Consider the following 144,179-nt stretch of genomic DNA (forward strand, 5'->3'; position numbering starts at 1 on the left):
TGAAGATCAATTCAAATTCATGCATGAATTTGAAGTTCAACAAAGGCTTATACTGTAATTTCTTCTTCATCAGATTTATTTCTTATACCCTTAACCACTGCACAATTGGCATTTGTCACCATTGGGAAAGGAAAAACCTGGGTCACATGACCCTCCAATAGACCCGGGTTTTAATCGGCTCCACCTCAGATCACCTCTGATGTGAACAGGACACCGGGGTCGACCCGCTCATTTTGGCCCCTTTACCTGCACTATGCGACGTGCGTTGAAATTCCGGACGCTAGCGCATAAATAGACAGGGATATCCATGTGTCATTCCATCATTTCATATCCCATTTAGAATCCAAATTCAGAAGTCATTGACGTTTTTCTGCATGGGGAACTGTGAAATGTTGTGAGTGTGGGGATCGCACTGTGGAGAGCACAGCTGAGAACCTCCACACTCCCGATAATTTTGAACGGTTCAAAATACTTGTTTTCAAGTTTTACAGTCTTATGTCGTTGTTTGCTTATGTCGCTGTCTCCTCTACTGTTTTGTTCCCAATCACACTGGCACCATGACACGCCCTTTTCCGACATTTCTCCTGGCAACGGGAAAGGTGTCAATCAAATAAATCAGCTTGTATATCATTGTTTACCGTGAAACTTTAGGCCACAATATATCATATCTCACCGGTCCAGTATGCTTGTCCCTGTGTCTCTAGCCCCTTTACACAGCCTGTTCAAGGCTGGAATGTTGGGCCTTTATTCTGCCTCGCCACTCTGTGTAAAAGGTACGAACACGGGGCATTGTTGATCCACCTCTGCGCGGGCGGCGGAGGGAGTCACAGAGGCTTAACAGGGTGAAAACGCTGTTTGTGCTAAAGGCACAGTCGGCATGCCGGGACAGGGGTTTGACGTTTTGATGACCAGGTTTTTTGTAGCAGGGAAATAAACAAACTCCATTTGGGAACTGTACCATGTCAAGAGCAACGTTAAAACCTGTTAGGGCTGCAGTTATTCCTCTATAATCCCATTCAAATTTTTTTATATTGAAATATATTCAAAATTTTAATGCTCAAATTTAGAACTGGGGGGGCAATGGGCAGAATGGGCGTTAGATGACTGTTGCAGATACGGTACGCATAGCACCTGTGCATAGCAATCGTATTATATTCCTCCTCCTCCTCACGCCACTGTGATCACGGCATTATGCTGGAAAGCCGGCATCCATCTGAAATCACACAGGGGGGCGGCATTATGCCACCTTTGTTTGGTTTAGTGCAAAAGAGCAAAACTGTCAGAGACGGATTTTCTTTCCAACAGCATTGCAGGATCTCTGTGTAAAAGTAGTTTCTCTGTCTCTGCAAATCGAAGCTTCTTAAGAATAAGAACAATATATTTGCGTGAAAATTTGGAACTGAAACTCTGGGCGTGAGATAATAGTTAGTTAGATTATCGTTAGTGAAACAAGAACGCTGGACAACGCTTGATTTTTTTCCCCAACGTGGTCCGTTTTTTGGAATCCAAGAAGTAAATAATTCAGTGGAGGAATTGGCTGAGGACTGTACTTTTCCAAACAATGCAGGGTGCATGAAATACATATGGAGAACAAGGTGCACTAATGCAGTGTTGGGGAATGTTATTTTAAAAAGTAATGCGGTATACTTCATGGTAAATTAATATTAATATTAATATTAATAGTGACATTAATATTAATATTAATATTTCCATTGATATTGATATTAATATCAGTTATTATTGTTATTATTATTATTATTATTATTATTATTGTTGTTATTATTATTATTATTTTTATTATTACTATTATTATTATTATTATTATTATTTTGGAGCCAATACCACTAGGCCTATAAGAAACAGATGGGGCCAAATAAGAAGCTATTTGTTACGTACTTTCAAACCTGTATTACTGATCAAAGTGCAAATATTACACTTTGCATATTAGGAAACTGTTTCAATTTGTGTACTGTGTCCTACTTTTATGATATCAGCATGGAGGGTGCTCTGCACAAATCTTTATAGAAATTAGGATTTCAAGGATTTTGTTTTATAAAAAAACAAAAAACACGTGCGTATCAAGAGACCCCACGTGGGGTCGCCACCCCAAGATTGAGCACCCCTCCAATAATGTATTTGATGCATGATGGAGGCAGATCCTAGAAACTGATCAGAATATTCATAGTTACAAGCTGAGTTGTCTCCCACCCTCTGTCTCTCCAGTCACCAAGCTGCTGTGTGCAGAGCAGTGTTCTAGACGATGCCTCGGACCAAAACCTGGAGACTGTTGCAACGAGCACTGTGCTGCAGGCTGCACCGGACCTAAAGCCACGCAATGTCTGGTCAGTGTGTATGTGTGTGTGTGTGTGTGTGTGTGCGTGTGTGCGTGTGTGCTTGTGTGTGTCCGCTTAGGAAGATAGATACTTTATTTTTCCCCAGAGGGAAATTGCGGTGTGACAGCAGCTCACGTCAAAACAATGATAGTGATTGAATAAAAATAGAAAACAGTCGGCAATACGGTACGTAATAAACCTTAAAGTTTGATGAAAAATATAAAGAAAAAAATGGCAATATACATTCAATTTATAAATGATAATCAATATAATTGAAATGATAATCAATGAAAATTAAGCCTAAAAATAATTACAATAAACAAGTTAATAAAATAAAGTAATAAAATATATAATAATATAAAATAAAATTGTATATTAGTAATGAAAATTAACATGTTTTAACATTCCCCTCTCTGACTGTTAACTGTGTTTCTGTTCAACTTAACTTTTCTAACGTTCATCTTTCACACTCCCTATTTTTATCCTCCACTTAATCTCTTCTCTCCCCCCTTCTCAGGCCTGCACGGTCTTTAATGATGACGGTGTGTGTAAGGACAGCTGTCCCCCCCTCATGCTCTACGATCCCATCAAACAGCAGCTGATCACCAACCCTGACGCCAAGTACACCTTCGGCTCCAACTGCGTCAAGTTCTGCCCCCGTAAGCAGACTTTCACACGAGGGCCTTATCTGTGAGGGAAGGTCCAAGCTTGATGGAAAAAATACACATCAAGTCTCAGCATCCAACAGTGAATGAGGCAGCAACAGCCATAAGACCAAGATTTCTTTTTAATGATTATTAGATCATTCGATGATTAGATGTGTTGTCCTTTAAGATCTCTGCTTGATTTTAAAGCGCTGCATTGATACGATATTGGATTAAAAACAGTTATTTTCACTCCCACCATTTTTTACTTTACCGTGTATTATCTGTCTGCGTCTGTTTGTTGTGTAGATAACTACGTGGTCACGGACCACGGGGCATGCGTGAGGGCGTGCAGCGATGGGATGTATGAAGTCGAGGAGAACGGCGTTCAGCGCTGCAAGATATGCACCGGCCTCTGTTCAAAAGGTAGAGACATAGGTGGACATCCCTCCTAAATTAGTTGATTGGACAATTTCATCTGCACCCACTGGTGACAGAGGTATAAAACCAAGCAGTGAAACCTCCACACAAACATTCTCGGCCCACCGTAGGATGTCAGTCCATCAGATTTCCGTCCTGATAGAGCTTGGTGAAAGTGGAATAATGACCACACACAATAGTTTGGACTGAAGAGGGGAAATGTGAACGCTTCTAGACGATTCGATGCATCCAATACTCAACTTTTTGGACAAGGGCTGATTCCGGTCCCAGGATGACAATGCCCCCATGCAAAAAAAATGTAAAAAACCCGCCCAAACTCAACCCCATCAACCGCAGCCGCATTTTAGCCTTCTTTTCATGTTGAAAAGAAAGCTTGGAGCCAGGCCCAATAACCCCACACCTGGGCTCAACGTCATTAGCGGCTGAGTGGCACCAAAATCTCGGCAGCGACGCTCCAACATTTAGTGGAAAGCCTTCTCAGGGGAAGGACCAACTCCCATCCATGGCTTTGGAATGAGGTGTTTGACACATACTTGTGCTGTACACCTGCAGGGCAGTGCAGGGGCACGTCGTGTACATGCATAGACACATACACAGCTTTAAGGGAACGCTGAGCCGTCTCCGTCCTGTGTCCTGCAGACTGTAATGGGTTGGGAGTCGGCGCTTTGAACAACGCCCTGGCCATCAATGCCTCCAACATCGAACTGTTCAGAAACTGCACCAGGATCGTCGGCAGCGTGTCTTTCATCATGAACTCCTTCCACGGGTGAGAAACCAAGGCACTGCACAGCCCAGCCCCCGTCCCAAAAATGTTCTTCATTATTGTCATTATTGTGTTGTCTACAGAAAGAAGAGCCAGTAAGTCTTAGTTAGTATTAGTATATTAGTATGTTAGTATCCAGTATAATCAGGCTGACTGTTAAAGATCGGTGATCATAGTATCATAGTTTGACATTACAATACAGTGTCTTATACAATACACATGTCACCGGCAATAATTAGCTTCTTATCGTCTGTTCTCAGTGACCAATTCTATAATATCCCATCCATGGATCCTGCCAAACTGGAATACTTCAGGACAGTCAAGGAAATCACCGGTGGGTCAAATCTTCCAGTCACTCCTGACATCACAAGAACTGTATTCTAGACCAATCAGGCTATCAATCCATCAACAAACATGGTAAATACACAACCGCACCGCCTCAATTAAACCAGGAAGAATTGTGATCCAGTTGAAATCAGTAGCTTAAACAATGGAGTATCGAGAAAATCCTTTGAAATCATCATTTTTTTCTGACGACGTGTGTGTGTATGTGCTTGCTGTGTGGTGTGCATTCGTGTGTGTGTGTGTGTGTGTGTGTGTGTGTGTGTGTGTGTGTGTGTGTGTGTGTGTGTGTGTGTGCGTGCGTTGTGTGTTCCGTGCGTGGGTGCGTCGCCAGGGTACCTGATGGTCCAGTACTGGCCTGAGAACCTGGACTCATTGTCTGTCTTTGAGAACCTGGAGATCATCAGAGGAAGAACCACTCACCTGTAAGAAACAGACTTGATTGGTCAAGATAAGATAAGATCCCACCATCCCCTCAACCAAAAAATGTACGGGTTTGAAAAGTTTTGTTGTGTGTGTGTGTGTGTGTGTGTGTGTGTGTGTGTGTGTGTGTGTGTGTGTGTGTGTGTGTGTGTGTGTGTGTGTTACCCTTTCCCAGACATTTCAGTCTGGTGGTGTACCAAATCAATCACCTGCGCTGGTTGGGGCTCCGCTCTCTGAGGGAGATCAGCGCTGGGAAGGTAGTGGTGAGCGTCAACTCCCAGCTGTGCTACACCCAAGCGGAGCAGTGGAGGCCTCTGCTCCGCTCGGCACAACAGAGCGTGAGCGTGAACAAGAACGCGGACCCTCAGACCTGCGGTCAGTATTCATGCATCCGTCTGGAAAGTGACATAACTAATACCAGGGGTTCCCAAACTTTTTTCAGTGACTAAGCCCCCAACCCCCACACAATAAACTGTTATGTAGATTGTGTGGAGTGAGAAAATCAGGCTACACAAATATTTATCTTAAACCTTGAGAAAAAAGGCAAATCTGACAATAAAAAATTAAAGTCACTTGAAAATTGAAAATATATATCCAAACAAAAAGTAGAGTAAATATATATATATTTATCATATAATAATTTTGCTGCGGACCCCCTGGAATTCCTTCACGGACCCCTGCAGTATGCACCCGGTGTTAGTTTGTGTTCCTTTTTAATTTTTTTAGAAAACAACCCCTGTTTTGAGTTCTCTCTCTCTTTTCCCATCCGCTATTACTGACCCTCTCCTCACTTGTTCTCTCCATTTTTCCCTCTGTCATTTGATATATTTCCTCTTTGCTTTTTCATCTTCCTCTCAATCTCTTCCTGCCTCTTCCTATCTCCAGAAAGACAGAATCAAACCTGCGATGCGGAGTGCACGGATAAAGGCTGCTGGGGGCCGGGCCCCAAAATGTGTTTCTCCTGCCTGCATTACAGCCGTAGGGGGCGCTGTGTGCCACTCTGTAACTTGTTGCAGGGGTAAGACACAGACGCACACACACACACACATACACACACACACACACACACACACACACACACACACACACACACACAGGAAAGGACAATTAAGTGCTCATCTGTTAGTTTATTTGCGCTAAATATAATTTTTGAAAAGTAAATAATCATTACCACTACACGTTCACTACCTGCGATTGAAACTAATGACCTATCTGTCACACGTTGGTTTCATGCAGGGATAGTCCCCGATGCGTCACCGTGATCCTCATGCCTTGTTTGTCTGTGTCATCGCTGCAGAGATCCCAGAGAGGTTTTAGTCGAACGTACCTGCCTGGAATGTCACCCAGAATGCCTCGTGAGGAATGGAACGCCGACCTGCCACGGACAGGTACGGAGATGAGGGCCGCACGCGCAAATCCATTCAGCCGTCAGTCCATTGGTCCGTTTTCATTTCGATTTATTTCGAGGGCTCTCTCTCCGTGTACTCCCAGGGGCCCGACCGGTGTTTCCAGTGTGCGCATTTTAAGGACGGCCCCAACTGTGTGTCCCACTGTCTCAGCGTGGTCCTGGGAGACGCCGGCACCCCCATCCGGAAGTACGCGGACGGGAAGGCCCGGTGCCAGCCCTGCCACCGCAGCTGTACCCAGGGGTAGGAAACCAGTTAAACACAAACACACGCACGCACGCACGCACTCGCACAAACACACAGACACACACACAGACACACACACACACGCACACACACACCTATATAAACATATACACACACATGCATTGCACACATGCACTCTCAAATAATTTTGTGACAACATAACAAAACAAATTAATATGCTTTAGAATAGTAAATGGACACCTCCAACGAACATGTAGTGATTGTTTATGCATGAAAAGGAAACCATAAAAAATAAATATGAGTTTATATTTAAGTGATTTGATATTTTGCAACATATTTGATCAATAAACCTAGATTCATAATTTGACATTAGATTTGCCTGACATCGGCATGAAACCAAATGATATTAGTTGTCTTTATTTATTCATCTTTGTTTATTGTTTATACAGAAGGATCATCATAAACTTGCTGCCACAGGGTGTATATTGAGTGTTATTTAATCTCTCTTCTCCGTCTAGGTGCACGGGCCCTGGACTCGCTGGGTGTCAAAGGTTTGAATAATGTCTTACTTTATCTGTTCTCCTAGCAGTTCCTACTGTACTCATTCTCTGGGGTTATATGACCATTTAGAGCCCTAGGGGTGTTGCTTAGTTTTTTATTCTTAACAGATACCGCTCTCTATTTACTTATTAACACCCATGTAGGCCTGTTTTAAATACGACTTCAATCTATTCCGATATCTGTGATGTTATCACTTTTTTCTGTTCTTGGCTTATTATTTCTGTGTTTTAATTCTTCTTTGCTTTTATATGTATTTGTATTATATAAAGCACTTTGAATTACCCTTGTTTATAAAATGTGGCATACAATTCAACTTGTTTTGCCTTATTCTGCGTAATACAAGTCAATTGTGACACTTTTTTTATTGTTATGTAATGGCAACATTAAAGCAATGGCACTTCCATCCTTTCAAATGGAATAAAAAATGCGAAATATGACAAAATCAAGTCACTTTGACGAAAAATGTATGTTTCCGTAATTCTCAGTGAGACCAGGAGATCATTTTAAGGTTCCCAAAACTCGAAAATAGAGATCATCATGAGTGGTAATGAAGGGCTAAATGTGTGCGCTGACTAGTACTAAAACTAATACTAATACTCCTACTACTCCTCTCTAATTACCATCGAGGAGCAGTATTCTACTTTACCCCGTCTGATGTGATGTATTGTGTCTTCCCTGGGAATGAACCCGGTTCTGTATGTCCCTGCAGGGCCACCACTCACTCCATGACGGCCTTGGCCGTCGTGGGCGGACTCCTGGTGGCTGTCATCGTATGGCTGTCTGTCTTTGTGTTGCTACGCCGACGACACATCAAGAGGAAGAGGACTTTGCGCCGCCTGTTGCAAGAGAGAGAGGTTAGATAAAGAGGACACACGCACACACACAGGGCAGACGCACACTTATACAAACATACACACAAAGACACAAGCACACACAGTGCTGTATTAAGTTGACATAATCCCGTTTCCCTGTGTGTGTGTGTGTGTGTGTGTGTGTGTGTGTCTGTGTGTGTGTGTGTGTGTGGGTGTGTGTGTGTGTGCGCGCGCGTGTGTGTGTGCGCGCGCGTGTGCGCGTGCGTTAGTTGGTTGAACCACTGACTCCCAGTGGTGAGGCTCCTAACCAGGCCTTACTGAGGATACTGAAGGAGACGGAGTTCAAGAAGGTCCAAGTTCTTGGTTCTGGAGCCTTCGGGACTGTCTTCAAGGTGGGCCCGGTCACTTGAAGGGAGAACTGCTTTCCTTCCGGTTAGGCGTGGTTCTTTCAAGGTAGTCTTCCTTAAGGTAGTCCTGGTCACCTCCTGGTTACAACCTCAGGGATCTCTCAGGTTTTCTGGTACCTTTTATGGTCACTTATGGAATATGGTAACTTATATTCCAGTGTTTAACGAAAGTGTGGAGATGTCAAGATACTACTAGTTATTTAAGTGTGTTTGTGTATGTGTGTGTGTGTGTGTGTGTGTGTGTGCATGCGTGTGTGTGTGTGTTGCAGGGTCTATGGATTCCAGAAGGAGAGAATGTGAAGATCCCAGTGGCCATAAAGGTTCTCAGAGAAGCAACGTCTCCAAAAGCAAACAAAGAAATCCTGGATGTAAGACTCTGTCTGTCTGTCTGTCTGTCTGTCTGTATCTGTCTGACTTTGCCCCCCCCAATTAGGAATTGTTCCACAGTCACTACATCGAAATCAAACAAAACTGTTTTCAAAACCATTCCCACCTGTTCCTACTGTAGAATCCTTTGTTTTGAGGTGTATCGTGGGTGTTTTTGTCGACGGTATAGTGTTTTAATTTGACAGTTGAGATTAGGAGCACCCTCCAGAATGGCCTTCACCATTGTTAGTCCACTATGGGTGGAGCAGTCTTCACACAACAGATAAATATTCTTATTATTATTAATACTTTGCACTTGCCTTAAATTATCTGAACCAAATGAAATGTGTGTGTGTGTGTGTGTGTGTGTGTGTGTGTGTGTGTGTGTGTGCGTGCGTGCGTGCGTGCGTGCGTGCGTGCGTGTGGGTGCGTGCGTGCATGTGTGTTTGTGTTTTCTCTACGTGTGTGTCCTGCAGGAAGCCTACGTGATGGCCAGTGTGGACCACCCTCACGTGTGCCGCCTGTTGGGGATCTGCCTGACGTCCTCGGTGCAGCTGGTGACACAGCTGATGCCGTGCGGCTGCCTGCTGGACTACGTCCGCACCAACAGGGAGCAGATCGGCTCCCAGTGGCTGCTCAACTGGTGCGTCCAGATCGCCAAGGTAACACGACAGCGTCTTCTACGCACGCCGGGTATCCGGACGCCCTGAGAGCAGGCTTCCGTTCCGTGCCGTATATCTCCAACCGTCTGTCTGTCTCTCTGTCTGTCTGTCTCGCTTCCCCCCCGTCACTGCCTCTCAACTCTTGTTCCCAGCCTTGGGTCGATCCCTGCTTCAGGCAGCGGTCTTACCAGGATCACATGCAAAGCCTTCAGTGGTCTATTAGCTAACATACAGCAGGGCTTGCTGTGTGTGTGGTTTTGCGTGTGTGTGTGTGTGTGTGTGTGTGTGTGTGTGTGTGTGTGTGTGTGTGTGTGTGTGTGTGTGTGTGTGTGTGTGTGTGTGTGTGTGTGTGTGTGTGTGTGTGTGTGAGAGAGTGTGCGTGTGCGTGTGCGTTTAGTTTTTTCGTTGGGAGTTTGTTTGAATAGGCTTACTTACGCTCTTCAGGGTCTAATTTGCAACTACAACTCATTATTTATCCAGGATATGAAGTAATGTACTGTTGAAAAAGGCGAGGAGAGTATATTTATGTAGCGCATTTCAACAACAAGGCGATTAAATTTGCTTTACATAAAACATCAAAAGCATTAAGACAAAGTGCAAAGAAACACATTATAAAAGGACATAGAATGCATATAGTTAAAAATAGAATGCATAAAATGCATAAAAGATACAGTGCAGTGCAATAAATGAATCAAAGAAACCTTATTATTTAAACAATAAACAATTATTTTGCCTATTCCCCGAACAGCCTTTTATGTCCGTACATCTTTGTTTATGTGTCTTAAGTATCCTGGTGTGTGTGTGTGCACCTATTATCCAATTTGGTTTAATGTAGTATTTAATAATATTTTTGTGCTATGTATGTGTTTTATATAAAACGTAATAAGCAATCTTTGCTGAGATACCTCGGGAGTGGTTTAAATAGCAATGCTTTCATATATATTCTTTTGTTTGTTTTATTATTTTGTTGTTTTAACGGTGTACCCTGTGCAGGGGATGAACTACCTGGAAGAGCGCCACCTCGTGCACCGCGACCTCGCCGCGCGGAATGTCCTGGTGAAAACGCCGCAGCACGTCAAGATCACGGACTTCGGCCTCGCTCGACTCCTCACCTCGGACGAAAAAGAATACCACGCGGAGGGGGGCAAGGTGTGTGACGGAGCGACGGGCGAATAGAGAGCCAGTGAGACGGGGAGGGAGCGTGAGCCACACAGGTTCCAGCGCGTTTACCAGTCCAGTGAATAAATTCGCTGAGCCAGTTGCTACCCTGAAAGTCATATGAAAACATTCTTACATTATCTATTTCTACAATTTTAAAGCCCTGATTGTAAATATTACTCTAGTTAATGAGTTTATAATTGTGATGGATTTCTATAGTGAAAAAGGGGTCAATTCAACCTATCTAGAAGATGCTCTGCTGGACCAGGTTTTTCATCTCTTCCTCCCGCAGGTTCCTATTAAGTGGATGGCGCTGGAGTCCATCCTCCAGTGGACCTACACCCACCAGAGTGACGTCTGGAGCTATGGTGAGTCAGCTTCCCAACGTGGGTCCAAACGGCTCGTAAGCGCTGGGTGGCCCGACGAGAGGGGATCAGTTTATTTAATTGGTTCTTCTTCTCTTCTCCTCCTCCTCCTCCTCCTCCTCCCTCTTGCAGCTGTGACGGTGTGGGAGCTGATGACGTTTGGCTCCAAACCCTACGAGGGAATCCCGGCCAGCGAGATCGCCTCCATGCTGGAGAGAGGAGACCGACTGCCCCAGCCGCCCATCTGCACCATCGACGTCTACATGATCATGGTCAAATGTACGGAGAGAGAGAGAGAGAGAGAGAGAGAGTGAGAGAGAGAGAGAGAGAGAGAGAGAGAGAGAGAGAGAGAGAGAGAGAGATTTAGGTCAGGGGTTCCATTTCCTGTGTATGGAGCAGACACAGGAAAATGAGTGAGTGAGTCCATAAATTGAATTATGAGAATGGAAGCAAAATCCTTTGTCCTTCCCACCTTGAGTGGGTGGAGAAATCAGGGAGAAAGGGTGGGGGGGAGACAGAGAGAGAGAAAGAGATCTGTGATAGAATAAGATCAAAGCAGTGAATGAATGAATGGGTGAGTGCATCTCCCTCTCAATTATGGCTCTCAACAATGTCAATCTAACCTCCACGATATTCGTATTTACATTTATTCATTGATCAGACGCTTTTGTCCAAAGCGACTTACATGAGAGACTAGAAACAAACAAAGCATCGACCACTGGAGCACCTCCAACTTAAGTGCCTGAGCCGCCTATTTTTGAATTTAACGAGATACAAGCACAAGATACCTGTAAGGAATCAGAATAAAAGAAAAAAGTTGTGTTTTTATATTTCTTATTTTATATATATATATACATATATAAATATATATATATATATATATATATATATATATATATATATATATATATATATATATATATATATATATATATATTTATTTATATATATATAATTTTTTTATTTTTTTCTCTCACTGTATCCCTCCGACCTCTCTCTTCTCTGTCCGTCTGCAGGTTGGATGATTGATGCATCCAGTCGTCCCAGGTTCAGGGAGCTCATATCAGAATTCTCCAAGATGGCGAGAGACCCTTCCAGATACCTGGTCATACAGGTACACACAGCGTGCACACTGTGTGTGTGTGTGTGTGTGTGTGTGTGTGTGTGTGTGTGTGTGTGTGTGTGTGTGTGTGTGTGTGTGTGTGTGTGTGTGTTTGTGTTGCTTGCCTTAGAGAGTGACAAAATTCATTGTTTTATCTCTACTGGTGTGTGTGTGTGTGTGTGTGCATGTGCGTGTGTGTGTGTGGTGTGTGTGTATGTGTGTGTGTGTGTGTTTGTGTGTGTGTGTGTGCGTGTGTTTGTGTTGCAGGGGGATAAGCGCATGAACCTGCCCGGTCCGACAGACTCTCGTTTGTATTCTCGCCTTTTGAGCTCCGAGGATATGGACGACATGGTGGACGCTGACGAATACCTTCAGCCATGCAAAGCACTGGATCTACACTGCAGCGGCACGGTACACACACATACACACACACACACACACACACACACACACACACACACACACACACACACACACACACACACACACACACACACACAGATTCAAAACAGTATATGTACTTGAAACCCACCTACTCATGCAGTCATCAAACAGACAGTGAACATCTTCTTTACATGCTCTCTCTCTCTCTCTCTCTCTCTTTCTCTCTCTTTCTATCTTTCTCTCTCTCTCTCTCTCTCTCTCTTTCTCTGTAGAATGGTCATCCAGTCAGGGGTAACAGCATAGTTTTGCGTTACATCACAGACCCGACGCAAACAGCACTGAATAAGGAGGACTTCTTTTCTGGTCCAGGTACACACTGCAGGGCTCGCTGTGCGTGTGGTTTTGCTTGTGTGTGTGTGTGTGTGTGTGTGTGTGTGTGTGTGTGTGTGTGTGTGTGTGTGTGTGTGTGTGTGTGTGTGTGTATGTGTGTGCCTTTGTGCAAGATTGGAGCCACAGCTTGAAACCTGCGATAGCTTAACATCATCATCATCATCATCATCATCATCATCATCATCATCATAAAATCAATAAATCAATTATCAATGAAATAATTACAAGTTATTATTATTTTTATTATGACAAGAAATGTTTTTGAAGATTTTTATAATTGTCCTTCCTCCTCCCCAGAGTACATGAACCAGAGTCATGGTGGAACCAGCCTCAGCAGCAGGCTGTCGGAGGTTCTGAACCCCAACTACGAGGACCTGAGCCTGGGTTGGGGCGCTGCAGCGTTCCCTGCCGCACTGGAGCTCCCCTCTCTGACAGAGGAACCCAAGCTCCCCGACTCTCTCCCCGAGGGCCCCGAGTATCTGAACACGGCGCAGAGCTCCCTCCCCCGCCATCCTAACGACAGCTTGGACAACCCGGACTACCAGGCTGACTTCGTGCCACAAGACAAGTTTGCCGCCGGTCAGATGACGTCCACCGGTCGGAGCCTGTTTCTCCCAGCGGCGGAAAACCTGGAGTACCTGGGCCTGAGCGCCACACTGCAGCCTCCCGTCCGCTAGGGGGCAGCACGACTGGAACGCTCTTAATTTGTCTCACAGCGTGCGTTTGATAATTGTGGTTTTGCTGGAGCTTCCCAATGAAACTTGCCTAATTTCTTCTAGGCTATTAACTGAACGTTATTGTCTTTTTATACCTTACGGGACTTTAGCACAACCTCAGCATGACGACAGCGTACTGCTGGTGTAGGCGTCGGCCTTGGTCAGTCGGTCAGTTTACATGTGAGTCATGCTGAGTTTTAACTTGCAGAAAGAAACTAAGTTTGTTTGTATCATACATTTAACCGATTAAATTATTTGCAGAATCGTTATGGCTCTTGAAAACACAAAACAGTCCGCACACTTTGCTTGTTTTAACTGGAAGCCTTCTTCAGAGAGAGGGTGATCCAGCGGCCCTTCACTGGGCCCCTCTGTCCTTTCACTCCTTACCACTCGATGGTTACGTGTGCATATTTTGGGGCCGTCCGGTTGAGAGCTCTCGGAAGAGACGGATGTTGAACGACAACCTCATTCAGGGGCCTTTTTTCGCAGGTATCTTTGACAAATGTGTTTTGGGTAGTTTTTCCACTGTGACTATAGATGTTTGTACATTTTGTGAGGCATCGAGAAAGGGGTTCAGTGTAGGTTTGCATCATGAATAGATGAAGTCAAGGACGTTACAGCAGATACTTTGATCGAAATGGATGGAGCCTACAGTGTATTCCACTTGTTTTTTGCCACTCAAGTATTTAGTACGCCGTGGTACAGATGTCTGATCACTAGAGGGAGCGCTAGTCTATCATAACGGATCGAAACAATTCCAGAACGTCAAGTCTTAAATGCGGATCCTCGAGAGCACTTTGTGTTGTAAAACGCTGCCGAAATATTGAGTGTAGCTGTAGTCCGCTCTATGCCTGACATTATTTGATGTACTAAACACATGGGTCTTCTCTCTTCCGGGCACTACGGGGCTCTCACTTTCTGCAGCACGTTTTGCAACTGAATCCACCACGCGACTACTTTGACAGATGCCTCAATAGTTATTGTGCAGAGCGATAGACGGCGCAACAGACAGACAGGGCTTTGAAACAGGGCGAAAAGAGGCTGAAATGACAAGTCATCTAGTGATGCCACATACGTTTATATATGATTATATTTAAATGTTAAATGTTGAATTTTGAAAACATCAAGAAATGTCGTAATATATTATTTGTTGAGGAGAGAAAGCTTACATTGTTAAAAACAAATACAATACAAGGAGTCACTTTATCACCGAGTCAACACAACATTTTTTAAATCCAATTTCACTGAATAAAACAAAACATATGTGACTTTTATAATAATAATAATAATAATAATAATAATAAAAAAAAATATATATATAATAATAATAATACTGATAACCATTGTCAACATCATCCTTAAAACAAGTTCCCAGGGTTTTTAATGACCTGGACATATAACATTTGAATTACTTTTTGCAACAATGTCTGGTTGTTACGTGTTGGACTTTGTAGGTAATCTGCAAATGTGGACCCTGTAATCTTATAAATGATAATAACGCTAATGCTCTTTGTTTCCTGTTATCTGCACCTGAGATGTTTCAAAAGCACATGTTGTCCTGACTGACGAGAGTTAACATTAACATTTATACTTACTAAAAAAGGAAGAACCAGAATTTTTAGCTTGTATCACAACATGTACAGAATGTGTGTGTGTGTGTGTGTGTGTGTGCGTGCGTGCGTGCGTGTGTGTCTAGACTTATTCTGCTATTTAGATCATGACATACAGTACATGATGTAAAGACCAGTTAGTTTTACTTTGAGTTCTCGAGGAAAAGGGCGTGAAGCCATCGTCCAGTTCTAAAGCCCCAGGAAACGGGAGGCCGTCGATCCCGAGAATGGAGACGGATCGGTTGGGAGGGGAGAGCCTGTGGGGCGGCCCCTCCGCTGTCTGCATGTTGAGCCCTTAAATGTGAATGAGGAGGTAGAAGAACGTACTGGATTAAACAGCGACGTGGTGGTTCCCGTTGGTTTTTGGGGTAATGCTTTAACTACTGGTTGATTGTAGTGGTAGCCAATGTCAAAGTCCGTCATCTGCGGTTTTGGTCACCATAACATTTGTATAACGTTGTCACATTATACGCTCCGTTTGTTACAACTACAATTCAATGCAAACATAGAAAAATGTTTTTTTTCCTCTGATCAGTAATTCCAATGAGTGTCAGCAGTTTGATAAGAATCCAGAAACAATTTGGGACTTTTGACTTTGAGTTGCTTTACCTCAGTGTTTGGGATGTGTACATTGATGATGAAATGATGGAAAGCACCAAAGTTGGTTGGAAAAAAAAGGTAAGAATATGAACCTGACATGTCAGCCAATCAATGTGAATGATTTTGCATTTTTTTAATTGTAAATATGTTTTAATATATATAATTATGTGTACAGTTAAGTGTTTAGGGTTGTGTTTCTGTAATTCTACCGGCTTGCAACTTTTTTTCCTGTTGAAAAGAGCCAATTGTGAACTTGACGTGTCTGTTTTGCTGTGACTGCGGGAGATAGAGTTACTCTTAAGTGTTTACTGAAATGTCTCACTCAAACTGTTTATTTTTTTCCACTAGGATTTCTCCTTATGTTGTGGGAGAAAATTTGCACTTAGTCTTCCTTCAGATTCTGTCTTACTCTGTTATTTTTGCAGATGTGCACGTACAATGTCAGGGAGCTGTACCCACCTTTTAAAACTATGACACCCACACCGTGCAAATTTGAAGTATCATTTGTTGTATGAGGCCCAGTGCTGTCAGCTCCTGACAACCACACTCAAGATCCAAGCATCCCCCCCCAAAAAGAAATTAATAAATGAATAAAAACCCACTTCATTCAATGATCTTCAGTTTATAAGTGTCGTTTAACAATGTCCTACTCATTCTCTAAGCTCAGTAAGGTATTTATAACAAGTAAACTAGTGACTCACTGACCACTTCATGCCGGGGTCTCAAACTCAAATGACCTGGGGGCCACTGGCCAGGTTGTCTTCTTCTAGGAGGGCCGTGTTGAACTTCACAGGAAAAAAAGTTTTCTCCCACACATTAGTGAATTGCCTCGTAATCCTGTTAGAAATAGCTGTTCTGTTCTATTTAATTCTGTTTTATCTTTTGAAAAAATAAAGTGCATTTGTGTGGATTAATTAATCGTGATTTGAAAAATGTATATGCAGGTCAGAATTATCAATATATTCTGACCATGGAGCGGGCCATGTTAAATTGTCCCGCGGGCAGGATGTGGCCCCCGGGCCTGTAGTTTGGCTTAATACCATCAGCAACCTCACTCAATACACAGTTATACTGCTGTGAATGTCGAGAAGAAGTCTTATATTATCACGAAAAAGCATTTGCAGTATGAATTTCGGAAAAGTGTCAGTGGGAAATGAAGCCTATTTTAGAGTTTTATTATTAAATAAAAAAACATTGAATGGAGAAATATTACTGTGAAAAGGGCTAATACGAGGCATTTATAATACTAAGTAATTGCAATGTGTTATATTTCAAAAATAAAATCATGCATGTTATTCTTGGTTTATTACTTGAGCATTGATTTAATAATTTACTAGGAGTCATTCGGACCTTTCCTAACACAGTTTGGGTGACACACTATTTCACTTGTCTCACAACATATAACATAACATGCAACGTTTACAAACTTCGTGCAGTTTTATTATTAAATAGGAAATAAAAATGAATGAAATGCAGTACTATCATTTTGAAAGTGGCTAAGATATGTATTTTACAACAACATTTCAAGATGAAATGGTGCATCTAATTATTCATTTACGAACCATTGAGTTAATAGTTCAATTATGGATAATTCACACATACACAGTTGGGGAGACCTATTTTGAAAAGACTACCGGAGCTACGATTTTGAATTCGCTAAATAATGAAGCAAATCAATCACGATTACCGTTTTATCTCAAAACATTTCACTCGTAATATTTCCCTTATGATATCCCTGATAATAATAGGCATTTCCCCCAATAATACTGCTGCGTTTCTGGGGAACAATTCTATCATTATGGAAATGCAACTGGAAATATTTGATATTCACGCTCATCGATAAATGACAATTGATTAAATGCAGAACTATTGTTGTCAAAATGCTATTATGATATATTTATAATAATAATTGCAATGATTTAATGGACATTTACAAATGTTTACATCCAACCACGGACTTTCTTAATTGTTCATTTGATCACTTCACGTTGAAAGTGACACCCCCCCCCCCCACCCCTTTGGCCAACTTTTATTTTGAAAAGCCGACAGGAAGTCTGACCGCATCCCTTCTTCCTGTTCTTCACGCACGACGCCCCGGCGCCGAGATGACGGCCCCCGCGTCGAGACTCGGCGGCGCGCCGTTCGCCCCGCTGTTGCGCTGGCGTCTCGCCGCCGCCCTGCGCCCAAAGCGGCTGTGTCGAAGCGGCGACGCCGGCCGGTGGCTTTTCTGCACGGAAGCGGGTACTTTTAGGCGCAGGTGCCGGTGTTTCAGAGCAGCCACTCACACCCCGAACTCCGCGCTGACCCGCTTCATGTCGCTGTGTTCGCAGGAAGAAATGTCCCCGCGCGGCCGCTTGAGGGCGTCAGAGTGCTAGACCTGACCAGGTAGGACTCACACATACTGTATATATAAACTATATATATATATAAACTATATATATATATATAAACTATATATATATATATAAACTATATATATATATAAACTATATATATATATATATATATATATATATATATATATATATATATATTAAACACAACAGGTCATAGATTACAGATAATATATACATTCTAGTAGTATGGTGGACACGAGCAAAGTAGAACTACTTCACTTACTACTTACTCTACTCAAGTACATATATATATTTTTTTTAAGTATCTGTAAATATCAAGAGCAGGGGTGCCCACACTTTTTTTGTGTGTAGCTTGCGAGCTACTGCTACCTGCGTTAGCAAATGCTGAATATAATTATTTATATATATACTGAGTGTACTACCGGGAGCAGCCGAAAGAAGAAGAAGAAGGAGATACTGAGTATACTTTATATATATATATATACAATATACAATTTTAGTGTACCTTGCAACACAGCATGAACCTTTACGGCACAATACAATTAAATACTTTCCTGGTCACTACCTTACTCTGATGACTTGCACTGAATGGAGTCGGCCAGGGTTGCACAGTCCGGACAGTAGCTGCTGGTAGCCAGCCTCAAGCAGGCTTCCAAATGATCCTCAGTCACGGTGGAACGGTATTTGGACTTAATAATCTTCACGTGGGAAAAGGCTGACTCGCATAAACAAGTAGAGCCGAATAATGCAGTCAAGGAGGTAGCACATGTCCTCATGTTTGTGTACTTTTCCTCTGTGAGTAAGTTCCAAAACTGTCCATGAGCCCTGGACTTGAGCTGAATGTCAGCCTGTAGTGTCAACATCTACATCTCCACTGCAGTCCAGTTCAGGTGAAACAGTTGCAATTTTTGATGCGAGTGAATCAACCTCAACATACCACCTAAATGGGTAGCACATAAATGTAGTGATTGGCTCGAGTAAAGCAAAGTCTTGAAACCGTTTGTCAAAGTCTGACAGACAATTTTCAATCTGCTCTCTGTCGCACTGTCAAGTTGCGCACACGCCTTCCCTTGGGTCTCAAGATCTGATGCCAGCTTTCGAAAGTTCCCCGAATCATGGCGCTGCAGCTTTGAGGACAGCACTCGCATTTTTCATTTGAAAGCATTAACTGAACTGATCATTTTGACCACGGTTTTGTCTTCTGCGTGCAGCTCTAAATTAAGCTCATTCAACATGTTGGTCAGATCAGTTAAAAATGCCAAATCTAGCAGCCACTGATTTATTAAGTTGCTTGGATTCTGCGTTTTTACTGACAAGGAGAAACTCCTTTATCTCCGGACAGAGCTCTCAAAGTCTTTGCAGGAATTTCCTCCTACTAAGCCATCTCACGTCAGCGTGTAGCAAGAGGTCAGAGTAGTTGCAGTCAGCCTCCTCCAGATGTGCACGGAACAGCCGTCTTTGAAGAGATCCCGCTCGAATAGAACAGGCGATTTTTATTGCCACATCCATTATCTCTTTCATGTTTAGCATTTTTGCACATAATGCTCGTTGGTGTGTTATGCAGTGGTAGTTAAGGAAGTTGGGGAAAGCCTCGGCCTCCCTGCACTTGGTAATAAATCCATTCAAGCGGCCCACCATTGCAGGCGCAGCGTCCGCGGTGATTGACATCAATTTACACACTGGGAGCTGGGTTTTCTCGATAACGTTTTTGAAAGACTGAAAAATGTCCTCTCCCCGCGCGTCTTCTTTCATGGGCAGTATTTTTAACAGCTCCTCTTTTGCAGTCATATCTGTAAACACCATCCGCATACAAATGCACAATTGTGCTGTATCAGTTATGTCCGTAGACTCGTCTAATGGTAATGAGAAACACTCACAGTCCACGGTGTCCTTCCAAAGCTGCTGTGTCAAATCATCACCCATTACTTCACTGTACTGTACTTCTTGATAGCTGAAGAGCTTTGATTGAAGATAATATTTCTGGTTTCTTTTTTAAGTCCCGAAACAACAAGTCAGCTGCCTCAACGAAGGCCTCTTTTGCCATCTCTCCATCTTGGAAGGACTTCTTACGCTAAATGGTGGAGTGACTCACTTGGAACGATGCTTTTGGATTCAGCTGTGTGAAAAATGACTGCTGTCCGACTAACTGCGATTTCAGTTGGGTCACCTTTCTCTTTCTCAGCTCGCTCTTCGGAGGGAAATCAGTTTTGTACTTTTTATGCAAAGTTCGAAAGTGCCTTCCCACATTTCCCTTTTTTGGAATAGCGATGGTAGATTGACAGATCGGACAAAGGCACTTCGAATATGAGATGGTGAAAAAAAAAAGTCCTCCCATTCCGCATGGAAGTGGTAAGTTTTTGGTTTCTTACTTGGTCTGGCGCGATCGGCGTATTGGGCACCCCTGATCTCGGGGTACCAGAGTCCGAGACCTGACCAGGTATTCCTTTACAAAGTGCTGTTGGATATCAACCGAGAAGGGGGAAAAAATAAAATAAAACAGTGTATTATATATGTATTATATGTATGTATTTTCAAATTTGGACCCAAACCAGAGCCTGAAGTGAACCAGACAGAACGCTGTCATTGTACAATTATATGTATATATGTATTATTTATTTTGTATTGTTTATTTTATATCAGCGACACTGCTGCTATATGCTTATACTATTAGTCAGAGTAATAGTCTGTTCATAGATGTTTACATATGTTACTTTAGTTTGTTAATTTTTATTTCATCTTCTCATCCCTTGACACGCACTGTTGTTGTTTTTGTTTTTTTTTGCTGCTGCACCACCTGAATAATAAAGTGTATCGAAGTGTTTCCTTGTATATGTTCTCCATCCAGTGTTCCACTGGACTATAGTGCATTTATTCCACTGCATTTCGACTTTTATTCCACGGAATTTCAAAAGCAAATAGCTATAGTTTTTATTTTTTACTGAGTACATTTCTAACAGTGTTACTTACGTTTTGAACTAAAAGTCTGGATTCATGTTCATTTTTTATCTATACTCGCAACTCCATAATGAATACGCTGCTGCCATTGTTACTATACATTACCCTATGCTGCATTGAACATTGATTATTTTACAATTCTATTCTTTTTTGCATTTAATTGAATATAACCGCATTACACTGTGTATCCTAAACTGTGTATTTCTTATCTTTATTTTGCATTAACAAAGTATACACAAAGTATTTTGTTAATTAAGTGTATATACTTTTATATTATCTGTACTTCATGGTCCCCACCGAGCTGCTGTAATGCCCAAGTTTCCCCCCGGGGGTTTAATAATGAAGTTCTAACTTATCTTATCTTATTTTTGTAAATTGTAATCAGGAGCACAAAAATACACTTGATGCCGTATTTTAGGCTGTCATATGATGGCGCTGCATGTGACCAGTACTTTTAATAGCTACCTCCATTGTATCTCCATTGCAGAGTGCTCGCTGGTCCATTTGCCACAATGATCCTGGGAGACCTCGGGGCTGAGGTCATCAAAGTGGAAAGACCAGGTGAACCAAATATAAGCTCATGATTATTATTATTATTAGGGGACCATCCTGTTATTGTTCGGTTCATTATTATACTGAAACTAACTGATTCCTAAAATGTAATGCAGTATTTAAAATAAAATAACATAAGACTCAAAAAGGTAATATAGAGTGGGGGTACTAAAAAGAAGTAAAGGGAAGAGAGTTATGTAGTAGTAAAGTGCATGCAGTAAAGTGGCATGTGAATAAAGTGTGTGGAAGTGTACAGTCCAGTATGCAACAGTCCGACACAGCAATACAGTAACACCGAACAGAACAGCAGATGTCAGTAGATCTGTTCGGTTGATATTTTATCTCTTTTGTCCCCATTACTTTGCCGTATTAATCAAAAAAAACGGCGGCGGGTCTTCCTCAAACGCCAGTTTGAACTGGAACTTGCACTACTCCCAGCCAGAGCCCGACGCGGCCCCCATCCCTGCAAAAGGAGAGCGATTTAAAGAAAGAATCCGCAGTAGGGGAGAGTCCCTCGGTCCGCTCCAAACGTATAATCACAGAGCCCAGATTCGGGAACCTCGGAACCTCCGAAACCTGTAATACATGTCTAACATTACTAAACTGGACCCTGTGTATTGCTGCCTACAGCTATATTCATTATTATTATTATATTCAAATTATTCATATTTATGCTGATTGATGTTTTATGCATATCTGACACCAAATATACATGCACAAATACATCATGATACCAGAAAAAGGTCTAGATTGAAATCACTAGCAACATCTATTTTAAGTTTTAACACAAAGGTTAAACCAATCCCCTAATATCTACGTTTCAGGAGCAGGGGACGACACCAGATCCTGGGGTCCTCCGTTCGTAGGCACCGAGAGCGCCTATTTCCTCAGTGTCAACCGCAACAAGAAGGTAAATACAACGGCACATCATCCAACGCCGGGCCAAACATTGGGACTACCAAATAATTGGAAACTCTGGCGGTTGTAGAGAACGTGAGCCGGGCACAGTGCCTTTGGAATAATATGATATTGTGATATGAAAATTGCGCTCATTCAAATTCTGTTGGCGATTTAAATTTGATCAATCGTTCAGGTTTCACACACTTATACAGGATACACAGACAGCTGCGCACACATGCAGATAAAACATTCAAACACAGATCACACACATTGCCCAACAATTTGCTTGGAAGTTACTGGGGCTGTCATGATTCCGATTCGAAAATCGATCAAAATGAGGTTTGCGATTCTCCCCATATTTTTTTTGGGGCAATATTGTCCCACATTGTTGCCATATTGGGGCTGTCAAGATCCGCCGGTAAACAAATGCAGTATGCTCTGGGGTAAGCTGGCCCCTCCGCGGAGTTGACTGCGGCTCCCGGCTCCGAACCGACTTGGAGTTTGGAGAGCTGCGGTTGGCTCCGGAGCGATCCACTGTGCCTCATCCCTCAATGCACACTGCACCCACCTGGCACTAGGGCAGCAGGAACGAAATTCAAATAGCATTCGAATTAAACCAAACAATAAAGTTCTTCTCTTGTCTCCGCAGAGCATCGCTGTCGACCTCAAACACCACAGAGGAGTCCAGCTCATCCTGGAGGTGTGTGTGTGTGTGTGTGTGTGTGTGTGTGTGTGTGTGTGTGTGTGTGTGTGTGTGTGTGTGTGTGTGTGTGTGTGTGTGTGTGTGTGTGTGACATTTTCAAAGACAAGACCCTAAACAATATGTCTGTGTGTGTGTGCGCTTGTATTGTTTTCATGTGTGTTCATATGTGTGGTAGCTCGCCGCAGTGTGTGATGTGTTGACGGAGAACTATCTTCCTGGGAAACTTCACCAGATGGGGCTGGGATACCAGCACATCAGCACAGCAAACCCAAAACTTATCTACTGTTCCATTTCAGGTAACTATGACTGACTGTCCATGACAGTCACTGTCTACATTTTATTTGTAAATGTATTATTCATTATATTAATAATGAAAGGCCACCCAAACTAAGAACCACCGTTCATATTTTCCAAGGAAATAAATAGACATAAAATAACAAACTGTTGTACACTCAAGAAAACAAACTTAAACACAAAGTTAGTTTGTTTTTAGTCTTGAGTAATTTGTGTATAGTGGTGTAAAAACATTTATTTGGTTCGATGCAATGACATTAATCAGTCAATACAATGTTCAAACAGCAAACCATATTCTTAACATTGCTGTGAATACACTGCAGCCCAATTCATAACAAAACATGCTCCGAGGCTTTTGGAGAAGTCAGTTGATGGAGAATTAAAAAAATAACTTGTACCATGACAGCGTTCTGTCTGGTTCACCTCAGGCTCTGGTTTGGGTCCAAATTTGAAAAACAGTGCTTTTACAATGTGGAGCACATCTGGAGCATTTACACTTCAAAGAAATGGTTCATGCTGTACTGTAATATTATATTCCACTAATATTACTCATATTCCACCATAATATTATTTAAAACTTGATGAATGAAATAGCACTTTCAGGTTAATTTGCGCTGATAGAAATGTTTCAGCAGTGTTTTTTGTGTAGCTCTCGATCATATATAAATCATATGCAAATGTTTATATATCGTATCAGATGTTTTAGTGTATCGTAAGAGCTGTAAAATATCGAATTGTTTTTGAAAGAAATATAAAATGGACCCATATGCTCCTATTTAGAATAGACTGAGGGATCGGCAGACCTTGGCCCGACTGTATGAATGATATATTGGCCTATGAAAATATTCTTAAATAGTTCAATTGTAATAAAACATCTTTCAAAACGGCTTGGCTCCACCCGATGGTGAAAAATGGATAAAGGAAACACTGTAAACCTCATTATTCAAGGTGCCGCTTTATTGAACCAGCGCTGCTCACTGGATCACATCCACACGAGGTAGTGGAACCTAATAATTCAGGAAAGGATTTGAGTTGTGTGTGTGTGTTTTCTGGTGCAGTGTGACGTTTAGAAGCTGAGAGGAGACCTGAAACCTGGAGCCCGATGCTCAGGGGTGTCTGAAGTCACGCTCTGCAAGGTGGGAATGTTTTCCGGAGGGAAGGGAATCATTTGGCTGCCGAGTACCTCGGAAATGCGGAAAGTGACATTTGACATGAGACACGCCTGCTTTTCATACGGCTGAACTATAATGAATCCTTACCAGCTCCCAGCATACTGTTTAACACTCGATATTGACCCCTCACCCCCGGGCTCCCTTCGGAGGACAAGAGAAATTTAATATTGATTTAAAACAGACTGCGTGGCGTTAAGGTGCTGCTGTTCTGCAGTTCTTGGATTGGGCCACTAGGCGTCCCCAGACACCACAGTTAAAGTGTGTCGCCCTCTGTGGAGGGTGGACACTCCTCACTATAATGTCAAGCTCCGCTGCAAATGAGTGACATATTTGGTCCATGAGTTCAGGGCTCTGCCCTGTAGGCCCTAATATCATGAATCAGTGGCTGCATAACAGAAAGTGAGTGAACATATTTTGTAATGTCAGGCTTCCTTTATGTTGGATCTGTTGAGGTCCCTCCCGGAACGCATGCCAAGAACACAGACCTTTACAGTCCCTGTCACATGAGTTATTTACTGTGAAATCTCTGTGATACTGCACCTTATTGTGCTTTTTAGTATCATATATTATTTTAATGTGGAGCAAAGTAAATCTCTTACAGGGCCTGAAGGCAGACACCTGGGCTCTGCCAATTACATTACTTCTTTACAACTTTATTGTAACTGCCTCCAACTCTGCTTCGACTACCTACTTCTGTAGATCTCCCTTTCTCTGCTCTTTTGTGCGTCATTATTCCATTTTTCTCTTTCTATGCTTTTTTTCTTTTCACACATGTCTTTCCCACTTACTCTTTTCTCATCCCTCTATTCCTCCTTTCTCCTACATCGCTATATCCTGTCTCTCTCTCTGTTTGCCTCTCTCCTCTCCATCTTCCGCTCTTTCATGTTTTAATATTTTTTCCCTCTCTCTCTCTCTCTCTCTCTCTCTCTCTCCGTCCCTCATCCTTTTCTCTCACTTGTCCAATTTCACCTCCTCCCGACCTTTTACTTCCTCTCCTCCTCTCCTTGCACCACCCTCCCTACGCCCTCTCCAAAAGGAAAAACTCCATTACCCAGGAGACCTCATTAAACTATGGCAGCTGCATGCTGGACATTCAAATGCTCTGGATTTACATCCTCTTAACGTCCTGTTTCTCCTCATCTCAAACTGAACCGACATTTTTTGGGTTCTCAGTCGCCGTCTTTAGGCCCTGACTCCGACAAAGAGGGATTCTGGGCCATCCGGGCCCAAAGATATAATCCACGCAATTTGTTCTGGGGTTCAGATCCGGTGAAGGATTACATTATGATACACTATATACGTATGGAGGGGTTGTTATGTAGCTCAGTCCTGGTGTGTGTCAGGGCTGCTTTCGCCTGTCTGGACATGACGTATGGAGTGATAAATTAGTACAGTACAGCGTACTATTGTAACTACATGCCTTTTATTTATCCAGGCAGGGAATGCAGAGCACCAACCTGTTTCTCTGCCCCATCCTCCTTCACTTATAGTTCTACACAGGCACACCTGACAAGTTCAACAACAGTGTCTAATAGCCTGAGTTGCCCAGTACAACCAATTTTCTACGGTTGGACAGTGAGAACTGCCCAGTCCAACCTCAGTTTTCTATAAATACACTGAAAGCTCTTTAGCCTCTTTAGTGAAGTTATTTGTTGTATCATGTAAAGGATGAGCCACCATTCATCATGTCCAGTCCCTTTATCGACGGAAGAAGTTATGTACGGGCGAGGGACATATCCGTAGTCTTCCGTGTTGGTGTAATAATGCAATGTGTGCAAGTGTGAATCTGTGTGTGAGTGTGAGAGATTGCTGTTTGTTTCCTTGTTTATGGGTGTATCTGTGAATGTGTAGAGAAAAAGTGTGTGTCTGCGCGTGTGTGTTTGAGACAGAAGCACACTGATTGTTCCATCCAAACTAAAGGGCGACCTTTGGTTGTGAAGTAATTTGATGCATGTCCGTTAATTGGTTGATTCCTTGATTGCCTCATTCTCAGGTGGCCAATCAAGCATTTTTATGCCTGTTTGGAACGGTTCCATGGCATTCAGACTTAATTTGTCCATGTGATTATTTAGACTGCCGGGTCACTGGTCTGACTGAGCCCAACAGGGACCAGTGTTACTGTGGGGGAAAACACAAAGAAATGACCCAGCTCAAAGCAGGCAGACAGATCCCGTCGTCAGTCTCGCCCCCAAAGCCATACAGAGAGACAGACAGGCACAGGAGTAAATGGGTTGCTGGTAAATAAAATAAAGAACATGAGAGCAGCATGAGGTGGTCAAAGAGGGAGAGAAGTAAAAACAGTCATGCAAGAAGGAGAAAGAAATTGATATAGCGAAAGTGAAAGGGGACACAATATATAATAGAGCTACGGAAAGAGATATTGCTTGTTGGACAAATAGGAAGACAGCTTGCTTGCAGGTCAGGCAGGCAGACAGACAGGCAGGAGTGCTGTGCAGATGTGTGAGTTCTCCAGGGTTTCTGGTAAATATTTGAGGCGGTGATTTCAGGCCTGCTGCTCTCCACAGGAGCTGCCAGCCCCTCTCTCCTCCTCCATTATCAGCTCCCAACTTCTTCACAGCCAATTAGAGAGGAGTGTAAGTGGCGTGTGAGATGGGAGAGTTATTGGGAACATGTGGACTTGGTTATACTGGGAAAGGAGCGCTCTTTCTTTCTCTCCCATATTGCTCTGACCTTCTTGCTCTCGCTCTTTTTCTTTTGATTCCATCTCTCACATGGAAACATCACACTCGTACAAACACGCAAACACAGTAAGACGTACATTCTCTTTCATCCTCACCCTTAATCTCTAGTAACTGTTATTGCACGCACACACACACACACACACACACACACACACACACACACACACACACACACACACACACACACACACACACACACACACACACACACACACACACACACACACACAGATTTCTGGTGAGCGTTGCAGCTCGAGGTTTCCAGGGAGAATTCCTCTCCTGCTGTGTCAGTGTTCCCTGAGGAAAAGCCGGAGCTGTTCCTCAGATCCGCTCAGAAATCCTCAGAATACAGGCACGCCCTTGACATGACGAGAACTTCATCTTACAAGTGAATCCCTCGCTGTGTGAATGGATTCAAAGCAGAGATTTACTAGCGGTCGGATCAGACAAAACCATACCATGTGTTTTTCGCCCTTCTCTAAGATAAAAAAAAAAAAATAGTGTCACTTAATCAAATTCAGAGATATACTTTTTGTAATACAAAATCTGTATACAAGTGTGAATTTGACTTGGGGAGAGAGCCCTGGACTTGAAGGACATTTAGGACATCTGTAAGCATTTGCTGTATCTTTTTCTGAACCAGAAAATGAAGGCTGGACTTCCTCCAGTCTCCACATCCACAGGTAGAGATGAAACTCAACAGGCCCCGCTCACTCATCCAGTGTTTCAGCCACAAAAACTTTACAAGAAGCCTGTAAAAAGGATTTACGACTCATGGCTGAAAATAAATTATTATGATGACATAACAGAAGCTCTTTTACATATACAACTGTTGCATTACATCATCAAAATATACTTTGGTGCCGCATTATATTTCAGGATTTCCAGGCACGATCATGACCTTTTTACCTGTACGCAGAGTGAAGTTCCTGCCGTTTGGCTCAGTCAGGCAGAGTCTTGACTCTGCAAGAATTCCTTGAATGTGTTTGTCGGAACGGCAGACTCAACACATATAAGGAATGTGATTTTCTATACAAGATGGAGCGATTCAACAAGGCCTGACGATGACTTCTGAGAAAAATATTGGCAAATAGCCGGGAACCCGAGATTAATATACATACAGCCGTAGCTGGACGATAAACGTGCGTGCATGTGTGTTGCCTTTAGAGAGGCCATGAATCTTTTTGATGTAATTACTGTTTCCACCAAGTGGAGTTCTGCCCTGCACAGCTGCCGGTTTGACTCCTGAGAAGGGGATGGCCAAATAGGAATATGTCATCTTTTCCCATTCCTCCTTTAATGTGCCTTTACGCAATGCATGCAACGTATGCCACACATAGTGAGGAGCTTCCAGCCATTGACGCTGGGGCTCAGGATGCCGGTCCCTTGCTGAAGAGCTCAGCAGGTAGTGTTTAGGGAAGGGAGGATTCTTTATTCCTTATTTGGATCCCCATCAGCTGCCACAAAGTGGTCGCTAGTCTTCCTGGTGCCACACAAAAACAACAACAAAAAGAAACTATAATTAAAATCACACTGTATCAATAAAACAAAAAATGCAAAATAGGCCAAACAAAAAATCTGAAAATAAGTTAAATGACTCTAAACTCTAAAAAAATAATAAACACCCAGTAATTTGGTCTTCATGATCATTTCAACTGATATACCATCTATAAAGAGATTAACTGCCATGGCGTTAGCCATTCCTACTACCAAATACAATACGTTTTGTTTTTTGAAATGTTTCTTACTAACTTCTAACTAACTCAGTCATTTAATTAATTTTTACTAAATTAATATACTCACTGTGTTCTGCAAGAGAGCTAACTCTTTATCCAAGCTAGAGCTTAGGGTGAAAAACAATAATATTTCAGCTTTGCAATTAGAATACTGTGGTCAATGACATCAAAAGCTGCAGTAAAATCCAAGAACACAGCCCCAACTAGTTTCCTGTCATCCATACATATTTGTACATACAACCATTGATCAGTCATGTGTACTAATGTAGTTCTAGTAGATTGCACTTGTCTATAAGCATTCAATGCTTCTGTAAGTAGTCAATTTCTATAAAAATAATTTAACATTTAATCAAGAATTATTGTCTCAAGTATCTTACTTAGCACAGGGAGTATACTAATAGGTCTACAATTGGATTCAGTAAAACCTGCTTTTCCATCTTTGTGTAAGGGTAGGATTTAAGACTCTTTCCATAGCTCTGGACAGGTCCCAGAGCAGGCATCTATTAAAAATATGACATGTTAGTTTGGAAAGCCGCCTAGCTGCAATCTTAAAAAAATTTCCACCCAGGTTATCTACACCAGGAGATGTGTTGTCTGAAAGAAAGAGCAACATCTCCTCAACTGTGTCTTGGTTAACCTTATCAAAAGCAAAACACCATGTTTAATCCCTATAGTACTGTAAACAAAGTCGCATGTTAGGTTGACGTCTAATTGCGTGCAGGATCTTAAGCTGTCTGCTTTGTTGATAAAGATGATATGGCCTGGTGATGAACTGACCTGCACATTCCATATACTTTTGAGAATTGCATGACTTCTTACACATCATTTTATTCAACGTTTTCCATAACTTTCTGTTATCATTTACAGAGCTACAATTCTTTTCTTTAAAATATTCTTTAATTTTGATTTTGTAATTTAACGTGGTAACCTTATTTCTCATTTTACAATAAAGACTTCTACTTAAAAAGCACCCTGATTTATGAGCAGCTGCCTTGGCCTTTCCTTCCCTTTGAAGCATTAAAGATCTCAACTCATCATCAATCCGTGGTGCACTACTTCCCTTTACAGATCTTTTTCTAAGTTGAGCATGCTCGTCCACCAACCTCAGTGATTTATCCACGACATTTTTCAAAACAATATTTTCATAATTTCCCATCTGGCCACTTTACATCTTTAACATCAGTAACAAATGAGTGCATTAATTTTATATGGTCTGCGTTAAACAATCCTATCCACAGACCTTATAGTAATTTAGGCATTTTAGTCTTTCCTGTTAAAGCAATTAAAATGGTCCCTGCAACCCACTGCCACTGATAGCGCCTGTGTACACAGCGTATTTATATTACTGAAAATATGATCAATACAGTTTGAATTATTCACACCACCAATGGAAGTTCTTGCGCATTGAGTCACAACCTGGGTAAGATTGCAAGCATCTGCCATAGAACTCAACTTCTTACATAATGGATCATTTTTTTAAAAAACAGTCAATATTGAGGTCACCAAGAAGGAAGATATCCTTTCCTTCATCTGTCACTATATCTAGACTTTCACATATTCTATCCAAATGCTTATAGGCCTATAACAACAACCAAGGTGGATCAACGTACAATGGAAGGTGAATCTGTAGCCTTGTTATTTCAATGTCACAACTCGTAATATCTTCCCGGAGCAAAACTGAAACGTGTTCCTGAACATGAAATGCACCATTCTCATCTATATAACCTACAGTATATCCTTCGACAGCCAGCTCAGTATCATCAAAAGTAGCCTCCAGCTGTGTTTCTGACAGTGCTAAAACATGAATATTGTTTGCGGAGCAGATCCTGGTAATCTCATCAACCTTGTTCCTGAAGCTGCATATATTTAAAGGAGCTAATGCAAATCCCTTCCTCGGCAAACTTAATAAAGATGACGTTTTGTCATTTGGACACATAAAACAGACAAAAACAAATATAAGAAAAAAATAATTGTATTAAAGAAAATGTGAAGCTTGAAGCACTTCAAGCCGATGCCTGAGTTTGTCCACCCCTGGGTGTGATGACCAGCTTATCATACTTCAGGCTGGCTTTATCACCTCTTTCTCTGGCAGCTTTAAACTTTGGTGCGGAGGTGTGTTTTGGCCCAGGGCCAGGAAATGACCGAGGGGAGGCAGGCAGAGATAAAAACAGCGGCGTTTGGCGTGTATTTTATTGTGCGGTTCGAAACAAACTGTGGCACGCGGGCCAAACGGGAAATAGAAGGCTGGCGGGAGACTCCACAGGGGTTAGGTCACATACGCTCATCAAGATATTCCTGGATTCCTGGGTTCGGCCGGCATGGCGCCTCCGCTACGCACCCGTCTACTGCGCGGAACCACAGGCTAATGGCTAAATTACTTCCTAGCTCCTCCCTCGATTCGCCCAATCCCCAGCAGCTGAGTGACCGTAGGACGGGAGCCTGCACCGCCTGTCTGCAGCGGCGGCTTGACCCATGTCCGTTTGCACCGCCACATTGGGCAACAGCTCTTTCCTCCTCAATTTCACAGTTTCTGAGAAGTCTTCATTGATATACATATTTGTGACCGTTAATTTCTTGGCAGAACAAAGGATACTCTGTCTTTCAGGTGCAAAAGTTTTAAAACTATTTTCCCGGGCTTTCCCCCATCCAAGTACTGACCGATTCCCCTGGGTACGCTCAACATCCATAGTTATGCTGTTTAGGCCCAGGTTGCTTGAGAGCATTATGTCGAACCTTCTTCTGATGCACTCCGATGCTCTCCTTTCTCCTCTGCAATCAAATCCATCCATCCCGGTCCTCCTGCACTGATTTTCATTGTAGTCTAGCTTCCACCCATTTCCTGCTTAGAGTTCATTATGTTGTTTTCAAACGACTATCTTTGTTTCAATCTCCCTGTATGGCCTTCTTGTCTCTTCAAACTTATCTCGGGTGAACTCAAAGCTGGTGTTCAGCTCCTGTACGTCGGTAATAAAGTCATCCTGTCTTTTGTTAGTCGATCAGCTGAATGAAGCATTTGAAGTAGCATCTCTTTGTGAAACTCTCTCTGCCGTTCTAATAACTGCGGAGAGTACACTCATTGTAACCACAGCGTCGTCCACCCGAGGGGATGTTTTAGCATGTTGGGAAGGCATGATCTATCTTACCGGGAGTTGATAGATGTTGGAGATGTTGATATCCCGTCAGGCCTGTATGTCAGAGGCCTAGTAGGCCCAGAAGTCCACCAACTCGCACTACAGGCACAAACTGGGAAAATGATGTAAAAAAATGATGTAATGTTGTCCGCAATGAGAGGAAAATACAGATCGAAATCAGCTTGGTTCAATGAACAGCTGTATTTAAGAGTTCCAGACAGGATTACATCGATTCCTGTTGGATTTAGACAAGCCAGACTCTCAGAGAAAAGGCACGGCAGCCATTTTGTGTCAGGTTAAGGATATAATGTTTCTCATTTTGGCATTTTAGAGTTTCTTTATTTCTTCTTTTAAGGATATTGATGCCCTAAACCAGGGGTCATACCCTAATCCATGCCATTTTACTGAGTGTTTTCAGAATATGAAATTTAATTCTACGTTTTTTGTGATTAGTGTCTATTTTTAACTTATGTCAGGCCATGGGGTTCTCAAAGTTTTTATCTGGCCACCCCTAAAAAAAAAAAAAAAAAGTCAAGTCTTGAGACCCCGTCATCCCGATTCGCCGAAATTCCACCTAACAGCAGCATAGTTAAGTAAACGTACAAACCTCCATGTAGTTGGCACCCAAAGTGATTCGAATTGGAATAAAATCGTTGCCTTTCGTGCTGCGTTTGCCGATTTGTGCCTATAAAAATGATAATTTCTGCAACTATGATTTTTGATTTATTTAACATGATATTTCATGAGCTGTTATGTAACTTTCCACCCCATCATCGTCCAAATAACTCGATGGGTGGCCAAACGCCCCGATTTGTGTGGGACAGTCCCACATTTTGACCAATTGTCCCGCATCCTGCAACCAGACTGAATGTCCCGCATTTTGATCAGTTGAAGCTTGTAAATTGAAATATATACATTTCAGCATATTTACATTTATTCCCATGCATGCTGCACAGAAAGTCAGAGCAGCAGCAGCTTTTGTGACCGCAAAGTGTCTCCTTTCTCCCGCGCAGGCTGAGCTGTCGTGGACAGGAGTGGGAGAGTTGCTATGGTTACGGCGACGCTCCGTGCTGCTCTACGTGCACACACACACACACACACACACACACACACACACACACACACATACACATACACATACACACAGGCATGCTCACTGTCTCTTTCTCTTGGTCTCTTACGGAAAATATAGCCTACTGAAGTTATTCATTCATCTACTGAACAATTTAACTGAGAGAATTGTTTCTGGAAATGTATTTTAATTTTGTAAAAAAGATTCTCTAATTACAATTTTTTTTGTGCATGTTCAAAAAATCATCTGGCGACCCTCAGAAAATGTTTGGTGTATATACGCATATTTTTCACACGTTTTTCACTTGATGTCCAATGGCGCCACACTAGGACCCAAGACAACCTAGCCATTGGCCTCCAGGTCCATATAAGTTTATCGAGCTGATCCTAATACAGAAATATATTGGTGTGTGTGTGTGTGTGTGTGTGTGTGTGTGTGTGTGTGTGTGTGTGTGTGTGTGTGTGTGTGTGTGTGTGTGTGTGTGTGTGTGTGTGTGTGTGTGTGTGTGTGTGTGTGTGTGTGTGTGTGTCAGGATATGGACAGACCGGTCCTCAGTCCCACAATCCGGGCTACGACTCCATCGCCTCTGCTGGGTCAGGGATGATGCACATCACAGGACCAGAGGTGTGTGTGTGTGTGTCTGTCTGTGTATTATCATTCTATGTTAATTTATATTCCATAATGCTATGGGATGGCTGATGTTGCTAGGATGGAGAACCAGTGAGACCAGGTGTGGCCATGACAGACCTGGCAACCGGCCTGTATGCACATGGAGCCATAATGGCCGCCCTGCTTCAGAGACAGAAGACGGGGAGGGGAGTTCACATCGACTGTAACCTGCTTTCTTCACAGGTATCTAACATCTCTATAGGTCTGTCTGTTGTATAGCAGGAAGGTTGGGGCTCTTTTAACGTCGCCTGGAGAAGTAAAAAAAAAAAACAGTAAACTATTACAGTACAGCCTGTGCCGTACTATCTTTTCATCTATTCTAGAGTTCCGCCAGTGTCGTTCCCAGGCTTGATGTTAACATTGGGCCAGATGTCCCCATTTCCTAAGATCAATGGAGTGTTTGAGAGCTGAGCAACATGCTAGTCTTTTAGTCATACTGGTGTGTGTGTGTGTGTGTGTGTGTGTGTGTGTGTGTGTGTGTGTGTGTGTGTGAAATATGTACTAGCTGTCCTTGCCTCAAACAAGACCAATAACCTTTTACACAAAACTCAGAGGTATTTAAACAAGCCTGTCATATTTCCTCAAAAGTCTCAACAATTTAAATAAGCCAATTAATAAATCACAGAGTGTTTGTACCTTTTAAACTAATCAAACCATATTTAACCTTTGATGTCGAACGCTAATGGACTTATGCATATTTGCTGTTTGAAATATCGGAGTCAACGGATGTGATTTGTCGTGTCAGGGTGACCATTGAATCACCACTTTTAGAATAATGTTTTCTCATTTTGTTACACCGTAGAAGGTCATGAGACGAGCAATGTTCAAATAATAATTTGGTTGAATAATTAAATTCGCACCAAATCTAAAACATTATGATAATGATGATGATGGGGATGATGATAAAAATAATCTTTTATAGCCCCTTTCATACACACCATCCGTCATCTGCTTTACATTAATAGAAGGTAAACAAATAATAACAATAATAATTTAATAAAGCATACAAGTAAAATTCAATGCATTCAAATAATAATGTTAAAATTAAATGAAAATCTTAACCATAAGGGGGAGGAGTCTCTGTCTGTGCCTGTATGTCCATCGATTATTTCCACAGCCGTTCATCCAATCTACTTCACATTTGGCGGGTGTATGGCTGGGGATCCAAGGACGTGCAGTGTCAAATTTGGTGCAATTTGGACACGCGTCACATGCAATATCAATGAACTTTCAATCAACAGCGAACAGCGAGCCTGTGGGGGGGCGGGGCTTCAGGGCTCTGCAAGTGAGTCACAAAGTGAGTGTCTTGAAAGTGAATGTCTTCAACCGCCATGCTAAGGATCAAGTTCAAGAGATTATTTGTCACATACATATACATACGATCATACATATATGCAGTGAAATGTCGTGACACCCGGTGATTACGCACAATAAGATCTATAAGCTGTAAAAATACTAAAATGTGTGTAATCGACACGAGGATCATTGACATTTTGTTAACCTCTGCCATTCTCATGTCTTAAAAAGTCCTACATTTTGATTGGGCATGCATTAAAGGCATGCTAAGGACTGAGTCATTACCATTTAATAAACTGTGCCATTCACATGTCTTAGAAAGTCCAATAAACAAAGTTTTTACTTTGTTTATTGGAATTTGAATGCAACCAAGATTTATTGCACTTGTAAGTTATGCAATAGGAATACAAAACAACACAACAAGAGCAACACGACAGAATAGGGCAGTCACACAAAAAAGGCTCAGAACAGAAGACATGAAATCTGGTAGCGCTAGACCTCCGTCTGGTTTGGGACTGTGCATAAAATGTTTTTGTATACTTGAGTCTTTTTATCCCATGTAATAGGGAGGATTAGGCCGTCGAAAAAAGTATTGGGGAGAAAAATCGGCTGGCACTGAAAGAGACATTTTGAACTGGCATGCGAATACTGTAACTGAATCATTGCCATTTTGTTAAACTGCCATTCGCATGTCTTAAAGTCTTACATTTTGAACGGATATACACTAATAAGCCAAATTTCATTAAAAGAACAATCTGTTTATACAGTTAGAATTAAGACTAATTAAAAGCTGAGTTTTTAGCATTCACTAGAAAATGTTTATAGAACCCGCCTCTAAGATTCCTAAACACAATAAACACAAACCGTAAGTCAAAGAAAAATCCCAACGTTAAGTTGGGTCAAAGGTCACCGAGTTGAAGAGAGAAGGGCAGTCTGTGTGAGTGGAGGAGCTTTGCCTTCTCTCACCAATCTGTATGTCTGCCACCTGAGAAGTATGATCTGTCCGCGACACGTCGTGCGGGGCGTTTGATTCGGTGCGCCAGTGTGCGCTGTCTGCGCAGGCTGCAGTTCACAGGACATTCCAGTCGCAATAAAGCTGACAGACGGGGCTCCCGGCCTGTCGTCTAAACAAAACTCCCAAGAGGAGCGGGACACAGGGCTTTGGGAGGTTCTCCACGTGGACAGTTTTCAGGACATGCCAGGGCCATCCGAGAAGACGGCGCTCGGCATTCGTAGACCGCAAAGAAGACTTTCTCTACCGGACGGAAGCTCAGCTGCAACTCAGATTTATAAAACAAAAGAAAGGCCTGTTGCTTTGAAATGGAATAGGCTGACACCAGGTTGGAGAAACCTACTTTGCTCAAGGAGACCACACGGCTAAAAACTGCCAAGATCCATTCCTGTTGGAGCTCAGTGAGCAGAGCAAAGCACTCTGAGCTCTAGAGGTGTTACTCCCATTGGGTCTACCAGTCATAAAATATACAAGGAGGATACTGGGCTTTGCGAGAGAAGTGCAGCATGGGGAACAGCTGATTTCCAAGTTTATTTTGTTGTATCTCAGCTCGGCGGTGGGAAGCACGTCAGAGCAGCAGAGTTTATTTGGTCAGTGGGTGAAACTTCCACAGCGTTTGTGTAAAATTAAACCGTATATCAACACTTGTGCACGCACACAAACACACACATACTGTGAGACCCCTCCGGTGATCTTTTTGATACAGCTTTTTTTCCTGCTCTTCTATTTCTCCACTCTGATATGTAGGGTATTGATATTGACAATAACGACAAAATCAAATATCACAATATCTATAATTTTATATTTTGGGGATGATTATCGACGCTTTTCAAAAGATATTTACGCGAGGAAAATTGATTAGATTAGCCCACTTATTAGCCCAGTCCTTCCTCTTCATGCTTGGCTCTCCTTTCTCCTCCTCCTCTCCTCGTCATCTTCATTCTGGAGTGCATGTCTCTCTGTGTGCTTTGTGAATCCAGTTCTTTTGTGTGTTTGTGTGTTAACTTTCTTACGTGGACTTGTGTGTATGCTTGAGTATTTGTGTTTGTTTGCAGTTGTGTGCAACACTCCAGGTATAATCTTTTTGGGCTATTGGATAAAGCGAAGTAGAAAGGCCAGACACACTTACACGTGCGCACACACACACAAACACACACACACACACACACACACACACACACACACACACACAGGCTCTCTCCGTCTCAGTCTTTCAGTTGTGAGTCTGGCTCTCTCTGTGTTTGGTCTGGTCTTGCTGGCAGAGAACAGAGCAATAATGCGACTGTCTATGAATCACTTGCTGATCAAGCCCTCACTTAGCTGAATACCGTGCTTCTACTTACTCGGTTCTTGTCTTTAAAATTAGAGGCTGCAGTTTTATGGGAGATGGTCATTCAGTTCAGTTCATCATATAGACCAGTTGCTCTGAAAGTTCGTATGGTAAACTTTTTCAAGGGAGGAGCTTTGGGAAAATGTTAAGCAATGGTGCTTCCGCCTTTTCAAATGAAATTAACAAATACAAAATAGGGCAAAATTAAGTAACTTTGACAGAAATGTGCGTTACCGTAGTTGTGGGTCCAGGGGTTTGAGGTAATTTTTTTCACCATAATATAAATAAATCTCTATTTTGGGATTCTTGAAAATGTGAACACATTTTCAAGAATCCCAAAATAGAGATTTTGGCAATCTAAAAATGTGAACTATCATCTGGAAAATATTTCATGGGTAACGAAACATGTGTGTGGAGGCTAGTAAACGGCGTAAAACTCCTAAAACACCAGCATGGTCCTTTAAATCTTGAGGTCTGTGCCCGCTTGACACTCCAGAGAGACTGTTCTTAATGTGATGGATGAGGGAACAAAACCTGTTGGCTTGTTCTTGACCATTACAGAAAAACACACCTCCCAGAACTGGAGTGGAACAAAGGGAAGCTGAAGTTCCATTGTTCATATGGGCCTTTCATAAATGACCTCTGCAAAGGTAGGTGCCATGGAACCCTGGGCATCCTAGTTTGAGAAAAGCTGATCCAGGCACCCAGAAAGATGGTGGCGCTCCCTTACCATCCAGAAGGTAGTCAACAACTTTCTCTGTCAACCCGTGTTTACGTACTTGTCTGTGATTAATCCACAGGCACATGCAGATACATTTGTTACTTTTTGTTAAACATGAAGAGGTGTTGCGGTGTATTTAACTTATTTAACATTAGAGTATAGAGATGATATAATGAAGTCACAGTAAGAAGTATTTATTATAATAAATCAACCATAATGGTAAAAAGCAATCCTTTTTTGCCAAGGCCACAGAGGAATGCTGACAGGAAATGTGTCTAAATTAACATAAATAATTAACATAATTAATTAACATAATTCATGCAAAAATGTTTGTCATCACTTGGAATTAAAAGCCCTACTCTGCACTCTCAACATTTGTTTGCCTGGATCCACAGGATTCTCTACGATTTTTGAAACAATTGCCATATTGAAATAAACTGATGTACATCATATTGCAAATATTTGGTATATTCAGCAATATATTGCAAATATATTATTTAATTATTGGATATATTCCACACTAGGCCTACGTTACAGTTTTTTCATTATTATAATATCTTTCATTAAGACAGTAATCATTTCAAACATATGCCTGACTTCTCTCTTTTTTTTTTTTAACCTGTGCTATCAGCATGTTTTGCATTCTACATAGAGGGACGAATTCACAAAGAAATGAATTGTGGCCACCATGAATTGCGCATCAATTGCGCCTACTATCTGCGTAGTTTAAGCGTCCGATTCCCAAAAGGGAATATATTATTATCTCTTTGGGGATGTTGCAATATTGCGCTTATGATATACCAGTGCAACATGGCCATAAAGTTTTGCTGCTGAGTGCAATTTGCCCTTGCCCTTGCCTTTGCGTCTGTTCGCAATGATTCATTTAGCAAAGTAATAATATATAATATAATAATACAGTATATAATATATATATATATAATAATAATAATAATAATCCGTGCATCAGCGGGGGGTCTCCATTGGAGAGTCATTACGCATTTACGCCACTGCTCTTCACTAGTATGTTTTACGAATTATCAGTCTTAAATAAATATAAAACTTATAATTGTGGGACAGTAGTTATTTTGATTCAAAGTTTTTAATGAAAATGTAAAACTGTAATGAAATACTTGGAGGGGCTGCGCCGGTGCTATGCCATATCCTGACAGGGGGGAATTTAAAAATAATGGAAATTGTCCGGTGTGGGAGACTTATGCGCAACGGGGCCGGGTGGGGGCATGGGGGGTTTACTTTGTATTTTTAGATTTATGTGCAGTGACTATAAAACATTTAAATAAGTTTAGTAAATTTATAATAAAACGTACTCTTCCCACACATTATATTCATTTATTGCATGACTATAATGTGTATATATTAACATTTTTACTTTACTTTTAAATTGGAGTTCTCACTGACTCTTAATATCACAATGTAGAAATGATGTTAATTTCAGATATTTTGCTCTCCCACTAAGTTCTGGCGGGCCGCTGCACCCGAGGCCGTGGCCTGTGAAGCTGTCCATGGTCCTGCAGGTTCAGTGCCATCTGTGGTTCATTGCCAGTTTTGACTCCTTTATCGCTATTCCCTAGTTTAATAGGAATTATAGAACCGTTTTTGTCAACATTTGTAACACCTTTTTGACCAATAAATTATTCAAACTTTCTTTTGGAGTGCATTTTGAAAACCACACAGACCTGTTCCACTACCTTGCTGTAGTGGTAGTGCTGTGATAGTAATAATAATTACAATATAATGTCAAAATGTAATTATCAGATCACTGGAAAGTCCGGACATTACACCCCTTATACATGCGCTTCAATTGCACCAGCTCTCTGAAGACAATAGCACAGCACTGGCTTTGAAAAAAAACATTTTTTGGTCTCGCACAGTTACCACCAGGTCTCTGCAGATGGTAATAGCGTAACTCTATCTGCGTGTGGCTATTAGCGCCGGTGTTTGTACTTGGATTGATTTGAATTGGACGCATTTTGCAATGATGCTCATTTACATAGGGGCCAATTGTGCACCAAATGTATGCAAAATACCTAATTTAAATACACACAAATTGCACCCGCACACCGAGACGCTATTTCCTTGGCAGTGCAGTTAGTGCTGCATTTTACCTTTTGCGAGTGCTTTGTGAATTGAACCCCTCCTTGGAGAATGATCTTACCATGTTTTGGTCTATAAACAACTAACCATCATAACTTCTCCAAGAGGGGGAGAATTGCCACAGTGAGAAAAATAAACGTAGAAACTAGAATTTTTTTTTATTTAAAATAACTATATGGAGCAACACACATTCCTATTGTATATCAAATTTGTTATACCTCTTCAGTGTATCTTATCAAACAGGGACGTCCACAGGAAGCACCACTAAGTTCATTAAACTCTACTGTACAGTTCAAGCCAGCAGCAAGGATATCCTTTATTCTTTGCGCATGCATGCACACATGCTTGTGTGCATGCATGTGTGTCTCAGTCCCATACTGTGGTGGTGTCAATGTGGAATTTTGGCAAGTCAAACAGTGAGTGATGTGACTGGATGATGGGAAGTTGTTGGCTCCTCATTGGTTCCAGACTATCTGGCTGAGAATCTGTCACAGTTTGATTTAATTTTTTTTCAGAACTCCAAAGGAGTTGAGGTGATATATTATAAATTAAATTCAAAAGCCACCAGAAGCAATCTAGATGAATGATGTTACTCATTTTCATTTCCAAAATATCTATTTGGAAAAGTTTTTGCTAACGGAAACTGAAACTGACAGTCAATATCCTGTCCTAGCTATTTATGTTTCTAAGATGATTTCTAAAATTTCTTAAATACCATAGGAGAGGAAAGGGAAACACATTTATTTTCAGACTTGAACTGCAATGATATACTTTGGTTCCATCAGTTTGTGTTTTTCTCGTATACTCATCGCATCCATTTCTTTATGTTTGAGTTAAACAATGCTTAAAGTTTTTTTTTAACGCGGATGCTGAAGTGAAATTGCTAAATGCTTTAGTTGTTCTCGTCTCTGGAGATGGGGCATCAAAGTGATAGGCTGCGCCTTCTCCCTTTCCAAGGATGGATCTCTGTGGTACGGTAGTGACACTGATTCCATACAAACTGCACAAACAAAGCTAAACTGCCTTTTCTATGGGGGGGGGGAAATACAAAGCAGGAGAGGTCTGGGGTGCAAGTCCAAGGCACTCTTCTGTCAGAAAAGTGAGCTGGCTCATTTGTGGTGGAATGGTTAAAATTATATTCAAAAAAAGAAGGCTACAGCCATCTTGATAAAGGCGTTTTAACTTCTTGACTGTCACTTTTTCTTAAAAAAAATGTGTTTTCCTTCCATGTCCCTGCGAAGTCGCATGCCCTGATGCTCGCCGGCTCTCAAAATGAACCCACACAAAATATTTCTTACACTTCTCTGTAACCTGTTTCCTATTTTCACATTGCTCTCCTTTATTTTTAATTTCCATTGTTTTCTGTAAATATACTGTTGCACACGTCCCGTTCCATAAATACACTGCAACTGATTACAAGGTCGATAATATATGAGCTGTGATTGAAGGGGGCGGATTATGAGGTCCCAGTCTCTGTGGTCGCTTTCTCAAACTGTTGGAGATAAAATACCCACAATCCACCTCTCCACCTCCCACCCCTGGGATTACACTGTTGTTTATTCTAATCTGAACGGCTGTGGCCACAGGCACGCTGACCACGGAGGGATTTGAAAGACTGAGGGGTACTTCGACAAGGAATTAAACAGGCTCTTGTCCTGTCTTCATCTGGGCTGTTTAGAGTTCACGTCAGGGGAGTTTGTCTTGGTTGTCATGGAAACCTGATCGCCGCACTGTACCTTGGTCTTCACCGGCCTTAGTATCACATTTCGTCAAATGTGCATTGGTGTCAGTATTGACCCTGCGGTTAAGAGCATTACCAGACTGCTTAGAAATGTCGGTAACAATCATGTCAGTCACAATCTGAGTATTCTTATGCTATTTCTAATTACCCCCATTAGTAATGCAGTTATATTACGGAAGTCAAAAAAACAAAAGCTTGTTTTAAAACAAAAAGCGTCATGTGGTGCACATATCAAGCAGCGAGGTATTAACATACATTTTTCATTCACACAAAGCTTTCAAATATCCATAAACATAGTTTACGCGCTTTTAAAATGTTTTATAGGTGAGTTATATAGCTTTAAAACTTTTGCAGTGTTCCTTAAGGGAAATATTTTCATAATAGTGTTTATGTTCAATTGCCTGTAGAAAACATTCTAAAACAGGGACTAAAATATATTTAAAAATGTCATTTGGTTAGCAGTAAAGCCTATAATTGGCAAACTGCTTGCCAGCCAGTAATTTAAGGATGTTTTGCCCTAAACTGGCAAAACATCAATCATAAGTTTAAATTGAATAATGGGATAGCAGGCAGACGTGCCTAGTAAAGCCAGGCGTCATCCCAGAGCAGTATATACATCCATGAAGATAATGTGGCAGTGCATTCAAGTCAATTCGGTCGAAGTTAAAAAAAACCCCCCAACTGTATTTAATTATATAGGCGTATTTTTGTTATCACAAAAATCACAATGCAGATTCACTGTAAGTGAAGTCATTAGATGGCAGTATGAAAGCGTAGCAGCAATCTTCACAGGAGGACAAACGGCAGGTGCGCCAGGTGGTTGCAGTCTCTATGAAGTCCCCTTCCGAAGTCCCCTGCAGGCTCGGGTTCAGGGAGAGTGTGCCGGGTGAGCAGAGTTCAGATAACTGAAGCGGAGATAGAGAAGGAAGGCTGTGCGGTTCTCCTCCCAGGAAGGAGGTCTCCACGCAGCGGGGAGTTTCCAGCTGACAACAGCGGCTTGATTTAACACACAACCACCAAGGCTGTTTCTCTTTCTGTCCAATGTTTCTACGCTGTAATTACGCTCTCCTGATTTCCTGAACCTTTGTTCTTCTGTCCCCTCACACCTCCTTCCGCAGCCATACAATTTATCCCTCATCTTTCAAACCCTTTTCAGTCTTTTCCACCTCCCTGCCAATTTGCCAGAAGTTCCATGTGGAGTTTAATTTGTAACGCTTGGTATTGTAAACCGGTGACCAACCATCTATTGAAGCTCCTACTCTGTGCTAAATATCTAATTGGTTGCTGAAATATTAAAGGTAACTGGGTGGAGTGGAAAATGGAAGAAAATTTCTGCTGTACTTATAAATATGTTGATAAAACAGCACAGTGGATATTTTATTGATGCTATTTTGATATTTTGAATGTATTAGTCAATTACTGATTTATTAATTTCACTTTTCTCTCTGTGGTCCCTCCCAGGTGGCCTGTCTCACCCATATTGCTTCTAACTATCTGAACGCAGGGAAGGAAGCCCGTCGATGGGGAACAGCCCATGAGAGCATTGTGCCCTACCAGGTGAGAAGTTACCATGACTACATTACCTCTGGGCCGCACCGGGAGCGACACGGCAACACTTATGCTGCGCTGCCATTTAACCAATGTGGAAGGTCACGCCGAGCAGAAGTGACATGCCGCTCCTAAACCCCTCGCAGTTTTTTTTTTTTTAGGACTCGACTCTATTTTTCAGTGGGCAAAGCGTTAACTGGAGCATAGACTCCCAGAGAGGTCCATTCAAAAGATGTATTTCGTGAAAATATTTAATTACCAAGCCTGGTATGCATCAACCACATAAGTATATACAATCGTTGATGTGCGGTCCTAACTTTGATTACTGACAAACTAATACATTTTCCCTCACAACAAATAAACCTCACTTATGTAAAAAAAATATTATCATTCCAGCAGGAAAATAAATGTCATGCCCAGGATTAGACTTTATATTTTAATTCATACCTGTGAAGTAGTTTAATGAAGGGATGCAACGGTACAGGGTATATAATCGAACTGATCGTTACGCCTCCTACGGTTCGATACGCACACGTGAACCGTGGTGTCACAGGAATCACACAAGATAAAACAACATAGAAATGTTTGAGGTGTCCAGTTGGAAAATAACCCCCCCCCCCACCCTCTCTCTCTCTCTCTCTCTCTCTCCCTCTCTCCCCCACTCGCACCAGATTGTGTTGAGTTGTTCACGAACGATCCGGTTGTTTTTTTATTTTCTTTTTTTTTTTGTCAAGTTGTATGTTTATGTGTTGTTTGTTTAAGTTGCCGTCTCCTGCAGCCGGAAAAATGTTTCCCCCTCCATGTAAGAGGTAGCCTATGCTCCTCCCTCGCCGGGAGGTGCCCTGGCTGAAAAGGAGTGCACCCACTGTCACGCCAGGCTCACAAAGCGAAGGTACACACGCACTGGTCTGACTGTGAGGTTTTTTTTCAATAAGTTATTGTACTATTATTGAAAAATACTGCTTATACCTATTCTACACAAAAATAACTAACTATAGTGCTGGTTTTATTTTTTATTTTTATTGTGAAATGTTTTTAAAATATCAAATAAATAAATAAATATTAACGGAAATTAATATTTGAATTATCCACTATCCTGGACACCTCCCCTCCATTCAGATGAACTTATCCAAATTTCAACAACCCACCAATACACACAGAGCGTTACACTAGTTATTTGTGGCTGACTATTATAAGAACATATTTTACACTTTTTAACCTACAAAAAAAAAAATGTATTTCTAAATTTTCTTAAATATAAAAATACCGTACAGTTACCGTGGCCCCAAAACCATGATACATACTGAACTGTGAGCTCACTGTACCGTTGCATCCCTTGTAGAGAAATCTGTCAACTTATTCATAAGGTATTAAGCTATTAATTTGTTTTATCACTTGTACAACAATATATCTATTTCATGTTTTCATTTAATAATCAAACCAGAGATAACTGATTACAATAAATAATAAGAAAACACTTTATCACAGCTCAATAAATACGGGTATGTATATATATTATGTAAATCTCCTGCATCCTTCTCTGGTTAATGGGATCAACCCACCGCGGCCGTCCCAGTGCCTCCTCCTTCGGAGCCACAGAGAAGAACCGGCGCCGCATTCCTCCAGTCAACTGCCGCAATCTTTTTATAGATTATTACTCAATCCAGGGATAATACGCGTTGTGTTGAAGCCAGAAGCTGAAGTGTGAAATATAAACAAACGCTCAACTCACTAACTAATCCAACTGCAGAATGCTGTTTACGGTAGCACATTGTAGACGGAATGAAGACAGACCCGGAAGGAATTGACCAATCGTCAAATGGCGAATCGATGACGTTGCAATTCCGTGTCGCTGACGATGTCGCTTCTGGTGTGGCCCAGGGGTTAGGATACGAACACCACACGCTAGCACACGAACACTACATGCTTGCCATACACTCTAGGATGCTATGACAGTGATCTAGAATACAAACACAGTTATAAAGCAGGTATATAACACGCTCACACAACATGAAAAAAATGCTTGCATTGCATATTATCAAAGTCGCTCTGAGAAAAGTCACTCAGGCGCCATAATGCCATCTAAGTTTGTGGCTAACCAGACAGGTCTTCTATATCTTTGAACAAAGTCCTCTGTCATACATGTCATCATTAATGTTCTAAGACTAGCAAGATCCTGAAAGCTTGATTGGTGGATTTTCTTTATATCATGGAGCAATTGGCCAGAATAGAATGAACAGAAGTCAGTAAGAAGTGCTCCCTTCCATCTCTTGCGTTCTGTTCTCTCCTTCAAATATTTACCGCTTCATAAGTTGCGCATAAAACTTCTCTCCCCCTGCTCCCCGGTGAGTTTACAGCATTCGCTCAGGGCTGTGGTGGCAGTGTGACACTATGCGTTACGCTGAAATCCTTCCCACTAAAACGGTTTCCCTTGAAACACTCAAAGACACACACACACACACACACCACAAATTGCTGTGAAAATGCCTTCATCACTTCAATTATACAATTACTCCCAATTACCGTAATCGGTTCATGTTGGTGATTCTTTGTGTGTGTGTGTGTGTGTGTGTGTGTGGCTTTGTGTGAATTATCTTAAAATATTGTCTCTGTTGAGAATTTTTGCCACATGAACTTATGATCTCCAAACTCAGCTATTGATTCAATCTAAAGGATGAGAGAGAGAGAGAGAGAGAGAGAGAGAGAGAGAGAGAGAGAGAGAGAGAGAGAGAGAGAGAGAGAGAGAGAGAGAGAGAGAGAGAGAGAGAGAGAGAATAATATGGGAGAGAAAAATCTAGACGGACAATCTAAAGAAATCTAAGTGCCCAATATTTAGGTGTGGACCTTGACTTATCTTAATTTGACTTAGTGCTTATTTCCCCACAATTTTGATACTCTTTTTAAGGTTCCTTAAAGGCAACCTGCAGCCAATTTGACTTCCTGCCTTTCCCCTCAAGACGGTCCATGATGATAAAAGTTAGCGGAGCCCTCCTAGTTAGCGGAGGGTAATAGAGCGTGATAAGTGACGAGCAAACCGTCAACTAATTGTCAAGAGACTGTAGTTGCTTTATTATTGGTCGGTATTTAGTGGTTTTATTTCACAGTGGACAGGTGGACCTGCCAAGTTGGATAATTACAGCTAACATTTTTTCTCGTTCGAGACCTTGACATTTTGAACTTTTGGCGCTAAAATCGGTTCATTCGGAATCAAAAGTATTCCGGGGAGAAAGTTCCATGAAAAACATGGAAGAATGCACGAATGCGAGAGTGAGGGGGGGTGGGCGGGGAGGACGCGAGCGGCGTCTGACAACCGCGAGTGCTTTCTGTCCGGCTAACGAAGCCTTGGACGGCACCTTGTTGATCAGATTTATGTGCGCTGTCTAAACCTTCCTGCCGGCTCCTCCCGTCGTGGGAAAGAACATCCCCTCAAGTCTGTTTACCGCGGGCCGGGAGCAATCACTCCAGATTTACGGCCGCGTTACAAGGAAAAACTATGTTTTCTACCCAGGTATTACTGAACACTTGTCCGTTTTGTTGACTTAGCTTGCAATCACTCAGTTTTATCTCCTAAACCGCGTTCTGCGGAGAAATATTAAAAGACGAACCTTCCCTGCGGTCGAGGCCCCCGTCCAGCATACCGTGATGTGCGTGTTGTCCTTAGCATTTTATAGCTCGTTTGACAGTCTATTTTATAGCTTAATTCGGGAACCTCTAAACCTCGCATCGCTGCTGCCGTGATCTATTTTAATACAGGGCCTAACTCCGGCGGCATTCCCATTTAGACGAACCGGAAGTACAACCTCAAAACCTGAGCGGCGCTCGTGGCGTTTAGCTCCGCGGGGAACGGAATCCCCACTCATCAAGCGGAGGCCTTCACGGGACGGAGGTGCCGGAGGTATGGTGGCGACGGAGTCTCCGCGCCGCCCGCCACGGAATGAATCAGTCTGCGGACCGATGGCCTTTATCCCCCGTCGGTCTCTTTGTTTTTGTACGGATTAACGTGGCGAGGTTCCTCTCTCGGGGTTTTAACAACAGCTCTTTGAAAACCAGGGGGGGACGGGGGGACGGTCATCTCTGCCCTCTGCATTTTCTGCCGTCCGATGTCTCATTTCCCGTTTTTCTCAAGCTTGTGACGGAACGTTTGGCTTGTAATCATAACGGAGGAGAAATGACTGGGTTGGAGAGAGGCTGTGGTCTACGAGGAGAAGCGGGACGGATAAAAACAGAGAAACCTGCATGTCGCGGTCGGGCTTTTGTGTTTGAAGACGTGCTTTTTTTTTCCCGCTTTGAGAAGGGGTTGGGAACGCGTGTGAGTGAGCATGTGTTCATCATCTCTCATTGATGTGATTTAATTTTGGGGAATTTGAACCCGCGAGAGAGTCGAGGGACGAGAGAGGGTTGAGAGGCCGGAGGGGAAGAGCACGTGGCAAGGAGGCCGCACGCCACCGTTCATGTGCCCGGTTTCCCACTTCATTTGATCTTTTTTTATCTTTACATTTTTTACCTTTTATCTTTTATCATTTTATCCCTCCGAGAAACGTTTAAATAACGGTGTAACGATACACTCGGTTCACAGCTTTCAAGTTCAAGTATTTTCTTTTTTTCAGGTCCGCGATGTATGCGTGTTTTTGTGCCGCAATATAGCATTACACCCTTAAAAAATAACTAGAAGACACATTGTTTGTCTGTCTGTCTGTCTGTCTGTCTGTCTGTCTGTCTGTATCTATCTATCTATCTATCTATCTATCTATCGTTCTATCTATCTATCTATCTATCTATCTATCTATCTATCTATCTATCTATAAGAATCGTAGCATTATGATACATTTTCTTAACTACACTTGGTGATTCTGGCAGCCATATCAGAAATAAATTTTTTCAACGTACAATTGAACATGGTGAGAGTTTCGGTTCTTTGCTTCAAATGTATTTACAAATCAAATTCACACACCCCTGTCTCGCACGGTTCCCCTATGCCCTTACGTTATATGGAGAGTTAAGTCTTCTTCCCAGAATGCATTGTTGGACTGTAGGCTCTACGCTCTAGGTTTTTAGGAGCCTACTGAGGGAACCCAGAGTCTGTTTTAGATTACTACCATGCAGCCGTGAGAGATCAGATGTTAACAAGTTATTTAGGAGGTTCATGTCTCACATGTTGACATGCACATTAATGTAGGAACTACATGTTCATGGAGAAAAGCATGTGCTCGCACACACGCACACACACACACACACACACACACACACACACACACACACACACACACACACACACACACACTGTCTCAACCACTGCAGACAAAAACTAGTGTGCACATTCAGACTCAATCGTAGGAGATACACGGAATAACATGCCAGATGCACATTTACACACACAGCCACGGAACCCACATTCTCATTCATGCACGAGGCGATACCGACCCACAAACCATTGATGACACACACTTCCTGGATGTTTGGGGTCCGTCTGCCCCGCCAGAACAAAGGCAGTCGAATCTTGCGGCCGGTGGACTGCTATGTGAGCAACGGGTTTCGACCCGAACCCCTCAAGGCTTCGCGGCCAAACCTTCACTTTCTAATCCTCGTGTGAACTTTGTTTTATTTTAGTCCCCCCCCCCCTTACAATGCTGCGCTCTCCCGAGGGCCCAGGGATGAAAGGGGATGCGGGCGGTCGGAGCGGAGAGAAAGAGGATGACTGTTGTTCCCGGTCACCGCTCTCGGTGAGGGAGATTTAGTGAAACAAATCCACCCTTCCTTTGAGTTCACGTCTCATTTCAATGCGGTTATCATTAAAACTTCAACTCCTTATGGAGTGCTGGTGAAGCTAACAGCAGACACATATATTCAGTTAAGCATTCAAAGGTTAAAAAAGATAAACAAAACAAAAAAATCGTAAATTCAGGTGACGCAAGTACCCCTTTCTAAGTGATTAAGTAATGGTCAGACGCTTTTGGGGCAGAAATCTTGGGTGTAAATATTTGTTTCTCCTCTATAGTCTCTTTTTCAGCCAAACACTGACTATTATTCGCTTCCACACAGTCACACTAAGGGCTTCCTGGCCCATCAACAGTCTTCCGCCTGCGGCCACTGGCCACTGGTCACTTGAAGCTGCCCAGAACAGCCGGTGTTACCAGAACTGCGTGGTAGTGCCGGGCAATATATCGTAATAATATTGAAATCGTGACACGAGACTGGATATTGTTTGGAATTTTGGTTATATTGTGATATAGCTAAAATGTGTCTTCAAGGGCGCATTACAGTAAATGAACACAATTCTCTGAAGTTTGTAGACTCTTCGTACCTGATTTGTCATAATATTCACATTATTCGAACAAAGATCTGAATGAAGCCCGGAGGACAGACCGGTTAGACCGTGGTCCTCAACCGTATTCTTTCCGCTCGCGTAGCACTGCTGGAGTTTGGTTCCGTGACCCCTTGCCCTCCATCCCGAATTGTCCCGTTATTCAGAGACCCGACCCCATAACAGAATATTTACACCTTTGAAGCCACACTCCAAGCTCAACCTCCACCTGCTCTCACGCTGCGTGTAACACATCCGTCGGTGTAACTTTCACACAGATGGACTTTCTGTTTGCCCTATCCGGCTCTGTAATGCTGAAATCCCCCCCTCCGTTCACTCCCCTGAACCTCTGAACCTCCTAAATCTCCCACCTCACGGGGTCGCAGCTGAAATGAAAGTATGGCTTTCAGTCATCCACGTTTTTTTGGTGATCTAGGGATTAAACCTGACTCTATAGTCGATCTCAGAGTCGGTCCCCGAGGACAATCGAGGCAGAGAAACGCTGTTAGATGTGAATGGACCGCGGCCCAGGAGAGATGGTTCTGGTTGGGGGTTGATGTGATCCAGAGCTCCGGGTCTGCTACAGGCCGTCCCGGCTGCACTGCACATACTCCGGGTTTTCTGCTGAACCTCCTCTCATACTCCCCGTGCGGGTGTGGACTATGCCACCCACAATTGCCTGGGGGTTAGGGATAAAAAGCAGACAGCGGCGGTTAGGGTTTAGCACCGGGTTCGCTGTTGTGTGCTGGGCAACTAGTGGCTAGAGGGTTAGCGGCTAGCAGCCTGCTGCACACATCTGTAGATGTGGTGAGTCTGGCTTGAGGGACAGGGGGTGTGTGTGTGTGTGTGTGTGTGTGTGTGTGTGTGTGTGTGTGTGTGTGTGTGTGTGTGTGTGTGTGTGTGTGTGTGTGTGTGTGTGTGTGTGTGTGTGTGTGTTTGTGCCCAAGAGAATGGTGATTTGGAGACAGAGAGGGATTTGAATTAACTGTTTGCCAGATGAATTTGACGCAAGTGTCAAGAGTAAAGTAAGGATATGTCGGTGGAAAGGAGAGCTCAAGTGGAAGAAGGAGAGAAAGAAAATAGATTATTAGGAGGCACTGGCATAGAGGAATAACAGTGTGAATGTAAGTATCTAATCCGTTTTAATTCGATGCACTCTTCCGTCCTACAGGGTTTCAGGACCAAAGATGGCTACATCGTTGTAGCTGCCGGGAACGACAAGCAGTTTGTGAAAGTGTGTCAAGTAGGTCGATCTGCCTAACGAATTACGCACACACACAGACTCCCATACTACTAATTCCCTGGGACATATGATTAACCGTTACCGTTACCCACCTGGTGCCGGTTCACATGCCTCTCGTGCTCCCAAACTACCTGCTCTAGTGTTCATTGAGTGTGTTTTAGTGAGTTGAGGGAAGAGGCGGAGCACAGGAACACTAGAAAGGGGCAGCTGTTTCCTCTGACCGCACCGACAGTGATTAAATCCTGTTTGTATGGTCCGCTCTGTAAACCAGACATTTTTTAACTTGTGAGAATGAGCGCAGACATTTTGTCCTCATGGTTAATGAGTTGAGATTTATCAAGCAGGTACCGTTGTTTACTAATGGAAGATGAATTAAGGACGTTGGGATTCATGGCCTCATGTGACCGTACACTTTTAATCGTTTGAGCATCTGCTATCTTGCTTTGGCCGCCATGGAAAATCCCTTTTCAGTGGAAAATCTAAAAAATAAACCTGGAAATTGGTCTAATATTTACATTACGGTTTTACAGTTTATATAATAGTTAATTTGAATGGCCACATTGTCTATTGACGAGCTCTCAAAAAATGTAGACTGTCTCATAATAAGGAGCTATTTGAGGCTAATTGGAACATGATTGGCTTAAAATACCACAAATGGGATTTGCTACAGGCAGCTTTCGGCATGCAATTTTGCGGCTGTAAAGGTATCCCAGAATGCTGACAGTAATCCCAGTTTAGGTGGATTTATTATGTTATCACAAGAACAGACAGTTAACTGAAACTTTCTTAATAGGTTTTCCATGAAAAGGTCTTCCTGCACACACACACACACACACACATACACACTCACAAACACACACACACACACATACACACACAAACACACACACACACACACACACACACACACACACACACACACACACACACACACACACACACACACACACATATGCAAGTATGCTAGTATGCTACTGCTAAGAAGTTGGGACTGGGCAATATATCGATATTGTGATTGCAATATAGTTAAATGGCTGTATTACAGTAAAGTAACACAATTTGCTCAACACCATAGACTGTTCTAGCTGTTCTAATCAATGCCTCTACCTGCTTGGTCATAATATCCACATTGCTAAGGATTTTATCTCATCTACAGTCTGTCTTGTGTGTAAATGTTTCATTAAAGCACCAATAGTCAAAATATCATCCAATTTCCAACGCTGGTGGTCGTCAATAAATATTGTATTATATTATATTTTCTCAATATTGCCCAGCCATGTGTTTGATACTGAAAATGCTGTGTTTCTGTGTTTTTTTATAGGTACTGAGTCTGACAGGTCTAACAAAAGAACCAAACTACAGAACCAACAAGCTCAGAGTCAAACACCGCACGCAACTATTACACACATTGTCCCAGAGGTATTCACACGCGCACACACACACACACACACACACACACACAATGTAACAGAACAGACAAGGTAGTAACTGACTGTGTGTGTGTGTGTGTGTTAGCTCTCACAGTTTGTGTGTACGTGTCAGTTTGTGTGTATATGTTGATAGAAAAAGTACATTTCAGTGTGTGTTTATTATTTGCAGTGTATTCAGGTTACACTGGCGGGGAATGGAAGTTAGTGTGTTTAACAGGGAAGCACATCAGAACCTGGAGCCTGAAGCGTTTCCTGAGAGACTGAAGTAAAATCAGGTTTATTGAAATAGCCCTTCATCGCAGTTACAGTCTGAAAGTTTTTTTTTTTTACAGGCCCACATGTTGGAGAGGAAAATTTTAACTACAGCCCTCATATCGCAAAAAAGGCACCCAGATAATCAGAAGAAACTCAACAGAAGATGGCTATGCTTAGGATTGCAACTGTAGGGGAATATATACAAAGCAAAATACAGTGGCTGACAACATCATGAATAAAACGTGTATAATTGTCCTATGAAACATGATAGATAATTGGAACCGAGATCAAATATGGAAATTATGTTTTGGTTAACCGCCTTTCACTGCCTCCCTTCTCTCTGCTCTCTTGTCTGTCCTAGGTTTGCAGAGGAGAGCACAGCTGATTGGCTGAGGACGTTCAAAGGGTCTGGTGTTCCTGTTGGGCCAATCAACAGCATCCAGAATGTCTTCTCAGACCCTCAGGTCAGTAAGCTGGTGTCTCACCCTAAAGTTCCCTCCGCTCACTTATACAAAGACACACACACATACACACACACACACACACACACACACACACACACACACACACACACACACACACACACACACACACACACACACACAAAAGAACGCACCCAAACAGGGTTCTTATGATGTGTGAGACTTTCCTGAAAGATAGGAAATGTCTATAGCTCACCAAAATGTATCCTTTGATACAAATAAAACATAAAATGACATAATAATAAGAAGAAGAAGAAGAAGAAGAAGAAGACGAAGAAGAATTGCTTTTATCCTTTTTTATCTTACTGTAATCTTTTTGAGTTTTTCTTCTTCTCTCCCAATGCAGCAAAAATGGTCTGTGATTTCCACCGCAAATTCTGTAGCTTTTTTCCAGAAAATGTTGAAATACTCTGCGGAAAATCTGAGGAATTCCTTGGAAAACACAACTTCACCCCTAAATTACATGAGTCAATAGTCATATGACACCAGAGTCCAAAATACGGTGGGTAATTTGCAAAGGAATTTTTCCTTTACAATTTACTTTGCAAATTGCCTACCGTGGTATGGCAGGGAATTAGGATAACTGATGACTTCTGAAATGATGGGGAACACATCCCAATGTAAAACTAGTCCAATGTGAATAAGGTTGTACTGGGAAAGTGTTATGGATACATTTTTGGATTGACGGAGCTAATAGACGGAGGGGTGGATAAATAGATGTATCGGTAGAGATAATCCAATATTTAGAGTTTGAGATTTTACTGGTGTGTTGACTTATCTCTTATCAGAGCTGAACTTGTAAAGCCAGTATGCAGCACCTTACTTCATTAAAAAACAAAATAATGTTTTGATTGAGTGATCGAATTTTGTCCACATCCAAATCCATCTGTCTTTGGTATTTTTTGGATTCCCATGTTATCCAACGCAGTTACACACACACACAGTCGGACCGCAGTGAACTTTGCACATGTTCATGTCTCCCATTTATGTGCAAATGGCACGGGTGTAGCGGTGGGGACGGGCTTTACTCTATGAACCATTGTCCATTGCTGTTTATGTTGAGGTGCTTTGTAAGCTTGGGCCGATATTGGATAATATTGAATGAGTGGCATAAAGCGATCGGTTCTCTGCTTCTTGTATATAAAGCTATAAATGGCCTTGCACCTCAGTATATAAAATAAATGGTAATTATACACAAACCAGCAAGAACTCTCCACAGGCAGTGGTCTTTTAACTATCCCTCGTACCAACTCGTACCAGGAGAAGTTGCTTTCTGTATCTATGCCCCAAGTAAATGGAACACCCTACCCAGGGACCTGGGAGAGGCCCCCACAATGAATACTTTAAAAAGCAGGTTAAAAACCTTGCTGTTCACTACGGTCTATGACTGACTGACAGACTGACGTCTGTCTGTCTGTCTGTCTGTCTGTCTGTGTTACTGGTGCTATGGCTGCTGCTAACCGTATATCTAAACCTACCCTCGCTTACCTTATGGCCAAAATTAAGTATCTCTAACCCTATACCCTAACTTAAAGACCTAACCTTGTACCTCAACTTAACCTTCTCTAACCTGAGTGACTTCTCCGGTTCCAGTGAGAGCTACCACTTCCGGTTCCGGTGACTTCTTTGTGTGTGCGTTGCTGTTGTCTTTTTTGCTGTTGTTTTTTGTTGCTGCTGCTGGAGTTGATGTTGCTGCTGCTGTTGTTGTTTTGTGGCTGTGCTGCTATTTCTGTTGCTGTTGTTGTAGTTTCTGTTGTGATATTACAGTGAGAGGATAATAAGAAGGGTGTGTTTTCAGAGAGATAGTCAAAAGGATCTCCCTTCCGAGGTCAGAATGAAAAAATTGACCCGTAATTTAGTGACGGTAAATAAAGGACCGTGACTGGATTAAGATGAGACGGTGTACACAGTTTTGTGTGAGGGCTACCACTTCCGGTTCCGGTGACGTCTTTGCTGTGCGTTACTTCGTTGAGATGAGATGGTACACACTGTTGACTCAATACAGATGAGGAGATTTCTGGTTCCAGTGAGAGCTACCACTTCCGGTTCCGGTGACGCTTTCGCTTGTGCGCTGTTGCTGCTACTATTGCTGCTGCTGTTTTCTGTTGCTGCTATTATTTCTGCTGGTATTGTCGTTGCTGCTGCTAACCTTATACCTAAACTTAACCATCCACCGTGACTGGATTTAGATGAGATGGTGCACACAGTTGAAATCTCAGTGTCTGGTGAGGGCTGCCACTTCCGGTTCCGGTGATGTCTTTGCTGTGTGTTGCTTTCCTGAGAACTGTTGACTCAATATAGATGAGATTTCTGGTTTGGGTGAGAGCTGCCACTTCCGGTTCCGGTGACGTTTTCGCTTGTGCGCTGTTGCTGCTGCTGTTGCTGCTGCTGTTGCTGCTGTTTTTGCTGCTGCTATTGTTGCTGCTGGTACAGTAGCCACTAGTGTTGTTATTGCTGCTGGTGGTGTTGTTGGTGCTGCTAACCTTATACCTAAACTTAACCATCTCTAACCTTATACCCTAATTTAAATATCTCTAACTTTGTACCTCAACTCAACATCTGTAATATCTCTAACCTGAGTGACTTTTTCGGTTCCGGTGAGAGCTTGTGCATTGTTTTGTACTTCCGGGTCCGGTGAGGTCTTTGCGTGTGAATTGCTGTTGTTGCTCCTGCTTTGGTTTTGCTGGTGTTGCTGCTGGTGTTGATGTTGCTGCTATTTCTGTTGCTATGGTTGTTTCTGTTGTGATATTATAGTTAGATGATCATTAGAAGGGTGTGTTTTCGGGCGAGAGAGAGTCAAAAGGATCTCCCTCCCGAGGTCTGATTGAAAACTTGACCCGTAACTTAGGGATGCTAATTAAAGGACTGTGACTGGATTTAAGATGAGATGGTGCACACAGTTGAAATTTCCGTTTCGAGTGAGGGATACCACTTCCGGTTCCGGTGACGTCTTTGCTGTGCTTTACTTCGTTGAGATGAGATGGTACACACCGTTGACTCAATACGAGGAGATTTCTGGTTCCAGTGACAGCTACCACTTCCGGTCCCGGTGACGTCTTCGATTGTGCGCTGTTGCTGTTGCTGTTGTCGTTGCTGCTGGTGCTGTTGTTGGTGCCGCTAACTTTATACCTTAACTGGTGTTGTCGTTGCTGCTGCTAACCTTATACCTACTCATTTAGCTATCAACTTGCTGCCCTTATGGAACATAAAAACACCTTAGTCATCATGGCCACTGCTGACGCAACATGTCGGGATAACATGGCACCTGGCCTCACTGTAATGACCTACTTACTGTGTGCGTGTGTGTGTGCATGCGCCTGCGTAGTTGTGTATGTTCTGGAATGAGTACAAAGTAACAGGACATATGAGCTTTTTGTTTCAGTGTGTGTGTGTTTGTGTGAGAGCAGGAGAGAGAAAACGAGGCAATGCTTAAGTAAACAAAAGAAAAACGATTTTTGTTTTGTCTTTTCGCTCAATTCTTATCGTACAAAACCTTTTCTTTTGATCAAGCTCTTTTTTTTTGTCCTGCTCTCTTCCAGTTTCTCCTTGATTCCTCATCCCTCTGTATCAACATCTTGATCTGTGATATGGCGAGGCCTACTATGTTGATTACTTTTTACCTTCCAAATACGAGTCAGTATTAGCTGATCGGCATGTTCCCCAGCCTATAAGAGCCTAAGCATGTCTTAGCCCCACCCCTTTCAGCAGCTCTGCTAATTACCAGCCATTTGTTTTAATCAACAGCTAAATCCCATCGGTCAACAAACACATCTGTGTGTGTGTGTGTGTGTGTGTGTGTGTGTGTGTGTGCGTGTGCGTGTGCGCGTGCGTGCGCGCGCCCGCGCGCAGGAAGACCTTTTCATGGAAAACCTATTCAGAAAGTTTCAGTTAACTGTCTGTTCTTGTGTCTGTCTGTGTGTTCAGCCCCGTTGACTGGTGTTTTCTGTGTGATGTTTTTATGCATTCTTTAATTTAATTCTTCCTTTGTGATTTTGATCTCTAACAAAGGTAGAAAGACAGGAGAAATAAAGAAAGAAATGCAAAAGAAAGGAAAAAAAAATAAACACGCAGTAATTCGGCTGGCGGTGAAGGGGCGATTGTGGTCCAAATTCCACATTGGTCAGTCTGATTTCCTTGCAGTTCTTCGAAACCCAGTTTACATCCTGTTGGTTTGCTTCCTCAAAGTCCTCCATTGATGTGGCCTCTTGGAACTAAATTTCAACCATGCGTGCTTGTGTGTGAATTTGTGTGTTTGTGTTTTGAAGACACCAGCTTTCATCACCACCTGGTACTGTTGTCCTGTAACTTATGACTCAGTGTGTGTGTGTGTGTGGCTCTTGTTTGACTGAGTGCCTGTCTGTTTGACTATTTATATTTGTTTGTGTGTATGTCAGCCACTTCCATCTGCCTTTATAAGTGTATGTAAGTTCAACTTGGTTCCAAAGGTTTTTGTTGAAAATTTCTTATCGCCTGTGTACTCTTTCCAAGAAAAGAACACACACATACACACACACACACATACACACACACACACACACACACACACACACACACACACACCACATTGCGGTTCCCTTCATCTATGGTTATCACTAGTTTTATAGTGTGTGTCGATGTCTCAAGACAGAACCATTGGCCACAACAAAAGCTGTTTCTCAATCCCAGATCCCCTGTCGGACCATCTTGAAGCCACTTCAGACCTGTAGTGTGTGTACAATTCCCACATTGTACAATATCTCACCACAGTTCAGCACACAAGTGTTTTATTTATTTTGTGGCGGCAAGGCTCGGACCTACACAGTGCCGCGCAGGAGCCATGGTTTGAACCTTAGAAGTTCAGGCTTCATTCTGAGAGCTGGAGCTGCCATCACTCATCCTTCCTCTCCTCCTTTTTTGTCTTTTTGTCTGTCCACTGCCTCCCTATGCTTCAACAGAGCTTATCTCTCCCTCTACTCCCCCTCTAGTATTCTTACACCAGTTGGCTCTGCAAATTAATATTACTACTACTGATTTTTATTATTATTATTATTATTACCAGTAGTATTATTATCTAATTACTTTTTTTGTTATTAGTATTACTTTTAGCATTAGCAGCACTACTGTGTTTCCTGAATTTTCACTTATACAGTGTTATTGTACACTAATAGTCACCATACTATAGATACTTTACAATATGGCTATACATAGATTTATATTTATATACCAGAATATTGTACCATACAATTGCATATTTCAACATAACACTAGTACTAATATTACATTGTATTGCTCCCACTGTTGCTATATACTCTTCACACTTTAGCATATATGCCACCGGCCCATATTGGGCTCACAAGTTAACATAGTCAGCTGTACAAGTATTACTCCCTGTTAAAGCTGCACTATGGCTACGTTCACACTGCAGGCAAAAGTGGCCTAAATCCGATTTTTTTTTGCTCATGTGACTGATTTGAGGCACTTTCACATGTGGTCCTAAGTCAGATACAGGTCTGATTTTTAGCAAGGCGACCTCAGTCTGAAGAGTTAAAGAGCACTCTTACTCTAGAGCTCTCTTAACCCACCCCACGTACAAAATACATGTACATTAAGCAGAACGGGGCACACTGCGCCCGCCTGCCACCTTTGAGCAACATGGAGAGGGAAAATAAATAACAGATATATAAATAGGTAATAAGACCCACCCAGCGAGGGGGCACCCATGCTCGGCGGGTTTTATGAATAGCATCGGATCTAAAATAGTGTGTGTGTGTCCTCTGAGGGAGCGATCAGGGGGAAATTTGCGCACATTTTTATTTTAGATGTGTTTTTTTTTACTAAATTTCCTTATTGAACGAAACGAAAAAAAACCAAACGTGCCCCTGTCTGGATTCAAAGATTTAATCCGCAAGCTTGAGCTGAGGGACACGGTCCCAAGCTGCCCGACAACCACCGGTGACTTTGCCTGCCATGTTAACTTCCGTACGACAGCATGCTGCGTGCTTCTTGGTTACTACTGCGCATGCAATCGGTTCAGGGCCGTGACCAGTTCACACTGGAATCTGATATTGGCCTCATTCAAAAAATAATGTTAACATCCAAACAAAAAAATTGGATCTGAGCAATAAAATCCTATCCGTAGCCTATGTAATAGGCTTGGACGATATCGAAAATAGGGAGACCCGTGGGGAGAGAGGGCCTGGGGATTGGCCCACTGCTACCGGTGTAGGCACCAGATGTGCTCAGCCTGGCAGATTGGCTCGAACATGCGAGTCAGAGTGTGAAACAAACCCCATGGCGCAAAGCATGCGAGTGCCAGCGTGCCCGGCTGAGGTGCGGCTGCCTGGGAGCACCACTGGCCCTTCTCATCCGCGCCGTCGGGGAGGCGGAGCGCTTATGTTTTATTTGAGCATCATTACCAGACATTTTGACTGGCAAGTTTATAATTTCTGTTTTTTTTTTTTTTTTTTTTCATTTTTATTAAATTTCCCAGGCAAAACGATAATTACCAGAGCCAAATATCAAGGAAGTGACGTGGTGCCGTAAAGCGTACACACTTTTCCCGTGGTTTCATACCCGAACACCAAAGTTACATAGTGCAAGAACAAGCGTTCAGGGGGGTGTGTGGGAAAGATAGAGGTGCCATTCTTCATATTACAAGTCAGTGTACCATCAAAATGATTTTGAAGCTGTTATTTTAATTTAAAGAAAGTTACTTAGTGTTGCTTAAAGTTATGTTTATTTCTGTACATTTATTATTATTATTGTACTGTTCTGTCAACTTCTGCTGCTATAACATCTGAATTCCCCCCCTGGGATTAGCCTTCAGTGACGGGAAGGCTGTCAAGTCCTTCTGCTACTGCTTAAATCTATAGGCAATGTTTTGAATCGCTGAGCCCAGCAGTAGAAACAGGGCCTTTGACCGACTTATTTTCCTCTCAATCTGCCATCTGGGTAAGGCTTAACTAAAGGTGATGGTAGGTCACAACCGAAACCCCATTATCCTCCCTGCATCCTCCATCCGCGATGCAAAGTTCGTGGCTTTGCTCAGCTCAGCAGAGATGGCTGTGCCTTTCACATCTCCCTCGGGAGAAAAGCCTAACCCTAACCCTGCACTATTCACTATGTGAATAAACATAGAGTACAAAAGACTACATTTTGTTTAAAATATTTTAACATTAAAAAAATAATAATAATAAATAAATATATATACGATATATATATACAATATACTTTAAATATATATATATTATTATTTTTTTTTAAGTCTGCGGGGCGAATTCACAAAGAAATGGATTGTGGCTGCTAATAGCACCATGAATTGCACATCAATTGCACCCAATCTGCACTGTCTTAGCGTGCACTCATGATATGCCAGCGCAAACACAGCCATAAAGTTTTGGTGCTGAGTGCAATTTTAGCTTGTTTTGCATCTGATCACAATCATCCATCTGGCAAAGTTAATAATCTGTGCGACGACGGATCCACTGATGGGTTTACGACTAATGATACGACTCATTGACTTTCAGGGGCAGCTGAAAGTTTTTGGTTTATGTGCAGTGACTATAAAACATAGTATGAGTAAATCTATTCTAAAACTTACTCTTCAGACAGTTCATTTATTGCATGAATAAAATGTGTATATATTTAAACTTTTAGTTAAGAAATTCTAGTTGTCACTGAATCTTAATATTATTATTTAGAAGTTATGACCGTTGGTTTAATATAGCTTCGATGCCATCTGTGGTTCAATAACAATTTTGACCACTTTATCTCTATTCCCCATAACTTTTAGTTGTTTTTTCGATATCTTTTGAGTTTCATAGGAATTATGGAACCATTTTTGTCAACGTTTGTAACACCTATTTGTACAAGACATTTTTAAAGTTTCAACAAGTTGCTTTTCTGTTTTTTATTTGTCTTTTTTTTTTTTTTTTTTTGTCTCGCGCAATTACCACTGTGTCTCCACGGACGCTAATAGCGTCACTTTAACTGCATGTGGCTATAAGTGGCGGTGTTTTTGAATTGGACGCTTAAAAAACACTGATACATAGGCCCAGCGGAGGCTCAACTTAAGCCCGGCGGGCCGCCCTGCACGTGACTGACTCAAATTCCCTTTTTCGTTTTATCAGTTCTATAAACAACCCAGGCATGCTCACTGAGTATTCAGGTGTTTCTCTTCTTTGTCTAAAAACTCTGACCCCTATTTTCAGACCAGGCATGAAAAGATGACCAGATCAGATGGCATCAGGCACATGCGGAATGTTCAATTGTATTCGTTTCACTACTTTTCAATTGTGGAACAATTCGTCTAAAGCTGCTTTCACACATGCACTGCAACCCTGAAATTATCTGGACATTACCCGGAGGAGCTGTATGTGCGAACGCACATTAAACAGACTTCACCCCGCCAGCACCCCTGTACAAAGTCTGCGTTATGTCCGATTGAGCATTATGTGTGAACAGAGCAGGTGATTGTCAGGCGAATTCACAGCGAGTGAATGGGCGTGAAACGTTTTGATGATGACATCAACACGCCCACTCGCTGAGGGTGAAGAAGGGTCGGAGTGCAGTTGCTTCATACTCCGTTCTGCTATCCTTTATATTCTTTTCCACTCTTTCGTTTATATAACAGATACGTCCAAATAGATGAAGTACATGCGTTATGCGTCAAACATGCGTCATGTATCGTTGCATATCACTTCCTGCCTCCTGCACGCTCTACCCAGGCACCGCCCTTCGCCTAAACCAAACAGAGTATTTCCAGTAGGTGTCAACACGTCCGACACGGACAATCTCCGATTGTGAAATACATGTGTGAAGGGTCAACTCTGGACAATGTCCGGACCTGATTATCCAAAAAAATTCTGGAATTCATGTGTGAAGCAGATTAATTTATCTAATTTTCTTATTTGTCTTTACCAAGCTTCTTAAATATACTTTATCTGTTGCAGTCCAAGTATAGTTGTTTACTTGTATTGTTCGATATTTCAGAATTTAAGCTTTTCTCATGTCCTACTCACAACTTGACTGAATTATTATCGGGATGCAACAGTTGAAGGGCACCGAACAAAGGAAAAAGCTGATGTCAGTATTTGAATGTGTAATTGTTCTTTTTTTTTTTCTGTTTTTTTGGTCTTTGGTCTCGTTCTTTTGGTCTCTTTTATTTTATGCATTCAGCATGTAACCAAACTAGCTTCCTTATAAATTCAACTGTCTACTTTTTGTTGGCTGACAGACATGCCAAAATATGAGCTTTCATGCAAATGAGGCTATGGCTCATCAAACCTCCTGTTTTTGCTCATTATTTTTCAATAAACATCTAAAACATTTTAATATCCAGACACAAAAACACATATGTTCCATATACAATAAATCTTATTTGAGTGAACTTTGTTGAGTGGAAATTACAGTTTTACTGTATTCTGCTATTACTTGATTTAGCCTTCTTAACTCATAACTCTTATTGGGTAAGCACCATGCTATACATATTATGATACATAGAGAAAATAACTCCTAAGATTGGCAGTGTTAGTGCCATGGTCTCCTCATTGAGTTTCATCAGGAATTGAACCTTTTAAAGCTAGCGGTTCTAGTGCCTTGCTCTGCCCGTTAAACCTTATAGGGGCTGAAACCGCTAACTGTGACAGTGTTAGTGTGATACTCTACCGATAATGGAGTGTATTTACAGTAATAAAGTTCTTTAACGTAAATGTATATAACAACATATACATGGAATAGTCCCAATGCAAAGACTGCAACAGGAATGTAAAATGCAACGGGAGTTGTTGATGCAGGGTAATGTTTTCATCCAGCTGATTAACCTGATGTTGTTCTCTGCGTTCTAAATGTCATGCATACCCCAAACCTGCTCATATCCAACATCCAAGTATATTTAACAGACTAAATTTGTCGGGAAAAGATTTTTAAGATTTTTCTTTCTCAGTTAACTCACATGTTATCTCGATGGCTGCTGATATTTCAAGCTCATCCAACAGGCACCGGCCTCACCTCTCAACCCCACACTTATTAATCTCTGCTCAATCCCCGCCCCCTGAGCTACACAGCTTATATCCCCAAACCGGTTTCAAGCACAGACAAACATTCAGCGACAAAATGCCGTGGAGTAGGAGATATCACATTTGGCAATGTTGGTGAAGTTCTTATGGCTTCCTTTAGTGGTCACCATTTACCACTAATTTTCCATTGTTAATGATTACACCTTTAACCTTTTCAGAATAATTGTCAAGTTAAAGTCACATTTTTCAACCTCATTCTGAGGTTGGAATAAGATAAATATGGGAAATTTTAGGTTGCGACATTATCAAGAGAAACTATAAAGGAGAGATAGTTGGGATGGGGCGGGGGGGGGGGGGGTACATTACCAATTACACTACAGATTTATTTCACAATATGGCAACATCTTAATTTGAGTATATGATACTACTGAATGACCATCAAAGCTCATATTGACCTTGATACTGATACTGATCCACTTTACTATCACACCGGAGTTATTATGAATAAAATCAAGACTTAAATATAACTGTGAAATCTTCAAAACATACCTAATATAAATGAGTCCCGTAATTTACAACCAAGCTCGGTATCTGGGGATACCAGGTTTTCATTAAGAACAAAACTCTCCGGCATCCGCTTAGGTCAACAGTGTTCTCTTGTGTGTCTGTGTTTAAGTGGCTCTGACAGCAGAGTGCTGTAGGGTTGGGGGTGGTGGAGGGTTGGGGGTGGCAGTGGGTGGAGGCCCGGGGTTGAGGTTTTCCATGTCTTCATGTTTAGCTGCTCCTAATCAGGACGGTAGTTACAGCAGCCCCCTGAAACTCAGCCTGGAAGTCATTATGAGTAGACCAGTCTGCGCCCCCCACCCTTGCTCCATTCTTTCTGTCTCTCTCTCTCTCTCTCTCTCAATCTCCCCTTCACCTTCTCACACTAGCTTACTGTTTCTTTCTTACTTCATTAGCCTATTATTATTAACCTATTGATTACATTCCACTGAAATAAAATGTTTTTTATTATGAATTTAAATTCAATTTTTGAATTTTCCCTTGTTTCTTTACTATCAATATAGTATCAATTTCTCATTCTCCTTTTTTTTTTTTTTTGAATCTCATTCTCCTTCCAGATATTAATTTGTTCATATTTTACATATATTCTTGTTCTTTTCTTTCATCTGTCTGCCCCTCACTTTAGTTTACTCCTCAATTATCATCTCTTACGACATTGTGTCTTAACATCAGTAGATCGTTAGGTATTCAGTGATAAACACGTGGAGAATTGCCTGATTTACCTTGACAGAAATTTAAACAGTCTTGGAAGCTGATACCATGCATTTGTAGTGAGATAAATCAGACACAGCAGGCCCCCAGCCAGCTGTTTGCTTTGATAAATTCTGGACCTCCAATGACGTGAGGACCACGTGAAATCTGGATGTTTTATACCTTCTGATGCACCAAAAGGGGAGACTGAAGGTGTACAGACAGAGTTTCCTTCAGGTCACAGAGACCTGGACATGTCTTAACTCGATGTCCCTCCGTTAACTGGGCCCACCGACCAGATGCCAGAACATCTCACCCCAAGGTTAGGATGTAAAAACACACACAGGATTGTCTGTGATTTGTTTAGCGCAACAGTATTTCTTGACGGGATGGGGTTGGATGGATTAGAGCTACGGGAAAGGTTACAGTGTCAACGAGACCCCGCTTAGCTGATCCTCTGTCCCAGAGGAAGACGCAGAAACCTCCAAAACACATTATAGGGAACCATCCGTCTACACAGAGAGGATGAATGGGAAGATGGGAGGACGAGAGGGGGAAGATGGAAGGGGTGTAGACAGATGGAACAGTTTCCCTGTGCTCATAAAACTGGAGCCTCTGTGATCCACTGTCCCCAGGATAACAGGGCTCCCCTCACAATCTGTTATCTAGCTTTCAGGGTGGGGAATCATTCTCTCATACTAGATAGATAGGAGGATGGGTGAAAAGATAGCAAATGAACAGGAACCATTTCAAAGTTGTGCTGTGAAATCCAACGTGTAGAAAGCAAAAATGTCAAATGATGATACAATGAGCACTATAAGGAGAGCAGACATCTACTCAGTGCACTTTGTGATTTTTGTGACGGTCCGATTCAACATTCATTAGAATGCGAGAGACCATTGGACGTTGACTACAGAATAGACATTTTGAAATAACATGCATTCATTCATATTGTTCAATTTCCTTGGCAAAGGCCATTGGTGTCAAATTTATAGTATTTTTCCGTAGGATAGAAGGATCCTAAGAAATCAAGAACCATGAGCACCTGGCCCACAGATTGACCAGAGAATTGGTACTCTGATCTCGAATAGATCAAACCTGCATACTGCAGTACTGGCTGTTATTTTAACTGTGATTTGGAACACACAGGCCCTTCTTCCGCCCAGAGACTCTACAGCTCAGAAACTTTAGTTTAAAGTTTCTACCTTGTTGCTAACTGAGTTGTACCACCTTTTAAACCCTCTCACACGAGCCCAATAACTTAGGCAATCGACACAGCTGGCTTTGCCTCCTAACCCGTCAAAGTGACCTTTCCTTTATCGTCTCATTCATGGTGGAAACGACTCTAACGACCAACATGTCAACACACCAGTGACGGGGAGAGCTGAACCCAACTCGATTTAGAATGGAGCAAAACGGCTCACTCTTCAGACACCCGTCCCTCATCCACTTCATCCCTCACTCTCTCACCTCTATCTTATTCCATTGAGTTACAAGTATTTTACATTTTTTGGCATTGGACGAAGGGCCGGAAGCGGTTCTATTCATGAAGACGACTAAGACACAAATTCTGACAATTGAGTCACACAGTTTTAGCCTCGGCACCCCACATGGAGGAAATATGTTTGCAGACAACATTAAAACAAACCAAAACAAAAAAATATTACTGAGTAGATTGTAAAAATCCAATCATGTTTTAGGAGTAGAGCAACCACTCCAATAACCACATGGCACATTATGCGCAACGGAAAAAAATCTGTTACTGTCTTTTGACATCACTTCCTCTACCATATGCGCCATAGGTGTGTGATCTCTGGATTTGTTTGTGGTCAAAGGTCATGTTGCTCCGGAAAAACACTAGATCAGCATCCAACTGATGTATACAGTAGATCATTACTGGACGAACAACAGGATGAAGGGATAGGGGATCCGGAGAATTATACAGTCGGTGGATGGATTGCTGCAGGAAAGGAGGGCATTCATTTTGGGGGCAAAAGGAAGAACGAGCAAAAAAATCTTGAGATTGGAGTTTAGAATACTAAGTAAGTAGAGAGAACATTTAATCTGTATTGACCAATGTTTGATAAATGAAAGATCTATCTATCAATCTATCTATCAATATATCTTATCTAGTACTTATCTCACTAATACACACGCTTACAGACATTCACACACATGCACATACATTAGCAAGTGTATTTGTGTGCATGTGTATGTGTTCAGCGATCTCTGAAAGTGGACACCCTGCCACTAAAGTTAAATATTGGTTTACAGAACTACATATACTTCAGCTGGTCGAATCCAAACCGCTACTCTTCGCCGACATCCAGTCTCTTCTTAGCACTCAGTTTTTCCTGCTGAGCTAACGCGAGGGCTGGATCGGTTTGCTGCAGCTTCATTAATCATCCACCATGACAGTTTGTTTGGGTTTTAGAACCGGTTGGTCCGCCCACAGAACTGTGAGGGTTCTGCAGGTTGAACGGCCCCAAACAGCGCATTCACTGTTTTGTTTTTTTCCCTGGCAGTAGATGTTAAAATACGTTTTTCTCTTCTCATTCTTTTCTTCCCCTCTTTCCTTCCCTTTTTTGTCTTTGCCCCTTTCATCTTCTCTTTCTTTCTTCAATTTTTTCTTCCTACAAATGGAGGACAGGTCACACAGAAAACATCTTTCTGTAATGTCTGTAACTTTCTTTCTGTGTGATGATATTTTTCTCCTTGGAATGGTCATGGTAAACTCTAATAGTGATATGGGCGCTGTCCACCAGCGTTGTAGTGTGGTCATTAATTGCCAGCGGAATTCCATTTTGATTACTCAGACTGTGACCCTGAGAACACACTGCAACTGTGTTATTATGGGATGGTTGCCTGGCAACATCCTCCTATTCTAAAAACACAGGCAATTAGGAGCGTTCACAGTGATTGAAATATCACAGCTCATTAGGAAGCGGTTCCCGGCTGTGGTCCTTCCGCTCTGCTCTGCTCTGTTCCAGAGACAGTGAATACCGCTTCTTTAGGAAACCTATCCTACCAGTGCTTAATCAGGACAGACAGGTGGTGTCAACCAGTACACACAGCTGCACTCGGACAAATACAGGATGTTGTATGATGGATGGATGGATGGGTAGACACATGAAAGACTATGTGAAGAGACGGATGGATGGCTTGATAAAGGGGGGTCTCCTCACATAGACCTCCTCTGTGTTTATAATTTGTACGAAGACATAAATTGTGTAAATTGCTGCAAAGTAACGTGAAATCTAACCAAGATGAATTGTAACTGTTTCTATCCATCCATAAAGGAAAGCTTTCTCCACAGGAAGGTCAGAGGTCATAGTCCGGGGTCAGTTGCAGAACTGTACCACTGGAGCTGGTAGGGATTTAGTGTCGGGCATTTCTGCTGCCTCACTCAGTGACACAGCAGTGTCTTTCTCCTGACACTGGTATGGGGTTTGATCTTAATTTTGCTTTTGAGCATTAAAAAAAATAAATTTAATCAATGTATTCTTCATCCTCCTTATGCTCTCAGACTCGCGCTTTCCCTTTCTGATTATCATAGAGGCCTGCTGCAGCAAGGTAATTGTTCTGTTCAATGTTCTGCCTCAAAAATCGACACATGATTCTTCTCAGCTGAGAAAACACTTGACCTTCTCTGGCCTCCGTAGACCAGCCAGAGGTTGGGAAACATTTTAAAAAGCTTCACCGAGAGTCAGAGAAAACAGATTTAATGAGAGGGAAATTGATTATAATAATATGATAAGCTTACATTCCTGTAATAGCTTTTGAATGAGCTTGGCCATAGACTCCATTGGGATCTGTTTTTTAATTTGCCTGAGTATGATTGGATTTTATTCTGTTTATCATGTTGCTGATAGTTGTAACCTTGCCTAGCATCTCTTGACTTGAAAAGCAAAGAGGTGACAGCATTAAATCCGAACAATCCAGCTTGTCTATACCATTGTTGTTTGAAAGTCTGAAACTCTGGTAATTTGGCTGAGAAGCTGTGTGTTTATATTTGTAAATCCAGAGTAGCTGTACACCACAGCCTGTGACTGTGAGTTTCCCATCTCGGATTTCGATGTTTTACACTTTCATACTTCAGATGTGCCTTCAGACTCAGAATGACCTCTCCTTCTCGTGTCTTTCTGCTGACTTCTTATGAATTTGCGATTGTGTTTGATTAAGAGACAAATTTCGAGAGAGAGAGAGAGAGTGTACAGCGCTGCGAGTCTGGAATGCAGTAGGGAGAGAGGATGACCCTTAGTCGTTTTATTTGTAAAAATCAGTCACGTTTGGGAAGCATCTAGGGCTCGATCGCTGCTCCGCAACATCTGGGAAATCATGGGAGAACGATTTGATGATATCCAGGTATTAATAAAAGTACAAGAAACGAAATAGGAGTATGAAAGCATGTTGTTTCTGAGTCCCAATACACACATGAGGGAGGAAGAGAGGGGTGAAACTGAGGGGGATTGGACTAATGTTTGGAACCTGTGTTTCTGACCTCTGAACTCCTGACCGGCGGTTGCTTGTAAAGTTTGGGTTCCAGGGAATTCATCTTATTGTAATGTTATTCTTATTTTGAGGTCACTCTGTATTAGAATGTCAGCTACATGCTTCAAGTTTAAAATAATAGGAAAACAAGTTTTTCATTGTTTTATAATAAAACAGAACGGAGTAGAGGACAAAATGTTCAAATCCAACCAGGAAATGAGTGTTGGTGGTGTTCGTTTTCTTCCAAATGGAAAATGTGTTGGGATTATGAGGGAAAGTTTAGACCATCTAAAATGAAATGCGGCACGTGTGAAGAAGGGTAGAATTTGTTTCTGGACAGCTGTTTTTGCAATTTGATGATTCTTATGATAAAATCCCTTGTACTTATCTGGTATGTTCCCCGTATCAAATAACATCAGAAATCGTAGATGAACCAAGGAATACATCTAGGGCTCACACCGTAATTGAAGAGAGATGGAGGCAGAAAATTAATAAAAGGTAAGTGGGGGTAATATAATAAGAAAAACAAATCTGGACAAGACAAATTATAGAGTTATGGATACACACACACAGAGTGAGCTATGTATATTATTTCAAAATGAGATACGGAATCTTTCAAGGAACAAAAACACCACCGCAGAACAAGTTGTGAAACCATGCTAGAATTCCCGTGATGCAGAGAGTTCCCCAACAGAAACAAAGCCAAAAAAAATCGACCAAATCAGAGCCAAACACTGCCGCTCCCCTCCAATCTAGATATTATCACAAAATCACACTTCAGTGTGCCCTTATTTGTGTAATATTGTTTTTCCTGGGCCGATCATGGTGAGGTTATGCTGTCAGAGTGAGACGTTTTTACGCCCAAGGTTAATTGGTGGTAATCCCAAGACCGTATCACACAAACCCAATGTCGTTCATGACACAAACTCTACAAACTTAAAACAAAATGACATAACGTAAAATACAACTTTATTGATCCCCAGCCGGAAAATTCAAGTGTCCTAGATACAGAAAAAGTTTAAAGTTAAAATTGTATATTTTGCATTGCAGTGAGTTTAATTTATGAGGAATGCATATTATTATTATTATTATTATTATTATTATTATTCAGAGTAGTAGTAATCAAATTAGTGATTAGAATTGTCTGATGGTTTACCAAGCCTGTAAGTTTTTGGGTCTAGACCCAGGGTATTGAACGTGTGAACTTTTCATAACGGGACAGTTTGTCCACCAGGCCGGCGGTGGACTTATAAAACACATCCTGTCTCCGAAAAGTAATGTGACGATGACCTCATCTGACAGTCACCAAGCCAAGCTCTGTCTCTGAGCCAGCACTTCATTGAATGAAGACATTACTTTGTCCATCTGCCTGTCTCACTGAGTTGTCTGTCTTATCGTCTGTCCAGCTTCCTCTTGCCCCTCTCCATTCATCTTTCTTACTTTTCCCCTGTGTCTATATTTGTGTCCATCTGTCTGTATCTTGGGCTGTCTGACTGCCTGTCTTTCTGACTGCCTGTCGTCGTTCCGTCTGATAATGCAAGTGCTATTCAATACAGGCTAGGCCAACCTATTGGCCTAGAAGGCTACACCTGTGTGTGTGTGTGTGTGTGTGTGTGTGTGTGTGTGTGTGTGTGTGTGTGTGTGTGTGTGTGTGTGTGTGTGTGTGTGTGTGTGTGTGTGTGTGTGTGTGTGTGTGTGTGTGTGTGTGTGTGTGTGTGAGAAGAGATTATGTGTGTGTGTTTGTTTGGGGAGCAGTAAGAAGCAGATGTTTGTGATTGAGGCCAAATGTCTCCCAGGTGCATCTGTCTCTCTCTTTATCTCTTTATATTTCTTTATTTCTCCCCCTCTCTCTTTCGCAGACACGCACACAAATGCACTTTCCCTACAAGTCGTCTTGGAAGGGAACATCTGAAGGTCATTTAGGGACAAATCTCCAAAGCGGAGATGGCGGGATATACACACAGAGGACAGAATTATGTTCGTAGTTCATAGTTTGGAAGAAAAAGGAGGGATAGAGAGCAATGCAGGGTTTGCCTACTGTGTGATGAGTCACAGCCTGAAAAACATCGAGTCCTAACGATCCCAGAGTCCACATCCTCTCTCCCTTCTTCCTCCCTTCCTCTGTCCATCCGCCTTTCCTTCCCTCTCTCCCTCCCTTCTTTCATCCCTCTCTCCGAGACAAGCGCCAGCTGACCTTTCCTCTCACTCTGGACTTTGTCCTCCCCTTTTATCTCCCCTCCTCTCGTCCTCTAATCTCCTCTCCTCCCCTCTTCTCTTTTCTCTTCTCACCCGCTCCCCCTCTCCAGCTATGGGTAAAGTCAAAGAAAAATAATAATCCAGACACGCGCACACACATACGGAACTACAAAAACACACATTCACTTGTGCAAACGTGTACGTGTTCTATGAGTATGGATACAGTTTGATTTGAACCTTGAAATTGTCACAAATATGGTAATAATCACTTTGAACCCAACACCCACACACATGCAAAAACAATGGACCTTTGAGCAATGAAAACATGATGGGTGTCAAAGACGAGTGAGAATGTGTTTAAGTCTACATCTAAGTGGCTACATTGGCGCTGCCCCGTTTGCACAGCAGAGGACTGTCATTCCAACGGGTGTGAGAGTGAAAGGCCATGTCTTTGCCGCGCTCAGTCCCGTCTTCTCAGGAGAAATGACGTTTTAAAAAAATCTATAAATGGATTGTGATTTCTGGAAACGGTGGATAGAAAATATTGGCCCGTCGCCTGGATGTCGGCATTAAGATCACATAGCAAACGTCGATCGGCAAAGCCAAGACATTTGGAAGTTATTTTGAAGCACTCTAGTAGCTTGTTTGGAACCACATACAAAGTAGAGATCCGAAACACTCTTCAAACTCAGGTTCAACTCAAACTCTCCAGCGGTTTCTAAACATGAAAAACAAGTCAGATGTGGCCGGGGCGATGTCTGGAGTGACTCAATGTTTCTTCCTCTGCTCTCCCCCAACACAGCAGAGTGTTGAAGATCATGCTGGGCTGCGCCACTTGGCGTAACCATTTCGCCCAATGTGTTAATGTTGCAGGAATTGCGTCATTTTCCCGATTTTCCTCCATCCCGATCACCTCAGCAGCTGATTTGAATGGTTTGCTGACGACCAGCATGAGAGGGAGTAGCTAACGACTGGATTCGGCCGAGGTAGTCATCTGTTGGAGTGAAAACTTCACTCCAGGGCATGCGGTGGCCAATCCTTATTCCACCATAATTTAAACTAACATCAAATTAGGGATCATTGCATCAGATTAGAAGAAATTGGTTTGTATTACATTTAAACATCTTATCTTAGACAGGTTTAGGTTATATTATATTGGGTATGATTAGATTATATCGCAACAGATAATATAAAATTGGATTAAATTGTATAATCTGATTGGACTGCATGGCTTTATTTATTTATTTCTGAAAAATCGGACTTGTGCAGTCGATCAATACAATCTGAGTTTATTCAAACTCCCAATAGTTGATAATGTTATCAACTATAACATCGCCTATAACTTATCAGGTTATATGAAGAGAATCAGTTATAAACTCCAAACAGAATCCAAACGCAAAACAGAAACCCAATGTTTTTATTTGGCTGCCATAAGCCTGTCTGCCTATAGAGGGCGTCAGTGTTCCACCTCTAGGGTTTCGTATGGGGGTAAAAAAAAAAAAGTTAGTCAAAGACCGCAAGATGAGAGCAGAAAAAAGGGAGTTTGAGGTGACATCCACTGCTGTCGCCTGTTTGCTCCTGTGTTGAGACAGCCGTGCTTCACTAATCGAAAGAATGATCTAGTTGCTTTCAGGCGTCAGTTGTGTGTCCCACATTGATAAACTGAAACTGACTTTATTTTATTTGAGCTTTAATTCAAACTTTGTGTCACATTTTATTGGATATTTTGCAGACCCAGACAGGCACAGTCACATGCACTGACAGGCAGCTAATACTAACCCTGGCCAGGGAGTTGAACCCTCAACCCTGACAGGGTCCCAACCCAAACTGTGGCAGAAAATGTCATGGCCTACCCATTGAGCTAGCTAGACAGTGGAACAGAACAGGAACAAATTATCCAGTACATCCTGTTTCCCATATTAGAATCCGGCCCATCATTCAGCGGTGCAGAGCGCAGCCATCAGAATGGTCGGCACTAAAACGGGTCTGAAAATAGTTTGGTTTGTGACTCTTAATCAAATCAAAATGCCTCTGCATTCTTTCCCATGGGGAGGATTTGGCAGAGGGGAAGGAGAGATGGAGAAGGAATGCAGCCTCCAATTAACGGGTGACACCCGTCGTCAGAGCGCACGGAGGAGAGAGAGAGAGAGAGAGAGAGAGAGGGAGAAATGAAACGAGAGGGAATGAAAGCGGGAGAGAGAACGAGAGACGTGTGAGATCACTAGACGGGACGGAGTAAGCACATAGAATGCTGGTGCCAGAGGAGAATTGAGAGGGTAAGAAAATGCAGAGGGAGAAGAGGGAGAAGGAAAACCCGGGGGCGCCATTTTGTCTAAACTCCTTATGACTGGATCGCTTCCTGGTTGATGGATTGGTTGACCAAGACAACCCAGGCAGTTCAGAAAACCGCATTACTTTACTGCAATGGAGACTTAAAAAACACATTTAAGTGCAGTATATCACAATACGATGACAACCACAATCCCAGACGTTATCTAGTCTCGTCTCATGATCGCCATAGTATAACAATACATTGCTCAGCTCTAAGACATGCACAGTTTGCACACACACATATCTATGCACATTGCAAATACACGCATACGCACACACACACACACACACACACACACACACACATTCTCAGGCCATGTGACTGACATCACAGGGGACAAAAAGCACTAAGAGAAACACTTTAAATTTCCCTATAGGTCACACAGAAAGATGCTCTCCCTCTGCCCTCTGCCTCTCTCCTCGTTTTCTTTCTTTTTACACACTTTCTTTTTTCACGGACCATCCCCACTTCAACTCTATCTCTGTCTCCCCTGCCTGTTCACCAGCCCCTCTCTCCCCCTCCGTCTCTCATTAACTCTCTGTGTATCAGCTCAATGTCCTGCCCGCCTATAGAGTGTGTGTGCGTACGTGCGTGCGTGCATTTCACAAAAGGAAAAGAAAATGAACTGGGACCTTTTCAAACCTTGCAAACCTTTAATTGAAAGTCTGAATTGATATCTACATTGCACTTATGTAGAAGTCACACAAATTATACAGGTATCTGTTCTATTTTTAAATACCTGTCTAGGGTCTTGCTGCTCAAGTATCCATACCCAGAAAAGTTGTTAGGCCCGGTGGCAATTATCTTTTGACAGGGCTAGTGGCCTGGTCGTGCCTGGCGGTCAAGTGTCTTTTTTGACGGGGCCCCGGCACGGCCCAGCGACAGACTGGTGGCAGCATTAGGGTAGGGCCCTATAGTTTCTGTGTTAACAGAATTAGGGATGGAATCACGGAATTGAGAATTTACAAAAGCTATCACACAGATTCCATGGGGCCCTACAGTAAATCAGTGCTAAAAGCTGACTCGAGATTTGAAATATGACTATGTAAAGTAATTTATTAAAAAAAAAAAATCAACAGCTATAGCAGAGTCTTACAACAACCAAATAAATACAATTAAAATAAATAATATCAAAGTTTTTGCACTGCAAAAAACTTGAAATATACTCCTGATCGGCTAGTGTTTCTTACAGCCTTGGAATGCTCGGCACATTTTAACAACAACAAAATAAATTAAACTGGAATGTATAGCATTTTCTGAAGAAAATATGTGTGAGAGCTGGAAGCTATTAGCTGCTGCTGCTCCCAGCTGTGGCTCTGCCAGCTGCTGCCAGCTCCAAGATTCTGCTACAACAGCAATTTTTCAAATCATGTAGCGCTACCGAGAGGTGAAATTGTATCAGATGCTACAGACTCATTCAGCTTCCCTATCTGTACAACCTTGCTGATGTTGGTCACCATGGAATAGAACATTAAAGAGATATCATAGTTAATGGGTTGTATGATGGTGTTTTACTAATGGCCACCAGATAGCGCTATTGATGCATTGCTTCAATATCTCATGCACATGCTCATGGAGAAGTTGTTTACCAAGTTTCATTTCATTAAAGTGAACTTAATTGTAGAAATATGATGTTTTAATGTTACTGTAGCGCCCGTTGTGGGTAGAATTGTATGAAATGTAACACACTTGTGCAATGTTGCTGTATGTACAACATTCCTAAATTTGCTTGCAATCCAATTTACTATCGAAGAGTTATGACCTGTTAAGTGCATCAGGTCACGCCTTCAAAAGTTTGGTAACCAATTACAGACAAGCGGTAAGTTATATCAAAAACCAGCCTCATGGTTCTTGTTCGGGGTCATCTAAATATGGTATGTACCAAATTTGCGGAAGATTCGATTAAATATGTGCCAAAAGTGGCAAAAAATGTATTATGCACAAAATCCAAAATGGCGGAACAATTTTCCAGGCGCAAATGGGCGTTGCAATACTGTTTTGTTACGCCTCTCGTTTCATGAGTTATAAGCCAAAACAAAAAACATGTAATAACTGACCACATGGTGGCTCTATTGGTGCTGTACCATGTTTTAATATGTTAAGCATTTCCACACGGGGCACCTGTCCATGAAGAATGGAATACTTGGAAATTTTTGATAAAGTCACTGAAACATGTTAGAATAAAGAAAAGTCATACATAGATATACAGTAGATCTCCTGAAGAAGGCGCACGTTTTGACATTCAAACGATCAAGTCCTTATTGGCTGTACTCAATCAACCAAGAGATCCAAACTGATCACTTTAAGGCCGAGGGAAAACTGGCGCTTGGTGCATTTCCATTGGCTTATACTTGTGTTCTTTCCTTCACGAGCACTGGAGTCAAATTACAGGGGTTTCCTGAGTTACACAGTGTTCGGGCATACAGCAATTACATTACTAGCCCACTGTCCAGCGTTGTTTTGCTTTTTATATATATATATATATATATATATATATATATATATATATATATATATATATACTGTATATATAAAACCCTTTGAGTTATTTTCCATGTATCAGCCCCCCCCCTTCATCAAAAAAAGCAAAACAATTTGTAAAATACTAAGCATGTTACAAATACTTACGCTGTATTCACATGGAACATGGAACGCGGTAGATGATGACGGGTTAACGGCACTTTCTAAACGGCACGGGGGGAGGAGGGCGAGGTACAAAACAAGTGTGACGATAGGTTGCTATGGTGATGTATAAAGAATAAAATTAGGGCTGTACCCAACTCAGAATTGTGTTGTGCGAATCGGATTCGGCTGTTCAATGAGAATTTTAGATTATTCAGCTCTTCCTATAGGCGAGATAGGCAGCTGCTTAGGGCGGCATCCCAAAGGAGAGGCGCGGAGAGGGAGCGATTGGGGGGCATTTTTTCACACCTGTCTCCCTCTCCGATGGTACCGACAATGTGCGCGCTGGAGATGGGGGGCCCGTGATTGGCGCGCCAGAACTGTGTTTTTATTTTAGATGTAGGTTATGTCTCCTTATGGAACGAAACCCTGGGTAATGGGGACACTTTCTCCGTGACTCTCTCCCCGATCGCCCCCTCTCCATGTGTAATGCCCAGAAAATAATCTCAACGATTCTACGAGTCGTGCCCCTTCCACACACTGTTTTTAATTGTTTTATTTGGAGGAACGAGGCACGGCCATCGGGGCGCACGGAGAGCCATGTTCAATTCACACATAAAAATATATTTATGATTCCCCTTATTTATAATTCCCCATTGAAATGTTATCCCTGTGCATTTTGTAAGTTTCCATCTGTTTTATCCTGTTATTGTAATTTTGTCTGACAGACAAAAAAAAAAAAAGAAAGAAAGACTGCTCGACTTGAAGAATCTCGGTCGACTGACGGGTTTCTGACTAATGATTTGACTCTTCGCCTTTAGGGGGCAACCCAAAATAAAATATATTAAACTAAATTATTTTGTGTCTGTTATTACATATTAGAATATATATACAAGTAATAACCTGAAGCTGCAACTCTGGTGCAAAAACCGGACCATTCGTGCCATTGCGAAACCACTGTGTCCAAATCCTCCATCTGCTTCCTCGCTACAAACACCAAACAGCCTCCGTGGAATTATTAAATAGAAGAAAATAACAATTTACATCAATCCACAGTTTTTATTTAAGCCATTAAGTGCGATATTCCAGAGAAAACGGCTTCTACGGGGTCGGGTGGAATGTGTGCATTTCATTTGGGGAGATGAACCAATGTTCTCCACAATCTAGAGCAATGCATTTTACTGTCAAATGCCAATACTGAGGGATGCAGATAAATCACTTTAATCAAAATACTGACTGGTCATAGTATTAAGTTGCTTTTCCAGCCATTATTCAAATCACCATTGATGCCTATTCAAACAGAGTCCAGGTGCAGTCTATAGCCAGGCTCTTATTCATTTCTCATTCCCAGCAGTCTTCAGTAATTACTCCCATCCCATAGTTAGTCTAGTTAAATAGTTAGTCTTTTAGAACTTTGGTTTTCTATGTTGTTTAATGTTTTATCCCAGATTCTCTCGGCCATCAAGCTCCCAGGTTCACATCCGAGAGACACTTTGAGCTGTTTGGAATTTGATCTTTTTTGAGTAGTTTGCACTGCACAGACACACACACACTTACACATTGTCAAACACACTCACGTCTGCACAAGCACACCCACATCTGTGCACACGCACCCACACATTTACTGTTGAAACAACTGGAGCACGGCCGGGACTATCCGGAATATTCTGTGGTCTAGGGACCTGTGCCAAGGTGTGTATACGCTGTGTTCTCTCTCTCTGTGTGTGTGTGTGTGTGTGTGTGTGTGTGTGTGTGTGTGTGTGTGTGTGTGTGTGTGTGTGTGTGTGTGTGTGTGTGTGTGTGTGTGTGTGTGTGTGTGTGTGTGTGCGTGCGTGCGTGCGTGCGTGCGTGCGTGCGTGCGTGCGTGCGTGCGTGCGTGCGTGCGTGCGTGCGTGCGTGCGTGCGTGCGTGCGCGCTTCGATTCTGATCTGTACACACTATCTCTTATATAATGTGTGTTTTCCAGAAGGCAGATGCTCCTTTCAGGTGTTAGCGCTGGAACTGTGTTTCCTGTTAGTTTCCCTTTGAATGTGGGTGAGCTTTGACCTCATCCGAAGCCCATCATTTTAACGTTAAACCCAGCGGAACGCCAGATCAATACTTTGTTCATAAGCAGTTTATTATCAGTCTAATCGCCGACTTCCTGTGGTGTTTTGTCCTTTGTTGTTTGACCATAGGAAGGGATATGCATCAGAGGCCCGTTGCTCTCTGTGTCTCTCGACTCACCTTGCTCTCTTCATCTTTATCCTCCCTTTATCCTTCAACTCAGTCCCCTGTGTTTTAGTTCACCGGGTTTGAACCTAAAGAACACAAACCCCCGAACCTTACCCCCCCCCCACCACCACCACCATATTGCTATTTTTGTTATCTTCTTTCTGTCTTTCTCTCTTACCCTTTTCTCTCCCTCACATTGTTAAAAAGTTGAGTTTTCTCTCTTTCCTTGAAAGAAATAGAAACCAGTGGAAATGAAAACTGAGAAAGGCATCAGGGAGTTGTGTTAGGCCTATAATTGACCCATTGTAATCCGTGTTCGTATTATCAATGAAGGGAACTCAAACGCCAGAATTAACTCAATTATTTCCTCGTGCTTCTAGTCAGAACGAGGAAACATAGACGGAAAAATACAAATAAAAGTACATTTTGTAAATACAGTTGCAAACACACAGATACTCACAGAGTTTAACACATTGAAATACAGTAAACATGGTTGTCCATGTGTGCGTTTACAATATAACCATAGGGTGGTTTTTTTTCGCTGTTCATCTGCATTACAGCTGCAGCTTCAGAGTTGTGCTGCCTGTCTGTCTTTCTCTGCTTGCCTGCCTGCCTACTTGCCTGCCTGCCTGTCTGTCCATCTGTCTGTCTGTCTGTCTGTCTGTCTGTCTGTCTGTCTGTCTGTCTGTCTGTCATTAAACATTTGGGATGAGTGCGGGTGTGCCACTGAGCCCGAGGTAAAAGGGATATTCCCGGTGTTGGTTTTCCTCTGTTGTGGTTCTCGGTCGGTAACTTTAGACCGACTGAAGTCGAGGAAAGAGACCCAGCGAGGATCGCCGTCGTCTCACTGGTCTGTGTGTTGTAGGGAAGAATTAAACTCCAAACACTCAGGGAGAGATGGAACCGAAGTTAAGTCCAAGTTTGTCTCTGTATGTGTGAGCAAATGCATGGCTGATGGGTGCGTGGCACCGGCAAACCGACATGAACGCTAAAGCACATGATCTATTTAAATCGTCCGTCGGCTAGAAAACCTGTCCCATAAAATTTTCACGTGAATTTCCCTCACTAGACGTACGTTTTGTACCACCAGCGCTGAACGTCCGAATTATTGAGACAAATCTGTGGGGGACGCTCCCCTATTCCCATTCCATACACTTTGAATCACTGTTCTACCACAGTGTTCTCCTTGTCCAGCATTTATTATTCAAAATGTGGAACACTCCAGATTTGTGAGTTAAGTGCCTCACCCAAAGGGGTGTGTTGGCGGCTGAAGTTAAGTGAAGAGTAAGTGATTGTCGGAGATTTCTGAATCCCAGTCCAGGACTCAAACCCCTGGCCATCCAGGCACAACACACTTGCAAAAACACACACACGCTGCAACTTCATTCTAAACAGAGTTTAAAGTGGGAACGGTGTGAAATAGGGGCATTCTAAAAAGCTTAATTTAGCTTAACAGGGTAAAAAGTACCTTTATGTGGATCAACATTTTTCAAGTTTTACCCAGTTGTAGGGGGCACCATGAAAACAGAAAGAAAGTGTATTTCAAATACATATTTTGGGAGATATTTTTATTTATATATGATGACATTATGGTACTTACTTCCTGTTGTGGCAATAGACTATATTTTTGGACTTCACTACATGCTTTTTGATTAAAATTTACAAGTATCAACCCATCCCCCTTTCTTCCTAATTTAAATTAAAACATTTCCAATAGTGCAGGAGTATTACAACATGGCCTTCAAGTTTAAAAATACTAAACAGTCTACTCACCTCCTGTCACTCCACCTCCCTTGTCTATCAAATATTGCAGTACAAGAACATTGTGGGCTTTTGTAGGCACCAAAATCTTTGAATAATCAGGGTGGCAGACCCGGCTTCTCAGTATTTATTCACACTGTTCTACATCAACATCCGAGTCAGTTCATCTTAAATTGTGATAAATGGAACTAAGTAGTTATTTATCAATGTATCAACGTACTGCTGTCTCATCTAGGGTTGTGATTACCACGGTCATGTGACATCACCGCGGGGTTGAGCTCATTACCGCCATCACCGCAAATAATAAAGTCAAATATATATATATCTTTTTTTGGTATTCCATTTTTTTGCTGGTGAAAGTTACTCTAGGATATCAAACAAACGCAATCATCATTGTTTAGTTATCATCATTGACTGTCAAGGGCTTGTTCAAGGGCTTCTGGAGAAAGGAAAGTTGACAGTTGCTCTGCTCGTCACTGGAAGGGACGAAATATATGGGGAATTTATTTTGTGTGTGTCTGATTTTTATTAATAATTACTATGGCTGTACACATCAGCCGAATCAGGCGAATTCACAAAGAAATGGATTGCTGCCACCAATAGCGTCATGAATTATGCCGCCAATTGCTCCCGCTATCTGCGCCGTCTTAGCGTTCATTTCGCAAAACGTATTGCACTAATGATTTGGGAGTGCAAACACGGCCATAGATTTTTGCTGGCTGAGTGCAATTTGCGGGGGGTGGCGGGGGAGCCCAGGTTTTACTTAGTATTTTTTGGTTTATGTGCAATGACTATAAAAGATTTAAATGGTATGAGTAAATCTATAATCCAATTTACTCTTCCCACGCAGTCAATTTATTGCATGTATATAATGTGTATAAACTGTATTTACTTAGATTTACTTGGGAAATTCTAGTTCTCATTGAATCTTAATATTACAATGTAGAAATGATGACAGTTCATTTCACATACAGTATTTGCTCTACAAAGTTCCGGGCTGCTGCATGGGAAAGGCCGCGGCCTGCGGAGCTGTCCATGGTTCTGCAGGTTTGATGCCATCTGTGGTTCAATTGACCACTTTATTGCTATTCCCTATAACTTTTAGTTGTTTATTCCATATCTTTTGAGTTAAATAGGCATTGTTTTTGTCAACATTTAAAGCCTTTTTTGTACAAAAAAATATTCAAAGTTTCAACAACCACCATTGGACTGCTGCCCATTCCGCTACCCACAGATGCCATGACAGTAATAATAATAATAATAATAATAATAATAATAATAATAATTAATATAGCTGCAGGCAGCAATACACAAGATCTAGCTTATTAGTTTAAGGTATGTATTACAGTTTTATGTTTAATGTGTCACAATTTACTAAATGTACAAACATCAAACATCGTGGAGTTACGTTGTGTAGTCACTTCCATAGTACAATCTTTTATTGTGACTGACCTTCAGACTGACCTGGACATATAAACATAATGTAGTTACGTCCATGTAATTTGATGAATCTAACTTTCATGACATTACATATGAAGCATTTCTATTATAACCAGACGTCAACCATTGATTTTAAGTAGAAATTTGACATTAGTGTAAGAGATAGGTCAGTTCTACTGATTGTTCTAAATAGCTGAGTTACTGTTACCTATTGTTTGTAAGTTCCAAAGTAGAGTAACTCAGAAAGTAGGACAAGAAATGACAAAACAAGTTAAACGCTGTTAAACTCATAGTTGCACACTGTTTATTTCTAAGTCTACAAATTGTAAATTATCATGGTTAAATGAGCGTCTTTAGACCGAGACATATGGGGAATCAACATTAACATTGAATGTTTTTCCATTAGCCTTTTGTTCACCAGATTTTTCTTAAGTACTTTTTTTTTTTTTTTATATATTGCGACTGACCTTGAAGACTGGATTTTTGGACAATGACGTGACGTTATTGTCTTTGATTTTCGGCGATTTTTCGGTATCTGTAACAATAACAAAAACAACTTTTACAATTACTTTTCATAAGAATAAATATATTTTATGTGAAAAATATATAAATACATGTTATTTGCAATTACTGCTTCACTTTACTTTTTCTGTTAATGTACAATTTGAAAATTCAGTTTACTAGATTACTTGTCTATATTGTAATGCAGACAGCATTTTTGTAACTTTAACATTAATTTAGAATTATTATGGAATTAATAATTTATTAATATCACAAACACTTTCTGCCTTTTCATTAAAGTTTGTTAAGTTTAGGTGTCGGAAAATCTTTATACATGACGTTTATCACAAAAAATGTATTGTGTTTTTTATTTTCAACTATGTCTTGTCATTGTTATCTTACCTTGTTGCATTGAAGTACATCCTCAGTGACTGTAGATAGCGCTGTGTCTCGTATACATACATTATGACATTCATATCGATTTACAATAGCAGTCTAATTTACGTAATTTATTTGTGAAGTGGAGTTAAATTCATTCGGTGTTCAGTAAGTTACGTTTCCATGACATACAAAAAACCTAGACTGGACACGGTCCAACTGGACATTCTCAATCGGAATCTATACATTTATAGTAAATAATATGGTAACGTCATAAAGCACCTTACTTTGAATCTCATCTTGTTCATTTTTGAACGAGATGTGTGACGTGTCAGTTAACCACTATCAACTGAATATCGATTTAGATTACATTTAAACCACAAGATCCTTATGACATAGCAGTTTAAACGGCACCTCAACTGCATTTGTAGCCTATGCCGAAGTATGTTTTCCAGATCGTTTTAGCTGGGTTGGACATATTTAGGCGTGAAATGCATTTGCTCCCGAATTCGCATTGGCTGCCGAACAATGACAATAGGGCTGGACCCCTTCTAACAATGTCAAAATATAATTTACAGATCACTGGAAAGCCTGGCCCTGACACCCCTCATAAATGCGCTTCTATTGCACCAGCTCTCTGCAGATGATCGTGCAGCGTGCAACTGCGTGTGGCTATTAGCACCGGTGCCTGAATTGGACGCTATTTGCAACAAGGTTAATTTGCATGGAAAGGGGCTTATTTTGCACCAAGTGTATGAATAACAGCCCATTTAAATATGCGCAAATAGCACCAGCATACCAAGACTCTATTTGTGTGGCAGCACAGTTAGCCGTGCATTTCACTGGTTGCTGGTGCTTTGTGAATTAGACGCTTATTTTTTCTGTTATTTTGGTTGGTCTAGCGGCTGCCCCTCAGAATTTTGTCAGTCTAATCGGATTTGGCTGTTCAATGCAAATAATTTGACGGGGGTGGGTGGGCGCACTGTGGAAGGGGGCATGGGTTCTTCCGTGCCCGTCCCCTTTCCTCAAAATAAAACAACTAAAAACAGTGTAAACAACTTAAACACACTGTTTTTAGTTGTTTTATTTGGGGGAAGGCTCCAAATACAGAACAGCTCCACGTCTCTATCGCCGATCGCACCGAGAGCCGCGTACAAAATATATTTATGATTTTAATTATTTATAATAATTATAAATAATTAATAATTATAATTTGTAAAGTCCATAATTTTTTTTTTTCGGTGGACAGTTTCCTCATATTTTAATATTGTCAGATAACCTTAAATGATCGGTCAAAGGGGGTCAGCTATTGGTCATAAAAATAATTCTAAATTAGCATCCCTACTTCCGACTTCTCGGAGTGCTGGAACTTCCCTAACTGCCTGGGGTCTATCCATGGAAAGCATGTGGTGATCCAGGCTCTCTCTTCTACAGCTACAACGAGACTTTCTCTATCATTCTCTTGGCAGTTGTAAATGCCAAGTATTATTTTCGATTGGTGTATAATGGAGCATACGGGAGGACAGTGATGGAGGGACTCACAGACGGCTGCTGGCACTTGCCTGACCACTGGACCAGATCTTGAGCACCCTTTCGAGTTAAATCAGACAAGGCTATGGTTAAAAGTAAAATGGTAAAAGTTGGGGTACAAACCTCCTATAGTAGCCGGCGAGCCCCAAGAACTGCTTCACCTCCTTCTTGGTCTTGGGTCTCACCGCGTTCATGACCACAGCGATTTTATCAAGCTGGGGTCATCGTACCTCCCTCTGCACCACGGCACCACGGCACACATCTTTGGATTGGCGTGAGCCCTGGCCACCTCAAGGACTCAAGCACTGCGCCCACATGCTGCATATGCCCCTCCTAGGTATAGCGGTGAATGATTGTCTTCTCGGTTGGCCGCAGTGTAGAGACAAGGAAATCAATCTGCCAGTAGCCCTTGGTTGAATCCAGTGTGATGAAAAAACAAGCCGTACCGAACCGGTTGAGAACTTTGTTGACCCGGGGCTTCGGGTAGGCGTCAAACTTAGACACTGCATTCCACCTTTTGGTAGTCTATGCAGAACTGGACCGACCCATCGGGCATACCCACCTGCATGATGGGTCTAGACCAGTCAATCGTGGACTGCTCTTTCACCCCCATGTCCAGCATGACCTCTATTTCTAAGTGGTCGTCTCTGCATCGCGGTGTATGTGGAACGTGAGGCCTGGCAGGGAGGCTAAAACATCAGAGAAGCGATGCTCTAGCGCAGCCACGTCAATGCTCTGGTCTGGAAAGAGATGGTCACTAAACGGTGCCATGGTATGATCGACCACCTTAGGAACCTCCGGCCCCAACTCATCCCTCTCAATGACTACCTTGACCAGAGCCATAGACTCCCCTTCATTCTGTTAAGAGGTTCATGTGATAAATCTGTAAGTCCGTTCAACCTCATAATCTACCTCTCCATTCCACTGTGTGACCACAAAAGGCCCTTGCCACTTTGCGAGCAGTTTAGAGATGGACGTAGGGAGCAACACTAACGCCTTGTCTCCCAGTGCGACTTGTCTGGGCCAAGCCCCCCTGTCGTTCTAACGTTGCCCGGAGCAAATTCTCCCGTGACAGCTGTTCCTGCGTGTGCAACTTTGCTCTCAGGTTTATCACTTACTGTACCTTGTTCTTACTGGTGCTCGGCCCTTAATCACAGTTTTCTTAAATAAGGTCTAGCACGCCCCGTGGTCTCCTCCGCGAAAAGGAACACAAAGGGAGAAAATCCTATTGAGGCCTGGGGAACTTCCCGCACTGCAAACAGCCACTTGTCCCAATTACAGCTGTCCTTGTGTACAGACTTGCGAATCATGTTTTATTAATGCGCTTCGCTGGTCTGGGGATGGTTAATGCTGGTCGGATTTGAGCTGATGCCCAGTAATTTGTAATGTTTCCGAAGTGTGTGTGACATGAAGGAAGAAAATACTTTTTACTAATTTTCCCCTGGCTCGCCATAACCCAATGGTTGGTAAATTTCGGTCACCGAAAAGTACAGGTGGGTAAGCATGGTGTCTAGACGCACCAATTCACCATTGACTTTAATTACCTGCTCAAAGGCCATGCAAAAGGTATCGTCTCGTGACTGCACCAGCAGATAATCGTCCATGGGGAAGGCCCATGGGGAAGGCCCATGGGACAGGGGAAGATCCCACTTGGTATTCTCTCGCTCCCGGACCCGTTGCGCACGCGACGACTCCTCTGCGTCATCGCACTGTGAGTGCACTTCCCCAGTGTCCCTCATCAACCCATCAACCCTGGCCAGTCTGTGCTTAAAACCAAGAAGTGTCACAGGCGGGAACTAACTGCAGCCTTCACTGTATGCTTTTCCACCTTGTGATGAATTCGAGCCAGACTATGGAATACATGTGGATATCCCCATGCACACAACAAATTTCCACCTGGAATGCCTCCACTGAAGGCTCGGGTGGAACTAGGCGTTGCTTGACCATCATCTCTGAACAGCGCGAGTCCAGCAAAGCCCAGTGTCTACCCCATTGTAACCGTCCTGCAGCCCCAATGTGTCCTGGACATTTCCTCCAGGGCGTTGCAATGGGCTGGGCTCCTGCCGAGCCCTTCATGGGTCCTGGGGCCGGGTTTGGCGAACCCCCGAACATTCTGCTCTGGGGGGCCGGGAAGGGCTAGGGACCTGGTGAAGCCCGTGTGAGTCCTAGGGCCAGATGCAGGACGGGTCCTCCTGTCGGCGGCAGCTGGATGGCTGTCGGAGGCGGTGTGCTCTGGCACTTTCTGCTCACCGTGGCGCTCCTGCATCCTGGAGACGGCGGAGATGCTGTGGTGGTGCCTCCATGCGTGGGCTCCTGCAGGTGGCGCAGGGCCGGGTCAGGTCCAATCCTCCCGGGAGACGAAGGAGAGGGAGCCCCTTGAGCCAGGGGCTGGGAGTTTTACTGCCCGCGGTTGGTCCGCCTCAACCTCCCAGGAGCCCATACTGGCGATGACATGCTACAGTCACGGCTGTCCTCCAGCTCGGAGAGACAGCACGCTTTCGTAGCCAGTGGTTCAGCTCCGGGGCGGCGTTCATCTGGCATTAGTCGTGGCTAAGGATGAGAATTTTATTGATACCAATGCCTTTATCGATTTTGCTTATCGGTCCGATTCTTTATCGATTTCCTTATCGATTCCTTATCACAGGTTTTCAGCGGCAAGGCAGCTGTTCACTGTTTTATTATCTGAACACACTGAAAAATGTCTGCTTTAAAACATTTGAACATGTTAAAATAAATTACAATGTGCCTTTTCTGAAAAGGATATAACTTGGAAAACAAATATAGAACTGACTGATAAAATAAAAAAATGGAAAACATGAAAACAGGTGTTTATGTCTGGCAACATTTGAATACATTTTAACAAAAAAAGGAATTATAACAAAAAGGAATAAGCTTACTTATAATAACCAAATATAAATAAAATTTTAAGACAGCCACATAAAATCAACAATTCTCCTGCAGAAAAATGAGCATGTCTGCTTTCTCTGGGAGAATACTAGATCTCTCTGGGCTAATGATATCTCCAGCTGTGGAGAACACCCTCTCAGATGGGGTGGAGGACACCTGAACACACAAATAGATATGGGCAAGATCAGAGGCAGTGTGTCTCTCTTCTGCCAACACCAGAGAGCAGGGTCAGTTGATACAGGGGTGGGAGCCAGGCCTCTGTAGATCTTGACTTCTTGCTCAACTCTCTCACAGATGGTTTGGGTGGTCTGTTGGATTGTCGACTGCAGCTTGCAGTCCTCCGCTACAAATAGTTCCTCCAAGGCTTTTTTTCCCGTTGCTTTAAGGGTGGGGTCTGAAATGAAATGGCCCCCATAATGAACTTACTTTTACAGGGAGGCTTTTTAAATTGGAAATCTTTTATTTGTCTAATTTCCATCCCACTTATTTCACCAGATTTTTACTCTGTTTTTCACGGTCTTAGTTCTATGTTTTATTTATGTTTTTATTGAACTGTCTCCTTTTTTTGTTCTGTAAATTACTTGTAACTGTGTTTTGCAAAAGTGCTATAAAAATAGTTAATTATTATTAGAATTATAACCAAATGGTTTTGTTTAATGCTTTGATTAAAGTTTCATATTTGAATCCATGCCATCATCATAATGAACTGACCTTACAGAGTCTTCTTCCTCCTCCTACTCCTCATGAGGTCTCTGTGGCTCTTGCTCTGATAGCTTGAGAAGAAACCATGTAGTGATCCAATGTATGGAACCAGGGGAAAGGTATCACAATAGAAATGTGCCACATACTTCTTCTGCCACTGCAATATTCACTGCTGCTGCGCTCAACCGATGCCAGATTGTATCCCTATCCATTTTCGACTTGCATCTTTGCTCCATCACTGTGGCCTCCTCCAGGAAGGTGTGGACCTCATCATCCTTAATTTAATACAGGAAAAGTAAGACACATCCATGTTCAACAATCTGAGAAAAAATGTGACCGAATGTAAACTTCTTATAGTGTCTGTGATATATCTGCCATATTCATGGTAAATGAATAAATGTCAGTCATGGTACCTGGTAACATGTGGAGAGATTGGTCCAAATATGACCTTGCTGTTCCTCACAAATACGTCCTTTGCCTGGACTGAGTAATGGCCCTCCAATTGCTGTAGGATTGGAAGAATCTGACCACAGAAACACAGGGGGTGAATGTGTGAAGCACACATCTGCACAAACTCCTCTGCCTTCCTGAAGTCCTCAGTGTCTAATTTCTCCACCAGTCTGTAATAGTAAATATTTATATTTCATGAGAAAATTAACACAATCCTTCCCTCGGATGACTTTACTAAGCCACCAAGTTTGAAATACGTATCGTAATACCATATCGAAATAGTCACATAATCCCTCCCTCCCCCCCAGTTGTCCTCAGTCAGCTTCCCTAGTCCTGTGTCCATGACTGCAGCCTGAATGGCAGGGAACTGCTTGAAGAATCTGTCATTAAATAGAGGGAATTCCAGCGTGTCTTCACATCTAGGATGAGCTGCGCCAGATCTGAAAAACAAAATTAAAATGCACATCTCTAATAATAGCACATCACACATAACATTAACAACAAAACATTATAAAACTCTTGTTAGTATGTTATCATTTTTATTGGCCATAATCTGTTCATTAACAACATTTTTTAATGAAAGTAATATTTAATGTATTCTTACTGAGGAGCCGCTGCTTCTCTGTGAGGACAATTTTCGCAATGTAGTTGGGAAGTTGGAAACAGTGTTGCACTTATGAATCTTCCGTGCTGCAGGGTTAAATGCATGTGCAAAGCATCCTATCTTCACAATCTGCAGCTCCTTCACAGCCACGTCCATGTTGCTTGCATTGTCTACGGTGGCTGCGAAAACTTCTCTCTCACAACAAATTCATCCAGGCTGCTGTCAATTTCCTTGCCTTGGGCTGCTCCTGTCTGGGCTTCATACACTGCTTTTGTTTTAAGGACCTTCCCTATAATCCTACACCACCTGATTTAATGCAGTGTCATTGTTAGGTAAAAGTCTTGAGTTAAGCTTGTCCACCCATCTGCTGTGAGGGCTGCCTTTGAAGCTTGCTGTAGTTCAGATATTAAATTGTCCTTTTCAACATGGTACCAGGCAGGGATCAGGCGGTTGGTTAGACTCTCTCTTGATGGGGGTCTATGTTTACATAGGGTTTAGTGTCTTTGTCATCTACCTGCAGATTATTTATGTGAATGAAATAAACTTGTTAGAATAGAATATCAACATGCAGCTTGACAAATCTGAGGAAAGCAGCTAACCTACCAAAATTCTGTTTCTTCTACTGTTGAGAAAGGGTACAAACCTTTCACAACAAATTTTGTGAGTGCACGGTGACACTCGTTCACCCTTTTTTCACCCTCCATGTGCAGCAAGCCTGAGTGGGTTTTGCAGCCTTTTTGTAGCCCCAGAGTTATCTGTAGCAACAGAATATTTGCACACCATTAATTTTCATTTAGTCTTTCTAAATAAAATAAAAAAACCTGCCAAGCCTGCCTACGTGGTGCTAATGTTACTTTAACAGGATAGTTACCCTCTGTAACAGACACACTGCTTGGTTTGGGAAGCAGTGGCACTCGTGCGGAGAATGTTGAACACATGGCATTCCTGGAACTTCAGTCTGTGTTGTGCCGAAAGATGTTTTCACATATTGCTGTTGTTTCCACCCTTGCTTGAAATAAACATTTTACATAAATTACAACTAGCACTGTTACAGTTTTTCTTGGTGAAATGAAGCCATGCTTTCAATCGTTAGTTCCTCTCCGCTATCTTGTTGCAAGTCTCCAAGCAGCATAGATGCAGAGTATGACGTCATGACACTCGCGATTGTGCGCAATGCGCAACTGTCAGAAGAGCATCCCGGCATCGATAAGAGGGAATCCTTAACATGGAGGCATATGATTCCAATGGATCGGACAATTTGGAACCGGTTCTCAACTGGAACCGGTTCTCGATTCCAATCCCTAATTGTGGTGCAGGAGGAATGACGGGCTCACTAGCTCCAGGCCAGCTGACGAGACCCTCACAAATGCAAGATTCACCAATGCAAGATTGACAAAAATTTAGAAAGCTCCCTACCCCGAATCGGACCAATCAGCGCTGCATGTGCGCTTATTCGGCCAAATTATGTAAGCTGTGCAGCCGCGGGACGGAGGCCGGGCTACTGTCTGCAGCCACAGCTCAACCACGCCGTTTTAAAACTATATTTATTTTGTGTCTAATGGACCACATAACTAATATTTTCAAAAATAACATACTTGCAAAAGGTCTGATCAGTTGAAATATGTTTTAATCCATGCAGGGAACATGGCACCTTCAACTTAGCCTGCAAACAAATCAATGACAACGATGCACCGTAGTTAATGTTTTCAGATGTCTGAAATACAAAAATATTACATAAAATATAACATAAAACACATTTGTATAAATATTACAAATATCTTTTTAACAAAACATCAGGAAGAGCTCAAATTTTGGAGCTTCTGATGGCCATCACAGGCTTGTCAACTGTGCCTCATTATCCCAGAGCTGGCTGCACCGTGAATCATATAGAAACATATATATCTTGAAATTAACCTCCTCGTTGATCGTCACAGTTTAAAAATTGCACAAGTGGCAGGATGCGGCTGGAACACCTAATCTCTGTCCTCTGTGGGTGAGGGTGGTAGGATGGGGGCAGGTGGTTGCCATATGGCCACCATCAGCTCCTTCTTAAATTGAGGGAGCTATGAAGCTCTATCAGCCCTCTGTCTTTTGGACTGGATGGGGGGGTGAAACCAGAGGATCAATTTCAATCTTCTGCCACTGACTGCCTAACCTCCTGGTTGGCTGACTGGCTTCCCTCAGGGGCCTGGCTGATCTCAAGGGGAATACCTGTTGTCAGGGGTCTTGCGTTAGGCTTCTCCCAGGGCTCTAACTTCGGCTGCTCCCAGGGGTCTGTCTTTGGCAGCTCTCAGGGCCTTGACCCTGGTGTTCCTGGAGCTTGTCCTGTGCGTCATCCATGTCCCAGACCCCTCCAGGAATATTTCCACGAGTGGGATGTTCCTCCATGAAGAGGTTTGGGAAGGCCATAACTTGGGAGTAGCATCATGGTCGGCTGGTGACTGCCCCGGAACCACTCTTGTTCCCCTCTTTCTTTCTCTCCCTTCTGTAGGTGTCCCTAAGGTTCTTCCATTTTCTCATGCACTCTTCAACTAATGATAAAAAAATACAATAACAAAACATTGCGACATCTGTCCCTCTCTTTACGAGTGTATGTGAGTATGTAAATGTACAAACAGTAGTCTAAATGTATGTGTGTGTGTGTGTGTGTGTGTGTGTGTGTGTGTGTGTGTGTGTGTGTGTGTGTGTGTGTGTGTGTGTGTGTGTGTGTGTGTGTGTGTGTGGCAGAACCACCTACCAAACGCCATCCGAGTGGCGTTTTCAGGGCCCTCAGTCACAGATAGACACAAATAGTGGAGTAGGAACATACCAGTTTATTGCGAGTGGGCTAGGTGGAACAAGCCCTGGAGCAGATGAACAGCATGTCACGTGAAGGGCTCCTCTGCTGTGTGTGTGGGGATGGGGGTTTTACTTGTTGATCGTTAGACCAATAAATGAGCGACAGGCGTACAGCCATACCGACCGTGGGCCAAATTACCTAGACCCACGACAGGTGTGGCTGCTCAAACCACACCATCCCCACATCACAATTTATTATATAATATAGATAATATATTTATTATATATATTTTATGTATACTGTGTGTGTGTGTGTGTGTTTGGTGTGTGTGTGTGTACAGTATCTATGTGTATATATTTGTTATTATTTTATACCTGGCAGATTAACGCAGAAATGCGTTTTTACTGTTATGTATCATGGCTGATTAGCATCAAGTTTAGTCGCCTTTTTTAGCGGATTTAAAACACCTGGGTATATCTGCTAATTTTGGTGGAAAATTGTATAAGTTGCGAGATGGGGCCCCCATGGATCCGTTTAATTAGATCGGACCGTAACCCCGGCCATCCACATGATTCATCCATCCACATGAAAACGTGATTCATCAGACCAGGCCACCTTCTTCCATTGCTCCATGGTCCAGTTCTGATGCTCACGTGTAGGCGCTTACAGCGGTGGACAGGGGTCAGCATGGACCCTCTGACCGGTCTGCATCTACGCAGCCCGGTGATGAAACATACTGTATATAGCCCTAATTTTTTCATATAGGTAGAAAGAGGGAAAGACTGGACGAAAGGCTCTATGTTGCAGTACAGAGTGGGGGATGAGAGGAATGCAGAGTAGATAGATGAATGAAAGGATAGATGGAAGGACGGCAACAATTTAACCCAATGAAGGGTAGAGGTTTGAAAGAAGCAGAATGGTGGATGGATGGAGCAATGAAAGGATTCAGTTGAGGTATGAAGGAAGTGTGTGTGTGTTTGGGGGTTGTGGAAGAGTAAATGGAGCGATCTAGGGTGGAGAGGTGAAGAGAGGAGGAGGGGGAAGAGAGGGAGTAGAGGCACGTGGCTGACGCAAACACCATACTGCTCCGATGTGTGTGTGTGTGTGTGTGTGTGTGTGTGTGTGTGTGTGTGTGTGTGTGTGTGTGTGTGTGTGTGTGTGTGTGTGTGTGTGTGTGTGTGTGTGTGTGTGTGTGTGTGTGTGTTTTGATCGGGGTGGTTAGCTACCCCCACATTTTAAGGGAGCCAGGGATTACTGAGGCCTGGGCGCGCACACGCACACACTCACACACATCTACACCTACACAAGCGCTTTTCCAATGTATGCGAACACAGTTGGACACACACACATACACACACACACACGTGCCAGGCAGGTGAGGCCTTAAGCTGTACCAGGTCCAGATCAATAACATTTAAATTTGAGCCAAACACACTCCATGTGTCCTAACGCACAGCAGACCACAGCACTGCAAGACAGGAAATTATATAGGAGTGGTGGCAGAGAGGGAGAGAGAATGGGGGGAGGGAGGAAGAATAATAGGAAATATGGAAACAACTAAAAGCTGACAGGACATATACACACACAACAGAATAGACAATTCCTTTTAACAAGGGATGCACCAAGATTCAAGATATAGAGGCTTTTTCGTCACACACATATACATACTTTCATACATATATGCAGTGAAATGTCAATGCAACGCACCCGGTGATTACACACAATATGTTCTAGACTGAACACAAAAGCTACCTAGAACACAGTAGCTACCTAAGAACTTCTACTTGACTAACTAACTAACTGATTCCTAAGATGAACTTGAGGTATTGACCGATATGGAGTAAAAATCTTAGTAGAATATATAAATTATGTACAATTAATTTTCATGCTGCAATAAAATGCTTGCTCCTCGTTTGACCTCAACAATGTAAGTACAAGAATGCTTAGTTGGTTAGAATAAAAGTGTTTCCATGCAGCCTACAGGATTCAAAAAGAAACCATCCTTTCTCAGAGTGTATCGCTGAAGTCACACAGCATTTAAGTAAACTTATCAAAAGAAATTAGATGCCATGTTCCGTATTTATATATTGTATTGTTGAAATTACAAATACTAGAATTTATTGGCTACTATATCAGACTGTGGAGCAATTTTTCTGGAAGATCCAAAGGAAATTGTATTGCGTAGCAAGGTTTATTGATTGCTATTTTATGGACTCTAAGAGGTCTTTTTATGTCAATAAACATGACTGATGTCCAACTGGCAGGCTGGAAAATAAAGAAAGGAAAAAAAGTAGCAAATTTTCTGAGTGCATGGAAATTCTGGCCCCCGTGAATTGGAAGGGGCTCCAAACTTTATCTGTACCTTAGTAAGAAAGATAGCCTAGATCCTGCTATCTTATACAGCTTCTCTCCGTTCATCACAGTTCTAGCAGTGCAGGGATATTCACTCCATCTGTTGTCAGGGCTTGGACTCTGAGCCTCAAACGTCTCACTGTTTGTTGTTGTAACACGGACAATTCTTGAATTATGGCAGGTTATAGGATCCGATTATTATTCTAGTGTAATTGTGAGCATACAGTAGGTGTCTTCAGTTTTTTGCCCTCGTCTTATGTGTGAATTGCAGTACAACTCAAAATGTTCTGTGCTTCACTAAATTTCCATCTTCTCTAAAATTACTTTTTAATGCATCTATAATTAGCTTTGATCTTTTTCCTGTTTGCAGTTTTTTTTCCAGATGCCGATGCCATATCTGGCATTTTATTGTTTATCTGTGTGTGTGTGTGTGTGTGTGTGTGTGTGTGTGTGTGTGTGTGTGTGTGTGTGTGTGTGTGTGTTGTGTGTGTGTGTTGTGTGTGTTTGTGTGTGTGCGCGTGAGAGAGAGAGTGACTGACAGTCTATATACAGTGACTGATCTTGATGACCATATGGATGTAATGATACCTCGCATAACAAGCAGATAGGGTTACACACATACACATGCGTGCAATCATACTGTTATACTTCTATGCACGCATGCACAAATACAAACACAGACAGACACACCTCGCACGCATCACCAGTACATTGCTCTACCGGTGGAGTATTGGTTCCGCCAACGCCAGAGTTACGGATTCAATTCCCATGGGTGGCGTCCTTTTAATCGCTGCAGCGGTGGTGCTATTATCTCTTTGTGTAAAACTTGGCACGATTGGAAGAAGTATGTATTGACAAATGTTTGTAACATGTATACATCGTCCCACATCACAGACAATGGAAAGGGTGATTGTGGTTCTTCTGCACTGTTGACCCCCAAGCTCAAGTCTTGAGCATGTGTCCTCCCCCGGCATCGCTTTCTACCTAGAAAATTGCACAGGCCTTTCCCAGGGTGTGGATCCATGGTTGACGATGAGGATGATGAGGGTGATGATGAGGATGATGAAATACTTTCCCATAACCTCCAGAAGTGTAATCCTTGGGGAGCTGTGTTACATACCCATGCACTGTGTGCTACCTCTCATGAAATGTTTAATGATGTGCATGTGTGTGTTTGGAGGGGAGGGGGGCGATGCTGTAAAATAGCCACAGGTTGCTTTGAACGTTCTTGTGGGACGTAAACTTGGCATGAGTTAGCACAGTAGCGTTCAACACAGTAGCAATCAGTGACGGTGGAGTATATGCATATTAGCCAGCTGACCATTAGTAGTTTGATGTCATGTGCAAAACGGTAAAGCAAGAACACATTAGAAAGTAAGTGCTTGCTCTTCGTGGTATCTCAACAATGTAAGTAGAAGTATCAGCCATTGGTAAAAATCAGTCATAAATGTTTTTCTAATGTATTTTATAATAACAAGCACAATTCACTGTACAAAATATCCCCAACTAAATAAAAAATAAGAAAAAACGAAAAAAACAATTAATAAATTGTCAATAATAGATAGTATTTTTAGGAATGTACAATACAATACAATGTTCAGGATTTTGCAGTTTTCAGTCATATACGTTCAATAGATGCCATTGCTGTCACCAACCATTTTAGGATGAAAGGGCAGGGATGTCTATTTTGTTATATTAATTAAACAGCTGGAGACAAAACTAATGTGGGTGTGAGCATGAAAGAAAAACAGTTGAAAAATGGTTTGATGCACATCATTTCAAGCAGGTCATATACGGTATTCACTGAGTACAAATGATGCAATCTGTGTCCTCAAATGTATGCATATTTAATACTACATCCACACTACATCCCTTTCTCACATACATTCATACAGTAGAGAGATACATTCACACTCAAAGATGGACAAAGAAACCTTCCGCGTATAGACTCAAATGCACACGCACTGACATGAACACACGCACACTGTGCACGTGCGTGCAACTGTTGCACCACGTGTACTGGTGAGCGCCTGTACAGTATATAGGGTTTGATGTTTAAATTAAAGCCATCAATCAGCTCAGGCTCTAAATTAGATTTTCCCTCCCCAGCATCCGAAATGTGTGTTGGAGAGACCGACAGACGGAGTGAGACGGTGATTCCAGCGCTAAATGGATGAGGGAGATGTAGAAGTAGTGGAAAAAGAGATGGACAAAGTGAGAAGGATTAAGAGAGGGAATGATGGTTAGAAGTGAGCGGACAGAGACGTTTCCCGGGTGTGTGAAACATCTCTGAAAGTGTGAGAGAGAGAGAGAGAGAAGAATGAATGAATAATGGAGGAGGGGGAGAGAAGATGATTTAGGGATGAAAGGATGGCCAGAATCAGTTAAAAGAACAAATCGGGAGAAAGTGTGAATTAGGAGAAGAGAAGGAGGTAAAGAGAGAGGGTGAGTGATGGAGAGAATCAGTTAAAGAAAAGAACGAGAATCAGGATTGAGCGGGAAGCAGAAGGAGAATCAGTGGAATGGGTGGAGAATAAGAAATTAAAAGAGCAGGAAAGTGGAAAAGGGAGGATAGAGAGGAAAAGAAAGAGTGAGATCGATGGAGAGAGAGAATTTGTTGGTGAAAGACACACAGCTGGGAGACATGAGAGAAGGCAAATAAACACACGCGCCTCTCTACTGTGTGTGTGTGTGTGTGTGTGTGTGTGTGTGTGTGTGTGTGTGTGTGTGTGTGTGTGTGTGTGTGTGTGTGTGTGTGTGTGTGTGTGTGTGGGCAACCTAAGCCATGTTGGTGCCCCTGTGCCAGGATGGTTTTTCCATTTTACACACACACAAAGTGGATGTTTATCCAGTGACCTCGCCCACATCTAAACTCCTCTGCATTTTCCGCACGCTCTGAAAACTTCATTTTTCCACTCGTTCCGTATTCACTGTGCTGTGTGTGTGTGTGTGTGTGTGTGTGTGTGTGTGTGTGTGTGTGTGTGTGTGTGTGTGTGTGTGTGTGTGTGTGTGTGTGTGTGTGTGTGTGTGTGTGTGTGTGTGTGTGTGTGTGTGTGTGTGAGAAAAAACAATGAGCAGTACCGTTCTGCTGTTCATCTAGATTTTATCCATTCCCAGAAAAACTTGTCAAATGTTCCTCAGCTCCATCATTCGTATTTACTTGCTGTACACCCATTTTGATCCACCCAAGCACGATGGGTCGCTTTCATCCACAAAGGCTGTAATGAAAGGATGAGGCAGCTTACTTGATGTTGTTCTCATTGACAACGTAGTCTCATAGTTCGTCATTCAGATAAACACGGGCATTGTACTTTTTTCTATTGATTGTACAATTTTTGTGACACGGATTGTTGTTATTTTTTTCTAACTATCATGGACTGTTCAATTTCAGACCGGCTCCTGTGTAAAGAAGTCAATGGATTCTAGTACTTGTGTATAAACTTGGTCTCAAGTCTGTCAATGAGTCAACATTATGGGACATAACAGCGTATAGACTTGGGCTTGACTCTCGCACCAGTTGAAGTCAATGGAAATTTCGAGACCATGTGTCTGTTTACTACTCTGCATCCACAGAGTTTGACTGGAGGGTAATATGTACTTTTAGTTTACAGCTTTCCTTGTCACCGTTTACAATTTTTCGGTCAGACTCAAACTGACCGTCCATCAATTTGATGGTTTGTAGGCATTAGCGATACACAAGCTGAAAGGGTTAGATTTGGTTGGCCCATCCGGCCATGTTTGTATGAGCTTGAGTATTCAGAGGAGGAAATACAGCAACTCTGTGTTAAACTAAGTTGCAGGAAAAAGCCAGTGGCCATGTTCATCGCATTGATCAACTGTGTGAGTAAATGTAAGAGGCACATCCAGAGATGACCAGAGATACTTCAAAATTTAACCATGTACGGCCACAAAAGAGCGCATTTCAGCAGGGTAGGGTAAGTGATTAGAAGAGCAACCGTTATGGTTGAGTGTTAAAGCCAAATACAAGTGCAAATGCAAATTCAAAATACAAGGCCAAGACTTGGAAATTAGACATTTAGAAATTTGCGTTCAAGCCAAGTGGGCGTGTTTCTTCCTTTCTGAGAGCAGCTCTTACTCAGGTGGCATGACCACAATCATATACAGTATGTATCATATCCAAATCTGATTTGTTGTGTTCAAACTACTCAAATTCAAACGAACAAATCCCATATGTCTCACAAACGGCTTTATAATCCTTTTGACAGAATATTTCATATTGGCTTTGTAAGTATTCACAACTCGGATCACATTTTCACGGAGGCAGGGTCGAGATTAAGAGTCTTGCTTCAGGACCTGCTTGCAGGAGGAGCAGGGGATCGAACTAACGATCCTTCTGATTACCAGACGATCCAAACCTGATGTCGTTCCCTCCTTAAGCCATTTAAATTACCCAGTACAACTACAGCATTCTACTGGTGGACAGTGGGAGCGGGGCACTGAACTCTCTCTCTCTTCTTATATCAGCAGTGATCCTGCCATCCTTATAACGAAAACATTGCATTAAGTATGAAAAGACGTGTCCTGATTCAAATTTATCCTCAACACACAAACACACAGTTTGAGTTGCACAACTTCCAGTTTGAAATATTCCCGAAAGACATTCCTTTCATATAAATCATTGTCTTGCCAACAAAAAATAGAAAAATTGTCTCTTTTACTACTTCTCTGTCAGACGTGGACCTCAAAATCACTTTCAGATTGTGTTTTCGATCGAGGGCAAACCAAGCGATGATTTACAGCGACGATTTGTGATCGCCGTATCCATCTCTGGCATCCAAAGGGGAGGATACGTTGTTGGGAAGTTTGAATCATATGAGGGGAAAAAAGAGATGCGGTCGCTGTCGCAGTTCGATTTTAATGTCTTTGTTTGCTTTTTTTGTTTTTGTTTGTCTGTCTGTCTGTCTGCAGGTTAAACACAACGGTCTGATTCAAGAGATGGATCACCCTACAGCAGGTCGCATCTCTGTACCGGGTAAGTAATGCACAAATACACACAAATAAACACAGAATGCAACCAGGTCAACTTTGCTCAGGCATTTCTCGTACCTTAACTTTGTCTAAAAGACACTTTCTTTGTATGGATGAAGATACAGTTCACATGATTATCTCTTTCTCTCTTTTACACACACACACACACACACACACACACACACACACACACACACACGCACACGCACGCACACTTTTGCGCAATCTGTCTCATGTACACGCTCTCTTTCAACTCTGTTTCTGCCTCTCCTGCTCTATCCGGCTCCCTCGTTCCCTGTCACTGTGCATTTGTTAAATGATATTTTCCAGGAAAGAGAAATGTGTTTTAGTATGCAATGGGACATTATTATGAATGTCCTGCTGACACACACACACACACACACACACACTCTCACTCACCATTGGGGCCTTTATGTTATGGATATCCTGCTGACAGACAAACAAATATTTCTCATTAAAACCACAAGATCCTGGTTGACAGCCAAACACACAATGAACACAAGTACACACTCACCCAGGCACACACAAATATCTGTACCTACACGCAAAGACACACACATACCTGTTTCTGCTCACACATGCATGCACACACACAAACACAGCCTTCCATAGGGACCTGTGGAGCTGCCCAGTGAGCTTGATGGATTGTGGCGTCTTTCCTCCAACAGGAAGCTGTTTGTCTAGCAGCGTTAACACTAAAGACTGCCCGTCTGGCTGTTTACCTGTCTGTCTGTTTACCTGTCTGTCTGTTTACCTGTCTGCCTGTCTACCTGTCTGCCTGTCTTTTGGTTTCTCTCTCTCTGGCTGCCTCACATGTTAACAGCAAAAAGCTGTTTTCAGCTAAACATTCTTAATTTTAAATGCTTGATTTTGGTTTGTCTGCCCACCTTTCTATCTGCCTGAATTGTGATCCAAAAGGTGTTACCATCATGTTTTTTTTTTTTTGTTTCTTTTATGTTGTGTGCTATGAGTCTGACACTTGACCTTTGACTTGTGTCTGGTGGCTTGATACTCGTGCCTCTGTCACAGCAGTGAAAACTTGAAGCAGAGATTTGTGGTTCTTGTCATCTACAGTATGAGATGCTATTGACACATTTCCCTTTTAGCTTGTTGTCCTAAATGTTTTTATTCCTGTATAAAATGTTGGATTTTCAAGGGTTGACAAGATTAAAATGACATCATAAGCCTTTGTTTTGTCAGGAAGCGAGGGTTTTCTGCTGCTCCCCTCTCCTTAGGATCAAGATCAATTTTTTTACTTTGATCTACGTTGTGGCAACTAAATTCTCATTTTTATCATCTGTTATTAATGACATTTTTTCACAGTTACTTTATCTTGACAACACACCGCAAAGGTAGTCAAGATCTGACTATTATATAATCGTTTTTAGGCATGTGTTGGTTTTTTTATTTTTTTTTTATCAAAGACACTAACCCACAGAGAATATAGATTTGACTTTCATGTTCTGCGTGATTGTTGAATTATTTATAGTGGACATGCCCCCACCATGACAGTCATCTTAATGAATTCATTAAACTGTGGTTGAAAATGTAGCTATAGTTTCTGGGGACATTGTTAAAAGCATTGGCGGTGTGGGAGAAGTGGAATGTTAAAGGTCATGTAGGTTCTGAATGGGACTGTAGTTTTTTTTTAATTTTTTTTTTTTTAATCAATAATTTCCATTCTAGTGAATTTCCTTAATGTCATCTTACGGTGCCCACATTTTCACAAAGAAAAAAGTCTTAATTTCTCGTCAGTGCTAAGCATTGGTGAGTAGCTAATTGGATTGACCCAGATATCCCAGCATGCATTTCAACAACAACGACAAACCCAACCAAGTTTGTACTATGTGAACACACTAAAAGTGCATAACTTCTAAGATCTTACATGAAAGTCTTGATGCAGCATTTATATCAAAGCGACAGAAAAACAAAGAGAGCGGAGAGTGAGATTAAGTGAATTAGTTGGTAGTCAGAAGATTAGGAATCGAAAATAGAGGTGGAATTTAAAAGGAGATGGAGAGCGCAGGACGGCGAAAGAGTGAAAGTAGGAGAGAGAGTGAGAAGCAAGAGGAGCACACCAGGCTGCCTGGGTACCTGTCCTCTGGCGCTTTCGGGGTACTCGTCGCTGGGGGGGCCCTCTGCCGTCCTCCGTTCTGTGGTCCGCATGGCGAGCCGTTATGCGCCCGTGGCTGGTGCGCCCCTGCTTGGATCTGGTTGCGCTTCGCCTAATTCTCCCAGTGCAAAAACTCATACTCAGTACATACATCACACAATAGGCCTAGGGCTTGTGGGACGGGTGGGGTGGGAGCTATGTAGGTGGGGATGTGGCGCACGGCTGCGATCTTGCCCGTCGTGCTCCTGCCCCCACGTGCTTCTCATACATCCCGCAATTTTAATCTCACACCCCCACACCCCTCAATTTGAACTGCAAATGCCAAGCGCACACATTGAGCATTGGGGTTTTCGGGGCTGGGGGAGCGCTGGTGGGTTGGTGTGGGGACGTGGTTGGCTGGGGGGCTGCCAGGTGGGCCCCCCTGCCGGCTGGACTCGAATCCTGGCGGCTTGCGCCTGGTGGTTTCTGGTGGGCTGTGACCTGGCGGGGCTGCGGAGGGTGCCGCCGGGTGCCTTCTGGGGCCCCTGGGGGGCCGCTTGCTTTTGTGGGTGTGGGTTGGGTGCAAGGGGCGCAGGACCTGGATGCGGGCCTGCGGTCCATGCCTGGTGCCTGCGGCCCGGGTTCTGTGCCTGCGGCTGCGTTTTGTGCCTCAGGGGCTGCGGGGTCTCCTCGTGCTCCCGGCACTGGGTTATGCTCCTCGGGACCGGGCGTGGGGTTTGCATAACACACACATACAGGCATATGACACATACATACAGGCGGTCTTATCAGAGGCACGCTCACACCACTGGCACCTGCTTTGAACGCACCCCAGCACCCTCCTGGTTGCATTCCTCTCCTTTTCTTCCTCATTTACTGCCATAACTTTGACAGGGAAGGCCATGTGCCCAATTGCTGTTCCAGTTTTCTTGGACCTAATTAACTCCGATGTTTATGTTTTTCGTGTACATGTTTCCATGTACCCGTGGTGATTCTTCCCCTCTTGGAGTAGTGATTAGTGTTTTATAGACCACAACATGGTAAAACAGTTCACCAAAGAGTTGGTGGTGGTTCTGTGTAACAAAGAACTGTGCTCTTGTCATCCTACAGGTCATCCACAGGACAGAGTTATTGCAGCAGTTCTTGAGGTTTTAAGAATTAATAAAGAGTTGCATTGCAGATTGAGAACTTGAAATCCACTTACAGACTAACTCTGTCCTAGATGCAATAGCATACAAATACTCATGTATTTGGGCATGTTGTATGCCCAGCATGCTGACTGAAGAGGTTTAAAAAAAAAACAACAAAAAAAAAAATGAGAGAGAAGCAAGAGGAGGAAAGGAAGGAATGCCGAATGGAATGAAAGTTGTAAAAAAAACAACCAAGACATAAGAAAATAATATTTTCTTTGCTCCTTCTTTGTGTGTGTGTGTGTGTGTGTGTGTGTGTGTGTGTGTGTGTGTGTGTGTGTGTGTGTGTGTGTGTGTGTGTGTGTGTGTGTGTGTGTGTGTGTGTGTGTGTGTGTGAAAACGGAAAACGAGATAGAGAAACTATGGGTGGGTATCGCTGTGTGAAAGGGAGAGACAGTGAGGGACAGAAAGCGGGTGCATGTGCATATTTGACGAACGTGCCAGCTTGTAATTGGTGTTGTTTTCGGTCCCGCACCCCCGCATCTCTCTCCTCTCTGCTGGACTGATCATGAAAGCATGCTTCTCAGGACATCCATTGTCTGGCCTCCCTATGCGTGTTTGTGTGTTTGTCCCGGGTGTGTGTGTGTAATAGGTTAATAGATGAATAGATGGATACATCCTCACACACACAGTTAGGGGAGGCCTGCGATAAGATGACAATTCATTCATCTGCAGAGGTGGGGGGATTAGGGTATATATAAATAAATAAGTCTAATAGAAATGGATAAAATCAATAATAAACAATGACAATATAATGGCTATTATAATTAAAACACTTACCTTCAAAATAAATAATGTCTAAGAACAGCATTTCAAATAGCTGAGTGGTCTATGGTGTGGTCAGATAGTGGTATAGTAGTGATGGTGATAATAATGATGTTCTAATAATACTAACAGTAATAATCACAGGAATACAAATTCAATTGATTCTGTCACATACAGTATGTTCACCATTTGCTGTTGTTTAAATAAACACTTTCCCTTTAAAAGCTCACTATATCAAATTCAACCCGATGTCATGTAATATAATACAATTCCAGGAAGAAAACCACACAATCACAAAATCTTGGTTGAAATAATCTGAATTATATGAAAAAAAAAAACTATTCTAAAATATGGATGGGACGGTTATGGATAGATGGATGGATGGCTGACAGATAGATGGATGAGTGGAAACATTTCATTTCATTACATAACACATTAATTATTTACCCGGACACCCCCCAGCTGGATCTTAATTGGGTAAAAAATAGAAGCATTGTCCGAGAGAGGATTTCTCACACACACACACAAACTCAACACACGCACTAACAAAGAATTGTAGGCTAAAGAAAGACAATCTCATGCAAACATGCACGCGTTGGTGCTCACTCACAATTACAATCGTATGCTCCTGTCTGTCTGTCTGTCTGTCTATCTATCTATCTATCTATCTATCTATCTATCTACAGGGTTCTAACCAGGTTCTTGAGGTGCTTGAATTTTGTCCTCGGAAATGTAAGTTCTGGAATACCATGAAAATAACCATTATTGTACATTCTCTAGTTACCTTGTAAATTAAACAACGGTGAAGTTTGGCTAATGACAATCTCGCTGGGAACCCCTGGAACCTCTTGAAGGACCCCTGCAGTTTCTCAGACCCCACATTGAGAACAACCGTTATAGAGTTGTATTTGAAAAGCTAGAATGTAGGGCTTCTTATGGACTTTCAGTCATTATACAGTTCAATCTAATGAACCACTAAATGTCTGTACGTGAGAATAAAACCTTCCATATCACCCATCCACATGCAACACACACAACAGAAAGACACACTGCTGGAGTGCAGGAGAATGGGTAGTTTAGTTCTCTGTGTATTAATGTTTGAATATTGAAGTGTTTTTCTGGGTTGTTGATTTGTCATCTATCTTTGAGATAGATGAAGACTGAATGTGCTTAAGGTACTGTGGCAGTTTCACCTGCCACACGCCACCCGAGGGGTGTTTCCAGAGCCTTCCGACATAGAGACACATGCGATGGGTTTAAAAAGGAGGCGACGGAGTTAAAAAGATTAGGCAAGGTGGAACAAGCCCTGAGCAGATGGAAAGCATGTCATGACCAGGGCTCCTCTCCTGTGTGTGTGGGGATGGAGGTTTTCCCTGTTGCTCATTGATTACTCTCACAAGCAACAAACAGCCACCCTGATCCAGGGCTCAATTACCCAGACCCAAGGTGTGGCTGCTTAAACCACACCACCTCCACACCACATATTCATATCTGTTGCTCGTTTGTTGGTCTAATAAGCAGCAGGTACATCCCCACACACTCAGGATAGGAGCCTGTGTCATGACTCGTTCTATCTGGTCCCGGGCTAATTCCAGCTGGCCCAATCTCTACAATAAACTGGTGTTTAAACCCTGTATCTCTGTGCCGGAGGGCCCTGAACACCCCACTTGGGTGGCGCGTGGTAGGAGAAACTGCCACACACAGGTACCAACTTCACTTCAGTGAGACTCGAGAAGGAATTTTCCACTTTTTCTCACACACACACACACACACACACACACACACACATTTTATTTATGTATATGCAAATCTGCTGGCATACGCACACACAAACACACCTACATACTCCACGTGTCACGTGAAAAGAAGAGTTTGTTCCTAATTATATGGAACGCTGTGATCTTTGTGACACACTTATGAAAAGACTTACACACTCACTTTCTAATCTCGATTACCCCTTTCTCCTTATTTGTCTTTCTTTCTTCTATTTCTCACATTTCTAAACATACTTCCACTAGAGAGAGGCAATGTCACCGTGATAGGACACCGATGAAACGTCCGTCCTAGTCGTAGGTAATCGTCACTGTTGTTGTAAAGTAAAGCAAGCAGTGTTCCACTTCCTGTCTTGACTGGGAAAATAATGCAGGTTGGTAGCAAAGTCACACAGTGAAGGCTGACACACAAAAAGCACATTCTGATACACACCCATGGTTTTCAGTTGCCAGCAAAGCACTGCCATTGTTTTTTGGAGCCTGAAAACTCTGGTGTCAAGAAGCATCCAAACCTGATCAAAATCTTAAACATTATTGTGGTGGACAAAGGGGTGTGGTCAAGTGGGGATGACGGCACGGTTCCCTTTCCCTAGACAGCTTGGCGGCTGCGGGAAAGGGAGCCGTGCTGTCATCCGCAGCTGGTGCTTGACCACGCCCCCTTGTCCGCTACAATTATATATTATGTTATTTTTTTTTTCTTTCCCCCTTGTTATTGTCATTACTTGGTTGTAAGATTCTTTTTAAAATGCCTTAAAGTCTAAGGCAAATTTTACAAATACTAGGCCTTTAAACAGTGATTTAATCGTCTTAAATTTGAATTTATGAGGTCATAATTTCGACAAACATTTTGTCCGATTTTATTTATCCCTGTATTATTTTTGGTTGAAATGAATGTAGTTCCTCTGCATCAGAGTCAACAGTTCTGACGTTTTTAAAGCCAAAGCCTAGCACTGAATGTAAAACCTGCCTTCAAAGAAGTGGACTCGAGTCATTTCGACCTGGACTCGAGTCAACTGGAGTCACTGTTTTGATGACAACGGTGACTTGCACCTTGACTTGACAGAAAATAAATGACTTCAGACTCGATTAGGAAGTTAAAGACTCATGACTTGACTTGAGACCTGAAGACTGGAATGACTTGTTTGTGTTCATTTTATGTTTTCAGTTAGATATTGTATTAAATATAAAATATTAAAACACACATTTAAAGCAAAAGCATATTAAAGCGCACTGGTAATGGCATTGTCATGATTGGCAGGCGATACCAGGATTTTTTAAATGAGGTGGTGCAGGGGGGGACCAAGGCAGTGCCACCCTGTGCCATCCCTTCAGACACATTCTTAAAACAATTCTCTATAAAAATTTGAAATAAAAGTTTAAAATTTGAACGGTAGTCAAACAAGCAATCTTTTTTTTGATTTAGCTTTAACAAAGCTTCAATAAGTAGAATTACTCGACATTCTGGTCAAAGTTCCACTTTGAGGGAAACACGCCGGTGTGCTTGTGAGTCTTCGTCGACACGGACTTTGCACAGTTACCGGAATATTTCTCTCTAATGTGCGTTCACTGTACAGCAAATTGGATGAATTTATATTGAACTTTATTGCTCATCACATGTGGGTTGATTCGCTAACCTGAGCTCATTTATATTTATAATAATAATAATCCCCACTGCACGCTGCCGACCAAATAGCACCCGGGAGAGAGCGGAGGAAGCAGCAGCGCTCCTACTGTATGATTAGCTGTTTGCGTCACGCGGTTGTTTCTCTGCTCTGTACGATTGGCTATTTCGTGTTGTGTCTTTGTACATGGAGGAAACTGGACTCTGTATCAAATTATCGAAAATAAATCTCATAAATGTATCATTGTTACTATGGAAGATTTTATTGTGAAAATTATCTAGATCTTTTTATCGCCCAGCCCTAAACTGAAACAGTGCCTGAGCCACACTTTTGGCCGTAATACTGCGCAGGGGCACCGCCTGGGTGTACAGGGTTGCATAATCCACTCAGACCAACACAAAACGGTACTCGCGGGCACTGCGGTCTAACAGGCCAATGAGCTCCATACTGAGTCTTTTAAATGACACCTCAACTAGGGGAAGGGGCCTCAACGGCCCGGTTAGTGTAGCCGGAGGATTCACTAATTGGAAATCAGGACACGTGGTGCACCATTCACCTGCCCAAATGCCTAGCTAATAGAAGCAGGCCATTATCTGCTGCAGTGTTTTATTGTGTCCGAGGTGACCGGCCATCAGGTTATGGTGAGCCGTCAGGAAAAGCATCGGATGGCTTTTCGGAACCAACAACTGGGTCATTTCCTTTACTGACTGTCATGGCTCAGTCGATATAACTTGTCCCTAATCACCGCCAGCAACCCTGCCAAGGTGTTTGAGCAGCTGTCTGTGGGCCCACGGCAGCACCGCCGTGGGAGCTAATGGGGGATAGAGTGAGGACGGCACAGGAAGGGAAGACAGCATCCTGCGGCACCACAGGCCGGTCCCCGGCCGGTCCCCTCCGGGCCATCGGGAGGTGCTGGGGTCCCGCTGAATCCCGTGTGGGTCCTGGGGGCAGATGCAGCGGACCCTCAGACAGACCAATCAGTGCTAAAGAGGCTGATCAGGCAGACCAAGTACAGCTGCGCCACAACGGGAAGAAACCTGTCTGCCACATTTTTTTAACTCTCCAATACCTGCAAACACCCTGAATAACTTGTTTTCAATGCTTTTGCAATGCTATTGCCTCGAGTGTGTCAGGGTTCCACTACCAAATATCTGCACATTCTGACACATTCTGACACATTCCAACTCCTGTGTGTGTGAGAGAGTGTGATCATGAAACATGTATGGGGGACTCATTAAAAGCAAACACAGATTAGAGGGAGTAAGAGAGCGATAGAGAGAGCGAGAAAAGAGGATAGGATCAAAGAATAAAGCAATGAAGACATCACAGATGACGGCCCTGACCTCCGATTCCCCCCTCCATGTCTTCCTCTCCTCCCATCCCCTCCTTTCATACTCGCTCCTCATTTCTGTCATCCCTCCATCTCCGTGTTTGATTTTAATTCTGCGGAGGAGAGCAGCTGTTTGCTGTTCTTTCAGAATTCAACTTGGTCTTGATGGACACGCTGTTCTGTATGGACTGAATGAAGCCTTAATTAAAAGTCTGTTTGCAGTCCAACCCACTGTATGTGTGTTTGTGTGTGTGCGTGTGTATGTGTCTATACTGTAGTGTGCATGCTTATCTGTGTGTCAGAGTAAGATTGCATCAGTATGTGTGCAATTAAAGGATAGGATATAGAGAGAATATAGGGATGGCGGAAAAGATGAGAGGAGTAGAGGAAGAGGGGATGGACCGAAAGCATCAGGGAAAAGATACATAGGTAGATAAACTGAGGGACAGTAGATAGATAGAAGGTAGATAGATGATAACCACTGTTCGAGATGTGTCACACGACAGATGTGTGTTTGTCACCTACAGACCCGTTCAGAATCATCTCGAGCTGCATTTCACAAAAGTCCTATCGACACATTTATTTCCAAGAACAGCACGTGGAATTCCACCAAAGGCTGCATTCGCCGATACACAAATGCACACACACATTTCGAGAAAAGCCATGTACAAGCATGGACACATGTACATAGACACAAAGTTCAGCTTGTAGCGGTTTGTTCAATCCGTTCGTAGAGGTTCACAAAAAGTTTATTCTCTTTTCTTTATATCTATCTGTGTGTCTGTCTTTTTCAATGGTATGCACTCTAATTTAACATCAACAGTGAGGGAATGTGAATAAATATGTGCACACTTTTAGTGTGTGCTCGTGCAAGTGGGTGTTTCACTTGTGACGTGTGGTGTTGACTAAAATAATCTAAGAAAACAGAAGACTGAACTGACCGAGGGATGATGTGAGAAAACAAGACAGAGAGTGGGAGGGGTGGAATGATAGGGAACGGCAGGGCATATCATGTGGGACGGAAAAAGGAGGAAAGAGAAGGAGTGTTGGAGCAGATGAGAAGGATGAGGAGTATGGCAGAGGAGAGAGGGAATGAGGGAAGAGGATGTGGTTACAAAGAAATCACTCCATCTTTCCTCACAGCTGAGGAAACCACAGACACACACACACACACACACACACAGCCATTCACAAGCATGCAAACCTGAACTGGCAAGGACACGGACACACACATGCACCAAGTTGATGAGGCTGGTTTTGATGAAGACAAAAACCAAACCAGGGAATACAAGATGAAAGAGGAAGAGGAGAGAAGAGGAAGACCATGACTGTGAATGCTTGCGGTTTTGCTGTGTGCACAAGAGAAAGAGATCAAAACCATCCTCTCATTTTCTGATTGAATCTGTTCTTTCCTTTGCCTCTCCCTAAGAGACTGTGTGTGTGTGTGCGCGGGCTTGTGCTTGTGTGCATATACGTGTGCATATGAGTGTGTGTGTGTGTGTGTGTTGTGTGTATCTCTCACACACTTTTGACACACAAACAGACAATGCAACATTCTGACTTTGCAGGTCTGGAACGTGTGAAAGTTCTGGGCACGGTGTGTCCTGAGAAGCACACAGTGTCACGCTGCATGAATAAAATATGAGCTCTGAATTTATCGGAGGATAGATTCTCTTTATAATTGAGGTAATTATTTTGTTACACCGTGTGTTTGTGTTTGCCGGGTTCGAGTAGGGATTTTGTCGCCGTGGAACATGTACGTTTTTATTTTCTTCTGAATATTTTTGTTTCTCAAGTTGAAGGAAAGTTGCTGTCAGAGTTGTATTGTTTAGCAGAAAACGGTTTTCGCCATGTGTTTGAGAAACTTTAGTTTCTAGTTTCTGTGGAAACATGAATAAATGGGCTCCGTGGTTGTTTTGGCGCTCGACTGACTCAGAAATGCGCAAAACACGTGTACTGTTTTTATGTGGGTGCACGCATTAGAGTGTGTGTGTGTGTGTGTGTGTGTGTGTGTGTGTGTGTGTGTGTGTGTGTGTGTGTGTGTGTTGTGGATGGAGGGGGGCCAGTAAGAGGTGTGGCTTGCTCATGTAGAGATTGCCACCTCATTGCTTTTTTATTTTTTTTACTTAATTAAAGATTTCTTGTTATTTGTGTGTTTTATTAGAATATTTCCCTCTCTTTTCAATTCTTTATTCGTTTGTTGTTGTTTGTGGGTGAGTTAGTGTGTTTGTTTGGATTTTTAAATGGGGTTTTGCTCCTTTAGCTCATTCAGTTGTGTGGTTGTTGACGCTTGTGCTTTCTCTTGTTTCCCAGGCCCAGCAGTTCGGTTCAGCAGCTTTGAGGCCAGCGGGCCGTCGTCCCCTCCTGTGGTGGGACAGCACACTGTCCAGGTGCTGAGGAACACCTTGTCCTACAGCGATGAGGACATCAATGAGCTGCTGGGCTCCGGAGCAGCAGTCCAAAACCAAGTGTCGTAACCGGGGAAGGTCGTTTTCTAACAGCCCCGAAACATCAGAAATCAATTCATGATTCATCATCAAGAATTCATCTTTGAGAGCAAAACACAATCATACACATTGAAAACATTTTCATCGTTTAAAAAACACATCATTCTCAAACCTTCCCAGAGAAATCATTAGCTATGAAAAACAAACGTTAGTTGAAAGGAAATGTAGATTTCTATTGTAATGATCCAAAGAGCAATACAGGATAATTTTCCTGAAAAATAAGACAATTAACAAGAAAGGGAAATTCAACAGAATATGTAATAAATGCACCAAAGAATATTATTAGTGTTAACAACACTAATAATATAACAAAATAAGGATAACAAATGTTTCATTCAATATATTAAATGGAAATTATTGTTGTTTTCTTTATTACTAAGTGATTATTTTTCATTTTTTTGACTTGCCATCATTCTTCAATGTTAACTGTAAGTAACTTCAGACTTAAAATAAACAAAACAAAGAAACGTTTGAATGGAGCTTCTCATGATGTGGATATTTAAAGGTTTGTATTAATGTATGTACATGTCCATTTTGACATGGAAAAACATCTCAACATTCCAGTTAGTATCCTCATTATTCCATGATTACAAAAAGCAGTCCAACAGTTACTCAGATTCGATGATGCGCAATGCTTATTCGGTTACCGGGCAACCATAACCCAAATTATTCTCTTTATTTCATTTAGTTTTTAATTTTTTTTGCATACATTTTTTTATTGAAAGTAATTTCATCTGCCTTCCCTCACGTCTTCGTAGATGTGAAAGTGTCTCTGACAGTCACACTCACGCAGTTGGGACAAATCTCTTCCTTTTCCCTTGTTCATAAACATCATCACACAAACACGAAGCCTTCCATTTCTTCACCTCCCTCATCTCCCCATCATCTTCCTGACAGATTCTGGTAACCGTCTGTGACAGTTTGTTAATCGAGAAGGCCGTGTGTCCGTCCCTCCGGGCCGATGCAGTCAGACCCGCGCCTCTGGAACACGAGTCAGCTAAAACCATTAACATACTGACAAATTACCAACACGTTGTAGTGATCTATCGCTGGGGAAACGTCTTAATATTAATATTAAGGGTATTTTTGTATGACATCAGGTAATGCTTGATTTAAAGACTAAACTTCATTGTACTCTGAGGCATATCATTCACTCCCCAAATACTGTCAGGTTCAATATGAAAACAATATTTACCATATAAAATGTATTACAATAAGTGAATCCAGACCTGTATCAGATAACATAAGCTGGGAGGAAGCTCTGTTATGCAGCAAGCAGTGCTTATGTATGCTTAAGAATGTCAACAAACTAGAAATTACTCCAATTAGATAGCCTTTGCAAATAATGCTTGGAATAATTCATTAATTTTTCAATGCAGAAAAAAAGACTTATTTTTCTTTTTGTGTTTATTTTAGACAAGCTATTTAGCCCATATACAAATTATATTTATTTTATTACAAACAGTATTGTAGTGTTTGTGCAGATAAATGCAACTTATTTTGCGGCAGAAAGCCGCAGCTGCTTTATTCACATGTCAACTTAAAACCAGAAAAGACAGAATAATGTAACAACCAGAGACGCAGCACAAACACATCGACAGACCTCAAGGGGCCTCGCTTAATACTGGTTGGGATGTGGGGATGGTGTGGTTTGAGCAGCTACACCCGTCCTGGTTCTAGGTAATTGGGACCCAGGATCAGTGTGGCTGGCTGTTGCTCGTTGGTTGGTCTTACGAGCAACAGGTAAAACCCCCATCCCCACACACACTCAGGAGAGGAGTACTCTAGATGGTCATGACACATGTCCATCTGCTCCTGGGCTTATTCCACCTAGCCTCCTCTCTACAATAACCCTCTTAGGGCGATAATCGTGCCCGGGCGATCGCAGGTAAAAAAAAAGTGACTTTGATTCATAAATCTCTCTTTACCTCCGCGTGATTATATCATGTGCGCGCAGCAAAAAAATTGCCAGAAAGCTTAGAATCCTGACTTTCCGTTTTAGAATTATATGATAATTACTAAATTAGGTTAGATATGGCGTTAACCCTCTGAAGGCCAAGCTGAATTCAGAGAAGTATTTATCTTAATGTAATCAACGTAACACACTCTTACGCCAAAGTGGTTGATATATGTGTCCCACAACAGCAAAAGCCGCCATCTCACACATTTCAAAAATTGCCAGGAGCAGCCAAAGAAGTTGAAAAAACCTTTCTTGAAGGAAAATTTGATTTTTCCAGACTCGTGTTCTTTTGTGCTTTTTTTATCTCTCGACGTATTTTCAAAACCGATTTTGATTTATAAATAGTAGAAAAATGTTGAACCGTGGAGTTAAATATTCCCATTAGATTACATGGGGAAACGCAGTTCACTTACGAGACGATGAACAACGCCGATCGATTGTCTCCATTAAAGCGACCGCCCAGGTGAAGATCATTCATCCATATTCCATGTGATGTGAAGTCACAAAGTGAAACGGTTTTGATATAATTCAACCTTTAAAATCGTACTACTCTTACACACACGGAGCCACTGTTGTGAAACGGCGAAGAACCCTTCGCGTCACGCACCTACGTCACTTCCGTAAACAGACAATTAAAGCTCAGCACGGGGGTTGTTTCGGTCTCTGTCTGTGAAAATGTTCTTCTCCGTATCGTTATGGATTACACAAAGCAGGTGGCTGAAGCTCTGAATCATATTTCGGACCTTTATCTGACCAGTGCGATAGATCCAAGTCAGTGTTAACAGCTCGTACTGGACTTCCGTGATGATAGTCAGTTCTCCGACGGCAACGCGGAGAAAGACAGCGCTGCTGAAGCTGATATTACTCCAGACTTGGAGAACATTTCAAACTGCGGATTTCAAACTTCATGTGATGATGAAACGGAATATTTTCAAGAACCACCAGAGGAGACCGACGATACGTTGACGACGTGATGAAGTTCGTTGAGGTTGGTGACAGATTTTCCACCTTCCACCTTTATAAAACATGTATATTCTTACTGTTAGATAAAAGCGTTTTTAATAACATTATTGGTTGTGTTGTTGACGCTGTTAACGGCTCATTCTGCATTATGTTAAGTAGCCATGAGGCTTTGTTTGTCCGCCAACACCATTTGCATTCTGGGAGCTGCTGAATGAACCTGGTGTGGGTAAAACTTTGGAGGTGATTATCTCAGAATCACGGTTTGCCACACCCTTGTCATTAACAAGTCATAGCTTTAAAAATATTTGCTTGATTTGCACAAGTGACACCTTGTTTGGAAGCTCTGATTCTGCACTTTCAAATGATGCGGGGAAAAAATGCCAGCAAATGACCCTAAAGTACGTGGTGGGTCACATATCTATTTTAAGGAAAATCACAGCTACATTGATATGCCATCAGTAGTTTGCTCAGTGTCATTATGCAGCTTTTAGATAGATCTAAAACACACAAGCTATAGAGAGGATCTTTTTGTATTTTGTGTTGCCGCAAGAAATGTTGTCATAGCACACACTAGAATATATTGACTAACTGTTTTCTCAATACAAAAGTTGTTCATCAAGGTCTTGGGTATATACTGAAGTCCAAATAGTTGAGCAAATCTGATGTCTAAATAGGTAAAAACAGGGTTTTATCACAACTGTTCACAACTTTATTTCAGTTGACCCAAGGTCTGAGAGGAGCCATTCGCTAATGACCTGAAAATTCATGACCTCCGGCTGGGGGCCATTAGAGGTGTGGATCTGCAGCAGGCTGGGCCCTCTATCTGTCAGACTCTCAGACGAAGGAATGAGGCTGTAGGCTAGTGGGAGTGGGACAATGAAAGAATGTAAGAATTTTTTTTAGTTTTGAAAGATTTATTGAAAACGTCACACAAACTATACACAAAAACTAAAAAAAATGGTTTTAGGTGAGAAGAGCAACTCTAGAACCAACAATCACATTCAAATCAAATGAAAATTTGAATTCATGAACAAAATATGTATATATATATAGAGGTGTAGGAGCATGCAGTCTTGGCCTGCTAGCTGGTGTAGGTGCAAGATGATTTTCTGTGGCAGCTTGGAGAGGTGCTCTCATACTGTAAAAACATTTTTTTTTAAGCGTAAGGAAATGTGATATTTACATCAGAAATATCTCTACAGACTACATACATACATACCAGGCAGGAGAATGCCACATATTGCATACAGCTCACCAGCTTATGGACTGTATGCACTGTGTACACACACACACACACACACACACACACACACACACACACACACACACACACACACACACACACACTGCAAATTCATTGGAAACATACCTTTGTCTAGAAAGACTGCGTGGCTGTTGTGCGGCAACACAAAAACATTCTCTTTATATCTTCTGTGTTTTAGATCTATCTAAAAGCTGCATAATGATACTGACCAAACTTGATGGCATATCAATGTAGCTGTGATTTTCCTTCAAATAGATATATCAACCACTTTGGAGTGAGAGTGTTAAGTTGATAATATTTAAACAAATATCAGACCACACCAAAATCACAACACTTCTCTGAATTCAGCTTGGTCTTCAGAGGGATAAACTGTGTCTGAAACCCCGTTGTCTCTCTCTCTGTGCCGGAGGTCCCTGAAAGCACCTCTTGGAAGACGTGTGGTAGGCGAAAATGCCACACTAGCGTCTGAACATGGACTCTCCGGCACGGAGAAGGGACACAGCAGCAGCCCTCTCTTGACTGGCAGCAGCAGCATCCAAGATGTCTGGTGGAGGACCGGTGTAGAAGCAGCCGCAGCAACCACCACAGCAGCTATCTACTCCACAGCAAGCCAGGCCACCCCGCCAAGCAGCCCCCGCAACAGCCAAGCCCGGCCACGCCTCCACCAGCCAGCAATGCAGCCCAAGGCCCCACGCTCCAGAAGAGAGATGTCATCGCCCTGGGGGAGGGTCGCCGGGGGACCAGGTTGTTCCGGGGAACCAGGCTCCCTGGAAGTGGACAAGTTGTTTTTTTTTTACATTTATTGTTCTAAGGTATTGGAACCCTGTCTCAGAGTCCGTCCTTTTTAGGTATATGGGAACCCTGTGTCAGAGTCCAGGCATTATTTTTCTCTTTTGTTGGCGGGGGGGCGGGGGGGGGGGGGGTAGGCTTTGTGACCATCTGCTCCTGGGCTTATTACACCTAGCCCACTCTCTTCAATGAACTGTGTGAAACCCCGTTGTTTGTGTGTCTGAAAGGTTCCTGAATGCGCTGCTTGGGTGGCGTTTGGTGGGCGAAATTGCCACACTGGGATTAATGGTTTATGGAATTATGTAGTCCCGTCTGTGTGTGTTCATGGAATTACCACACACATCCCACCAGAAATCACAAAAAACAGCTAGGGGCACATACCACAATGCCAAAGCGACTCCAGGACCGCAAGCCAGGAAAAGAAGACGGTGCCAACTCCCCACCCGGCAGTTCCGGGTGGGGAGACAGGGCCGAAACCCCGCCGACCGGGAGCCGGCCACGTCGCGAAGGCTGGGTCAGCATGATGGGCTGACCAAGATCTTGATGAGCTGGCTTCAGACAGTCCAGGAGATACAGTATGATCCGGCCTACCCCAATGTCGACAATACAAGTTTATCTCCCGGCTCGACCATCGCAGGGTTTACCACCCGGATGAGAAAGACCATGCATGGCATCGAAGATCCTCCGTCTCCAGCCCCCATGGATGATAGGGCGTGGCTGCCCGGCAGAGACTTCACACGGCAGTGAGGCGCCGTTGAACTTGACATCGGCTAGCCACAGGCTTGTGACAGCAGTCCTGTAGGCCTGGATGCCTTGGTCAGAAACCTGGTCGACGGCCATCTGGGCTTATTAATGCCCATGTGGACAGCGTCTATGATCGTCCTGGAGAGACAGTCTGCCACAATGTTGCTCCTCTCGGCTAGATGTCCGTAGTGAACTCAGAGATAAATGCAAGGTGCCACTGCTGGCGGGCTGACCACAGCTTAGAGACCATGGACATGGATAGGACCAGTGGCTTGTGATCAATTAACGCCATGAAAGGGCCGTCCTCCAGCAGAAAACAGAAATGGCGGATGGCACGGTAGAGTCCAAGGAACTCACACACAATGCTGCTTTATTTCCGCTCATTTGGGCAGAGCTTATGGCTGAAAAAGGCGAGCGACTGCCAAACCTGCCAACCAACTGGTCCTGGACCGCACCGATTGCATTATCTGAAGCGTCGGTACTTAGGGCGATAGGTGAATCAGGAAACGGGGGCACCAGCATTGACGCGTTCGCCAGTGCCGTCGAAACGGTGATGAAAGGTGCGTTTACTAGAAGCAGTGAAAATGAACTGCACATTTCTTTACATGATTAAAAAAAAATGACACAGATCAGCCACAACATTAAAACCACTGACAGGGGAAGTGAATAACATTGTTCATGTCATTCCAATGGCACCTGTCAAGGGGTGGGATATATTAGGCAGCAACAGTTCTTGAAGTTGGTGTGTTGGAAGCAGGAAAAATGGGCAAGCATAAAAATCTGAGCGACTTTGACAAGGGCCACATTGTGATGAGTAGACGACTGGGTCAGAGCATCTCCAAAACGGCCGGTCTTTGCGATCATGTGCAATCAGAAGCCTTACGGGGCGAACACATTGGGGGTCTGCATAAGGGGGGGGGGATTCACCCCAAAATGTTGATATCCAAAAGTAATGACAAGTTCAAGTTTTAAATGGGTAATAGAAAACTTTTTTTGCTTTAACTTGTAATTTTGAAGATAATGTTGATTGTACAGTGTAATGGCTATAGAATAATGACACCATCAGCATTGACAGTGGTTCCCTACAAGCCTGGATATCACTATGCAATATGAACTGCCACTGGGTACGGATCCCCAGGAAAACAAAGGATAGATTTGCAGCAATTCGTCACAGTAAGTAAAACTAGAGTTAACCTCGGACGGGCAGTCACTCGATGGAGAGGACTTCAGAACTTCAGAGCGTTCTTAACCGACTTTCAGTTGACATTCTTTCTACTGGATCAGTAAGTAACGCAACATGCATATTTATTAATACAACCGAAGGTTTTACTCTGCCTTTATAGTAGCACTGAGATCAGGGTTTCTAGTGCAAATTGGGTTTCTTACAGTTGTTTCTTGCTTTGGAGAATAGCCAGGCTGCTAGCGGTAGCGGTAGCCATGTTGCTAACGCTTGCTACACTAGCTAACACTAACACTAGCAGCCAGAAACAAAATGATCCATTGTCCGTTTGATAATCTAAATAAAGAATACATTTTTTTTCAGTACATTATTTCACGGAGCTACACTTTGATGAAAATGTAAAATGAGCCGGTTGATTTTGCGACAGCGTCGCAAACAATACCTCTTGGAAATGCTAGGCGGGGAAGTTGAGCAGTTGTCTTTTGACCCTTTCAATGATTTTGTATTCCATTTAACCAGTATTTTTATTTTACATTAGCTATTCACGGCTACAATTTGAACTTTATGTGGAAGTCCAAAGGCTGTTCTTGGAAAAAAAGAATGTGCAGTTATAAGAGGTAGTATTATTTCATTCTCCACTCACAAGAAAAAGAAAGGATAAGAATGCCAAAATAAACTCGAACAGCGACTAAAGGAGTTGCACTCCCAACAAGCCCACTCATCTTCTGAGCAAATCCGAAATGAGATCAGGACAATTACATCTCAACTTGAAACTATCATCCATCAAAAGACACAATTCCTTATGTGACAAACAAGAACCAATTATTTTGAATTCAATGACAAATCAGGTACATTTCTTGCCAATCAATTGAAACGTTGTAATAAGCTTCCCAGGTTCTGTAGATACTGTAGCTTATCTAATATTGACAAGACGGCGTGTATCCTTTTAGTAGCTTTATTCCCAACAACTCAACCCCACGAGGTCAGGTTATACTCTCGTACATTCCATGAATGGTCCGTCACCTATTGTGTTCCCCCTTGGCTGCACAATAGTTGCACCTCAATCTCTCCACATCTCCCACTTTAAGTGAATACCAACATTTCTTTTAAACAAAATCAAATAGTATTTTAACTCAAATTCACTTCCTATCTAGGGGTTCAGGGTAGACTGCCTGAGTCCCCAAAGCTATGCAGGGATTATTCTGCCCTGTTGACCACAACTTTCTACCTAAGACACAGGTTATTACAAGTCCATCCTGACTGGTCTTTTTATCATGCGCCCTGATCTAGAAACAGTAGGAGTCTCTGGAATGACCCTGATGAGGTTTCTGCGAAGACTTCCAGAGGGCAGCTCGATGTTGTAGGATCTTGGCGTCTGGGCTGGACCTGTGATGATTCCAGACTGCTCGGTGTTCTTCACCCAGACTCTTTGTCCTGGTCTGAGCTCTTGTTTCTGTTGTGCCCGATGTCTGTTATTGAAACAGGATGCTTGTTTCTCCTTCAAGTACTTATCCTTCTCTTTGAAAGCCTGTAGGTCAGGCCACCTTGGCTCCAACTTGTCCTGACTGACGGGCAGGGGCGTCCTGATGTTTCGACCCATCAGTAGTTGTGCAGGGGATGCACCTTGTGCCAGGGGTGTGGCTCTGTAAGCCATAAGGGCCCTGTGTGGATCCTCTCCCTTCTTCAGGAGAGATTTGACTGTTCGCACAGCCCTTTCAGCCTCCGAATTACTTGAGGATAACGGGGGCTGCTGGTCACATGTTTGAAGTCGTACTCTCTGGCAAAGTCCGCGAACTCTGCTGCAGCTAGCTGCGGACCATTGTCCGTCCATCCTATTAGATAAGACCGAAAGCGCTCACACGCCCAGGTCAGCGACAGAACCCCTCCGATTCCAAATGAGGAAGCATCCGCCGCAACTTTTGTCGGTCTGTTCGGGCAGTATTGTGCCAGCACTGTGGCTGAGCTCAGCTCCCGACGGAGCTCCTCGAATGCCCGCTGCTGCATGCTCCCCCACGCCCAGTCACTGTCAGATTTGAGCAACTCTCTTATGGTCTGTGAGAGCTCAGCAATGCGTGGCGAGAATTTCCCAACATAATTCACCATGCCCAAATATCTTCTCACACCTGCAATGTCTGTGGGTGCGGGCATCTGTGTGATTGCTGTAATTTTGTTAGGGTCTGGTTCTAGGCCCTGGCACTGACAATGTGACCTAGGAACTTGACACGGTCCACAGCAAACTGGCATTTTTCATTATTGAGTGTCAGCCCTTCCTTCTGTAGTCTCTCCAACACTCTGCTCAGTCTGTGGTCATGCTGTTCATGCGATGATCCAAAGACAAGAATGTCATCTGCATGACACACTGTTCCTTCCAGTCCTGCCAGCATCTGTGTCAGCCTCTTCTGACAGTGCTCGGGCGCTGACGAAATTCCAAATGGCAATCTGTGAAAACAGTACCTCCCGAACGGTGTGATGAACTTCATCAGGGGGACTGATTCTGGGTGCAGGGCACCTGCCAGAAGCCAGCTGTGGCGTCGAGTTTTGTAAACACTTTCGCATCTGACAGCTTGGCGAGGGTTTCGTCCACTGCCGGCAGAATGAGCCTTTCACGGCAGACATATTCATTCAGGTGGGTCAGGTCCACGCAGATTCTTATATTTCCGTTGGACTTTGGTGCCACAACAATCCCTGCGCACCACTCTGTCGGCTCATCGATGGGCGCAATCACTCCCAGAGTCTCCATTCTCTGGAGCTCCACTTTGACTTTGTCTATTAAGGGTATAGGCACACGACGGGGCAGTGACAATGCAAAGGGCTTGGCATCCTCCTTCAGTTTAAATTTGTACATGCTTTTCAGGCATCCTAGGCCTGTGAACACTTCGGGATACAGCTTTTTGATGTCAGCTGTCTGAATAGTGTCAACTGTGTAGGCTAACTGCAGTGCTTTAATTGCTGGCAGACCAAGTAGTGGGGTAGCTAATCTTTCTATTACAAACACTGGCTGTTCAGTTGTCTTGTTTTTGTATTTTTTTCCCTTGAACTGACCACCCACTTGTAGAGCGCTGTTGCCTGGTCCTAGCTGTGTCTTTGTTGCAGCGGTGAGCGGGCCATGCTGCTTCTTTGAGTAGACTTAAGCTGGGATGGCTGTCACGTCCGCTCCTGTGTCCAGCTTAAATGTGGTTTGTTGACCATTTAGCCTCAGTGTCTTCTGCCATGTTTTTGACTGACCACCAGCCGACACCCTGCCTATGAAAACAGTGTCTACATCATACTCTCCCTGGATTTCATCCACACTGCTTAGCTTTGTTTTACAGAGGGCTGCATAGTGGCCTTTCTTGTGGCATTTCCGGCACTCTGTATCCCTTGCAGCACAGTTGTTTAGGGAATGTGGTGGTGCTTTGCCACACCGTCCACAACTCTTTTGCCCTTTTTCATTGTCCTTTTGACCCTGACCCTTTCCTTGGCTTTTCCCTGTCTGTGTGTGTCTCTGAAACTTTTTCTTAAATTTCATCATGTCCACATTAGCTTCTCTTTGGTCTGGGCTGTTTGTGTCACACACAATGGGCTGCTGTTTCTTAACCTCTTCATGCCGTCTTATTTTCAGTACAGCTTTTGCCAGTGTTAACTCACTGTCCATCTGCAGCCTCTCTGACAGGCCCTGGTGTCTTATGCCTGCCACCAACCTGTCTCTAATCAGTTCTTCCTGCAGTGCACCATATTGGCAGTTTTCTGCTAGTTTGTAAACTGCAGAAATGAACGATTCAGCTGATTCACCTGGCTCTTGGCTTCTTTTGTTAAATCTGCATCGTTCATAAATCACATTATGTTTGCAAACAAAGTATTTATCAAAGGCTTCTTTTACACTGCCGTATTTCTTTTGGTCTGCATCACTTAAGACCAATGTGCCCAGAATGTCATCAGCTTTATCACCCATGGTGTAGACTAAGGAATTAACTTGAAAGTCTTCATCCTTTTTGTCCAATCCTGCAGCAATTCTGAATCTTTCAAACCTGCGGATCCAGTTGGGCCAGCTTGGAAAGTCTGAGAAGTCAAAATTCTCTGGTGGGCTTATGGAGAACAGGGAATCCATCATCTTCGTTTTTTGTTTTTTTTCTCAAAAAAGTAAAATCAAAAATCTTCAAAGCAGGATCACACGCGATGCTTTGCTCTCTACACCAGCACTGAGTCTCAAACTGTTTCCCCAACTCGGGTAGCTATCAGCTTTTAGTTCAGCTACTACCGTTTCTAACAGCTAGTTTAGCTCTTTTAGCTTAGCCTTTTCCGACAGGGACTTATTATGCAAATGTCCGTGTTTACTCTCACCAAACGTCGCCACCTGGACGCCACCTCACTGGAGACAGGACTGAGCACTCTGACACCATGTAATAAGCTTCCCAGGTTCTGTAGATACTGTAGCTTATCTAATATTGAGGAGACGGCGTGTATCCTTTTAGTAGCTTTATTCCCAACAACTCAACCTCACGAGGTCAGGTTATACTCTCGTACATTCCATGAATGGCCCGTCACCTATTGTGTTCCCCCTTGGCTGCACAATAGTTCCACCTCAATCTCTCCACAAACGTGATAGAGAAAAATCACTTATTACAGCCATCAAAGATACACAGGGTAGAATAACATACTCTCCGCAAGACATCAATAACATATTTAGAGACTTTTATAAGAACCTATATCACTCGGATAATGAATTGAATCTATCAAACATTCACTCATTCCTTGACGATATTGACCTTCCTTAACCTTCGACTGAGCAGGCTACCACCTTAGATCAACCACTTACTCTTGAAGAACTCAGGAAAGCGCTCTTCTCTATGCCCAACAAAAAATCACCTGGATCAGCTACCCAGTGGAATTTTATAAACACTTCTGGCCACTTATCTCCCCACTATTCATCAGAATGCTTACAGAGGTCAAGTCAACCTCCACCATGCCTCCGCACATGAATACTGCTCTCATTTTGATTTTGCTCAAACCCAAAAGGAACCAACCCTCACCTCCAGTTACAGACCCATACGCCTTATTAATTGCAACCTTAAGATTATAAGTAAAACACTAACCAACAGAATTGAAAAAGTAATTCCATTTATAATTCACCCAGACCAAACAGGCTTTGTCAAAGGCAGACACTCATCCAGCAATGTGCGCTATTTATTGAGTCTGATGAGCATATCTAAAAGGAACAACTTTAATACTATTATTGCCTCTTTGGATGCCGAAAAAGCATTTGATATAGTTAATTGGACATATCTCTTTTCAATCCTCAACAAATTCGGCTTTGGAGAGTCCCTCATTCAATGGATCAGAATCCTCTACTCTCCATCTCCTTCTGTCATCACCAATGGTTGCACTTCACACCTCACTTTTACACTTTAACTCTACAACGCGGCACAAGACAAGGATGTCCGCTCTCCCCTATACTATTCACCATCTTTATTGAGCCCCTCGGGGCGGCTATCCGTCAAAACAGTAACATTGTAGGCATACAAACAGGAAACTCTGTTCACAAAATCAATTTGTATGCAGACGATATCCTGTTGTACATACGAAAACCCAAAAACATCCCTACCGGAGGTGTTCAATCTTATATCTAAATTCTCAGCTATCTTGGAATATTTAATAAATTTGACTAAAACCACAGTCTTACCACTCATTGGGGGGGACTGTAATGCTGCAACCCAGAAACTTCACTTAGCCATCACAACAGGCAATATTAGATACGTTGGTATTGATATCTCCCCCTATCTATCAGATTTGATAGATAGGGAGAGATAAGATTTTGCACAGAGCCCATATCACGGAACACAAAATGTTCAAAATGGGTTCTGTGGATGAAGACATTTGCTCTCACTGTTGATGACCTTGATACCAGAGATGACTACTTTCATGCCTTCTGGCTCTGCCCACCTATCCTAGCATTCTGGACCAACATCACCAAGAAGCTATCAACCCTTCTGGGTCGCAGCATTCCGTTCTCCCCTTCTATATGTCTTCTCCGTGACCTCCCCTCAGTCGACCCACCACTGAAACACCACCAACCCATTTTGATCGCCTTAACAATGGCCAAGAAAACAATATTACTCAATTGGAAAAAGAGAGATAATCTCACCACATCCCAATGGTTGCAGTTATTAATAGATTACATCTCAATGTAAAAACTATTGGCAGTATCCCAAAACAATGTTGATTCATTTAATGAAATATGGGCTACTTTTATCACTGACATAACTCCATTGTCATTTAATACTTGAGTCTTCCTAAGTTGGTGCAATGTCATTGTGCCTGGTCTGCCGGGGCTCCGTGGTTGGGTGGATGCCTGGGCGGCTCTGGGGACATCCGTGGTGCGTGGGCCAGTGTTCTTGAGGAATCCCGGGGCCCCACTGGGGAGTTGGGTGGTCTGGGTGGTGACGCCCGCTCCTTTACCTGAGTGGAGCTGGCCTGTCTCCGGGGGGCGTCCTTGTGTAGGTTCCGGGCGGGGTTGTGGGTTCTGGGGCTCGTGTTGGGGGCGGGGGGGTGGGTCGCTGCTTCGGGTCTCAGGGCCCGTGCTCGGCGGGTGGCCGCTATCGGCCCCTATCCCTGTGTGTCCCTTTGCGTCCCGTGGGGGGGGCGGGGTTAGGCGTTCCGTCTGGATTGTCAACCGGAGTCCTGAACCTGGCTGGCTGTGCTAGGCGGGGGGCTCACCATGTGGCCTCCTTCGCGGTCTCCTGTCATCACACCGGGCTGCCCAGGTACCTGCCCTGACGCTCTCGGTGCGCGGGGCACTCGTCGCTGGGGGGTTGGGCTGTGGATGGGGGTGCTGTCTGCCACCCTCTGTTCTGTAGTCCACATGCTCGGCGGCTGGGGGCTGACCAGGGGCCTGATGGGGGCGCGGAGCTGCCCGACATGGCGGAGGCGCACGGCGGACGTTCTGCGCCCTTGATTGATCGCTGTAGGTTGGCTGCGCGGTTGGGTCGGGGGGGAGGGGGTCTGCGTGGTTGCTCCCCGGCCTGCTGCGCCCCTGGATCGATCCAGTCATGACTCGCCTATCTCTCCCAGTGCCAAACCCATACTCAGCACATACACCACACAATAGACCGAGGGCTTGTGGGATGGGCGGGGTGCAGGCTATGTGGGTGGCAGCTGCCATCTTGCCTGTGATGCTCCTGCTCCCCCCCCCCCTTCCCGGCCTGGCTGGAGTCCTGACAGCTTGCACCTGGTGGCTTGGGAGAGCGGAGAGCGCCGCCGGGTGCCTTCCGGGGCCCCTGGGGGGACTGCTTGCTGTTGTGGATGTGGGTTGCGGTGAGGGGGGCGGCTGTTGGCCTTTTGCTTCTGCGGCGCGGCTTCTCTGCGGCGGGCGCCCCGGGTGCTGGGGGTGGCAGAGGGCCTGTATACCTGGCGGCCTGCCGGCATGGCCGGGGGGGGTGTAACATCGAGGTGCCCGGCGCTGGGCACTAGCTGTTACATGTACATGGCACTTGGCACTTACGCCGGGCGTAAGTGGAGTACGTCTGATCAGCTGCGGTGGGGCGGGCCTCCCCCTTGTGCAGGGCGTGGGTGGGCGTGGAGGTCCTGCTGGCCGGCCCATGGAGCGGGCTGCTCGTGTGGGGTGTCGGTCTGGCGCCCGTAGCCCAGGTTCTGTGCCAGCGGCTGCGTCTTGTGCCTGCACCCGGGGGTTGGTTGGGTGTGTGCGTCCCTGGGGTGCGGGGTCTTCTCGTGCTCCCTGGGACTGGGTCATGCTCCTCGGGGCTGGGCGTGGGGGTTGCTCCACACCCTCTGGCTTCTCTGGGGGCCCGGGGGTCTTCTGTGGCCACAGGGCAGGGTACCCGGGGATTTCCTGCAGCCGAGGGGTGTCCACGGGGCTGTGGAGTTCGGGGCGGCTTCGGGGCCCTTCCGCTGCTTGGAGGTGCTGCGACATAATACCGACCTCCTACACTAGTACCAATGGGGAAAAGTCATGTACACTCACCGGTGGACATCTTACACACACACACACACACACCTGCTTCAAGTGCACCCCAGCACCCTCCTGGTTGCATTCCTCTCTTTTCCTCCCTCATTTGCTGCCATGATTATGACAGGAAGAGGCCTCGTGACCAGTTGTAGTTCCAGTTTTCCTGGATCTAATTCACTGTTTTTCAATACATGTCATCCATTGTTCATGTTTTTGTGTACATGTTTATTTGTCTTACCGTGGTGATTCTCCCTCTCGTGGAGTAGTGATAGTTAGTAGATAGATAGTAATAGTAATATAGTAAGATAGTAATTATCCAAAGAGGGGGGTTGGTGGTGGCTCTCCATAACCAAAACTGTGCTCTTGTCATTCTACAGGTAGTCCACACGACAAAGTTATTGCAGCAGTTCTTGATTATTTAAGAATGACTAAAGAGTTGCCTTGCAGGTTGAGAACTTGAACTCCACTTGCAGACTAACTCTGTCCTGAATGCAATGGCATACAAATGCTCTGTGTTGTATGCCCAGCATGCTGACAGCACAGGTTAAAAAAAAATAAAAAAGGAAAAAATAATGTGCCAATTGGCCATTTTGTGCCAAAGTGCAGCGTAAGATTATTCTAAATAACTAATGTAATAATTATTTTTGGCTCTGCTCCATTCAGTACTTTGCAGACATGAATGATGCATCATTGATATTTCTCAAAGAATACAGCCATGTACTGTATATTGTGTGGCTGTATTCTATTAAGTATTCCATAATAAGCTCCTGGAAAGTATATGAATGTTATTTTTATTATTACATTTATTATCTACGATTATTAAATACATTACACTGCATTCTTCTCCCCATCGTCATTGGAAATAATGAGAGTGTGCACATATTACCGAGGTGATGCCTCGAATAGTCAGGTTTAATTAGCTGAAATCCTCTTCCCCGTAGCGGTTTGAGCCCAGGGGGGCTGCAGCTTGTTTCGTTAATCAAAACCGGGGCTTTTAAATGAAATATGAATGCATTGCGTACACCGAGTCACACAACATATGATGAAAATTAACAAAGGCATAGTTGCCTTTGAGCAAAGTTGTTTACCCTCCACCTGCTCCATTGGACGGTGGGAGTTGAACCCTCAACTTTGGAGATGAAGGGAGGGGAGGTGAATCGACCATCGGCCCTTGTTGAGACCTGAATATCAATAGTCCGATAGGAAAACACAGAGAGCAGTGATTCATTGTTCTGTGTTTTGAGTTTCAACTCTTCACCCCTCGATGGAAAATGACGGTCACATTTTTTCGCCTTTGTTTTCACTTTTTTTTTTCATTGTTCATGGTGTATGTCGGCAAGCTGGGGAGGAGAGGCAAGCCGACATTTTGATTTATTGTTCGGGGGGATCCCGTTGGACGAGGTACCGACGGATTGTTTACCGGTCCTTAAAGGCAACATTACGCACTTTGGTCGCCGGGGAAGAGGAGGACTTGACATGTTTGTTTGGGTTGGGACGGGCGGTCGAAGCTCAGGTGTGTGATTCATCTCGACCAGGGAACGGCTTCCTCTGGCTCTGTCCAGATGGACTCGAACCAGGAGATCCGTTCTGACTTCACGTCGCCATTCATGGCGTGGACCATGAAAGAGCGGTGCTTTTGATGAATGGTGAAACTAATTTGTGTACTTTGTGAAGGCCAGTGGGCCAGCGGGAAACTTCTCAGACCTTCAGCACCGGATTATATGGACATAGCTGTAGTATAGCTTGATTTGCTTTATATATACTGTATGTGGTTATATGGATATGTGCCAGCATATCTATGTTGCATTTTGCTGATTGACACACTATTAAAAGCAGTTTTGCTCACGTCCGGACATTGGAAGTTGATGAATTGTGATTTGAGATTTGATATCCCATGGTGCATTAGTCATCAGCCTACTGTCCAAATATATTTTATATTCATCTAACAGAGCTCTTTCCCTCCCTTTAGTATATTTTACTTTACATATACAGTAGTATCCATGCTACCTCCAATCTGAATCCTGTTGGTATAACCTTCATAATGATCACGTCGACAAGAGTTAATAGTTAACGCCTCTAAAGGCGACAAGCTTTACAGCTCTAAGCATGATTGGTATCACTTTATTTTTTAGAAAATGAATAAGAGGGTCTCAGATCACCGATCGCTTTCAACAAAAGCTTACGCTCTTTAATAATTCATGAATGAAACAACAGATGACTCTTTTTATAACAGATTGTACTAGAGGTTCGAGGCTAGAAAGAGACCGAGAGATGCCATGTCTTCCCTTTGAACACTAATGAGTGAGTTTGAATCAAACTCGTGTGTGTGCGTGTGTGTGTGTGTGTGTGTGTGTGTGTGTGTGTAAGCGTGTGACATCCTGCTCCATTTCTCCAGAGGAGAGGATAATACCTAAGCGGGTCAGAGAGGTCAAAGTGAATTATTTGGAAAAGATAACCATGAATCCAGATCCAGCCAAACATCGTGATTGGTCAAAATCCTTGACCTCGGCCATTCTTTATGGGTTGCCAAGACAACTAAGCATACACTAGTGACATTACATTTTACTAAACTGAAGAAGACAATCTTAATTGGGATCCAAACTATTTGTTTGTTTGACAATTACATTTTTTAATGTTACTAGCAGACTATAGCAGACAGACAGAACCAACAGAAATGGTGTTTTATGGTTGTTGGAGAGTTTTGTCCACATTCATGGGATAAAGACTAGGTTTTGGAATGTTTGGGGATTCAGGATCTTTTTTGGATTTTTAGGGTTCAAATCTAAAGGAGAAGAACCTTTTTGTTTTCCTGCTGCTTTATTATAAGGGTTCAAATCCCAAAGGAGTAGAACCCTATTGTTTTTCTGCCGTTTTTCTATTCTTTGTACACCTATGTCGTGTCTCAAATTGCCATGAGCTGGAATGAGCTAGAAACATGAAACTTTGCCCAATAACTGGAAATTATGGGAAATGCTTCCCAAGAAACATGAGCCCAATCAGCCAGATAGTGGTGCTGTGATTAAGACCCAAAAGCGCAATTTTGGAAATGGCACGACCCCTCACACCATGATTCCGATTGACGTGAAATTTGACACCACCTCAATGTGCGCTACGAAAAAGCCCCTTGGACCATAAGAGTCTCCTGTAATGGTTTTCTTTTTTGCTAATTTGCATTATGTGAAAAACAGTAATGTGACCAGACTTTTTTTGTATTTGGATTGTATCAACACCAAATTTTGCATACAGCAATTCAGGACTGAGATACACATTTCTGTTATAAGTGAGCAAGATCGGTCCAAAAAACGTCCAAAAAATTTGCAAAAGGTGGGCCTTAACATAAAATTGGCCATCACTCATTAACTATTTGTCCAATCACCATATATATTGGAAGATATCTTCAGTCCCTCACACCGTTCCGTCTGGTCCTGTGACCCGGTGTGCGTTTTGAGCCTTTGCTGGGGGGGCGGGCTGTGTGTTGGGGAGCCAACTGCCACCCTCTGTTCTGTAGCCCGCATGCGTGACAGCTGGGGGCTGACCAGGGGCTGCTCTGCACCCATGGCTAGTCGTTGTAGGCTGTGTGCCTCTGGGTACGGGAGGTGGGTCTGCTATGCCGTGGTCGGGTCCAGGGGGTGGGGGGTCGCGTTGCTGCCCCCCAGCCTGCTGCACCACTGCGTTGATCTGATTGCGCTTCGTCTATCTCTCCCAGTGCTAAAACTCATATTCAGTACATACACCACACAATAGGCCCAGGGCTTGCGGTACGGTTGCGGTGCAAGCTATGTGGGTGGGGATGTGGCAGGGGGCTGGGATTTTGCCCGTCACACTCCTACACTCCTACTCCGCCTAGCTCTTGCATGGGGAGTAAGTGGGCATGGTGGTCCCTCTGGCTCCCGCTGGGGTGGGCCGTTCAGGTGGGGTGTTGGTCTGTCGACGTAGGGCCTGGCTCTGGGCCTGCGGTCCGTGCCTGCACATGGAGGTGGGTGGTATGTATATGCCTCAGGGGTACAGGGTCTCCTCGCGCTCCCTGGGACTGGGTAGTTCTCCTTCGGGCGGGGTGTGGGGTTTGCTCCGCGGGCTTCCGGCTTGTTTAGGGGCCAGGGGGTCTTCTGTGGCTGCGGGGCAGGGTGCTTGGGGGTTTCCTGCGGCTTGGAGGTGCCAACCTTAAACACCAGAACCAAATGGGACAAGTCCTGTACACCGGTGGACACTACACACAAACACACACACACACACACACACACACAAACACACACACACACACACACACACACATACAGGCAGTCTCATCACAGACATGTTCACGCCACCGGCATCTGCTTTGAGTGCACCCCAGCACCCTCCTGGTTACATCCCTCTCCTTTTCTTCCTCATTTACTACCATAACTATGACACGAAGAGGCCACATTGCCCAATTGCTGTTCCAGTTTTCCTGGAGCTAATTAAATGTTTTTTTGATACATGTTGTCGTACAATGTTTATGTTTTTCCGTGTACATGTTGTTGTTTATTTCTTTGTTTATGTTTTTCCATGGACATGTTGTTTGGTTCTAAGTGTATTTGTCTCACCCGTGGTTATTCACCAAAGAGGGGGGTTGATGGCGGCTCTGTATAACAAAAAGCTGTGCTCTTGTCAACCTACAGGTCGTCCACAGGACAGAGTTATTGCAGCAGTTCTTGATGATTTAAGAATTAATAAAGAGTTGCATTGCAGGTTGAGAACCTGAACTCCACTTGCAGACTAACTCAGTTCTAGATGCAATAGCATACAAATACTCTGTGTTGTATGCCCAGAATTCTGACAGCACATGTTTGAAAAAAAAAAAGAAAAAAGGAAGATATCTTCAGTTCATGTTTGGGAATAGCTCTACAAAAGCATTTTGAGCCCAAGCTATGGGGGGCGCCACAAATACCAAAAACTTGTATCTGATAACCCAGTGGACAGAATTCCACCAAATTTGGTGCACAAGCTTTAGGGGCCAGTATTAACCGAAACCTGAAGTGCCATATTGATTGATGCATGTGGGTGCGCCCAAGGTTTTTTTGATTGATGGCGGCCATGTTTTTGGACCAATCTTGCTTATTTATTAATAATTGAATAATTTTTTTAATAAATAAATTAATTGTTAGTTGATTATTAATTAATTAACAAACGTACTAATTCATGAATAACTTAATTAATTAATTTGTTAATGCTGTATACCAAATTTGCCATTGATACAGTCAAAATTCTAAAAAGTGTATTCACATTACTGTTTTTCACATTATGTAAATTAGCAAAAGAAGACTTCATGGAGGACTTTTATGGTCCAAGAACCTTTTCTGTAGAGCTCATTGAGCAAGACTTGTGTGTCACATTTCAAGTCAATCAGTCACGGTGTGAGGGGCGTGGCCTTTCCAAAATTATGCCTTTTGGCCGTAATTTCAGCACCACCATCTGGCTGATTGGCGGATTCTTTCAAGCATGAATATGGAGACTAATAATGAGGACACTTTCTCTGTCACTGTCTTACTTAGAATTGTTCGATGAATAAAATCTGAAAAGTTTTCTTCTGGACTTCATCATTCAATATTTTATTAATCTTTTTTTTATGATCCTATTTAAATTATGTTAATAAAACACACACTATCATCTTCTCTGATAAGGCTAAGCTGCCAATCATTTCTTATCCCTGATATCCCTGAACTCTTCTTTTCCTCACTGTCCCAACCTCAACATTGGATTTCGTGTGGTTTGAAGGTTTGAAGGTTGGAGAAGGTTTGATGTTCATTCTCCCTGTATTCTCTGACATTTGGAGTGTGTGTGGTTTTGAAAGGATGTTAGAAAGCATCTAGGGGTGAGATGTCTTTAGATGCAATCCATCATGTTTCATTGGGGTTTTCTTCATTGAGTAACATCTTCGTGTTACGCTTGATTTGAACAGACTGTCACTGGTTTCATGTCTGTTCTCCAAACAGTTGAAACTTTACTAGAAACAACTGAGATGATCTCACTCCGTAGCCAGACTTGTTCCAAAAGAGGGGGGAAGTCTACACTAGACATCATATACTGTAATATACTGAACACTGAAAGTTACACACACACACATAGACATTTAGAATCACACACACACATGCAGGTATTCAGACACACACACACACACACCCCAGGTTCAGGGGACTCCCTCATATATAAAATCCCCTGGGAGCTTTTTCCGGAATCCTCTTCCTGTTTGGGGCTGCCGGGCCGGATGGAGGGGAGGGGGAGGATGGATGTGAGGAGAGAGGGAGGGAGGGGGGAGGCAGCAGGACTTCTCCAGCTGCAGCAGCTGTGGATGATATTAAAGCAATCGCCAACCCACGATGCACTGAGCCGCCATGCACCCACTGGCCAATAAGCCGGCGTCCATGATAGCCCCTGATACAAACACACACACATGCTCGCTCTCTCTCTCGCTCTCTCTCGCGCTAAACACACACACCTGTCACCTCAAGTCTGGTCAGGATGTGTGTTTTCAGTTGCTATGGCAGTGCCCCACCATTCCATTCAGTTTTTTTTATACTTCCGTTCTTTTCTCTCTTTCCGTTGTTCTTTTTGCAGGAGGAATGAGAGCAGATGGATTCAGCAGGCCGACCTATTGGATGTAATGGAAGACCGAGGGAGACACAAAGGGGTAGACACAGTTAAAGAGAGAGAGGGAGTAGAGAAAACAGAAGAGGTTGGAGGGACAGAAAGGCGGGGGGGGGGGGTCTTCGGGAAGATAAGAAAATTAAGAATTATAACTAACTAAGGAAAGAAATAGTGAGGAGAAATATCAGAGAATCAAACATATGGATAGTGATGCCATCTGTGTGACCGGGAGTGTAAATTACACTATTACTGTTTTACTCTTCATCTCCTTACCCCTCCTGCTCTTCCTCTCATCTGGACCTGCAGAACAACTTAGAGCCACACTCCACCTGGTAAAATAAAGACTTGATTGAAGACCCTTAGTCGCCATCATCATTCTCTCCTTCTTCCTCTCTGACCTCATATTTAAAAAGTTTTTCTCTCCAATATGATATCGGCACCATTTATAAAACTACACAGTGACAGCTGCAATTAGAAAATGATTAATCATGCACCGTTTAAACTAACCAAATATTCAATAAGCAACACAGAATGACCCTAAGTAAAACTTTAATGTATGTCTTGAGCTTTTGAAGGGCTGTAATACACCTTTGCGTATTTCTTCCTTCCTCACCATGCTTGAAGGGACAGCAGAAAGTTGTCAATCAAGGCAACCATGCTCACAGACACACTGTTAAGCCTTAATGCGTTCTCTATGGGATAATAACTTCCAAAATCCCAACCACGGCACCCAGTAGAAGAAGTTAACTTGGCCATTGAGGTCCCACTGGCTCAAAAAATTCATTGACTCTGTATTTCTTGTGAGAAGTTTCTTTATCCATTCAGTCAGGAGGTTTTCCTGAACCGGTGTCTGTATATACTGTATCTTTAAATCACTCGACTCAAAACACTCAATTGTAATTGTTGCTGCTTGGCTCCATTGCCTGTAATGTTCTAACACTGGCCGGGAGAAGTGGCTTTGGCATAGGATACACCAGTGTTTCGTACTTGAGTTTTTTGGAGTTTTTCATTGATTTATCAAGTTATGCCTAGGATAAAACAACGTTCATGAAACAACTCATGAAGTAACGCACAAATTTCAACATTCAGGCAGGTCATTTCCTATCTCTTATGTCCCCGAGGGAGTTGCACACAGATGGAGTGTAGCAGTTACAATGACTTAAAATGGATGAGATGCTCTCCTAGTCTAGTGTAGTGGAGCATGACACTAACTCTGCCAGGTTTAGGACCATGCGGAGCTCATATTGAAGTTGCTGCAGTAGTGTCTCCACCACATCTGGTGGTGATGACCTGTGTGACCTCATATAACCCTGCTTAATGGCTTCTTAACCCAGTGCCTCAACCCTTTTGTTGGTGGTGTTGTTGCAGTTTTCATTTTATTTTATGGTTTTTTGGATGGTTCATGTTTAGCTGCGGTTTTCTTTCTGCTGCTTTGGGTTTAGTTCAAGGTTAGGGCACGCTGTTAATATGGCCATTTGATGATGGTTGAGTCAGCCGCTTTCGCTGGTCTCTCCTCATGTTCAGTTGGTACCAGCCTACTGCATTAGCAGGGCGTGAGGATTTTGGTCCAGTTTTGTTTTGTGATAGTAATCTGTGCACATATACAAAAGTGAGCTAAAAACCATGCAGCAGTAGCTAACACACATGCAGACGTTGCCAGCTTGTGAACTACAGGGCCAGTAGATGGATGCTTTGGAATATATACTACTCACAAAAAGTTAGGGATATTTGGCTTTCGGGTGAAATATATGGAAAATGGAAAAAGTTCACGCTACAGTGATATTATATCATGAAAGTAGGGCATTTAAGTAGAAGCATGCAATGGTGATTTCCTCATTTCAAACTATTTATTGAAACAAAAGCCAACAACAGTGGTGGGTTCACCACAACAAAAAATGTCAATGTCTCAATAACTTGTCATGTGCCCATTAGCATCAATTACAGCTTGACAACGACGTCTCATGCTGTTCACAAGTTGACTTATTGTCTGCTGAGGCCTGGCACCCCACTCTTCTTGAAGGGCGGCCCTCAGGTCATTGAGGTTCTGGGGTACAGAGTTACGAGCCTCTACACGGCCACTCAGCTGATCCCATAGGTTTTCTATGGGATTCAGGTCTGGAGAAAGTGCAGGCAACTCCATTTGAGGTACCCCAGTCTCCAGCAGCCGTTCCCTAATAAAGAGACCTCGATGAGCTGGAGCATTGTCGTCCCTGAAGATGAAATTAGGCCTGTGTTGTTTATGCAGGGGCACAAAGACTGGATTAATGAAGACTGGATTAATGATGTTATTCAGGTAGTATGGGCTTGTCACTGTACCATTCACAAAGTGTAGGGCAGTTCTGTATTGACTAGACACACCTGCCCACACTGTAACACCACCACCACCAAAGGCTCGTCTGGTGACAAAAGTGGGTGATGCATAGCGCTCTCCTTGACGTCTCCAACATCGTTGGCAGCCATCATTTCTGCTCAACATGAAAGCGACTTTCATCAGAGAACAGCACTATGGCCCACTGGTGCCTCGTCCAGCGTAAATGCTGCCTGGCCCATGCAAGACAATGATGCCTGTGCCTGGTGATGTGGTCAGGTACCCCTGCAGGTCGTCTAGTACGTAGACCACACCAATGTATGGTTTTGAATGGTCTGACGTGACACTTGGGTGTCTCTCACCTCCCTTTAATGTGCCTGGAGTTGAGTGGCATTCATCATCCGGTTTCGCAGGGCACTGTTCACAATGAAGCGCTCATCAGTGTGGGATGTGGCCAAAGGACGTCCACTTCTATGCCTTTCTGTGACTCTTCCAGTCTCTCTGTATCTCTGTTGCAACCTGCTGATGACACTCTGTGACACTCTAAGCTCAGTGGCCACTTCCCTCTGAGGTACTGTTGTTCAGTTGTTACGTGTCGTCTTGGTCTCATGATGTCAAAATGTGAACAGCATGATGAAGAGGACTGTTTAAATACCAATTCTAATTGAACCAGGAAATGTATTGGTCCATTCATGGATCAAACACCTGTTGTGAATTTTGCCGTTCAGCTCCTTGTGAGAGAACAGCAAGTTGTGCAAAAAGTACTGAAACATTGAACAGTTGGACATGTGCATTCAAAAGTTTAGAGAAGGTCAAATTAAGTTCACCTGTAAAGATAAAAGTGCATTTTAGGTTCATTCTGAAATTTCACTTGAAAGCCGAATATCCCTAACTTTTTGTGAGTAGTGTATACGTAGTAATATGTAATTCCAAGAACAACTAGGTCTGATGCAAGTTATAAATTACTGTTGACTGAATCGACAAAGACTTGAATGGCAACTTTGCTTTGGCGGGCAGGAGGAGAATTTGGGGAGAGCAGTGCCCCACCATTCCCTATGTCTAAACTGCATGTGAGAAAACAAAGACAGTATGAGCAATGTGTTGATGATCTATTTTACATGAAAAAGTTAATGCAACTTAAAGATAAATCTATTCAGTTCTTACACGCCATTGCATTGTCTCTTTCCCTGCAGCTTTCCATCGGGTTATTTTCCCTGGAACATTCCTGGTAGTGGTGGACTCCTACATCATCCTACATCCAATACATCAACACATACAATGAAATAGTAGAAGTATTACTTGATTGATACTGTGGGGTAATTTGTCCTCTGCATTTACCCATCCTGTTTAGGATCGATGCACGGCACTACACGTTGGCTCTAGAACTGGAGTTGGTTTCCTTCAAGGCGGCCAGAAACCAACTCCAGTTCTAGAGCCAATGCCGTGGTCAAGGGCATCGGCAGGTGTGTGTGTACCTGATGTGCATTTAGGATGAGAGGAAACCCACGGGAACATGGCACAGAACATGCCAGACACTGCCAGTGTAGCCCCCAGTGCTAACCACTGAGCCCCAACGGCACCTAAATGAGTGATCGGTTAGATTGACTAAGGATCCGTTTAAATGTTGCAGGGTTGGGTCATTTGGCTTCATAAATGAGCCGGTTGATTGTTGCAGGATCAGGTCAGTTGGATTGATAAAGGATCCGTTTGATTGTTGCAGAATTGGGTCAGCCAGTTCACCAGAGTTCATGATGTCCACTTTTTTGTTTTAATGCTCCTCTCGTCTCTTTCCCTCTGTTCAACATTTTCTCTCCCTTTTTTTTTCTGCATCTCATCTCTTGGCGCCCACCTCTTTCTGTCTCCCTCTCTCTCACTGTGTATTTGTGTCTCTTTGATCAGCCTGCCCCTCCTCTTTGAGGACAGTGATGAAAGAGGTCTGTGATGCTCAGTGATATGGGACTCCATCATTCTCTCTGTGTCTCTCCCAGTATAGTCCTGGCTGTGCCCTCAGCTGGTGCCAAGGTTCCGACTACACAATACTGATATGAGCAGTGGCCCGTGCCCTGCGGGTGACCTGCTGAAGTGAATGTGGCTGCTCAAAGGCTCCGTGTTCATAGAACAATGAGCGGACTGTGACCTGGTATACGGGCTGCACCGTACGTAACCACTTGGGACCCTCACGTTTCTGCCCCCACCAGCTGGCTCACTCCAGGAGAAACCAGGCCTGCAGCCGGCCATTGTGCCCCGGAACTGTGTTGCCATGGTAGTGGGCTGGCAACGATGGTGTCGCAGCAATAGAGCAATCACGTTTTGTGGGGCAGTGACTTGCCGCCGAAGGCCAATGTCTGTGGAAAAACTTTGACTGCTTTCAAAATGAGAGATGACAGCAGTCCTCGTGGAGAACGGACCCCAGATGAGCTACACTTTCCCGATACACTTACATCATAACTCCAACACCTCCATCAACTTAACAGACTTTTTTTTATCCTTAAAGATTATCTTTCATCAGTAAACACAGTATGTAGGCGCAATTACACAATTAGCGATAAATAGCAACAGCCATAGAAACGACACTAACATTGCCAACATTGCGTGACTGCTCCTCCTCCACAAGGCTAAGCCCTCGAAGCACAGTGGTCTTGCAACGACCGTCGTTTGGTAAAAAACAGTTCAGGGATAGCTCTATAGTTCATGGGGCGGGGATTGAGCGGAAATTGACGGGTCTGAGGATTAGAGGCATTTGCTCCTAAACAGAGAGTCCGTTTTGCGAGCTTGAAATCTCAGCAGCCAACGAGGTGGAACAGTGGACTGAATTGCATTAATGGGTGACTTTTGAAAACCAGCAGCAACCTTCGCCAATAGATTATCCGCAAGTTTCACAATCGGCCAATAAAATGACTTATTATGCCTTATAACTGGAAACTGCAACTGTTTATTGTTTTTCACTGTGGTGAATTACATGAGCTAAACGGCTACAACACAGAAATATAATCAGTTTTATGTCATGGTGCAGATTAATATCTGCAAAATAGCTGCATTGCTATACTGTTAACCTTCCTCTGATCACTTTAAATGAACCTCAGCAGGTTCTTGGAGTTGTCTGCAGAGTGAAGTAACAAAGTTAATGGCCTTCTTTTCCTGGTAGGGGGTGCACAATGCTGACAGTCATACAGTACTTTAGTCTGCTTCTAGCCCACTAACATATGACTTAAAAGAGCTACCTGGCAGGGACAACAAACAGAACAGGAAGAACTTATAGCAATGTTACCAAAAACTCACACGCACACACACGCACACACACACACACACACACACACACACACACACACACACACACACACACACACAAGAGAAAAGAAAGTAGACAAAACAACTGACCGAAAGAGGAAAACAGATTGGGTAAAGCGGGCCTCACACCATTCAGACAAGAATGGAACCAAGCAAAAACCTCTTGGAGGGAGTGACAGACAGGATAGAGAGTCTATTCAGGACATTCGGACAGAACTGGCAAGAACTGTCTGCTTGCGGTATGCGGTTTTTGATTTTGTTTTCAATTGAAAATACGGAATAAAAGAATGGCCCCAGCCACATGAAGCACAAGAATGGGGTCGGAGAAATGTCATCATCCCCGTTATTTACTGTCAACAAAGTCAATGCACCAGAACTTCTCAAGCATAAGTTTGACATTGAAAAAACAAAGTGTCTTGAAAAGGAATAACTTAGAATCAGTGTATCAGCACACTTATCATGTGGGACCCAACCTGAAAAAGCCTGTTCTTCATCCCCAAAATATTAGGTATTCATACTATGGATCAATTAATAACACTTGTATGGTTTCTTCAAATGATACATCAAAGTGTGATAGTTGCTTCACTCCACTGTCTAGACAGGGGCGAGGCTTTGGCGGGGGGGCATTGCACCGGGACTCCCGGGGGGCCCGAGACACAACCTTTTAATTTTTGTTTAGGCTGCGCTGGCCCTTGGCATGTCTTAACGTCTCAAACGGAATTGGTTTCATCGCTGATATGATATCACCTTTAAAGCATCGGTGCATTTAATTATAGGAGATATACCCCCTAATCACATAAGGATCACGGTCACGGTTGGTAGTAAATTGACACCGATTTGAGTAAGATTCAGATAAAACCATTAAATTAATATTTTTGAAATGTTGTGTTGCATGAGTGGTTAACATTTAACAGTTAACATTACAACACGCAGATGTGGAGCAGGGAATGTTCAAACTGCTGAGACACATATTTCGTTCGCCCTCATCGTCCTCCTACCGCAACTCCAAATGAGCATGACATGAGCGGCGATGCATCCCCGCTTAGCCCAGTTGACCGTCCGCAACATCCCGGGACAAAGAACCGGCGCCGCAATGAAACCACACGCGGGCAGGTGTGTGAGGATGAGGATGGAGGTGGTGGAGGCGGTGGTGGTCAGTGGCCATGAACTCTCAGGTTGTGTGTGTGTGCGCGCGCTGTCGTGCACCATTTGTGCTGTGCAGGCAGGCACGCATTCTATTTCGGTTTCCTTGGTTTTAACTAATCAATCATTAAATAAGGCCGATGAATAGACCAAAATGGTCAATGCCGTGTTTAGTTAACTTTTATGGCCTACATGGGTCCTGTATGCCCAGCTGCGTGTTTTCTGTTAATAATAGACAGCAAGAAAACATAGAATGGCCGAGGACAGTGTTTCTCAATTGGGCGTACTCGTACTCCTAGGAGTACTTTGGAGACTGCAGAGGGTACTCGGGGGGGGGGGGGGGGGATGTTCTCCCAATGCCAGTGAATTGTGAACTCAGCTGAAAAAAAGATCTTAGAGGGGGTACACTACTAAAAATGTTTGAGAACCACTGCACGAGGAAACAACGCTGAAGTCTAGTGTCTTTGGCCAGGAGTTTAAGGCATCAGGACATTGTTTGTTGCCTGTGCTGGGAACAGTCCTGGAAGTCTTGGAAACGTCCACGGGGGGATGAATTCTGGAAGAAAGACTACAAGTCTGTCAATTTTATTTTACCCTTGAAAATTAAAAAAAACAAAAAACAAAAAAACGATGATGAGTAAACGTTGAATGTAAACGCCTTGGATTGGTGGAAAACCCATATTGTCATCGCTGTATCTATGTAGATAAATCGAGCCAACTCGTCTACAGATTAATAGTAATTCAGCTAAGAGTCACAATTAACTGCTAAAGGGGTCGATTATCGAGAGAGGTAGTCACAAAGCCTTCAATTGCCTTGTGTGCATGGATTTTTCAGACAATTTTTCAGACTAAGCGAATACAGTGCTGCGCTCCAAAAATGTTCAATATGTTCACATGCCGGTAGGCAGTGCCAACTCGTCTTGGAGCTTTCTTGAGCAATCAGATTTGAGACAGACTTCGCTTTAACCATTCACACTATGTCTGTCCGCCCCAGCCAATTCTATGAGCCAGATATTCAACCCAAGCAAGATTTCAGGGTCCTGCAATTCATAATGTATTTCAAATTTTCTAATTCTAATTTGGTCCCATTATAATCATGTGCAGGTTGAGTGGCAGCTGAAAGGCCAGTTGTGCAGCTAGACAGGACAGAGAAGTCCTTGGGAATGATTTGCTGCTGTCAGGTGACATCAACGATAATGTCTGCCAACTTTCCCCAGACAAAGAAAGGTCAGTTTCATGCATGCATTTAGTTATTTATTTATGGGTTATAAATGGGTCCTATTGTGAAAGAATAATCGGTCACATATTGGGAGTTTTGAAACGGGGCCTAATGGAAGACAGAGCTGGTTTGTCTGACAGTGGTAACATGCTAACCTGGAAAGAATTGATTCCGTCTGATTGATTCAGTGTGAGCCTGTTTAAGGCTTCCACTACAACCAGTCGCTCTATCCGTGTAGATCTGTGTTATTTCTACAATTGAACCCTTAAGCAAGAATTGTAGTTTGGCTCCGGTATGGGCTGGGTCTCTACAATCTAATCTTTTTAAATATATTTTGAAGTGAAAGGTTTTGACGGCTGTTGGCAGAGATAAAGGAGCCAGAAAACACGTAGCAGGGAAGTCAAATTTGAACCCTTTATAGTAGACTGCTACAATTGCTGTAATGGCATTTGATTTGACTTGAGTTGAATCCCAACCCAGGCCTGACTCAGACTCAATAAGGTTATGCCTAGTATACACCGAAGGACATAAGCTCCGATTTTTGATTTGTCCCAGACAAATTTCCAATATCCTAAAACATCTGAAGGAGATCTCTTGTCGTTAGGGTGGTTGAAAGCGGCAGTCGTATGACTGGAGATGGTCAGAAAACACTTTTGACGATGATAATATCGGGTTTGTTTGATATTATCGTAAATCTTAAAATCTCGGCTCCTATAGTGTGTTTTATAATCCCAAGTTGTGTGATCCCCTCCGATCAAATCCTGTCATATGTGCACTCCTGGCAACTGGAAATAGTCTTTAAATGTGTAATGCCGTTTATTGAAAGTCTTTTTGTTGTATTTCTGCCATTAGTCTCCGACTTGACTCTTGAGTCATGCCTCAGGGAGTCATATCAATACTATTTTAAGGCTGGAAGTTCCGTTTTATTGACAGTGGAACGATTAGCTGGTGTTTATGTGATCACTGCGGACTTGACCTCGGAGGTCGCTGGTTTAGGGAAAATACTGGACTTGAAGGATATTCCAAGTTAAAGCAGTGCTGACCTCAAGCAGCTGCTCTGCTGAAGTGTCCTCGAGCAAGAAACATAACCCACTCTGAAATGAAACGTCTTATTTTAGAAGGAGGGTGGACATGGTTTGTTGGACGATGATATTGCGCCTTGTTCATTTGTGGGAGAAAAAAAAAAAGGCCCTCGCAAATCTAAATCTGAAAATATTTTCGGTAAGAAAAAAACGGGAGAGTAGCTCCCAGGACTGAGCCCCAATCCCCAGAGCTAACAAGTACAAACACACAGCAGTGCTGCATCGGGTTGTGGTCGTAAAAGTTTATTTTTAATTTTTTTTTTTTTTTTATACCACAACTCCAGACCAGTCTGTGGGCTTCTTCATGATTTGTTGGATTTTGTAGCGGTTTACCCTTCTGACCGTGACCGGTTATTTTAATGTTGATGATAAGATTTCGTTGCTTGTACAGTAATGGTCTCAAGGCTCTGTATTGTGCAGCATTCCAGGCATTGTGGAACCTTCTGAACCCGAACTTCCCTAAGGATGAGAGGCAGGTGTCAGGCTCGCACACCATAAATATCCGCGCCTCCCTGCGTTGATAGGGAAAAATACCTGACTCTTTTTCCAGTGTTATTTGTCATGGTACCGTATTCCATGTTTCCCCTATCTGAAACGGCTGCCCAAACCGAGGTTGGAAGGATTATATCTTTGGACCGAGAATAAGCGTTTCTCAGAATCTGTTTTTATCGCATAATTGCTGCTGAAACCAATAGTGTGCCAGTCTGACTTCAGTATTTCAGATTAATCCCGCGCAGATGTTGAACAACTTGATTCCTAAACTCTGAGCCTTGGTGATGTCCACGTGACCCAGGAGTGATCGGCTCCGAGCGAGGTGCTGGAAAAGACATAAAGATGCCTGGGGACCTTAGTTTCAATCAGCGTCGAGGAGGTTCCAGCTCTCCACGGGAGGCTTGGAGTTCGTCTGCTGTTTCGACTACACCAGGAAGGTCGTTCCTCCACTGGGGAGACAATTTATTTTTATACGTACTTAACCTATAGTCGGCCTATTGAAACTCAATACAATAGACAGATATAATAATATCAACCCGAAGAGTGTGTATAATGTGCAGCAGCTGTGACTGTCCCATCAATAACCACCCTGTGTAAAGTCAGCTGGTCTTTATCACAGTCTGTCAGAGGAGACAGAGAGATAAACACACTGCCAATACTGTAAGCCTATTGTTGGAGTATTTCGGAGTGTGTGTGTGTGTGTGTGTGTGTGTGTGTGTGTGTGTGTGTGTGTGTGTGTCTGTGTGTGTGTGTAATGTTCATGCACACACACGTCTACATATAACGCTTCTCTTGTTGGACCATGTCGGTCGGGAAAGGCCTCCTTTTGTTACTCGCTCTGTGTGTATTAGTGTGTGTTGGTCTGTTTGCATGTCTGTGAATGTGCAGGTGTGTCTCTGTATTTATGAATGCGTGTCCGTGTGTGACAGCATTTTCTTGTGTGTCTTTCTATCTCAAAGAAATGACATCTATATGTTCTGCTATGGGGTTTACTCTTGGCCGCTTTGTGTATTGAGTCTCATTGCTGACGGTCGCATGAGGTCTCATATGAGGATTTGGTGCGTTGCAGTAAACAGTTTATTGATAATGTGCATAGTTGTTATTATAATAACTTGTTTTAATAGTAATAATAGTAAGTAATAGTAGTAAATAGTAGTAAATAGTAAATAGTAGTAATAATAGCCTTAAAACTGCTGTAAAAGACATTGTACAGAGACAATTTACCAAGATAATTTGTTGATATATTTATCGTCAATAAAATTATTTGTCGACAAATATTTGTGAAATATAATTTCTTGACTTTATTAATACCGTAGGAGACAAACAACTCCACACAGGTCACATAGATAATGAAAACAGAGTGTAGGGGCCTTGACATCAGTGATGGTCGGCGCCGGCTGGCATATCACTATGGAGATTAAAAGGATAATGCACACACACCTATACGCACTAATAAAAGGAAATGATTTAGAAAGCACGGACCTGGACTTTAAAATGGAGAGGGCAGAACTAACCAACGAAATGCATCACATCTAGGATGGAATCACTGTGATTCCAATCTGCGTGCGCTTTGTTTCTTGCGGTTTGGGAAATGTCCACATCAGAAACTGCCAAACGAATTTGATGATTGCAAGTATCTTTGTGCAGAACTGCTTTTTGTTACATACTCTGCCCAGTCGAAGAAGATTCCGTTGAACAGTATGTGAAATCAATATTGAACAAAGCATTTATGAAGGAACAAAGGATTTGGACGACCTTGGAAGGGCTTTTTATTTATTGTGCAATTTTTATTCATATTTATTATTGTCAGACGTAAGTGAGTCCACTCACTTTCCAATCCTCAAATTGCTTTAAATGATGTGTTTTTATGTCTCCGGGTTTCTCTAATTTACTATCAACACGCATTCAGCAGCGCCGGTGAATCTGGGTTGCTTTGCCGCTTCTAAGCTTAAACGATTGGAACATTAGTGTATTAATGAGCATTTAAAATCATCCATCCCTAGGGACAATAGCATCCCTGCGTGGAATGTTTTCATTTGTGTTTTAAAACTGTCGACAGCAGCTGTACATTGGCCATTGAGAAAGGCACTTAAGCAACTGGGTACGTGAGGAAGAAGGGAAACAGTAAAACTCTGAGGCTCCCAGGGAAGGAGACTGTGGTTGAACCGACCTGCTGCCTCCTTCAAGGTTATTGCTGAGGTCTGGACATTGATTCTTTATGAGAAATACACTTCCTTGTTATGTTTAGATGTTTTTGTGATGTGTGTGTGTGTCTTTGTCTGTGTGTCTGTGTGTGTGAGAGTGAGGTAGACCACCTGGTAAATTAATCTTAATATGCTGGAATCCGTATGAGTGACTGTATCGAAGTCGCATCTGCCTTCAATCATTTGAGCCCTTTTTATGTCCGCACGATGCCCTGCATTACTGTGTGTGTGTGTGTGTGTGTGTATGGGTGCGTGCGTGCGTGCGTGTGTTGTAAGTGTGATTGTCCTTTAATAAACGCACACAAATGCTGGACACAGACACACTATGCATGCACACACACTCCAAGACATGATCATTCACAGAGACAGACATGAAGGCCTGACAGTGTGACACGCAGACACTAAGACACTTGCATACACGCACACAAACAAACACACACACACACACACACACACACACACACACACACACACACACACACACACACACACAAATACAGCAACTGTTACTAGAACCAATACATCAAATATGGGTCAAACCAGAGAGTTTTCAAATGAAGAACACTCTGTTTGTGTGTGTGTGCGCTTGTGACATTTTCCTGCGAGTGTGTGAACATGACCTGTTATATAACGTTAATGTGATAGAAATATTTACAATATCAGTTACAACCTGTGTAAATGTGCTCCATCTGTGTGTATGTGTTTGTGTGTGTGCGTGTGTGTCTGTGTGCTAGTGTATTTAAATCCTCTCCATGTGCACCGGGTGTGAGCTCCGCAGCTGCAGGGGACACAG

General features: G+C 43.0%; 2 protein-coding genes across 4 annotated transcripts in view; both read left to right on the forward strand.

Annotated features, from left to right (window-relative positions):
* LOC307245024 (melanoma receptor tyrosine-protein kinase) overlaps positions 1-13,443 on the forward strand; it is a gene marked incomplete at its 3' end in the record, with an annotated part of 37,123 nt that extends 23,680 nt beyond the window's left edge. Inside the window, exons 6-27 of the mRNA XM_080020434.1 lie at positions 2,224-2,342; positions 2,851-2,992; positions 3,287-3,403; positions 4,058-4,184; positions 4,442-4,515; positions 4,858-4,948; positions 5,122-5,321; positions 5,832-5,964; positions 6,244-6,334; positions 6,438-6,595; positions 7,078-7,110; positions 7,830-7,974; positions 8,202-8,324; positions 8,609-8,707; positions 9,182-9,367; positions 10,361-10,516; positions 10,818-10,893; positions 11,023-11,169; positions 11,907-12,004; positions 12,260-12,403; positions 12,649-12,745; positions 13,064-13,443. Of these exons, the coding sequence (XP_079876560.1) occupies positions 2,224-2,342; positions 2,851-2,992; positions 3,287-3,403; positions 4,058-4,184; positions 4,442-4,515; positions 4,858-4,948; positions 5,122-5,321; positions 5,832-5,964; positions 6,244-6,334; positions 6,438-6,595; positions 7,078-7,110; positions 7,830-7,974; positions 8,202-8,324; positions 8,609-8,707; positions 9,182-9,367; positions 10,361-10,516; positions 10,818-10,893; positions 11,023-11,169; positions 11,907-12,004; positions 12,260-12,403; positions 12,649-12,745; positions 13,064-13,443 (2,936 nt within the window). The remainder of the gene's footprint in view (positions 1-2,223; positions 2,343-2,850; positions 2,993-3,286; positions 3,404-4,057; positions 4,185-4,441; positions 4,516-4,857; positions 4,949-5,121; positions 5,322-5,831; positions 5,965-6,243; positions 6,335-6,437; positions 6,596-7,077; positions 7,111-7,829; positions 7,975-8,201; positions 8,325-8,608; positions 8,708-9,181; positions 9,368-10,360; positions 10,517-10,817; positions 10,894-11,022; positions 11,170-11,906; positions 12,005-12,259; positions 12,404-12,648; positions 12,746-13,063) is intronic.
* Positions 13,444-17,792: 4,349 nt separating this feature from the next.
* On the forward strand, positions 17,793-110,646 carry sugct (succinyl-CoA:glutarate-CoA transferase). 3 transcript variants are annotated; one of them, XM_080019876.1, is made up of 16 exons: positions 17,793-17,933; positions 18,023-18,077; positions 21,492-21,565; positions 22,381-22,466; positions 23,106-23,156; positions 23,335-23,455; positions 33,799-33,890; positions 33,975-34,118; positions 43,609-43,704; positions 51,168-51,239; positions 52,561-52,658; positions 53,286-53,388; positions 98,844-98,907; positions 102,127-102,164; positions 103,658-103,703; positions 110,009-110,646. In XM_080019876.1, the coding sequence occupies exons 1-16, from the start codon at positions 17,798-17,800 to the stop codon at positions 110,170-110,172; spliced, it is 1,440 nt and encodes a 479-aa protein (XP_079876002.1). In that variant the 5' UTR covers positions 17,793-17,797; the 3' UTR covers positions 110,173-110,646. The 3 variants fall into 3 exon arrangements, with proteins under 3 accessions (XP_079876002.1, XP_079876004.1, XP_079876003.1); XM_080019878.1 differs by lacking the exon at positions 103,658-103,703; XM_080019877.1 differs by lacking the exons at positions 102,127-102,164; positions 103,658-103,703.
* The last annotated feature ends 33,533 nt before the right edge of the window (positions 110,647-144,179 follow it).

Source organism: Zeus faber (assembly GCF_960531495.2).
Source record: "Zeus faber genome assembly, chromosome: 19".
Lineage (NCBI taxonomy): Eukaryota > Metazoa > Chordata > Actinopteri > Zeiformes > Zeidae > Zeus > Zeus faber.

Excerpts from the sequence above, each read along its gene's own strand:
- sugct (XM_080019876.1), top strand. The coding sequence starts at position 17,798 with ATGACGGCCCCCGCGTCGAGACTCGGCGGCGCGCCGTTCGCCCCGCTG. Across the intron at positions 34,119-43,608 it reads GTAACCTGCTTTCTTCACAG|GTGGCCTGTCTCACCCATAT; the intron begins GTATCTAACATC and ends GGTCCCTCCCAG. Across the intron at positions 52,659-53,285 it reads TTACACACATTGTCCCAGAG|GTTTGCAGAGGAGAGCACAG; the intron begins GTATTCACACGC and ends TGTCTGTCCTAG.